Raw genomic sequence first — 120,683 nt, 5'->3', positions numbered from 1 at the left:
ACAATTTAGTATTTCATAATTATGACTTAGTATCTCATAATTATCACTTGCCTTCTCATAATTTTGACTTAGTATCTCATAATTATCACTTACCTTCTCATAATTGTGACTTAATATCTAATAGTTATGACTTACTTTCTCATAATTACGATTTAGTATTTCATAATTATGACTTAGTATCTCATAATTATCACTTACCTTCTCATAATTTTGACTTAGTATCTCATAATTACCACTTACCTTCTCATAATTGTGACTTAGTATCTTATAGTTATGACTTACTTTCTCATAACCACGATTTAGTATTGCATAATTATTACTTACTTTCTCATTATGACTTAGTATCTCACCATAATGACTTCTTTCTGAAAATTATAAGAAAGTTTTCTCATTATTGTGAGATAGTAAGATGATTGGAGATGTTAAGTCGTAATTACGGAAAACTTTCTCATTATTATGCCTCAGTAAATGTCTATGTCTTTCTACAGTAGCAAAAAACGGGTTTCCACCATAAAGGCCCAGCTTTCGTATCGATATTTTCATGTGAGGATCAGTTCTCAAAAATAGCCGTCAGGATCGGAGGTATCGCCGCTGCAGTGTCGACCCGCCCAGCCCTCCCCGTCAGCGTTGTGTTGATGGTGTACAGGAAGGCGCAGGATGGCTGCTAAAGGCTTGAAATGGGTTTTTGAAAGGGGTCGGACTGTCATGAAAACCTACGGCATCCTGTTACTGCTGCTCTCCGACGTTTTCTTCAGTCCTGCAAACGGTACGACTCGCAGTGAAAGCGATAAAGTTCACTGTTTTGCTTTTTGTCGTCACTGACTAGCAAGCTAGCTAACCTCGGTTGTGATGTCTCGGTCAGCGTTAGCATTAGCACTAGCGTTACTTCGGTTGCTTTTAGGCACTTCTTCTCTGTAACTGGTGTTAATATTCCACTCTAATAGCGACTTTCATTGTCTTTTTATTAATATACGTGAATAAATACCATTTAATCATTAACAATTTGCAGCAACTGTGTTTTTCAGGACATGGCCACGGTTAGCATGCTAGTTAAAACCCAGCTGAAGTCAGCTTCTTGTTCGAATTTTCCCGTTCCACCTTAAGTGATGCAGCAGTTCCGTTCTGGCGCATGAGGCGTTATAGGCATTCCCACACGATTTAAGGTGGAACGGGGAAATTCGAACAAGAAGTTGGCGAATAAGAAGCCAACTTTAGCCTCGCCTAACTAAAGTTAGCTAACAAGATGCGTGAAACATAAAGCTGTCATATATGGGATTTTTAAAGATTATAATACAGGGTGTCCCAAAAAATTGACACAATTTCGTAGTCTAATAACATAGCCAGTTCTCCCTCGAATGATCTCAAATTTTAGCAAAATGTGTAAAAACTAACCAAGTTTAATTGTTAATGTTTTTTCAGGTTGAAGAACGGCGTTCACTAGAAATGAAAAGGCATTCTGTGTGTTAGAATATGCTCAAACACAGTCAAACAGGAGTGTGCAGCGAGCATTTTCGAGAAAATTCAATAAAAATGCACCAGCTGGAAAGCAGATTTGGACACGGCACAAAAAATTCAAAGAGGAAGGCTGTCTGTGCAGGACAAAGGGATCTGGATGACCACCAGTATCGCAAGATATTACATTTGTGAAGCTGTGAAATCGGTTATAAAATCTACATCCCTCTGAATTTCTTGTTAGAATTTTGATAAATAAATCTTGTATTGTTCAACATGACGCCTATTTAATTTCATTTGTCTACGACAGGTAGTTCCTCAGATATTCAGATATCAAATGATGTCAGTTTTTTTGGGACACCCTGTATGATGAAATAGGATGGGCCTTCTCGCTTGTGGTTATGACATTTGCCTGTCTAGAGAATCTAAACAGGGGTCTCTGTTCACAGTCTGAAGCGTATTCCTCCGATTAGTCTAGATTTTTGGAAAAACGTTTGTCCCTCTCTGTTGTCCAGGTTACCTGAGCTCTGCACACGTGGGTCAGGAGCCTGCTTACACCCCTCAGCACAACCCTGCGATGAGCAGTCCAGCTGTGTCAACTCCAACATCAGGTGAGCTGAGTTTTCTTGTTTCCATCCTTCAGTGTCCTCTCACCACAATACCCAGCATGCATTACTACACTCATTGTCCATTTTATCAGCTCCACTTAGCATATAGTAGCACTTTGTAGTTCTACAATTACAGTCTGTAGTCCAGCTGTTTCTCTGTGTACTTTGTTACCCTTTTCTTCAATGGTCAGGACCCCCACAGGACCACCACAGAGCAGGTACTATTTGGGTGGTGGATCATTCTCAGCACTGCAGTGCCACTACACTGTGTTAGTGTGTTGCGCTGGTACCAATGGATCAGACACAGCAATGCTTCTGGTGTTTTAAACGCTGTGTCCACTCACTGTCCACTCTGTTAGACACTCCTACCCTATTGGTCCACCTTGTAGATGTAAAGGCCTCAGTATGAGTGTGTTTCTTCTCTCATTGTGAGGTAATATTTTTCAGAGTCTACAGATGTCACTGACAATTACATAGCCAAGTGTCCAAGTGGAGGAGCGTGCAGCAAGTTACCTGCGGACTGCTTCACCTGTGACTACCACCACAACTGCAGTTATGGCAAGCCAGCCAACTTCACCTGCAAGGTCAAGGACGGAGTACAGTGTGCGGTGTGTACGCTAGAAATGGCAAATTCCTTTTTAAACCTATGAAACTGAATGAAGTAAAAAGACCACATTCACAAAGACATTTTTGTGTCCATCAAAATGCACTTTTTGCCATTGATTGAAAGAGAGCAGTGCAGTGACAAACACCAGACATCGAAGCATGGCAATGTGCAAAAATAAGCTCCCCATTTTTGGCCTTTTGTCAGAACACACTCTGAAATAACCACACTCAGACTGAGTCATCGTTCTGTATTCGGCATGCCCATATTAGGGGTCTGAGCTGGTTTTCTTTATGGTAGCAATGTTCCAAAGCTAATATATTCAGTCCTGTGTACATTTCACCTCTAATGTAACTTGATGCTCAGAATTATGAGGTTGTTAAGGATTCAAAATGTGAATATTGCCACATCAATGCCACAAGCAAGTTATGGCGCTTTGGAATGATGTTGCATGAAAGTAAGTGTACTTTTAAACTAAAACACTTATAATCAACATCAGCTACCAGAAGTGTTAGCTTGCATGTAGCAACATTCGTATTTTCGACTACTGAACAACCTTGTAACTCAAAAGGATCCAGTGACATTCAGAGAAAAAAATACAGCAGTACAGAAAAACGTGTCTGGTTTTTGAAAATGATTTTTCCCACAGAATTGCATTTACTTGTTTTCTTAGCAGGCCAGGCAAGATAGCACTGCAGTAGAACAGGCCAGCAACATGAATTCATGTGCTTTTTTTTTTTAATCATCCTTGTGAACACGGCCTAAGGTTTGCTATGTGGTCTCATTTACACTGCTTTTTTCTTTAATTCAGACTTTTAATAAATCGGTGATGTACAGCCTGGCCATAATCTGGACGCACATTAATAACATTAATAACAGTTGTTTTCATGCTCTTCTGCACTTTCATAATATTCTAAAGTGATCCCTGCTCTGTGTGGCGTATCCCACAGGACATGTCAGATGGGATCTTTAACCTGACCATGGATTGTCAGTTCTGCTGGCAGCTGGATCCGTCTAAGTACCGCTGCAACATCTCAACCACCTGCATGACCGTGTCCTGCCCCCGCAAACGCTACAACACCACCTGCAAGGTGCTGGACCACGTCAACTGCTTAGGTATGGGTTCTTTTTTCTTATGTAATTGAGATGTTTGCCCAGAGGAGAATTTGTGCTGCAACACACAGAGAGATTCAGTTTTTATGAGGCTAATTCTAAACTATAATATATGATAAATATATTTTAGAGCTGCACAATAGATCAGTTACAAGCCTGTTATTTGGGACAATTTAAATATTGTTTTTGGCACAATTCAGGAACTACTTCCATTAATGTTTGCTTTGTTTTTATTAGTGTACGCGCTAGAGATGGGACCGATCCGATGCTATATCGGTATCGGGACTGATATTGACGTAATTCGCTTATCGGAAATTGGCCAGACAAGGCCGATTCACTTACCGATACATATTCCGTTCTGCAGCTTACGCCGGACCATTAACCCGCCGTAATGTAACGTAAAACGCCACCGATCCTAAGTCCATTCCACATCTTACCATGAACCCACAAGCAACAGTAGCTGTTGGTTTGACTGAAACGCTTTAGTCTGGAAACGCCTAAAAGCAAGAGCACTACTTGTAATGTGTGTAAGGCCAGCGTGCCGAGGGATGAAAGTGTGGCTGCGTCATACAATACAACCAAATTAATCAAGCACCTGCTGAGGTTTCACGTGAAAGAGTACCAGGAGTTCATGCTAGCTAACAGACAGGAAGACACCACCAAGCAGAGACTCTCACTGATGCTTTCCAGAAATGCGATAAACTTCCAACAGACCACACAAAGTTAAAGGGATCACAGAGAAATTGTTGATCTTCATCATACTCGATGACCAACCGCCATCTGTAGTGAAAAAATGTTGGAATTCACAGCCTGATGGAGCTCTTAGAGCCCAGGTATAACCTGCCATCCAAAAAATACTCAGATGTGAGTCTGGAGTCTCTAATAAGTCTCACTGCATGCTGGGTGAACTCAGAAACAAATCGCTGTTGTTGGAAGAAAACTTCGGATCTCCATTTTTGTCGCTTTTTCCGTTTTTGGCATAATTTGATCATTCCTGTTGTCCTTTACATTGTGAGAAAATTTAATGATGAATGTACTAAAAGAAGCGGCCCAAAATGACCTGGAAAGAAGTCTGGTTCCATTGACTTACATTAAAAGTAAAGTATGTTTTTTCCTTCTCCTGTGAAGTTACCATTTTGGAGATACAAGGTTTTCTTCCGACAACAGCGACATGCACCACAGTGTGCCGTGCATCAAGTGATAAAGTGCAGGGGGTCACACACCAGCAGTTCAGCTGCAGCCTCCATTACAGACATGCTTAGTGAAGCAGACATGCTTAGGAAGATTAAACACCTTAAACACAATACCAACAATAAGCTCTTGTATCGGAATCTGTATCTGTATCGGCAGTTGTGTATCGGAATCGTATCGGAACTGAAAAAATGTGGATCGGCCCATCACTAGGACGCACTGATGCAAGTGTAGCCTGTATGCAGACACATAGTGAAAATGTCAGCATTGTGGATGTGGAGTGTGCAGTGGAGGGAAGCAAGGGAGAAATCTATTTTGATCTGATAACCCATCAATCCAGTGATTGATGTAGCCTTAAGAATCTGAAGCAGCTAGTGTCTTAAGGGTTTTAATGTATTATGCTCACTGCGCTATACTGATTATTCATTCTTGGTATCAACTACTGTAAAATGTTAATTATTGGCCGAGAAATTGCACATGGATGAGTCTCTCACATTTGTGGTAGATATGAGGTAATGTGTAGAGGCACTCTTAGTCACTCCCCTTTTTTTCACAGCTACTTTTATATTATTGGTTGGATTAAAGGATTCTTGTCTGTTACTAGTTACATGGCCATGTGATTTATAACACACTGGCCTGAATTACTAACCCTTTGCAGCTGTATTGTGCCTTATATTGCTCTGAAGTATCCGTCAGCACCAAAGACCAGTTGCCTGGTGCTTTGATATCTTAGTTTTTCACAGTATAGTCAGCCAGATTAAAGATATTTATCATTAGATCTCAGTGACCCATCTCCTTGCTTTGATCAGTTGGGTCAGTTGGATCCTGAGGTTTGTGTTTGGGATCACTAACCATCATTACACTTACAGCACTTGTGTTAAAAGCTGCGGCCTTGCTTTTGAATATTAGCCCTTATTCATCAAAGTTGATATGGTCAAATCAAATAAGCGCGTGCAAATTTAACGAACAGTTTAACAACCTGAAAAAGTGCTTTTTATTTTTTGGTTAACTAATCCGTACCATTATATACAATATCATCTGTAATACCAATAATAAGAATAAAAATACAAAAAAATAACAATAATGTTAATAATTTGTGCGCATGGCAATCCAGTACAAAACTGGACGTACTTCGTTTACATTCACATTGGTATAAACAAATGCTACAACCATCCCATGTTCTATTCAAAGACACATCAAACTGTGTTTTTGTTTTATGCTTTAACTCTGCTCACTAAATAAACAATACAAACCCAGCTAATACAGAAGCATCTCATACACTGCAGTTATGCAGCGATATTTTAGGAAAATAATCGCACTACACAATCACATCATTCAGAAACAGTCATACTAAGTCATTTTGTTTATTTCACATTTTTTGCAGTCGTGGTACTTTTCTAAGTCTGGTCAGTAGGGGGAGCAGACCTTGACCTCAAGCACAGCAATGGCTCACATGTTGCTGAATGCTTTCGTTTTATTGGCTCCCTACCACAGCATCTGCATACATTAGGAGATGCTTCATGTAAACGATATGTAACGAGGTTCTAGTAGGCTGGTGCTTAATTTTACATACTGATTCATCATTTGCAATAAAATCTCCGCACATTTCCACATTGTAAGACGGTTTCATAAATCTGATGCAGAGAAGTTCACACTCCATCAAAGGTGGTCAGATCTGTGCTCTTTTTTTACACAAAATTGATGAATAAAGGTCATTTGTGTTTTCTAAACATGGGAACTGCCTCTCATGGGAACTGATGATTTGCTCAACAGACCATCACATCCTTCTTAAAATCGTACTCAAAACCAAGCAGACTTGTAAGCAAAGTGGCTACTTTGCATTGCTGTGGCTTGGGGCACCGTCAGTAAACAGTGCCCCCTGCATGGCGTACCTAATACATTGTCTGAAGGTCTAAAAACTTTTATGTTGTTTGTACTTATTAAGACGAGCATTAGCCCACTTCAAAGCCAAAGCCGGAGACATGTAACCTCATTATTGTATGCAGAGTATTAACAAGAAATAGTTTGAATTGAGTGTAAACAGCTGTACATTAGAAAAAGAGAGCAGATTCAGATTAAAGTATCACAGCCTAAACCCTGACTTGGTTACTAGTAAGGCTTCTAGCAGGCGACTCTAATATCTACTGTTGTGCTGCGCTTACATTGCTCCACTCTATTTTCACGCAGTGTTCTCCTTTGGGCATATTGCTAAGAAATCATTCAGACATTTTTTTTCCAAGCAGCTTGAAGCACAGTGTTCAGAGTAATGTGGGTGGTATTACAATCTTAGAGCCATAATATAGTGTCCCTCTTAAGTGAGGAAGCTCTGAATTTATCATTAGATGAGCCACAGGGTCGATAAAAGTACAAAGCTTTTTCTTTTGATATAAAAGGGTAGAAAATTTAGAGTGCATGCACTTGTGGTTTCTCCATTAGTGTACAGAGGCAGGCTTTGATTTCATTGTAACAGGCAGTTTGAAAACGCAGCTGGTGAGTAGTCAGGAAATGTGGCAAGCCGTAGAACAAGAATAGTGCCATGTCTTAGAAATAGGAATGTGGTAAAGTCACTCTAAAGCTAAAGAAATTGCATATGCTTGCAACTTTGACATGTTTGGCCATGTCTGTCTTGTCTGAATAGGGAGAAGGGAATTTCAGAAGCGGCTGTTCTGCAACTGGACTGGAGGGTACAAATGGTCTACAGCGCTGACGCTCAGGTAATCCACTTGCTCGAGCTTGTTTTCTCCCCTCAGCTAGAAACAGCTACAAGAAATTACAGTGTAATTGTTCGATTTCCATAAAAGCCTGAAAAGCACTTTTTATTTTCTGATTTTCTGAATAATACTGAAACGTTGAGTATTGACTGATACTGATCTGATATTTCTTCTTTCACTTTTAAAAAAGATGGTTCTTCAAAGGTTCTTTAGTAACCAAAATGGTTATATATAGAGCCTTGAACACTCAAAGAACCCTTTGCATGATTGCATCGTGAAAAGGTTCTTCAGATTGATGGAGTATGTGCTATATATGGTTCTATATAGAACCTTTTTTGAAAAGGGCTCTACATAGCACCAGAAAAGGGTTCTTCCACAGTCACGATGTCAAGCTTGTAACAATAGAAGAACGCTTTTTAATTGAAACACTTTACTTAGGATGAGCATCTAAAAGTAGGCTATTATCCTGAAACTACCTTGATGTTTGATCCAGCAATTTCTACTGTGATCAGCCTTCATGGTATTAGATAGGTCATTGGTGCCATCTCTGATCTCTTTGTCTCATTTGTTAAGACTCTCGATAATGTTTAGAATTAGGGGTATATGATATGATATGGGCGGCTGATAAATAGCAAAATGTAGTTATTATTATTGGTCTTTTTTAAATTACAGTCAGTAATTATTGGTAACTTGGTGCCCCATTTTTTTTCCATGAGCATGCACTAATACACTGAAAATGGGAAATGTCAGCAGTCTTTCAGTTTCATGGTTTCAGCAGAGAGCACTTATCACTGCAGTGATCTGATTAGCTTAAAGCATATGAAGCAGCAGGTATCTTTAGGGCCAGTGTTCTAGACATAAATAAGGCCTACTCTTTGACCAAGTTACATTACCAGTGGTAAAGCACCATCATCACTACCATCTAGGCTTAGGCTTAATTTCAGCCTTGAGCGGCTCTTGCTCAAGGCTGACTCAAGGCAAATCTCGCTGGTTGTTGGCTGCTTTGTTGGTGTTTAAGTTAGTTCAGTAGATCAGTATTTTGTTCCTGTGGGTGGGCAATATAGCGATATTTTATTGTTATTGTGATAAATTATGTCGCAGTACGCTTTTCTGAGCATATTGTGGATACTTAAAGAATGCTGACTATGTTTCATTATAAAGTGAGCATAATTAAGCCTGTTTAATTGGATCTAGTGGAGCGCAGTTTGTAAAACATTGAATAATAATAATAATAATAATAAATTATTATTATTACTATTATCATCATCATTAGTAGTAGTAGTAATATTATATGATTCCCCTGCCAGGCAACCAAGGGTCCTTTCTGTGTGGAGTTTGCATGTTCTCCCTGTGTCTGTGTGGTTTTATGGGTGGTCAGGTTTCCTCCCACAGCTCAAAGACATGCAGTCAGGTGAATTGGAGATGCTAAATTGCCCCTAGGTGTGAGTGTGTGGACTGGCAACCTGCCTTCTGCCCAGTGAGGGTCCAGCACCCCCGCGCCCTGGAAGAACAAGCAGCTTGGATAATGTGTGTGTGTGTGTGTGTGTGTGTGTGTGTGTGTGTGTGTATTAGAGTATACTCATACGTGGCACTATTTTGTCTGTTCCAGCGTACTAAATCTCAGTGAAACTAAATATGTTGATGTATGTCATGTATTTTAAAAAATTCGTGAAGCATCAAACATCTCTCAGTGGGTAACGCTAGTTTCTCCAAAACAGAGCATTTCACATCAGACCACTCTAAACGACTTTGTTTACATCTTATCCATTTAATTATGGAGAAATTTTGAAATATTGGTGGAATTCTCCCTTAAGTGATATCACATGAATCCAAATGGGATGTAAGGGGCATTTGAGGTTTGTTTTTTTTTAACCAAAGGGAATCCACCCAAAAATTGTATCAGTGCATCCCTAATTAGGATGATCATGCTGTTAGAGCTCTATTCTGGATTGGTTAAGTGATGATGTTACCATGTCTCTTTGTCTCATGCAGTATCACTTTGGGAGGATTTGGTGCTGACCGCTTCTATCTGGGCCAGTGGAGAGAGGGGCTGGGCAAACTCTTCAGCTTCGGCGGGCTGGGCATCTGGACCCTGATTGACGTCCTGCTCATTGCCGTAGGTTACGTGGGGCCAGCTGACGGATCGCTGTACATCTGAGACTTAAAACTGAAAACACTCAAGGTCTCCAATACCGACTTGTTCAAAGACAGTGAGGATTAGGCCGTTTTCAAGCCTGCCTGAGTGACTTTATAGCTGTCCACATGATTCCCAGTCCTGTTAGCACACGTGCGAGCGTCCAAACTCCCACTGCTGTCGATTCCCATCTGCTTGTGCGGAGGGCTCTGGCTCATTGGTTATGCGCTCGGCTCCATGTGCTGCGGAGAGAGGAGGCGGCAGCGGCAGGGGGAAATCTGCGCCCTTCCACGCTCCATGCTGCACACGCTGTAGCGAGAAACACATGTGAACTCGGAGGCTGTCAGGAATTGTGTGACTTTTATTTTCCCGGCCCATACAGACTCTGAGGCTTCAGAGTGAAGCCTACAGACACGTAATGACCACTTCGGCCTACCGGTGGCAGGGAAATGAGGTAACTGTAATTGCAAAAGTAGCCTGACAGACAGATAAATGGACCCCTGTCTCGCAGCTGAGTGCTGTTTCCTGTAGGAGTCATGAAGTCTTCGGGTCTGCGGATGGCTTTTGAAGTGTCTTTTTATTTTGAAAAGGGATAGAAATTACTACAGATGTGTCACTTGTGGATATAAGCACACAGTGTAACATCACAGCTGTACATAAAAACAGTTAATTGTGATAAGGTTGTCTGGATAGGAACTACATTTGTGCCACTACTTGTTCTTTTTTTTCTCTTTTTTTGAATTAAGGCTTATGAAGGACTTGACAAAAGCCAATAGTTATGTGACCACTGCTTCAATTGTTTATTTATTGTTACTCCGTCAGATCTTATTGAGATAAATGGCAAGGTCATTAGGTTTCACGATTCAGATAAATTTGTTCCGCCCAAACCTTGACCAATCATGTGATGCACGAATGAGACACAAGCCTGAAAATAAACCATGTGAAACTGCAAACTGCACTTTTGCTTTGGTCAGTGCCCTGACCTTTGTTCTAAACATTTTCGTTCTAAAGCAGGAAGCTCAATCCTGGTCGTAGAAACCTACCACCCTGCAGAGTTTAGCCCCAACCCTAATTTAACACACCTGAACCAGAAAATGAAGGTCTTTAGGGTCATCTAAACATTAGAGCCAGGTGGGTCACAAATTGAACTCTCCAAGGTGGTAGATCAGCAGGACCAGGATTGGTCACCACTGTTTTAAAGGGACCACAAGAACAGCTGGGAATCAGAGTATGAAATGTCATTCATGGTGGTGTCAGCATTAGATTAAGGTTTATTTTAATGGACATGAATAAAGTCTAGTCTAGAGCAGAATTGCAGTGTCAATGGTGTTTCCATATTAAAAATCCCATTTAGTCTAAGATTAGGCTGAATCCGGCTTATATAATGGGACACCAGTCGTCTACTGAAAAGGGTCATCAGTGAAGAATCATTGAAGGCAGTTTAGTTTCTTTAAGATCCCTGATTAGACTTGATCTGAGTCCTCTATAAGCAGATTTAGCAGGAACATGTTGTAAACAAACTTCTAATAAAAGCTCAAAATATTCCATGGTTGTTGTTTGCAAATCCTTTTTATAGTTATCTACATTATTATCACAGTGAAAATGGGCTCGTGTGTGCCTGTGAGGACCAATTTACAACCGCAGGAAGGAGGTGAAACCTGACTCATATGTCTCTGTAACACTGAGTATTCTCCCAGCATCCTGAATACACTCACAACACAAAACACTGAACCATAAATACGATCCGCGAAGAAGCTACAATGGTTGCTGATAATGTGTTCTTTTTTTAATTTAGCTTAAATTTAGCTATCTTAATGGTTGTTTTCTGTGGAACAGGCTGGCGTGCATCAGTAAACCCTTTAATGTTTTTCATTTGTACCCCGGCATCATGCCGTTTGGAAGTGATGCCTACAGTGAAAGCCAGAGTGAACTCCGTATCACCTCATGAATTCCACACGTGCTTTGGCTCTTCACAACAGCCTGACACTGTTTCTCGCTCAGCCTCCTGGCGCTCTCAGCACTGATGCTCCCTCCATCTGACGCAGGTGGGCCTAAACCACAGAGGCCCACCAGGAATTCTCTTTCTGCAAAACAAAAAAAACACTGATCTATTTGATATAGTAAAGTGAAGAAACCATCTCGTAAAATTCCTGTTTACTTCTTTGTAGACTTTATTATCCCTCAAATGCCTTCCAAGGTACACTAAACAGCCAAAGGTATGCGGATCCCTATTTGAGCTCATTCCAAAACTATGCGACATAATATGGAGTTGACCTCCCTTGTGGCCTCCACTCTTCTGGGATTTTGGAGTGTGTCTGTGGGAATTTGAGCCCAGTCAAAAGAGCATTTGTGAGGTCAGGTACTGATACTGGAGGAGAAGGCCAGGCTTGCAGTTGATGTTCCAGTTCATCCCAAAAGTGATCAGTGGGGCTGGAGCTGTTGTTGCTCGTAGGTGCTTTCATTTCACAATAATAGCACTTACAGTTGGCCAGGGCAGACCTAGCAGGGAAGTGGTTGTCTATGGAAATTGCCTGGCAGTGTGCTTAAATAGGTGTGGCTGAAATGCCTGAACTCAGTAATAAGAAGGGCTGTCCACATACTTTTGACCATATAGCATAGTTACTGACAAACTTGCGTTGTCCCTTATTAAGGAGAGAAACGCTGCCTTGATTTCCAACATGCCTGAGATTCTTTGTTCAGGGGGAGCAGGTTGATCGGGTTAAATCATTATTTGGGCTGTTAGCGGTCATTTGTAAAATTACATTTTTGTTCAGAGCTTTTTTTGCCATTTTTAGTCAATGCCTGGCGCAGTACGCCTCTGCCCAGCACTCGTCAGCACCACTGACCGTTGAGGGCGAAGGTCCAGCCCCATCTCCGCCGAAGTACAAAATAAAAAGCCAGTTCCATGTTTTTTGGCTCATTTTTGCCCAGTGTTAACTCCCTCTGTATGTGCACATTTGGCCCTGTTGTAGGAAGGAGTCAATATAATGTCACTTGGCCTGCTATCAGCATTACTCAATCCCTCCCACTCTCTTCCCACATGCTCATGCTCCAGCACTCCTTGCCCCTCAGCTTCTGACCTATGGTCAGTTTTCTCCTGTAGCGGTTCCGCTTACCAAATCTGGTGCTGGTGTAACGCTAGGCGGTGCACTAAGTCTGAACAGAGTGAACTAGCATTGGCTGAACTTAAGTCAACACAAGGTTGGCTTGAACGAGTTCAGCTCAGGACATGTTAATCTTCATCTTATCTGTGCAGACGACCGTGTCCCAGAACTCTTTGTCCCAGAGGTTTTTCACTCTTTCTTTCCCCCCCAAATGTCATCTAGCATGTCTGTGTGCTTGAGGTTCACCACTGTTTTGCATCCTGCGGTAAACCCTCTGCAGGTCATGCTGGTGTTTTTCTTCTCTTTATGGTCGTCTTTGACACATTTTGTCTGAACTGTTTTTCTTCTTCTTTGGCTTTGCATTGTCTGCTAGTGGCTTAGCTTCTTAAAGGAATCTTTCAGTGAAAACTCGGACAAAACTTGTCCCAAATGCATTATTCGGCCAAAACTTGCACTGGAGCTACGAGGCTAATGTAGCTAACAAGAAATGGAGGGCTTGTGGAAACTACATGCTAAATCATCACACACCTGCTGCAAACTATCACACGTAAACTCAAATAAAATTTGGTTTCTGACCAAATAGTTTTAGCTATGTGATACTTTTGTTGTAATACCTTGTTGTAAAACCACAAAAGCAGGTTGATCCAGAGCAAAACCCTTTTGCTGCTAAAGAGGTACCTCATATGAGGGTAAGGAGGAAAAGGGTCATTCTCCATTTGGAGGGGAAACTTGTCACAAAGGTTGCAGGGCTTAAAAAGATGCCTAAAATATCAGGCACAGCTCCAAAAGTCGGTATGTACATTTACACAGTTGACCTAAGATTAAATAACAGTTCTCCCTTATAATTTCTCTGATTTTTCTTCTTTTATCCTGTTTCATAGTTGATCTGCATCTGTAAAACAGCTCGTCACAAAACCAATTTTCAACCATTTTTAATATAAAACAACATTTTTAAGAGGTTTAACTTGAGATTTTGTATAAAACAGACGAATGTTTACTTTTTATATCATTAATGTTCTACTTCATTAAAAAAAAAGTATGTATTTTATTTTTAAAAATTTATTTGTCAGATATTTTGGTCAGTGGTGTTTTCAGGACTCATGTTAGATTTTAACAGAGTATTTTCAGCTCTGTAAACTGCTTTCTTGGGTCGAGGCTCATCAATTGTTTTGTTTCAAATCCTGTGTGCTGGAGAACAAGGCTAAAAGAAGAAGTGACCAATTATATTCAGACTGCAGTGGCCATTACTCAAATATGTACTTTGTGTTCTGAAGGTGAGAATTATAGTTTTGATAGTGGGCTTATAGTTTGGCCCATTTTTGGCTTATAATAGCTGTAATTACAGCAACATGGGGCAAGAACATAGCACCTCCAGTACCCCGTAGCCTAATGAATTATACCCACAAAGAAAAACTGTATGCAGGGCTTACTGAGTGAACAGAAAACAACCCCATTTCTAAAAAAGTTGGGACGCTGTGCAAAATGTAAAAACAAAATGCAAAAACAAAATGCAATGATGTACAAATCATTTAAACCCTGTATGTAATTGAAAATAGTACAAAGACAACATATCAGATATTGAAACTGGGAAAATTTATTATTTATTGAAAAAAATTTGCCCATTTTGAATTTGATGCCAACAACACAAAAAGTTGGGACAGGGACAACGAAAGACTGGTAAAGTTGTGTAATGCTAAAAAAACACCTGATGGTTAATTAGCAACAGGTCAGTAACATGACTGTGTATAAAAAGAGCATCCCTGAGAGGCGGAGCCTTTCAGAAGTAAAGATGAGGAGGGGTTCACCACTCTGAAAGACTGCACGATCAAATAGTGCAACAATTCAAGAATAACATTTCTCAACATAACATAGCAAAGAACTTTTGCTTTTCATCATCAACAATACATAATAACATTAAAAGATTCAGAGAATCTGGAGAAATCTCTGTATGTAAGGGACAAGGCCAAAAACCAGTATTTGCTGGCCGTGATCTTTTGGGCCCTCAGGCGGCAACTGCATTAAAAAAAAGACATGATTCTGTAGTGGAAATCACTGCATGGGCTCAGAAACACTTCTGAAAAACACTGTCTGTGAAAAAAGTTAGCCACTGCATCCACAAATGAAAGTTAAAACTCTAAAATGCAAAGAAGAAACCAGATATAAACAGGATCCAGAAACGCTACCACCTTCTCTGGGCCCGAGCTCATTAAAAATGGACTGAGGGGAAGTGGAAAAGTGTCCTGTGGTCCCGTGCTTTTTGGAAATCATGGATGCTGTGTCCTCCGGGCTGAAGACCACTCAGCTTGTTATCAGTGCACAGTTCAAAAGCCAGTATTCATGATGGTGTAGGGGGCATTAGTGCACATGGCATGGGTGACATGCACATCTGTTAAGGTACCATTAATGCTGAATGATATATACATGTTTTGGCAACTTGCTGCCATCCAGACAACGCCTTTTTCAGGGAAGGCCTTGCTTATTTCAGCAAAACAATGCCAAACCACATTCTGCATGTATTACAACAGCATTGCTCCGTATTAAAAAGAGCCCGGGTGCTAAATTGGCCTGCCTGCAGTCCAGACCTGTCACCACTGATAACATTTGGCACATTATGAAATGAAAAATATGACAAAGGACACTCTGAACTGTCGAGCAGCTGAAATCCTATATCAAACAAGAATGGGAAAACATTTCACTCTCAAAACTACAGCAGTGTCTCCTCAGTTCCCAAACGCTTACAGAGTGTTGTTAAAAGAGGAGGCGATGAAACGCAGTGGTAAACATGACCCTGTCCCGACTTTTTTGGAATGTGTTGTTGGCATCAAATTCAAAATGGGCATATATTTTTCAAAAAACAATAAAATTTCTCAGTTTCATCATTTGATTTGTTGTCTTTGTACTTTTTTCAATGAAGTACAGAGATTAAATGACTTGCATGGGGTTGTAGAATGTATATAGTTAAACATGATATGCAATAAAGATGTGGGGTGAATTTTTCCCAAAACATGATGTAAAATGCTGTCACTAAGTAGCATCAGTTCAAACCCGTTCTATCAAGCAAACTAGTTAGAAGACTTTTAGGAACTGGACAACTAGTGGCTGTTATTGCATCAGAGGCTCTCTGGTTAGTAATGACTTAGCCATGCAGTTTGCATAGAGCTACTTGGTGCAGCGTATGACTGTTAGCTACATTAGCCTTGTAGCTCCAGTACAAAACTAAAGAAGCAAACTTCAGGCACCAAACCTGTCTTGGCTGATCAGCTACGTTTGGTGTAAGAAAAAAATGGTGTAAATTTTTTCTTTTCATTTATTGTTTCCTTAATAATCCTTATTACCTTAGCACTAGCATTAATGCTAGCCATGTCAAAAAATGAGGCGTTAGATTGGCTTCATCTTTCGAATCAAAGTTCAAAAATTGCATAACCTTTATTCATCAGGACTAATCTCACTGTATGAACGATTTAACAAATTAAAATAAATGGTTAAAAGGGAAAAGGTGAGAACTAAGCGTAATTATGGTGCAGGCCTAGTCACAGCAGATAGCGTGCTAGAGATGAGCAGGGTGAAGAAAAAGCCCCTTAATGACATCACTTACATAAGATAGACCTAATTTGTGTTGCAATAATGTAGCCCGACTGACTGAACCTTCCTCCGCTATCCTAACCTTATTCATCTCGACCCAAACGCTCTTTAAATTCCACCAATCTTTTCATCAGGCTTCTTTTCTGTGGGCGGTTGCTAAGAAACATAAAAATTGCATCTCGCTCTGTGGAATAAATTATCTCAGAGGTAATGGAGCTGAATGATCGCCAGTTTGCAGCCTGTCTCCTTCACACACAACAGTGAGTCTGATACAAACTGAGGTTCCAAAAAACCCTGATAAGCCTGCATCCATCTGTGCTGCATTTCACACGGGCGTGTTTGAGCAGCACCAATCCAGCAGCTTTTCACTGGCACTCTGCCCTGTGGCGATTTAGAAACAAAATGCTTGGGGATAAGTTTAGCACAATAAAAAAAAAGAAGTTTCTCCTTCCTCAAATATATTTGATCAGTTACACTCTTAAAAGAGATGGTTCTTCAAGGGTTCTTCAGTTCTATTTAGAACCATCAGCTCTATATAGGACCATTTACATGCTTAAATGGTTCGCAACAGCACAAAAACACAGATGTGTGTCTGCAAAGGATTCTTTGAGTGTTCATGGTTCTATATAGAACCATTTTCTTTACTACAGAACCCTTGAAGAACCTTCATTTTTAAGTGTGCAGGACCATTTGCATGCTTTAATGGTTTAATAGCACCAAAAAGGGTTCTTCTATTGTTACAGCAACATACAAATGGTCCTTCAAGTGTTCATGGTTCTATATAGTTTACTAAACAGCCCTTGAAGAACCCTTAAGAGTCTACTTTGGCAGTTACCTTAGGTTCTTCTATTGTTACAACAATGTACAAATGGTCGTTTGAGTGTTCATGGTTCTATATAGTATACTAAAGATATAACAGAGATAAGTTTAGCATGATCAAGTTTCTCCCTTTCTCCCGATCAGTTACACTCTAAAAAAAAGATGGGTCTTCAAGGGTTCTTTAGTTCTATTTAGAACCATGAGCTCTACGTAGGACCATTTGCATGCTTAAATGGTTCGCAACAGCACAAAAAAGTGTTCTTCTATTGTTACAACAAAGTACAAAGTCGTTTGAGTGTTCATTGTTCTATATAGTATATTAAAGAACCCTTGGAGAACCTTTGGGTCTACTTTAGCAGTCACCTTAGAGCAATATAATAGAGGTTAGTTTAGCATGATAAAAAGTTTCTCCCTTCTGAAATATATTTGATTAGTTACACTGAAGAGGGTACTTTAGTTCTATTTAGAACCATGAATTCTATATACACTCTTAAAAAATTATGGTTCTTCAAGGGTTCTTCAGTAAAGAAATTGGTTCTATGAAGAACCACGAACCCTCTGCATGATTATAGGGTTATTTGCATCGTGAAAGGGTTCTTCAGATTGTTGGAGAATGTGTCGTGGATGGTTCTGAACAGAACCTTTTTGAAAAGTTGTTCTTCTACTGTTACGATATCAAGCTTGTAATTTCTTTCCGAAGGGTTCTATACAGAACCATCTACAGAACATTCTCCATCAGTCGGAAGAACACTTTCATCATGCAAAGGATTCTTTGAGTGTTCATGGTTCTACACTGAACCATTTTCTTTACTACAGAACCCTTGAAGAACCTTCATTCTTAAGTTGCAGGACCTTTTGCATGATTAAATGGTTTTATAGCACCAAAAAGGGTTCTTCTATCGTTACATCATACAAATAGTCCCTTAAGTGTTCATGGTTCCGTATAGTTTATTTAAGAGCCCTTGAAGAACCTCTAAGCGTCTACTTTAGCAGTTACCTTAGAACAGCGATTACCAGCTTTGCTATCTTTCTGCAGACTTTAGCGCCAACCGGCTCCATCTAATTACTGGCTTCAGAAATCACTGATGTACTGCATTAGATTAGGGTTGGAGGTCAAACCTGCCAGAAGGTAAACCTGTAGTAACAGGGTTGGTGACCACAGCCTTAGAACAGCAATACAGCAGATGGCTAAAAACAATAGCAGCAGCCATCTTGAAGACTGAATTCTGTTCGTATTTTTGTCCATTTTAAACAGTATGTCACAATGTCAGTAACCACATAAGAAAATCTGAGATTTCTCAACAACGTGACACAGTTTGAGGCAAATGTGACTGTTTATGACATGCAGTTAGCACAATGCTAATTGTTGGGCCTTCCCATCCTTTGTTAGCAACATTAGCCTCGTAGCTCCAGTGCAGAACTAAAACAAACTTCAGACAGGGAACGTTTGAGGTTAAGGGGAAAAACTGTGCAAATTATATTCGTTTTGGCCAAAATATTAGATTTAGAGTCAATGTAAATGGGAAATCATGACATTTTCCTTCCATGTTGTGATGTAGCTTTGAGTGAAATGCTATCGGGGTTGGTTTCTCAGCTAGCTTAACTTTTTCACTTGAGGACATGGCTGATGCCAGTGCCCGATGACACTAAACTCCAAAAACATTTTCAAGTTTGCCAAAACCTACTGGACTAGTCCTAAGTGTTCAATAATTCAATGTGCTTTAAATATGACTGGGACATTGGGGACACATATTAGCATTAGAGATATTATTTCTGTAGGGAACAAATGTAGTAAAATAGACATTAGGACAGCAGCTCAGCCTAGCTTAAATATTCTGCTCTGCTGGTGTACAATAAAATAAAAAATTATTTTCATGCATGTTAAATCTAAACATCTGTCCTGTGCTGATATTTAAGCAATGTAACACTTTTACTACTAATAACAACAACTGAGGATTAAGTGTTAATTTCTATAGCACTGTTCGTGCTGCTGGCAGCTCAAAGTGCTTTAGATAGTTGATAAAGCTCAACATTAAAAGAAACTATGGAGTATTAAAGTCACATAAGATCAAATTATAAAGTGTTAAATTTTTATTAAAGGCCAAGTTGTTCAAGTGTTTCAAAGTAAGCACTGAGCTTGACCGTCTAATAGGTGAACTGAGTTCCACAGTTTAGAAGCAGAATAACAGAGGCCTCTCCACATTTTCTAGATTTTATGGCAAGTATTTGCAGATGTAAGCAGCTACTCTGAAGTCATTTAGAGCCTTAAAAACCTTTTAGCAGAACCATAAAATCTCTCCTAAAAGATAGTCAGTGTGGTTCTTTCAAAACATGAGTGATCATGTTCTTTTTCCCCCCCTTTATTAGAATCTGTGCTGCTGCATTTTGTGCAAGTTGTATAGGATGTTTTCTTAGGAAGCCCAGTAAGAGAGAACATTGCAGTGATCAACTCTGCTCAACACGTGGATGAACGAGTTTCTCCACATTGCTCAGAAACAGAAAAGGCTGGACTTCAGCAATATTTCACAAAAGCTACTTCAGTGACTTTACATGCAGGATAAAAAAACAGAGCTGAGAGTTCAAGATCACACCCTGGTATCCTACCTTAGGTTTAACACGCTAAAGAACCAAAGCTTCTGTTTTAGTACCAAACTCTGATCCTTGTTTTTGTAATTTAGTTGTAGAAAAGTACGACATCCACCGAGAAATATGACAGCCTGTCAGAGTCTTGATTCTCAGAAGGATGGAAATGTATAACCATCAGCATAGCTATGAAAACTGGTACGTGTCCTAATGACTAGAGGTAACGTACAAAGAAAAGCAAAAGGCCCTAAAACGGAACCTTAGTTTGGACTAAGCTCTGGCTAGTATATCCACAACTGGGAGTGGCTTTTCCACCTTACTCATATTAGCCTTAGACAATTTGTTAGCTAGTCTTGGACTTCACAAAATGCTGGTGGTTATCCCCAAGCACAAAGCAACAAACAGAACTAACAGAGGCAAAAGAAAAGGTAACAGGTAATAAATCTGAAGCACGGAACATCGGATTGCCATTATTGTGATTTATTTGTACAATAGGAAGCTGTACATTGTCTCTGCTCAGCTGTAAAGGCAAAAGCAAAGCATTTACACGCTGGAGCCAGACACCTCACTACCCCTTCCCTTAAATGCTACACTTGAACAAAGCAGATAGGGCCTCACCTATTGACATATCCCTGCTAGAATAGCAACCTAAAAGAAACCAAAAGTGGTCCAGAAAAGGCAGAAAGAAATTAAAAAAAGCAAATTAAAACTTAAAAGAACAAAAAGAATTCTCTTAAGCGATTACTATTCAATCAAAGAGCAGGGAGAAGTTATGGCCACGGAAAGAGCAAAAGTTTCATCGCTGCTTCTCAGGTGCTCAATGTTTATCGACAAGGCATATGGTGATGTTCACATCAAAACCATGTGCCTAAACCACTTCACACCAACAAACACAGCTACAACATTCACGTTTCATTACAGTCAGAATCGCACCTCATTAGGACCAATGACATTTGGGGCAAAAAAAAAAAAAACAAATAAAAATCCCAGTTTGTCATTTGCATTCAAAAACAGCCCCTTTTTTTCTTAGTATCAATATTATAGTTTAAATCAAGTTAAATTATGACATTCATATAAAGCAAAAACAAAAAAACCCATATAAAAAGGTATAACAAAGACAGACAATGACACTTGGCAGTTCAGTGGTCTTTATGGGCAGAACAGGTCATGACCATTCAAAATGCAGCAGGCTACAGGATGTGAAACTCACTGCTGTAAGGTCCAGTGCTGCTTTTTTTTTTTCCCTGGGTAGTGAGGGTCCTCCCTTTTTAACTCCAGTCAAGTTTGCGTGGCAGCCACCTTGCCCCGCTCATGAAACCCACGTGTCCCGTCGGGGCCCCTGGGGAGCCGCACCACACCCGGCGGGAGCCCGTCCGCATTCTGGATCTTTCGGCCAAGCATGGGGCTCCCCACGGGGCTGCTCTCCTGGCTAGCCACCTGCTTCCTGCGCTGGACCCATGGACTGCCTGAAGGGGTCAGGCTGCTGTCTGAGGAATAGTCTGCCCAGCGGCGGCCTGGCTCCGGGCTCAGCCTGCCTTCGCTAGCCAGGGGAGACTTTCCAGATTGGGGCAGAGCTTTCCTTTGGGCACTGGGGCTAGCCCTGGGGCTGTTCCAGGGGCTGGAGCGGGGCGACAGGTGGAAGTTTGGTGGGCCTCCGCTGGTGGGGCTCAACTTGTTGCAACTGGAACGTGATTTTCGGGCAAGTCGAGGCGAAGTGGGGTTGCTTTCCGTCTCTGAAGAGCTACAAGCTGAATCGTCGTGGTACTGGAGCTCCCGTACTCTGCTGTTTAGCGAACGGCTCTTGCTCATCCCCCCTCCGCCCTCCTCCCTTGGTGACCGCTCCTTTTGCACCTTCTTTTTGGGTGGCTTGGTGCCAATCAGCACCACCTTGAGCCCAAGCAAGCCCTTGCCGTCTCCATTTCCACTCAGATAGGCCTCGTGGGCCCTCATGGCTGCCTCTACCTCCTCGAACTCCACAATAGCGCACTCCTCGCTGCCCAGCTGCGAGTAGCGGCCACTCAGCTTCTTCAGGTCAGCCGGAAGATCTTTCCCAGGTTTCAGCACCCGCACTGAGGCGATGGGGCCGTAGATGCCGAAAGCTTTGAGGAGGAGTTCCATAAGACGCTCCTGCTGAGCAACACCGCCACCAGGGCTTCCATCTCCAGCACCACCTCCTCCTGCCAAAGCCACACCCAGCTCAGGCCAGCGCTGCAGCTCACTCAGGAGCAGCATGCGGCTGGGCAGTGACTCGCTGGCAAACACGGGGACGATCGTGCAGCGCCGAACCTTCCGGCCCTCATCGTTCAGCTCTAGGAGGTTGGACTGGCGCAGTGCATAGGCCGTGGTCCTCCAGTCCCGAGTCAGGTGCTTCACCTGAGACAGAGAAAAATGGATTACTGACTTCCAATTCAATTAGTCATTTAACACCACTTGTTAAGTCCATTTATAACATTAGCATGAATTTACATACATTTGTGACCAATTTCAAACCTCTATCCCTTAGAATTAAACAGGCTGTTGCCATGCTTTTACGACTGGCATGTAAATGACTGTTCTAAATGGCTGGCCTTTACTGTGCCTCGTTTAAAAAGCAGTCCAGGCAAAAAGGACAGAACAAAATGTTAGGTTCAAACAAATCCTCAGTGACATTTAAAAAAAAAGATCAAATTTAACCACTCCTTTTAAATGGAAGGCTGTAATGATCCATTTGCATCCTGACAGACATGAACAGCACAATGTTTAATCATTTTTCCACTCCAATAACTGCTACAGGCTGGCTGCAGGACCACCACATCACTTCAACCGAATGGGCAGGCTAAACTGGCAGGACCAATGTGATGTCACAACCATGATGAACTGAAAATGGGCCATCACGTCTTAGTTTGCATACAGACTAGGGAGCACACAGAATGCTTTGAAATTAATGTTTCAATGCATGTATTTAACGTAACCCTAAAGTCATAATTTAAACAAAAATGTGGTGAATAAATTGTTAAATTTGTTTTATGCTCAAGAAACTACTAAAAAAAATAGCACAGAAGAGTCTCTAAACTAACAATAATGCAAAAATCTATAAATATGCAAGACTATGCAAATTGTAAACACTCCCTTTCCTCCTTGTTTCTAGATATGGAATATTTAAAATTACAATTGTCATTTATATTGATATTTAATATTTCCTGCACAATCCAAACATCTTAACACAAGCTATGGTAGTGCAGGCATGTTCGGTCATCTCATTAGCATAATTTAATATATAACCATGCAAGTCTTTTCTAAGAAAAATATGAAGTCTGCGCTAAAGTAACACCTTTGACAATTCAATATATAAATCATAAGCCTTCTGAGCAGATATATCCATTTAAATGCCACATTTGAGTGCAGGAGGTCTTTAAAAAAAAATAAATAAAAACAAGGACATTTCAATTTATGATATAAGCCCTTTAACACAATGGCCACCACCCTTTTTCCTGGACATAAGCCACTTTACCAAAGTTTATTAGTACCAACTTAAGATTTTTTTTCAGCCAAGAAAGGGACATACAAGCAGGGGATCTGTACAACTACATACTGGAAATTCATCCAGTTCAGCTGATTGTTGCTTGTATGAGTTTGTGGTGCTAGAGACTCTTCAGTATCAGTCCTCCCACTCTCATCCCACTCAAACTGCAGCGTTACCAATCTCAAGGGCCACTCCGCTAGCTCAGCTGTTATCATAACATCTGTTAAATAAGTACAAGCCTGAACGACCCAATTCTAAAGCAGCTCAATCCACCTTCATCACATTTTCTGAGCAAGTTCCTGTACAGTTGCATCAGATAAGCAGGAAGTGGATATAAAAAGGGGAAGTCAGAATGCAGCTTGCAACAGATTGCAAGTTAGAGCTGCTTTAATGCACAAGGGACTGTCACGAACCAAAATTTGCTGCAGCTGCGATACTGGTTTACTGGCACCACCCAGGCCAGACATGTTCTTGTAGAGCATTTACACTGACGTTAACACACTCCACAGCCATATAATCGCTGCTGTCGGAACAAAACCCTGTATCTCTTAGTCGTTTTTCAGTTTGACAGTTGACAAGCCTGTTGCTCTTTACATTGTCTGTAAAATTTCATGATGTATGGACCAAAAGAACAGCCAAAAATGACTTACATTAAAAGTAGTTTTTTTTTTCCTTTGCCTGTAAAGTTACCATTTTGGAGATACGAGATTTTGCTGCGACAACAGCGAGATAAAACTTTCATAAGACTTTAGCATCTGTTTTGTAAATTAATTATGGAATAATCAACACTACTCTTAAGCCTGAAATGATAAGCCAATGTAAAAAATTAAATTTGAAAGTAGTGACCACATCTTGGGCCAATTTCAAACATACGTGAAAGCTGTGTATTTTCTACATTCCATAAATAGCTCCTTTATTTAAGAAATCTGAACTGTACCAAAACAAAGTGTAATTTGAGACTCGATGCATCCCTGAGGCGCAGCCTTTCTGAAACGCATGATTCATAGACCCAATTGGACGGTTTACGCAACAGTTGTCAGCGCTCCCGGATGCGGCCTTTGTTTGTGAGCGCAGATTTGTCACCACTACTAACCTTCTTGAAAGACGTGAGCAGCTTGATGCTGACGAAGCCCAGCTTATTGCGGCGGACATGTTTGAGCAGGAAGGCGTCGTGCTCCAGGTTCTCGTCCGACAGGTAGTACTCGATCTGGGCTACGAGTTTGCGGGTCAACTCAGGGTCCGGTGGCTGCCAGCTCTCCTCTTCCAGCTCTCCTCCGCTCGTTCCAGCACCACTGAGAGAAAACACAAGGAAACAATGACTTCCATTTTCTACTTGGCCAAAGTGTGTGTAAGAGCTGTGGTGTCGAAGTAATTCTAGTGTTTACATTTTAAATATTTTATTTTTTCCTCAAGATCCACTTCCAACATTGTTTTATGCCCCAAAAATCCTCACAATTCATTTTTACATGACCATTTTCCAGCCTTTCTTAGCCCTTAGAAGTAAACAGCCTGTTTTTTTTCATACTTCAACCATGTTTATATATAACTTTGAACTCCAAGTGAGGGAAATTGTTTCCCCATGATATGGGCCATTTAAGATCAAAGCATTTCATCCCAACCATGCTGCTGCTCTTGTAACAAGTGGCTTACTCTTAGAAGGGACACTCAATACAACTTTTATCATAGAGGACTCAGGAAGCATTTGATTCATGTTAATGCAACACAATTGCATTTTGGACTACTTCTACTAATGTTTTCAAAGAGAATGACAGGAAGTTATGACCATGAAAACACACAAAGGAATGAATCAGATCAAATATTGGGCTATTTTTTCCCCCCTAAAAGACTCATTAAGCCCAAGTCTAGACTAAAAGCAATTTTAATGGAATTTAACAACTGATATTGCAATTTAGCTCAAGACTGTTTAACCCATGTCCATGAAACCAGCCCAGTGCAATTAAACATGACAAACATACAAGACCAAGTCAGATCCATTACGATCATGAAATTTTAGCTGATTAAATATAAATAACAGCAATTAACAATTTTTTTAAGTAAATTAAATTGTACTAAAAGCACAAGCCTCCAGTGGCCAGACTGGCTAATTATCTTGTTTTCTAGCTGCTGATAATTAGTAGCATCCAACTGATGATCGACTAGGCTCAGCTTTTGCCTTCCAAGGCATGTGCTTAGGCACGAGAGCACCATTTCAGAGAAGCTCGCCATTCACTTTTCATTTTGGGCCAATTTCAGTCCATCGATAAAGCCACACCTGAGCCTTTTTAGATCACCTTAAGACCCTCTCCTCTTCTAGAGAGGCTGGACTGCCTGTCATTTCAGCCACAGGCCTGTCAATCACCACACAGCTACAACTATCACCATTCAAAACAAACTTATCCACGACAGTACAGAAGATGTGATAAAGCTGTAATATAAGAAGCAGATCAATAATACAAAGCACAGAGCAGGTACACTTATTATTGCTATTACAATATGGTAACAGCATTCAATACTATCTATAGCTTACATTTAAAAATTGTTTATTTTATAATGATCAGTATTACAGTACATGTTAAGGTGAGGCTGTTTCACTTACTTGCCCTGTTCTCTTCTATTCTACAGTATATTTTACAGAACACCACTAATGGTGGAGTAACTCTTAGCTGAATTCATTTTAGTTCCTTTATGTAGTGAAACTGCACCATTGTGGTTGCGATTTGTTCCCTTCAACACATTCACAAAAGTTTGCTAGGCAGCTTCTACAAACAGTTTGGTTATTTGCACCGCACCTTTGCGTCATTAAGGTTCCTGCTCAGTCTACCCATCACACAAGCTGCCAATCAGGAAGTGACGACTGACCTCACACGGTGACCACTGAAAAAAGCGCGATGATGGAGTCTAGTTTGTTTGTATACATGCTGTTGGAACAAAACCTCATCTGCATTTTTGCCAATTTTTGAGTTTGACATTTGAAGATACCTGTTGGCCTTTACACTGTATGTAAATGTAATGAATGATGGACAAAAAGAAATGGCCTTAAATGACTTGTGGGGGGGGTGGGGGGGGTGGATCTGGTTCCACTGATCACTAAAAGTGTGTTTTTCCTTCTCCTGTAAAGTTACCATTTTGGAGATACAAACAAAACACAGTCAGTGTGAGAGACAGCTCAAGCTTAAACATTACTCTCTGCCCTCTAAAGGTGTCAATCAAAAACAATTACTCACAGCTGCCCTGTAAAACGTACTACAGTACTAGTCAGAACTGTCAGAAGGAGCCATAAACTTAGGATAAATGCACATTATAATTCATGTTATACAAATTTGCTTTGGTCAGCTTAAATAATTATAATCAGCTCAAATCATTGTGATTGGGCAATTATGTAATAGTTGTGATAGACCTGCTGAAATATGAGGCTGTGAGTACTTATGTTGAAATGTTTTCATATCTGGTTTGAATCTTGTGCATTTTAGCACTTTCACTATCCTGGTATTCTGAGCTGGAATCATGGACCTGGATTAAGCCACATAAGCCCCCTGGCAACTACAGCTGCCCATCTTGCTTTCCTGCGGAATCTAGTCATGTTGCCTTTTATATACATTCACATTAGAAATAATGTATGAATGGTTTTACAAAAAGGGAAAATCAATGTTGAAAATTTGGGCACAAATGGGTTCTTTGCATTCTGTGACTGGTTCTTAACAATAGTGGAACCCTTACTGGTTCCATATAAAACCATTATTTAAAAAAGGTTGTTAAAGATCCATAAAGACATTTAAGAATTCACTGGTTCTTCAAGTCATGATTCTATCTAATACACATTCTCAAAAACAATTTAAGGGTTTCTTTAGTAAAGGAAATGGTTCTATAGATAACCATGAGCACTCTGCATGCTTAAAGGGTTCTTCAGGTTCTTCAGATTGAGAATGTGCTGTAGACGGTGCCAAACAGAATCTTTAGGAAAAGGGGTCTATATAACACCCAAAAGGGCTGTTCTACTGTGGCTATATCAAGCTTGTAACAAATAGCAGAACCTTTTTGGGTGCTATATAGAACACTTTTCAAAGAGTTCTGTATAAAGCCATATAGAACACATTCTCCATCAATCTAAAGGCCCCTTTCATGATCCAAAGAACCCTTTAAGCATGCAAAGTGTTCATGGTTCTATATAGAACCACTATTTACTAAAGAACTCTTCAACAATCATCTTCAGGGGTGTTGTAACAACAGAAGAACCCTTTCTAGTGCTATACAGAACCATATACAACATTTTCCATCAATCTGAAGGACCACTTCACAATGCAAAGAACCCTTTAATCATGCAAATGGATTTATATAGAACCACAGCCTTTACTAAAGAACCCACGAAGAACCATCCTCAAGTGTACACACACTAAATTACAATGTCAGTGCTGTTTTACCTTTAAAAAGCCCTTTAGCCCTACATACTAGCCATGCTGTATTAACTCAATCATACAGCACTCTGCCCAACATCTGATTTGATTTAAAATGCACTCTGAATAAATCTCATACGATCTGACAGCAGTAAACCAGCCAGAAGTCGGTTTTGGCAGCAGCTACATCACACCACCATACCCCCTCAGAGGGGGCCCTGCTAAGCCGACTGCCCCCTCACAGATTCACAAAAGATTCCTCCGCACTGCCCACAATAACACCACAAAGTGTCCGGCAAGCGCGGACACACAAGCCAAGACCTCTCCATCTGATGACAGCCAAGTGACGGGTTGAGCACATGGCGCTCCAGGGACCGCCACACTCCAAAATCCACAGCCGCAGGGGAGAGCTCTCGAAAAAACAAACCCGGTGCTTCAATCAGTTCACTATTAGCCTACAATTAAAAGGGTCCCGATTGCCATTGCTGAAGGGCTTGCCCACTCGACGGATAGAAACAAAGTCGGGGAAATCAAATTAAACTGATGACTCATCGGCTTTGCAGCGTCCTCCCACGCCCTTTAAAAAAAGGGCTGGACTGAGCTGACTGAAAACGCTGCCTCTCAGTCAACAAGTGGAGCGATCAGCCTTGGCTGGGAATGAGGGTGTGGGGGCCCTTTTTAGACCAAAAAAAATAGAGGAGCTCGTCAGGAAACCTCCTACACTGCAACAAGCACAAAGACGACAATTAACTGGGCCAACAAAGCCTAAAGCCTGTTGACGCAGTGTGTGAGGAATGTGGGTGGTGTAGACTATCCTAGGACAGCGTTCCCCCCTCAAGTCCACCTGCACTGCAGCTCGTCTCCTCTGCACTCGAGTCACATTAACAAATCATCGGGCCCTTCATGAGCTAAATCGGCTGTGCCGGAGCGAAGAAAGGCACAAAGCTGCAGTGCAGGTGGGCTACAGTATTGCAGCTGGGGGATATTTATACTGAATAGGCATCTTGCAACAGCAGTATTTATGCACAAACATGCACTTAACTGCAATGTATCATTTACTGGGTGCTTTGAAAATGGTTCCCCTTTCTGGAAATGTGTCTGGCTGATGTACAATGACATGCAATATTCCCTTAATTCATTAGCAGAGAGCAAAACAAGCCAATCAGATTAATGCAAGTTCACAAGACACGCTTCTTGGAGTACCAGTGTGCAGACAGTACACTTAGTAAGGCAAACTCATCTGATACCATGCTAAATTTGGAAGACTTTGATATTAATTTTTAGGAATACTGCCCAGCAGCACAGCTGGAAACTCCCATCCCGGCCTGAATTCCTCAGTAATCTAACACACTTGTGATAACTTGCCAGCCGCCTGAATAAGTACTACAGACAGCCGTAGCAAGCCAAGCAGGCATGACGCAGGGGAATTAGAGCAACAGGTCTGGGTGCCATTTCACCCTTAGCTGACAATGGGCAGCAGGTGTTTACGTCAAAGGGATTACAATGCATTACAAAGCATAGAGCCACAAAGCACAGGAATGCTTTTTAGAAACCTCTTCATCAGTTAATGTGCATCAGACATCTTTGAACAGTTAAAGTCCGTTTTTTTTTCTTCAGAAATGGGAGATGCACAGCTGGAGTTGCTCCCATATTTGTTGGCCCATGTGATGCATTTCAAGTCCAGAGATCAAGTTTGGAGGGCATGATTTTGAAGTTGGCTAGCAACAGCAGCTCCTCGACCAGATGCATGTTGAAAATGCAAAAATACCTCCAATCTAAAGACCCTTTCATGATCCAAAGAACCCTTTAAGCATGCAAAGGGTTCTACGTAATTAAATGGTTAAGATGTAGTCATTCAGAGCGGTTTGGTGTGAAGTGCTCTGTACTGTTCACAGTGGTGGTGATAGGAACCAGACGTCAGACGAGTTTAATGCCTATAAAAAGCTTCCTCATAGAAAGTTATCACACAAAATGGTTATGAATATGCTGACTGATGCCTGAGACGCTGTTTCAATAGTTTTGTGAAGATTTGGCCTAAAATGTCTTGTTGATCCATTTATTTGGACCTAATCATGGCAGAGGGGTACATGCATGGCGCTGTAAGGTAAAACAAGAGTACGCAAAGACTTGAGTATTTTACCGTCATCAGCATTATATGTAAAGACTCAGAACACATGTAGGTTCACTGGAGGTTTTGTACAATAAATTAAGTGGTTATATTTGTGTTGTAGACATCGTGGCCCCCGTTTCTGGCTCCTATCATCGAAATGAGTCTCTACAATCAAATCAAACCACTCTTAGTGACTTCGTTTACGTCAGTTCTTCTGAAATTTTGGAAAACTGGTGGAATTCCCCTTTAAGAACGGTTTTCTTCTCCTATACAGGAAGTTGCTCTTTCAGACATGAGGTTTTCTTGCGATAGCAGTGACGCCTAATAACTACTTATGGACAATATAGACAAAAGGTGGACAGACACGCGTTTATGTTCCCCCACCCACTTCAGTTTCGGACGTATTTGCATGCAACACAAAGTCACGCTAGTTCAGGAGACGTAAGTCTGCTTCTCATTAGAATCTCACCGTTCCACCTTAAATGCTGCAGCAGAACGTAACTGCTGCACCATTTAAGGTGGACCGGGTAAATTTCAAGGTGGAACCATTCAAAGAGGAACGCGAGAATTTAAGGTGGAACACGAGAAAATTAAGGTTGAACCATTTAAGGTGGATCCAGAAAATTTAAGGTGGACCCGGAAAATTCGAACAAGACGCTGGCGAACAGGAAGCCAAGTTCAGCCTCGCTCACGCCGCTGAAGATCGACTCGAACACCTATGAAACCACAAATACAGGCTACTTTTGGCTGTATTAGGTTATACGAGGTTATGTACGAGTTTCCGCCCCCCCACCTGGACTTCTCGTGCCTCGCCAGCTCGTCCTCGCTGCAGCTTCCTCCGTGGAGCTCGGCTCGCCCGGAGCAGTCCAGCGACTCTTCCTCGTCGGGCTCCTCGTCCTCGGCCGCTTGGATGGCCACGGTGATGGTCACTCGCGTGCCCACGTCCCCGGGCTCCATCTCCGCCGTCTCGACGGCGTTCATGCTCGCGCTGGGTTCGGAGGAAGCTCGGGCTCTCGGGAGGAGCGCGAGGCGCACGGCCTGCCAGAGCTCCCGGATCCCCCTCCACGCAGAGCCCGCGGGACTGGAGGAGGCAGCCGCTCGCGAGCCGGGGCTAGGTGCTGGAGGAGGAGGAGGAGGAGGAGGAAGAAGAGGAGGGCGGGCGTCGTCTTTAAGAGGCTTTGCGCGTTTGAGACGTGGCGAGTCGTGGAGCTGCTCAGGCCCGGCCCACCAGCATGAGCCCGCCTGCAGCCAGGAGGGAGGCAGCAGGAAGGAGAGCAGGCGGAGGAAAACCTTCACCAGCGCCTGCATGCTTTCACACTTATTCTCTTTATTTCTCTATTCAGTCTTGAAGGGTTGGCCGCTGCCCTTAGCGCGTGCCTATATACACCTGAGGAAAACCTGTCCATTGTTTGCACGTGAAAGCAATCAAGCAGCGCGCGGACGAGGCTCGAGTCCACTAGATAATGCAAATTGATTAATAGGCTTTGGCACTTGGGAAGGGATTTGCTGTTGGGCTCAGACAAAAATAAAACAGCCCATTTATTGAGCTCCTGAGGTGCCATTGCGGAAAATAGGAAGCGTTTGCGACAGTATTGCGTTCCCTTACAGTATTTTTGCATTCCCGCAAACGCAAATTAATTCAAAAGAACGCAAAATCATTGCGAGGGAATGCAAAATAATTTCAAGGGAACGCAAAATTATTGAGAGAAAAAAAAAACATTTGCAACAACACTGCATCCCCTTGCAAAATTTTTACATTCCCTCGCAAGTGTTTTTTTTCGTTGCGTGCAAAATCCATTGCGTTCATGAGGGAATGCAAAATTATTGCGAGAGAGCGCAAAAACGCGAGGGAATGGCAAATTTATGTGAAGGAACGCAAAGCCGTTTTGAGGAATCCAAATTATTGCGAGTGAAAAAAACTTTTGCAACAGCATTGCATCACCTTGCAAAATGTTTGCATTCCCTCGCACATGTTTTGTGTGCAAAATCCAAATCACTATTGTGCGGGAACACAAAACTATTGTAAGGGAATGCAAAAATATGGCAAACGAATGCAAAATTATTACGAGAGAAAACAAAGCCATTACAAGGAAATGCAAAATTATCTCAGGATCTCGTTCCCATGCCTTACTATGTCGTGGCCACAACTTAATTATCTCATTCCCACACCTTACTAAGTCATGGCCATGAATGAGGATCTCGTTCCCATGCCTTACTAAGTCTTGGATATGCATTAGTATCTCCTCCCCACACCTTACTAAGTCATTCCACAACATAATTATCTCATTCCCACGCCTTACTAAGTCTTGGCCATGCATTAGGATCTCCTCCCCATACCTTACTAACCCTTTCCATGAAATTATTATCTCATTCCCACGCCTTACTAAGTCTTGGCCATGCATTAGGATCTTGTCCCCAAGCCTTACTAAGCCATGGCCATGACTTCATTATCTCATTCCCACACCTTACTAAGTCTTGCCCATGCATTAGGATCTCGTCCCCACTCCTTACAAACTCGGGGTCATGGCTGAATGATCTCATTCCCACACCTTAGTAAGTCTTGGACATGCATTAGAATCTTGTTTCCGTGCCTTACCAATTTGTGGCAACAACTTAATTGTCTCATTCTCACTCCTTACTAAGTCGTGGCCATGCATTAGGATCTCGTTCCCACACCTTACTAAGTTGTGGCCACAAATTATTTTATACGGGATGTCATCAGCAGGGCTCTGTAGAACTAAAAGGAATCTTTTTTTTTCTTTTTCTTAATCACTATCATCACCAGCATTACATGCAAAAACTCATAAGACTCGTGTATCTTCACTGGTGGTTTTGGACCGTAAATAAAATGGCTATATTTGTGTTGTAGACATGGTGACCCCTGGTTCCTATCACCACCACTGTAAAGAAACCTGAATCTCTACAATCAACCATTTCACATCAAACCACTCTGAATGAAATTACACCTCTTGAATTATAAAACGATTTTAAAATAGGGGTGGAGTTCCCCTTCAAGGCCTCTAAAGGGTACCTCACAGAAAACTAGTTCACTAATATGCAGGCTGATGCCTGAAACATTGTTTTATGACACTTTTGACATAAGATTTTATCCTAAAACGTTTGTTTTTAAAAGCCATATGGTGGACGGGGAACACACAGTGCACTGTAAGGCAAAATAGTCCCCGAATAAAAGCCGGTTTTCTGTATGTCCACTATTTTGCATCACATATCAAGAGGCAGAAGACGTGTAGGTTCACTGGTCATTTACAGTAGTAAATAAAATGGCTGTATTTTTACATACCTGGCTCATATCACCACGGTAAGTTTCTCTAGAGTGCACCGTTTCATATCAAACCACTCTGAATGACTTTGTTTACATCTCCACAATTAATTTATGCAAAAAAATTCCCTTTTCTGGCTAACAGAGGAAAAAGACTCCAGGCTTCTAAGCACTCCATTCATAAATATGCAGATGCAGCCCAGTTCTTAATGGCAGACCTGTGAGTAGCTGTACTACATACAGTGGCTTATGGCCGCGGTCGTGAAGCTGGCGTGCGCTGCCTGCCAAGAGAGATTTTGCCGCTGGTGTTTTTCTGGTGACTCATTCATGCTCTGACCGCAGCCTCTCCACTTATTGATGGGTCTGCCTCCAAAGACGTGAGGCGATGCTGCTGCAGCAAGTCAGTTCCTGTGTGACCTGCATCCTGATGTGCAGGAGCAAGGCTGCTGCAGACAGACAGACAGGCAGGCAGGCAGGCAGACAGATGTGCGCAGGCTGGTGCAACTGAAAAGGAATCATCTGAAAGGAGATGCATCCTTTTGTCTGCATGGTGAAGTCTAATGGCATGTAAATGTGACGAGCACAATTAGTGAGCGTTCACGGACAAAGGCAGCTGGGCTCTTTTGTTAATGCTCTATTTATTCATGCATGTTGGCTGGCGATGCTTGATCGGCCTCCTCCAGGACCCAGATTGACGTGTTGATTGTGACAGAAGGATAACTGCACAGGCAGTGACTGACCGCTGGCATTGTTGTGCTTTTGTGCTGCTCCGGCACATGTTATGTTGCTGTGGCAGTACTGTGACCTTCAACCCTTCTCCTGCGTTCAGATCTTCCTTTTGATGGTGTGTTGCTTAGCTGTATATGTGTATGTGTGAGGATGCAGGGGGGAGGGGGGTGCAGCGCTGCACGTCCCTCCCTCTGACTCAGTCAGGATATTTATAGACTCCTGCACCCAAGAGAGGCCGGCCAAGTCCCCATGTATAATGCATTACAACAGACAAATTGCAGTGATCCCTGTCTTAGGAGTGTATGTGTGCTTATCAGAGAGGGAGAGAGAGAGGGAGAGAGAGAGTGAAGAGAGAGAGAGAGAGAGAGAGAGAGAGAGAGAGAGAGAGAGAGAGAGAGAGAGAGAGAGCGTGTCTGTGTTAATGTGTGAGATTTCAGAGATTCGTATAATCTCCTTAAGTCCTGCCCTCAGGCTAACAGCCTCTCCAAGGTGAATGAGGAGAGCGCTGGCTGATCGTTTTGGATAAGGGAGCAATTTCCTGAATGTGATGAACACAGAACTAATGAGATTTAATAGCCAGTGGTCAAAATGATAACTTACCCGCATGATTGACTTAATATCTCAAAATATTCACTTACTTTCTTGATATATTGACTTAGTATCTCAAAATAATGACTTAAAATACTGACTTAGTATCTCATATTAATGACTTACTTTCTCTATATGTTGACTTAGTATCTCAAAATAATGACTTTATATGTTGACTTAGTATCTCAAAATAATGACTTACTTTCTTGATATATTGACTTAGTATCTCAAAATAATGACTTACTTTCTTGATATATTGACTTAGTATCTCAAAATAATGACTTACTTTCTCGATATGTTGACTTAGTATCTCAAAATAATGACTTACTTTCTCTATATGTTGACTTAGTATCTCAAAATAATGACTTACTTATAATTAAGTAATTGATATAATTAAGTAATTATAATTGAGCACCCGAGCCGAGAGGGAACGAGAGCCCACCGCTCCGCCTCCTCGTCACCGCCCCCAGCTGGGGCGCATGCCACATATAGTACTACAAAAGATTCACTTAGTATTTCAAAATAATGATTTACTTTCTGAAAATATTGACTTAGTGTCTCAACATAATGACTTATATCTCATAATAATGACATACCAACATAATTACTACTCTCTTGAAATTACATAGATCATTATTTTGACATAGAATCTTAAAATCATATGAAAATTAGTGAAAATATTTTAGTATTTTAAGCCATTATTATGACAAAGTAAGCCATTATTATGACAAAGTAAGCCATTACTTACATAATAAGTCATTATTTAGAGACAGTAGGTCAATATTTTGAGAAAATTAGTCATTATTGCAAGATGCTAAGTTAGTATCAATTGTTTAAGATACTAAGTCAATACTAAGCGATTATAATAAGAAAGTAAGCCATTATTTGGAGAAAGTAATTAATTGTTATAAGATACTAGATCAATATTTTAGGAAAATTAGACGTCAATTAAGGAAGTCAATTACTTAAGTCATTACTATGAGAATGTGAGTCATTACGTTCAGAAAAAAGTGATTATTTTAAAACAGTAAGTCAATATTTTGAGAATATAGTGATTATATTTTCTTTTTTTTTAATTGACTGTGAGTGATTCATTCCACTCAAATGAAGCTCTGCCCACAGCTGTCCATTGATAATGTATTAGAAATGTATTGTGTATTGTGCTACTGGAGTTTTTAACAGCCCAGTGTCGCTACTGAACTAAGAACCAAAAATATCCAGCCAACAGTGTCCTGTGGGCAGCGTCCTGTGACCACTGAAGGACTATTGGTCCTTTAGTTGGGAATTGAATTAAAACATTGATAGCAGATGTTTGGGTGATATCACCAATCCATCCAAAATGGCTATTTTACAAGGGGGATGACTAATTTTACAAGGGGGATGACAAACACCAACAGCAGCAACAGATGAGCTACTGTCTCAGACTGTCCACAGTGTCTAATAAAAGTGGGCAGTGAGTGGACGCAGTGTTTAAAAAATCCAGCAGCACTGCTGTGTCTGATCCACTCAGGCCAGCACAACCAACTCTAACACACCACCGCCACTTCAGTGTCTCTGCAGTGCTGAGAATGATCCACCACCCAAATAATACCTGTTCTGTGGTGGTCCTGTGGGGGTCCTGACCACTGAAGAACAGGATGAAAGGGGGCTAACAAAGTATTCAGAGAAACAGATGAAACAAAGTGTACCTATGGTAAGTGGAGCTGATAAAATGGACAATGAGTGTAGAAACAAGGTTTTAATGTTATGGCTGATCAGTGTCTGTGGCTGCAGTAAGGTATTTGTGAGGGGAGGCCACCCCTGCTTCCCCTCACAAAAAAACACCCCAAAACAGTTGTAATTTTTCAAAATTTCATTCCATATTCAAGATACATCATCAGAAGGATGGCTTCCTAGACATTACACGGAAAAATCTCACTCTAGGGACTGCTGTGGGAGTATTGTAGGAAGTGAGTAAGCATGTTTACAACCGATGGTTAAATTTCTGTTTCAGCTGGATCGGCCTTTTGACCACAAATGAGTAGTATGAATGATTCTACATAAACACATAGTAGCCTATATGTCCAAGTAAACACCGCAACATCTTTGAAATACCCAGTGTCCCTCTGTAACTATATTTAACAAGAAAATACAGCCTAACTGGAAACACCCGTAGCAGTAAACCTGTCCAGGTCAGGTGTTTGTGAGTGTGCAAGGAAGATGAGTAATCACACTCTCCAAAGCTGAACACACCCATTTAATGGTGGGTCACTGACATCACAGTCCTCCATTACTTTACTATGAGAACACCAACAAAACGTTGAGCTAACGCCCAAAAACCATCTGCCTTCTTCCCGGAACTCTCGACTGTGTTCGCTGTTTCTATTCGGAGCGTATACTAGGGGAGGCAGGTTGCGCCCGTAACCAATGGTTACCAGTGAGGCGAAGCTGGAGAAATGACAACGGTGTTTAAAATAACGATAAAATACGTAAAAATATGTTACGATAATTGTGTTTTTGGGTTTATTGCTATGTATTAGGAACGGGTGAATCAGTATGAACGCGCTTCACACGAATTTAAAGCGATGCAGAGCACAAATTCACCCTTGAATACAGAAAAGGGGCGAGCGAGTCGCTGCTTGTCAGTTCAGTCAAATAATTAGCGAGTTTTTATTTCGTTGAGGGAAATTTATATGAATTATTAAGCAACTGTTTGTCGAAATGCGGTCTCATAAACAGCAAGGCAACACCCCAGGACGCTTTTTTACACCCACGGTAAGAAGTGACCACAGTCATGTGGTGAAATCGCTCATGAACAATAGCTGGTGAGGCTGAGGCTTAAAGGGGAGTTCCACCGATATTTTAAAATTTCTGCATAATTCAGTGGTTGAGAAGTAAACAATGTCATTCAGAGTGGTTTGTAGATGGTTCTGTATAGAACCATTTTAAAAGGGTTTTATATAGCACCAAAAAGGGTTCTTCTATTGTAACAAGCTCCACACTGAAACAATAGAAGAACCCTTTTTGGTGCTATATAGAACTGTTTTGAGAAAGGTTCTATTGAGAGCCATCTGAAGAACACTTGTGATGCAAAGAACCAACAAAAGGCAACAACCCAGGACGCTTTTTTACACCCGCGGTAAGAAGTGACCACAGTCATGTGGTGAAATCGCTCATGAACAATAGCTGGTGAGGCTGAGGCTTAAAGGGGAGTTCCACGGTTATTTTAAAATTTCTGCATGATTCAGTGGTTGAGATGTAAACAAAGTCATTCAGAGTGGTTTGATGTGCAGAGAAACTCACAGACTCAGATTTCTTTGCAGTGGTGGTGATAAGAAACAGGGGTCACAATGTCTACCACGCAGATGTAACCATTTTATTTAAAGTCTACAAAACTGTTATTGAACCTATACGTGTCTTCTGATTTCTATATGTAACCCTGATGATGGTGAAACAGTGGACAATCTGAAAAGAAATTTCTTTGGGGACTATTTTGCCTTAGAACATCCTTTATGTATCCCTCCACCATGAATGGAATAAAATAAATGGATTCAAATACATTTTAGACCAAAGCTTTTTCACCAAGCTACTGTAAAACAATCTCTCAGACATCATAATTATTTCATGTAATACTTTCTGAGAAGAACTTAGATGCGTTGAACTCTCCACCACTGCGAACAATTCTGATTCTATAAGTTTCTCCAGAGCTGAGCATTTCACACTAACTAAACCAGTCAGAATTAATTTGTTTACGTCTTAACCATTTACTTATGTTGAACTTTTGAAAGAACGGTGGAGTTGCCCTTTAGAGCTGAGTCAGAGAAAGTGCCCAATATAACCATCACCCAGTCTGAGCCAGCTACTGTTCACAAAACCACCCACCTGATTGGCATTTTATTATGTAGATATACAATTACAGTGTCATGCTTTGAATATCTCAACCATTTAAAGGGACACTTTGACCAAAATGAAAACGTAACTATCACTACATCTGTTGTAAACATGCCTGTTCGCCTCCTACAGTGGTGCCGCTGTAGTCTTAGAGTGAGATTTTCCATTTTAAAAACTAGGAAAGACCCCCTTCTGATGATGTATACTGAAGGTAGGAGGAACTTTTGGCTAATGCAGAAACGAGCTAACTTAATGCTAGGAAGCCAAATATCAGTGTCTTTATTTATTAGCTTATACATTAAAGGCTATGCAGTCAGAATTTTTTTTATGGCTGTGGGGTTGGTTTTTAATGGTTGTATGATGCATTTGTGTGGGCATTGAAGTGAGAGAACATCAAGGGACGAAAACACAAAGGATATAATGAATTCTGTCAAACTGATGAAGCTAAGGGATACCATGCTGTGCTGCACACTAGAAAAGATGGTTCTTCAAGGGTTCTATAGTAAAGAAAATGGCTTTATGTAGAGCCAAGAACACTCAAAGACCCTTTCTCAAAAGGGTTCTTCAGATTGATGGAGAATGTGCTGTAGATGGTTCTGTATAGAACCTTTTTAAATGGGTTTTCTATAGCACCAAAAAGGGTTCTTCTATTGTAACAAGCTTCCATTTAATCATGCAAAGGGTTCTTTGAGTGTTTATGGTTATGTACAGAACCATTTTCTTTGCTGAAGAACCATCTTTAAAAAGAGTGTACAAAATAGTACATAATATAGAAAATACAACCCTATTTCCAAAAAAGTTGGGACGCTGTGCAAAATGTAAATGAAGACAAATGCATTGGTGTGCAAATCATTTAAACCATATATTTAATTAAAAATAGTACAAAGACAAAATATCAAATGCTAAAACTGAGAAATTTTATTGTTTCTCAAAAAATCTATGCCCATTTTGAATTTGATTCCAACAACACGTTCCAAAAAAAGTTGGAACGGGATGTTTACCACTGAGTTTTCATCACCTCTTCTTTTAACAACACTCTGTAAGCGTTTGGGAACTGAGGAGACACTGCTGTAGTTTTGAGAGTGAAATGTTTTCCCATTCTTCCTTGATATAGGATTTAAGCTGCTCAACAGTTTGTATTTCTCGTATTTCTATGTGCCATATGTTTTTAGTGGGTTACAGATCTGGACTGCAGGCAGGTCAGTTTAGCCCCTGACTCCTTTACTATGGAGCCATGTTGTTGTAACACATGCAGAATGTGGTTTCACATTGTCTGGCTGAAATAAGCAAAGACGTTCCTGAAAAAGGCGTTGTCTGAATGGCAATTGTTGTCAAAACATGTATATATCATTCAGCATTAATGGTGCCTTCATAGATGTGCACGTCACCCATACCATGTGCACTAATGCCCCCCTATACCATCATGAATACTGGCTTTGGACTGTGCACTGATAACAAGCCTGATGGTCTTTAGCCCGGAGGACACAGTGTCCATGATTTCCAAAAAGAATTTCAAATGTTGATTCGTCGGACAACACGACACTTTTCCACTTCGCCTCAGTCCATTTTAAATGAGCTCAGGCCCAGAGAAGGTGGCAGCATTTCTGGATCCTGTTTATATATGATATCTCCTTTGTGTTTTAGAGTTTTAACTTGCATTTGTGGATGCAGTAATGAACTGTGTTCACAGATAGTGGTTTCCAGAAGGGTTTCTGAGCCCATACAGTGATTTTCAGTACAGAATCATGCCTGTTTTAATGCAGTGCCGCCTGAGGGCCTAAAGATCACGGCCAGCAAATACTGGTTTTTGGTCTTGTCCCTTGCATACAGAGTTTTCTCCAGATTCTCTGAATCTTTTAATGTTATTATGTACCGTAGATGATGAAAAGCAAAAGTTCTTTGCTATTTTATGTTGAGAAACGTTATTCTTGAATTGTTGCACTATTTGATCGTGCAGTCTTTCACAGAGTGGTGAACCCCTCCTCATCTTTACTTCTGAAAGACTCCCCCTCTCTGAGATGCTTTTTTATACCCAATCATGTTACTGACCTGTTGCCAATTCATCTTCAGGTTTTTTTGTTTGCATAACACAACTTTACCAGCCTTTTGTTGCCCCCCGTCCCAACTTTTTTGGAACATGTTTCTGCCATCAAATTCAAAATGGGCATATAGTTTTTCAAAAAACAATAACACTTTATCATTTTCAACATTTGATATGTTGTTTTTGTACTATTCTAAAATAAATACAGGGTTTAAATCATTTGCACATCATTGCATTTTGCTTGCATTTACATTTTGCACATCGTCCCAACTTTTTTTGGAAATGGGGTTGTATTTTAAATTCTAGGTTTAGCTTGAAATGCCTCAGTGAGGAAACACACTATTGTTAGATAGCGTGCTGACCTCACCATATGTACTTCATAGCATGATGTGCAGTGGCCTCAGAAAGTATTTGGACATTTATGTTATACTTAAAAATGCATAAAATTCGTTGGAGTTAACAAGCCTGATGGTCTTTAGCCTGGAGGACACAGTGTCCATAATTTCCAAAAAGAATTTCAAATGGTGATTCGTCGGACCACAGGACACTTTTCCACTTCCCCTCAGTCCATTTTAAATGAGCTCAGGCCCAGAGAAGGTAGCGGCATATCTGGACCCTTGTTTTATATTTGGTTTCTTCTTTGCGTTTTAGAGTTTTAACTTCCATTTGTGGATGCAGTGATGAACTGTGTTCACAGACAGTGGTTTCCAGAAGGGTTACTGAGCCCATACAGTGATTTTCACTACAGAATCATGCCTGTTTTTAATGCAGTGCCGCCTGAGGGCCTAAAGATCACGGCCAGCACATCATTGCATTTTGCTTTCATTTACGTTTTGCACAGCGTCCCAACTTTTTTTGGAGATAGGAGTTGTATTTTAAAGTCTAGGTTTAGCTTGAAATGCCTCAATGAGGAAACACACTATTGTTAGATAGCCTGCTGACCTCACCTTATGTACTTCATAGCATGATGTGCAGTGGCCTCATAAAATTCGTTCGAGTTCTTCTCCAGGCTTTCTCCATGTTCTGCAAAAGTTTTTTTATCTCTGAAACAAATTAATTTTGTTAAACATTTCATAAAGTAACCTGAAGAACGTCATTAAAGTTTGCCCACAGTTCAGTGGTTTGTTTCCAAATGCTTTTGGAGGCACTGTATGGCTTAATAACTACATATTAAAGTTTCTCTTTGTGAAACCCGCAGGTCAACAGCTACAAACTGCACATTGCGGCGGTGAAGTCTTTACTACCTGAGAGAATGTTACAAAGACCGGTGAGTATGTGGTCCATTTTCTTATATTGGAGTGCGAGTAGGGTAATGGGAAGAAATATAACATTGAGGTTGTTGTAGGTGAATAAGTCCCTATTTAGCCCACAAGCCCCAATTTATTTGCCTCCTCATTTACTTCACAGCTTGACATACGGTTGACAAAGGACTTGACAAAAGCCAACATGGATGCCCTGAGAGCTAATCCACCAAGGCAAGGTATTACAAAGAATACAAAGAATAGTGAGAATGGACATCTATTATAACACTAATCTCAAGCACCGCTGCTTTATGCCTCTTGTGAATTAAGCTTTATATTTTGCTGGTTTCTTTCCACTTTACCCAGCTTAAGTCTCCTTTTCTGTGCTCCTTCTGCAGATATCAGGCTGAATATGTACTGCAGACCCCTCCATGCCCCAGTGCTGGCCTTTGTGAATGAGTTTGTGGGGCCAGAGCGAGCTCTGTTGCCCCCTCCACCGACTGCCCCAGCTGGGGTAATGGGGGACCTGTGGACCCAAGCACACAGGGGGAAAGTACAGCGTGCTATACGCAGCGCAGGAGCCTTCTATTCTCACAGTAAAGCCCCTTTCATCTCACATGCTGTAGGTGAGTTAGAACAGTGACTCAACACCCTGGATGGGTCACCAGTTCATTGCAGGGCAGACACACGTATACAATCACACACACATTCACACCCAGGGGCAATTTAGTGTGTCCAGTCTAAGCTGAATCATGTCTGCGCATGAGTTTAGGATGATGGTGTATAGTCCTGCGTACAGTTGGTGGAAATAAAATGAAACAGCAGACAATTCAGTTTTTATAGTGCAAACAAGACACTGCTAAAAAGCAGCATCTTGTGCCTCTATCGGGGCAAAAAGAATGTGTTTGAGAATTTTTGTGTCATTTATAATTTTTCCATTTTTCAAAAATTGTGTTAATAATCGAGGAACAGTGCTGATTAGGAGGAAAACGTTCAGCGTACTTTAAGTTGGTCGTTGTCCCAGGTGGTTGCTAGGCCATTACTATGGAATCCCAGGTGGTTTATAATGTGTTGCTGGGCTGTTGCTGTGAGATCCCAAGTGGTTGCTAAGGTGCTGCTAGGCCATGCTATGTTATTCAGGTTGTTGCTAATGTGTTGTTTAGTCATAGCTATAGAATTGTTGTGGTATCCCAGGTGGTTGCTAAGGTGTTGCTAGGGCATTGCTGTGGAATCCTAGGTGGTTTATAAGGCATTGCTAGGCCATGCAGTGTGTCCTAGGTGGTTACTAAGGTGTTTGCTAGGCCATTGCTGTTATCCCTGGTTGTTGCTAAAGCTTGGTCTTTGCTATAGAATCCCATGCAGTTGCTAGGCTATTGTTATGGAATCCTAGGTTGTTTATAAGGTGTTGCTAGGCTCTTCCTGTGGTATCCCAGGTGGTTGCTAAGGAGTTGCTAGGCCATTGCTATGTTATTCAGGTTGTTGCTAATGCGTTGCTTGGTCATTGCTATAGAATCCCAGGCAGCTGCTAGGCCATTGTTATGGAATCCCAGGTGGTTTATAAGGTGTTGCCGGGCTGTTGCTGTGATATCCCAAGTGGTTGCTAAGATGTTGCTAGGGCATTGCTGTGGAATCCCATGTGGTTTATAAGGTGTTGCTAGGCCATGCAGTGTGTCCTAGGTGGTTGCTAAGGTGTTGCTAGGCCATTGCTGTTATACTAGGTGGTTGCTAAGATGTTGCTTGGTCATTGCTATAGAATCCCATGCAGGTGTTGCTAGGCTCTTGCTGTGGTATTCGAGGTGGTTGCTAAGATGTTGCTAGGCCATGCTATGGTGTACTAGGTGGTTGCTAAAGTTTTGCTTGGTCATTGCTATGAAATCCCAAACAGTTGCTAGGCCATTGCTATGGAATCCCAGGTGGTTGCTAAGGTGTTGCTAGGGCATTGCTATTCCTGTATAGGGTCAACAGTCTTGCAAAGTTTTATGGTTCTAGCTCAAAAACCGTGATCTGTGAAAATGGTACCAAAAAAAGCAGAATAATAAATGAAGAATATAAAAGAATACTGTGCTTTTAAAAGAATTTGAGAGCTTGTTTTAGTTATGTCTTAAACAATGCTGTTTTTTCTCTCCAAACCAAATAAACTGCTCTGTCTTAAACTTATATATTTATATAAATTCATAGATCAGTATTATCCAATGTGAAAAAAATGACCCCAGACTTAACCCAATTTTTTCAGAGCCAAACGATTTCTAGTTAAATTCCTAATTCCTAATGCCTAATTAGACTGCAGCCATTCAGTAAATGCATCGAGATTAGATTTGGCACCATCATTTGATCAGGAGAGAAAAAAAGGGTGGGGGGGGCACTACCCTAGGGGGCTTCTTCCTCCCAGGTAAGTCTACGCTGTATATCCACTGCCTTTCAGAGGATTGGATTGACTTTTAAAGACTTTTTTTTGTTCTTTTATGCAATAATAACTTTGAATGAAAAAATGAATTATTGAAATATAATTTTTAGGTGCTATATTGAAGATTTCAATATCGGCACAACAAGAAGTTTAAATGCAAATTATTTCAAACCATTGAAGTTCAGACACATTTTATATTTGTATTTCACACAAAATTAACGTTGCATTATTGAAAACTGAATGTGTGTGTGACTGTGTATGTCTGTCTGTCTGCCCCGCGATGAACTGGCGACCTGTCCGGGGTGTATCCTGCCTTTCGCCCAATGACAGCTGGGATGGGCTCCAGCACCCTATCGCGACCCAGAAGGATAAGCGGTTTAGATGATGTGTTAGTGCGTGTATTGAAAACTGTGGTTCGGTAGTTTATGATTGTTGAAACAGTTCTTTATTTTGCAAAATGGTAGTACATTTATATGAAAAAATATCTTTAATGGCTTTAATAGTTTTTTTGTGCCATTTGTCGTTATTCTCTGGTATTCTTGACAATAAATACAGCCATAAGAGGTTCACCATAAATTATGTCAGTTCTCCAAGCTTTGGTTATCCATGCATTAAATGACAAACTGCTGTTTTGCATGCTTGAGCAGAGCTGATTGAAGGTTAACATTATGACAATGTCCTCTCCAGGCGATGCAGTCGCGCTGAATGAAAGGCCCACTCCTGGTTTCCCTGTTGCTTTCTGCTCCAGGGATGACTGTGCTGCCAGTCTTGAGAGACTGGATCTGGACCGGTATGTTGTGTTGTCGGGGTTGAATAGCACTGTGTATGGTTAAATGTATGTATATCCACATTAAATTTAAGACACAGCTGGAACAGAGCATGAAACACATACATTAGTGAGCCAACAGGGGGCAGCAAAATCCCTGGGAAGAGCCGTGAATTTAAAGTATGCTTCTCTTTTTTTTAAAAGGCCCACTTATGAGGTTTTTATGAACTAACAACAGTCATAATTCATTTTCTACATGATCCATTTAAACCCCTTATTTTATCCCTTAGAATTAAACAGGTTATTTTGCTGCTATGCCTTTAGGATGCCTTTATATGCCTTTATATGTAAACAACCTCTGTTTTCTGATTGACTGCCCTGTATTATTCATTCAAAATGCAGTCTGACCTGAAACACATCTTATGACTTCATCATAAATGGGCAGAGCTAATTTGCTTTGGGCTAAATAAAAGGATACAAGCAAATTAGTTAGTTTTAATCACAATAACAATGCATTCAAAATAAGCTGTTTAAAATAAGTATATGGTCTTTAACATATAATGTTTACATACTGCGTCAAACTCTTTTATTCCAAAAAATGATATTGCGTGATGTGGGCCTTTTAAGGGGTTCAGATTATTACTCATCCTAAGAAACCCCCCAATGTAGTGCAAAGCCTTGTATATATACCATACACCCCAGTGAACTTGTCCTTCCTGCCCCCAGTAATTACGCACTGTTAACCAACTTTATGTCTCTCCAGTCGTGGTCTGATTGAGTGCCCGAACCTGGACGGGATGGATAAGCTCCGCCTCCTCAACCTTCAGCACAACCTCATCTCTCACCTGCCACACCTCACTCACCTGCGGCGCCTCGTCTTCCTCGATCTCTATGACAACCGCTTGACCGACATGTCACCCATCTCCGCTCTGGCTTTGCTCCGCGTGCTCATGCTTGGCAAGAACAGGTGTGTGTGGGCAAATGTGTCTCTCACACAAACACGCGCACGCTTGGAAGCGTGTCCATTGCCTACGTACATACGTAAAGATATTGCTCACTAGTTAGCACATTTGCTGTGTTGTGTAACTTTCTTCTGCTTTTTCAGCTTTATTTGTATTCAGTACTTATTCAGTTCTTATTCAGCTTGGTCACTGGAGAGCTGGACACAAGTGCCTCAAAATGACAGCCTCCATTATATTTTCTTTAAGTGACCGAGGAACAATTAACAGTTTAATGTATAGTAGTTTTGATAGCCACATTGGAGTTGGATCAGGTAAGTACTAGACTATGCAGTACAGGAGCCTTCAGTGCAGGGAGTTTTTGAGAACTCTTTTACTTAAAGGTGCATTGTGTTATATATTTAGGGGGATCTATTAGCAGAAATACACAGATCAGGCATAACATTATGACCACCTCCTTGTTTCTACGCTCATTGTCCATTTTATCAGCTCCACTTACTATATAGGTGCACTTTGTAGTTCTACAGTTACAGACTGTAGTCCATCTGTTTCTCTGCATACTTTGTTAGCCCCCTTTTACCCTGTTCTTCAGTGGTCAGGACCCCCATGGACCCTCACAGAGCAGGTACTATTTGGGTGGTGGATCATTCTCAGCACTGCAGTAACACTGACGTGGTGGTGGTGTGTTAGTGTGTGTTGTGCTGGTCTGAGTGGATCAGACACAGCAGTGCTGCTGGAGTTAATGCCAATGTCCCCATATTAACAGCCTCTGGCCTGGTCAACCATGCAAACACAATGTCCAAATAACTATTACACTGGCCTGGCTCGCACTGACTTTAGCTAAGTTATGAAAACGTGATCTATTTTAAGCCATGCCCTTAGTTAATGCTGACCTGATGGCATGAGTACATTCAGAAACGATCAGACAAACACATGTTGAACAAATTTTTTGGTCATTAAAGGTTCTAAAATAATATGAATATGGGGAAACTAGAGTGTAACCTGCAGGTGAACCTTGTCCCAGTCACCTCCTGCATCTACATGACCAACAATTATCTCCTCTCCCTCTCTCGCTTTGAAGCTTTTACCTAATTGTGGTAAAATGCCAGTGAGATCTAATTGCACAGGTCTGCCTCAGCCTCCAGGGCTACAAACCGTGACCTTTCTGTGTGCTGCTGAGCTGCTGGCTTTGCTTTTTTTAACGAAAGCATGCCGCAGATTTAAGTTTCTGCTGGCATTTCCGCCCCATTGTAACGCTACTCCCCTCTACATTCTTCCCTTCATACAAAGCACAGTCCTGTCCAGGCATCCCTGGAGAGTCCTACACATGCATAGCAGCCTGCCAACCTCCAAATGCCAGTGGACAGAATGAATCCATCTGTATCTGTTTTCTTTAATTCTGTATTCAACATAATAAACCACATAGCAAAAATAAGATGATGAATGATATATACATGCTTAAAATATAAGGTTGCCAAAAAGAGTTGTGCCATGGAACAGGGGTCTCAAACTACTGGCTTGAAACTACTGGCAAACTACAATGGCAAAAAATAGGCACTGAATACTTGAATACTAACAAAAAAAGTTTCATATAAAACAATAAACTACATTAGCCTCTTTAAATGTCCCCAGTGTACAGTAGAGGGAGTGGGGGCACACGTTACATTGCAGTGCATGCTGGGAAATGTAGTGCAGTTCATGGTGAAATGCACTAATATTAATAGAAAATTAAAATTCTTTTATGGGCCAAATAGGTTTGTGCCATGGGCCTGACTTGGCCCGCAGGCCTTGTGTTTAACACATGGGGCTTAGACTGATGAGTGTGTTTACATGCACTTAATAATCCAATAACTGCAGGAAATCAGATTTTGTCAGTAATCCGATCAACAAGTTTATATGCACTTGAGTAATCAGATAATGGGAAAACTCCGGGTCTACATGAGTCAGGCAGCAATCGGATTTCTGCTTTGCAACCAGCCAATAGACTCACAGAAGAAGATGCAGCGTAAACATAATGTAAAACTCAAACTTCATGCCGCGGCTTTTTTTTAAACATCGCCCCACTTTACCTGAAAATATGAACAGACATCGTCTAGAAGATGTTTGGTTTCGGCGCTGCTCCAAGTGTTTTGCTGCGTGACATCCACCGTCCTTCTTGCGCATGCGCAGACTGAGAAATCTGAAAGAAATCAGAGTAAGAGTTCACATGCACTGAGAAATCTGATTACTGAGCTAAACTCCAGCTCTCTTTATCGGATTTCTAGATCAGAGTATGGTGTTTACATGACCATTGAATAATCGGATAACTGCAGAAATCTGATTATGATCGGATTACTGAGTGCATGTAAACGCACTCTATGTTAAAAACAAAAATACAGCACTACATACATGAGAAACCATCAAACTTATACCTGACACAGCGTGACCACCTCACACTCACCACACATAGCTGTAACTGACTCAGCCTATTATTCTAGTTTACACTTTTACTTACTTAAATCTGCCTTTAGTGGATTCATTCAAGAAACACTAGTAAATACAGCCTGTCAGAATTAAGAAATGAGTGGAATTATCAAACAAATCCACTGAGAACACAGAATTAACTGCTCGTATTGCCAGCACTTCACTCACAATAACTTCACTCATGTTTGTCAGCAACACTAATGCTGTCACAGTGAGAGTCATTCATAATTCTGCAGTTTAATGTAAGTCTAAACCCTATGTTTTGCACTATTGCTATTACTACTACTACTAATATAAGTATTATTTTTATCAACAACTATAAGAACTATAGTTATGAGTTGTAGTGACAGAAGAATTGCCAATAAACGTGCATTTAAATAATATTTTTTTCATCACAGAAACATACTAGTTAAACGGCTTATAACCCATATTTTTGTGTATTTTATTTTTTTGTTTTGATGGCCACTTATAACATTTGTGTGTTTTTTATGTACCAAAAATGCTCATAAATGAGTGTAGTTTGAATATTTTTTTGCGAATGAATGTAGCTAAACTGTAGTAGGGTGAATAGGTGCATATATGTAAATGAGTTCTTGTGACGTCGCAGAAACAATGACAAAACAAAATGAGCTGTTTTTGCGGCTCAGTTTCCTTATAGGGACTGTATGAACTTATTTTTAAAAAATGAAGGCAATTCAGGTTTTCATGATATGGGCCCTTTTTTCCTAGAACCGTATATCCAAGCTAAGAAGTGTTTTATGTACCTTTATTTTTAAGAGTAGTATTTTTCTTTCTTATTTTTCAGAATTCAGAGAATATGTGGCCTGGACAACTTGACCAAACTTGACGTGCTGGATTTGCACAGCAACCAGGTATTGATTTCTGCTTTGTTTTTCATTAAGCCCCCTGTATTTTATCAGCCGTGCTAAAGGTCTGCTCTCTGTAGACGGTAATAGCCTGTCCCCACCTGCTGCCGGCCTGAATATGTGACATTTAGAGGCTTTGACCCCATCTAAACGAATGTTGGCTGAGGGGGGTTTGGTTCTGATTGGCTGTCGAGCAGTGATGTCACGCTGTGAGGAAGTTGCACCTCCTCCGTGCTGCTGCCGCTTCTGCGTCACATGCTCCGAGCTCCAGCAGAGACGACACACCGGAGCTGAACCCAGAACAGCTTCTCAGAATGAGTCAGATCAGAGCGCAGCGTGGCAGGGCTGTCACTCAGAGCAGCAGCCGGCCTCAACCTCATCATTAATGCTAGAGGCTTTGTTTGCTCCAGTGTTGGACTGTTCTTATGCTGAGTGGTAGATTGGCTCGGTGTTGACAAGCTCTGTGAGGGGGACCATGTCCAAATCAACTGCAGACAGCTGGGTTCCAATCAGTCACAATGTTACAAGCAATGACTGTGTTTATGAGTACTTTTGTGGGCAATTACTCTTTCTACGAGCGTCTTTTAGGAAATCTGTTGTGTTTAGATTAAAATTTTACGCAGTTTTCAAGGGTACCTACTGACACGGTCATCATGAAAGCAATTGAAAGGCTTGAAACAGTGAGTCAGTGATGGTGTGTAGAGCAGTGGTCAACATAATATTTTTACAATCTCATTCTCGTCTGGCAGACAAAGGGCTTATTATCATTGAGTGATATTATTATAGTCTTTATTACACCATAATCTAACGACGCATTTTGAATGTTTGTAGTGGTCTGCCGTCAATATTTGCCAACTCTTTTCAGACATAATTGCTGTTGAACATTGTGTTTCTATGAGCCTGCTTTGCTAATATTAGCACTACTGTCAGCTATTGGTTAAGGCTGGTATAACTAACTAAGCTAATTTGGCAACTGTTTTCTAACTAATGCTAAAGTTTCAACCCCAAAGATCTTAGAAACACAGTTGGTAAAGACCATGTTAGCTTATCATGGTGAACTTTTGAGTTCCATCATGTTTTTAATTGAAATATTAACTGAATATAAAGCCCATGTGCCTGTATGTGGGTTCATATTTAAGTTCCTTGCTCTACAAATGTTCATATTAGTTTCATTATAGACAATAAATAACGAAATAATTCATGGTAGTCTTGAGCAAAGGTGTAGTCTATGTGATGCACAGGTACAGTACTGTGCAGAAGTCATCATCCTTTATTTATTTATTTCAAATCAACATGGCCAATAAGTACAAGTTATTTATTTTTCTGCATCAGAAATATACACACTATATGGACAAAAGTGTTGGGACACCCCTGCTAATTATTGAGTTCAGGTGTTTTCAGCCACACTCATTGCTAACAGGTGGATAAATAAAGCACATAGTCTTGCTGTCTCGATAGACAAACACTGGCAGTAGAATGGGTCGTACTGATGAGCTCAACTGTAAGCGCTATTATTGTGAAATGGAAGTGTCTAGGAGCAACAACAGCTCAGCCACGAAGCGGTAGACCACCCAAACTCACAGAGAAAGGCTGCCGAGTGCTGAAGCGCACAGTGTCTATCCTCTGTTGAATCACTCAGAAAGAGTTCCGCCTCTGGAAGCGAAAGAACTGCACGTTAGGAGCTTCACGAAATGGGTTTCAAGGCTAAGATCAAAATGCACAATGCCAGACGGGGGGAAGTGGTGTAAGGCATGCCGCCACTGGACTCTGGAGCATGACTGGGTGAGTTTGGTGTGGAAGAACTTGACTGGCCCTCACAGAGCCCTGACCTCAACCCCAATCAAACACCTTTGGGATGAACTAGAACCGAGATTGCGAGCCAGGCCCTCTCGTCCAACATCAGTGTCTGACCTGACAAGTGATCTTCAGGACGAATGGACAAAAGTTCCCACAGACACTCTCCAACATCTTGTAGAAGCTTTGCAGAGGAGTGGAAGGTGTTATAGCTGAAAAGGGGGACCTACTCCATATTAATGCCTGTGGATTTAGAATGGGATGTTATAAAAGCTCCTGTAGGTGTAATGTGTAGGTGTTCCAATAATTTTGTGTGTATACACATGTTTATATATGTGTATATTAGTGTGTCTATGTATTTATTACAGTTGTTAAATCTGCAGAGACATTTTTCCAAAGTTTAGTCTTAAAAATTGGTTGCATTTTCTGCTTCTCACGATTCAATTAATCCCAAACACACATTGAGATTAGACATAAGATATTTCATGCATAAGGAAGGGCAAAGTGAAAGAAAAACAGGAGCTCAAAAATTATTAGACGATTTTGAGAAAATGTGAGCGCCTAAAAATAAACACCACTTAAAGCTTTCATCTTTGAGAGAGGAGAACATCAAGCTCCACTCTTGCTTCAGATCTTAAAAAATCATGAGCTGTCAGAAAGCAGACAAAAGGAAACAGACAAAGATCAAATTTTGCACTAGAACACTGAAATTAGACATCTGAGATGTGAAATAAGACTTCGTAGACTGATGAGTCTAAATTTGTAAGTGGGATTGTTTTGATGGCGAGAAGCAGAAAATGCAGCCAACTTCAAAGACTGAACTTTGGAGGTTTGGAACCGTATCTTTGCAGATTTCTTTGCAAAGTCTCTTGAAAAGAATGGAACCTGTGACACTAAATGCTGAAAAAGATATTACATTTAGGTCTTGAGGCTTTCCTTATCCTTCTGGGTCACGGTGGGGTGCTGGAGCCTATCCCAGCTGTTGGGCGGAAGGCAGGATACACCCTGGACAGGTCGCCAGTCCATCGCAGGGCAGACAGACAGACATACGCAATCACACACACTCACACCTAGGGGCAATTTAGCACGTCCAGTTGGCCTGACTGCATGTTTTTGGACTGTGGAAGGAAACCGGAGTACCCGGAGGAAACCCACACAGACACGGGGAGAACAGGCAAACTCCACACAGAAAGGACCCTGGTCACCCGGCCGGGAATCGAACCCAGGCCCTTCTTGCTGTGTGGCGACAGCGCTACCCACTGCGCTACTGTGCCGCCCTTTTCCTGACACTGAAAACGTTAACAAATTGGCCATTTTGGCTGGAAATTCAACAAATGAAAGGGTGGTCTCTGACTTTTGCACAGCACTATAACTGAGCAAGCATTTTAGTTGCGTTGCCATGTGCTAATTTGGCTAGTCTTGCTAGCAGATGCTCACAGTATACCCTCTGTTTCAGCCTATAGACAAGATTTAAGATTACTAAGTGAAAAATAAACCTGCAGTTTAAGGACTTAAACAGGACAGCGGGACAGAGAAAGTGATTTTGCGGAAGTGTTCAGCATCTAAGCCTCCCATTCGCTCTCCATTGACTCTTGGTATGCGTGCCACTCTCTCTATCTCTGTGTCTGTGTTCCTATCTCCTTTTCCTTCTCTCGGCGGGTGCTGTTCCTCTGCCCCGTTACACTGCCATGTGACACTAATGACCACTCACATCTCTCTCTCTCCTCTTGTCTTGCGTCCACCTTTTCTCCCTCTCTCTCTCCTATGTGTGCTCATTAGACTCATGCTCCCCCTTCACTCCCTCTGATTGACTCACCAAAAGCTGATTGACTGAGATCACATCTCTTGACTTGTGCACTCTCAGTGCACTTGGTGCTTTTGACTGAAGTGCAATCTGATTAAACGCTATCGCAGGGATTAAAAAGCAGCCTTTTAATGCGCTCTGTGCTTTTTCTTTTCCATTTCCTTTTAATTCTTTCTTTCATCCTGTCTTAGTTTGCCCCCCTCCATCCCACACAGCTTCAGATTCAAACAAGGCCGCTCACTGCTAGACTCTCTGTCCTTTACACAAATCCCTACTATTGTATAAAGGTGTGCTACACACTGTGGGCGTGAATCACATGTTCAGGCATTCAGAAAGACTGCCTAGAGCCACTTTCTTTGATACACAATCCTTTTGCGGTTGTACAGCGAACACTGACACAGCAAGAACTCCTACGTCGACTTGAGTGGAGGAAAACTGCCTACATTGTCTCTACATTAAGTGTGAGTCAGCAGAAATGAAAAGCATAAGATATTCCCAAGAAGCGCATTAAATGATTATTGACCCTGGTGCCCGCAGTAACACATCCAAAGCCTATTCTACAGCTATGACAAACAACCTGGTTGACGTGTAATTAAAGCTCACTTAATGTTCATGAATCCGTTTGTTGCAGGTTTGTTTGGTCCTTTTTTTTAAAGGAATACTTTGGCAAAATAACAGTTTACCTTTGTTTTTTAAAGGAAATTAAATCTGCACTTTGCCCTTTACCCCAAATATAATTAATCAGCCAAGACATGTTTGGTGTCTGAAGTTTGCCAAGTGCGCACTGGAGCTACAAGGCTAAAGTAGCTAGCACATAATGTAAGAGTACACCAATCAGGCATAACATTATGATTGTTTCTACGCTCATTGTCCATTTTATCAGCTCCACTTACTATATAGGTGCACTTTGTAGTTCTAGAGTTACAGACTGTAGTCCATCTGTTTCTCTGATACTTTGTTAGCCCCCTTTTACCCTGTTCTTCAGTGGTCAGGACCCCCATAGACCCTCACAGAGCAGCTACTGAGTGATGGATCATTCTCAGCACTGCAGTAACTCAGCGTTACTGGTGTGGTGTGTTGGTGTGTTGGTGTGTGTTGTGCTGGTCTGAGTGGATCAGACACAGCAGTGCTGCTGGAGTTTTTAAACACTGTGTCCACTCACTGTCCACTCCATTAGACACTCCTACCTTGTCAGTCCACCTTGTAGATGTCAAGTCAGAGACGATAGCTCATCTGCTGCTGCACAGTTTGTGTTGGTCTTCCTCTAGTCCTTCATCAGTGGTCACAGGACGCTGCCCACAGGACGCTGTTGTTACTATTCTCAGTCCAGCAGCGACACTGAGGTGTATACCAAACCATTTAGCATTGTTTCAGCTAATTGGGCATACATATATAACCCATACAACTCTCCAAATACTGTCATGGTATGTGGTATTACTTTTACACGCTGTTTGCTTTTTTATGCACTTTTGTCCCACCTCATCCTGTGTTATTGTAAAATCACCTTATATAGTTACCTAATAAGTGAATGCAGTGTATGCATTTCAATCCATCATTTAATGAATGTCAAAATATCTGTTTAACAACAGATAAACAATGTTGCAAACTACGAGAGAGACTAATGGATGCAGCCCAAATCTGGCCCGTCTACATTGTCGGTCTATAACATTCACTCCAAAATTGGCTCACAAATATAGACACAAGGCAAAACCATATGAAGCTCTCTGTTATCTGGGCCTATTCTGGCCCGCATGCCTAACATCTGCTCAGTGGTCAATGAACAATCACGTAGAAAAACCAGAATCGGCCCAAAACTGTCTGCTAACTGGTTAGCATTAGCTTAGCTAGCATGATGACTGCTCTGCTCATAATAAAACAGGTTCATTTCTGGATAACTGAAGCTACACTGACACAAATTTATACGATAATGACTCAAATTTGAGGAGGCAAAGTCGATTAACTGGTATTAAAGAGAAAGAAAGCTGAAAATAAACCATGGCCGCCTACTAGCTAACCTAAGGTCAACTTAGCAAGCAAGCTGCAGATCCAACCAGTGCCGCACACCATTGTACAGGTTGTGATTTAAAATAGACCTGCTTATATGGTTTCTGCTGTATAACACACTTTTATCTATAAACTTGGACATGCTACTACTATTTCTGACTAATCAAAATACTTTTGTTCATTTTTTTTTATAAATAACAGAAGGTCATACAGTGTCAGTAACCACATAAGAGCGTCTATTACAGATTACTTAACTACTCAATACAGGTTAGACTGTGAATGTACCGCAGATACACCAAGGTGCTTTGGCCAGATTGAAATACTGATTCTCATACTCTTAAATTACCTCTAAACAATGGCCGAAGTCAGAGTTCATGACATGAAGTTATTAGCCTTCAGAAAGAAGGTTTCCCTCTGGCGTATAACACGTTCATCTGTTGTAATACTCCATTTTCAAATTACGTTCCACCCCAGCAGCTGAAGTATTAGGACAGTGGTCACCAACCCTGGTCCTGGAGATCTATCTTCTTCCGAGTCTAGTTCCAACCACAATCTGCAGCGTCTACTCCTGCTACTTAAACCTCTTTTCAAGTACTTGATTGGCTGGATCAGATTCATTAGTGTTAAGTAAGGGGCGGGGCAGTGCATTAGATACAGGTTGGAACTAAACTCTACAGGAAAGTAGATTTCCAGGACCAGGGTTTGAGATCACTGGGTAAGGGATTTCAAATAGGATCTTAATATATCATACAGTGTAAACAACCACACTTAAAATCTGTTTGAGATTGACTCGGCATGCCTTGAGGCAGATGTGTGATGATTCAGGTCTGCAGTGAGTGATATCCATAAAGCAACGCTGGGTCAATGTATGAACATGCTGGGATGAACTGACCCGGCATTGCCGAGTTATATCTCCTTATTTTGGCCCAACACTAATATTATAGTCTTATAGTCTGTTATTCACAGTGTTGATAAGTTTGCAAGTTTTACATCAATTTTGTTGCAGGTACATGTAGAAAATGCTTCTAATTTCATACTGCTACTCTACAGCCCTATAGATATCAAAAAGTATGTTGATGAAGAGAAAATGAAGAAATGTTAGATGTATTTAGAATGATTAACCGAGCTGCGTATGATTTTCAATGATGAGGAAGCGATTAAATATGAAATAGAACATCTTAAAATACATTTTGGTGTCTAGCTTATTGTATTTCAGTCCTCACAGTGTAAGTTATTGGTAATAACCAATAACATAACAAATGATTCCAAGTGGTTAAATAGTTATATAAACCTTTCTCAGTTTACAGTGTCATACTGTTCTGCTCTGTTGTGTTTTGACTCTGCTTGTAGATCACTAAGATAGAGAATGTGTCTCACCTGTCGGAGCTGCACGTACTGAACCTGGCAGATAACTGCATCTCCAGAGTGGAGAACCTACAGGGCCTGGACTCACTGACCGAACTCAACCTCAGACGTAACCGAATCTCCACTGTGGTAAGCACCCACGCAACACCATACATCCATTTATGTATTTAAATTTTATTTATTGAGTTTTCACAGGATTACAATCTTCACCAGGTCAAAAAATCCACATATAGGAACAGGACGAGGTCCCTAACCCAACCCTACACATGAAGTAAAGGGGACAGTGTTTAAGGCATCGGTCAGGAGTGCTTGTTACATGGCTTTGCAGATGTAATTGCAGAATTTTCTAGATCTTCCAGCATTTGATGGATTTTTTTATGTAGGTCAAATGCTAGTTTCTCCAAGGTCAGTGAGTTACCGTCTTATCTCGAAAGCAGGTATTTATATGCTTGCGCTGTACGAAAACACTCAGCCCGATTGGCATACTGCGCTGTAGGTGCTCTCATGTGGAAATCAATCCCTTCCAGACATCTCTGTCCATGGGCAGTTCCCGTTAAAGCTGTTTCATTCAAAATGACACACTGCACGTCCGAGTACCGAGCAAAAATAAGACAGTGTGTGTGCAGCTTTACCACGCCATGTACTGAGACTCAAACCAGGCAGTGATGTAGATGGATATGACAGTACATACCCATCTACAGAGCAAACCATGTGCAGAGCAAAGCATATGCAGTCTTTGGTACTGCAAATGTAGACTCTCAGACTATATGTCATCTATTTAGGTCAGAAATAGTGAAATCTATCCGACTGTCTGACTGCTCAGTAGGCGCTCATTTGGGCAGTTAAATGGGCATGGATTACCCCTCACACCAACCGATGAAGCTGAAATTAAGCCTTAAATTAAAAACCATACAAGGAGTGTCTGTGTTATGACCCCACGTTTTGTCTACGGTGCTGTAGGATCAGTAACGTGGCATTAAAATTTTATTAAAACCAACCACAATAAAATGGTGTGCTATGATACCTAGTGCCACATCTTAACAATCTAGCACAATTTGCTTTTAGAATCAAGGATGCACTTCTAAGCTGTGAGGGGAAGGCAATAAGTACATGTTTAAAACATTATTGGTCTTAGTGAGGAGTCGAAAAAGGAATAATTGGCCTTTATTATCTCTCAGTGAGGAGGATGGACTTCTTTTCTTCTCCCTCATCACTCATTCAATGCCAGTCACGGCCATCTGTTAGCTCAAGTATACAGAATTGGGCAGTTAGTGCTCTCTTTGGGTGTTCAGCTGTCCAGTGACATTGCGTGAGTAATGGCTAAAAAAATGTGTGTTTGGCTTCCTCTGAAACATGTGTAGGCCCTCAGCCTAACCGCTTGGTTGTATTGTGGTGGAGAACTAGCTAGCAAATGGCAACAGCTAAATTGGGTAGAAAATTAGGGGGTTGAAACAGTACTGAAGCACAGAGCTGATGTAATTACTCCCCCTGCACAGAGGAGGGCAATATAGCACTGAAGGAAAGCAATTTCAGAGCAATCACTCAGCTAGAGAGTCTCAGCAGCTTTGTGTAGAGGTGAAAGCAGCCCCGCTGTGGGCTCAGCAGCAGGAGTTCAAACTACTTTTATTCAAATCCAGGCTGTTCTGGCCAAAGCCATATTCTTCTGATTGACTCACAATGCTGTTGGAGTACATTCACCTCTCACTCCTAACCTCCTAGTCCTTTGCTCATGCGTTTCCAGTGGATTCTTATATTTTTATTGTAATGACAGAAACGGTGGGCAATATGGCAAAACTACTGTCTCATAATACGTAAGATATTTTGAAGAAACAAGATATAGATTTATTTAATTTCCAGTCAAAAGAGCCATTAAGTTCAAATTATTAAATTTTTTTAAGCTCTTTCTAAGGAGATTAGATGCAGGATAATCCACTTGCATAAGGACGTCAAAGAAAAGTAAGTGGAAAAATCTGGAGTTTCTCCTCTTTGTTCCACAGTATGTCCGTTTCTTCCCCTCTGCTGTTGCCATGTGCCTTTTGTTTTCTTGTGCCATGTGCTTTTTTTGTTGTTTTGTTCTGTGCCTCCGCACCAACGTCCTCGGGTGCAGGGTGGGCCACACCGATGTCCTCGGGTGCAGGCTGGGCCACACCGACGGCCTTGGGTGCAGGCCGGGGCACACTGACGTTCTCGGGTACAGGCTGGGCCACAACGGCGTCCTCGGGTGCAGGCTGGGCCACAACGGCATCCTCGGGTGTGGGCTGGGCCACACCGGCGTCCTTGGGTGCGGGCTGGGCCACACCGACGTCCTCGGGTGCAGGCCGGGGCACACTGACGTCCTCGGGTGCAGGCTGGGCCACACCGGCATCCTCGGGTGCAGGCTGGGCCACACCGGCATCCTCGGGTGCAGGCCGGGGCACACTGACGTCCTCGGGTGCAGGCTGGGCCACAATGGCGTCCTCGGGTGCGGGCTGGGCCACACCGGCATCCTCGGGTGCAGGCCGGGGCACACTGACGTCCTCGGGTGCAGGCTGGGCCACAATGGCGTCCTCGGGTGCAGGCTGGACCACACCGGCGTCCTTGGGTGCAGGCTGGGCCGAGGGCAAGGTGGCCTTTTTCTCCTTACCAAGAACAACGACTGAAGCTGACGAAGCAGATGGGAACCCTCCTGAAGTCTGACCTCATTCTCCTTAATAAGTTCATGCAAACTCGCTGCTTCCCTGTTTGGTCTTGCATTCTGTAACGTTGAAGGCGAGGAGGCGAGATGCAAGTGCAAGTTGCTTTTATTCCAGTTAGAGTTAACAGAGTCCAGAAACTGAGTAGCAGAGGTTTAAAGAACAGACCAGTCCATAATGAAACAAAGCCAAACAACAAGCTAAAAGAAAATAAGTGACAGGGTAACATCCACAATGCAAGACAAGGAGACTGAACAAGCACAGAGGTATAAATACACTGAGGGGAAACAAGAAACACCTGGGACTAATGAGGGGGTGGAGCTACAGGGAGAACCATTGAGGGGCCACAGAAAAAAACAATAACAAAAGCACATGGCAACAACAGAGAGGAAGAAATAGACACACTCTGGAACAAGGAGGAAACTGTGACACAAACACATCAAACAAAGAAGCTGAACAATGGACTGACCACCCCAGAGTCCAGACCCCAACATCACCGAATGTGTTTGATTACATCAGAAAATGATCAACCAACTTCTAAGACTGAACTTTGGGGGTGTGGCTGCAGATTTCGTTGAAGATCTGAAATTGAGTCTCCTGAAAAAATGATATTGGACGTTGTAATACAGGTAAAGTGTGGACACGTTGAACACTGCAAAATCAGATATTGAGGTTTCTGCGTAATTTTCTGTTAAATATGTTTTGTACTTTTTGACCGTTTTGACTGGAAATTAAATATGTAAAGGGTGGTCTCTGACTTTTGCACAGTACTGTACACTGATCAGGCATAACATTATGACCACCTTCTTGTTTCTACACTCATTGTCCATTTTATCAGCTCCACTTACTATATAGGTGCACTTTGTAGTTCTACAGTTACAGACTGTAGTCCATCTGTTTCTCTGCATACTTTGTTAGCCCCCTTTTACCCTGTTCTTCAGTGGTCAGGACCCCCATGCACCCTCACAGAGCAGGTACTATTTGGGTGGTGGATCATTCTCAGCACTGCAGTAACACTGATGTGGTGGTGGTGTGTTGGTGTGTGTTGCGCTGGTCTGAGTGGATCAGACACAGCAGTGCTGCTGGAGTTTTTAAACACCTCAGTGTCACTGCTGGACTGAGAATAGTCCACCATAAAAAAATATCCAGCCAACAGCGTCCTGTGGGCAGCGTCATGTGACCACTGATGAAGGACTAGAGGATGACCAACACAAACTGTGCAGCAGCAGATGAGCTATCGTCTCTGACTTTACATCTACAAGGTGGACCGACAAGGTAGGAGTGTCTAATAGAGTGGAACAAGGTAATAGAATGGGCAGTAAATGGACACAGTGTTTAAAAACTCCAGCAGCACTGCTCTGTCTGATCCACTCGTACCAGCACAACACACACTAACACACCACCACCACATCAGTGTTACAATGTTATGCCTGATTCGTGTATGTATGACCATATTCAGATTTGCAGAAGATTGCAAATTACAAACAAGTTTTGGATAAAATGCACAGTTAATCAGCAGTGTCACATTTAAAAAAGTACAATTTTTTTCATTATTTTTTTAAACAGATGACTGGGAGAAATTAATACAATTGAATATAAATAATAACATTTATGGAACAGTTTAGCAAAATAACAATGACATTATGGGCTGACATCCAGTCAGCTACTTGTTGCTATGCAGTTTATGCAGTTACTGTGCACTGGTTGTTGTTGATTACAGGCTCTGTATAATTGTACTGTGTGATTTCTCATGATAACATATCCTCATATTGCCCACCCACAAATGACAGTTTCCCTACCAGATGTTATTCCTGCTGCCTGTTGTTCCGTTCAGCCATCATCTTTGCTGAATGCAGCTGTCACACGACTAATCTGCTATTTTTTGTTGAGTTTCTGGTTTTACTTTTGGTGGTTTTATCCTGCTTTGCCACAGTGCTGGAGGATTAGGCTTGCTTGTTTTGGTCATAAGGTTGTTATTGTTACTAAATAATGTGTGGTTAATAAAGAAGAAAGAGGGAGGGAGAAAGAAAGAGGGAAAGAGAGAAGGAGAGGGAGGCAGATCACTAAATAAGGCTGTAATTGAGTTGTTTTTCTTTGGCATCCTAAAGTCATTATAAACCACATGTGAGCACACATCCTTAGATGCTCAGACATGCCTTCCTTTTACACACCAAGCTTAGAGCATGTGATAAAATCAGACTGGAATCCCAACAGTGGCCAGTATCTGTATTTCCCTCTGGAGTTTTAGAGCTGGAAGGAGCATCCAGGAGCTTTATTAGAAAGAGGGAGAGTACAAATACTGCTTAGATGATGGCTTCATCTTTTTTGGCCTAAATGCTGAAACTAAAAGTGAAAATAAATTAATATCATATTTGTTTATTGCAACCCCATTTCCAAAAAAGTTGGGACGCTGTGCAAAATGTAAATAAAAACAAAATGCAGTGATGTGCAAATCATTTAAACCCTAAATTTAATTGAAAATAGTACAAAGGCAACATATCAAATGGTAAAACTGAGAAATGTTATTGTTTTTTGAAAAATATTTGCCCGTTTTGAATTTGATGCCAACAACACGTTCCAAAACAGTTCGGAAAAAGTTGGGACAGGGGCAACAAAAGGCTGGTAAAGTTGTGTAATGCTAAAAAAACACCTGGTGGTTAGTTGGCAACAGGTCAGTAACATGAGTGTGTGTAAAGAAGCATCCCTGAGTCTTTCAGAAGTAAAGATAAGGAGGGGTTCACTGAAGAACAGGGTAAAAGGGGGCTAACAAAGTGTGCCGAGAAACAGATGGACTACAGTCTGTAACTGTAGAACTACAAAGTGCACCTATATGGTAAGTGGAGCTGATAAAATGGACAATGAGCGTAGAAACAAGGAGGTGGTCAGAATGTTATGCCTGATCGGTGTATACTTACTTTATAGTAGAATAAAAGTTTGGCTCCGCTTGCTGTTCCTGGCCATTTAAGTTGCTGATTTCCATATTTGAACTTCATTATTTTGTGGGAGTGAATAGTACATTTTTAACAGTGTTTAAACATTTATTTTAAAAAAGCAAGGAAAATTTAAATGTTTTGCATAAGGGTTGTACCAGAATGGTGATAGTGGGCAGCCTTGTCTGATTCTTTTGCAGTCTAGTTGTCCCTTTTCAGTCATGACTGTGGCTTGTTAATCAGATGTTCTAATATGCAAAATATGTAAGCCCAAAATACTAATGTTTTTTACTGTTGTCTTTGGCCTGATCAGAGTCTAGAGTTAAACCTTATAGAGAACACTGGGTAACGCTGTTGCCTCACAGCATTGAAGGATCTGGGTTCGATTCCCCGGCCGGTCAACCTTTCTGTGCTGAGTCAGCATGTTCTCCCCATGTCTGTGTGGGTTTCTAGGTGCTCCAGTTTCCCCCCACAGTCCAAAGACATGCAGTCAGGCCAACTGGAGATGCCAAGTCACCCCTAGGTGTGAATGTGTGAATATGTCTATCTATGTTTCTGCCCCATGATGGACTGGCAACCTGTCCAGAGCGTTTCCTGCCTTCTGAAAAAGAGCGCTGGTATGGGCATCCCTGTCCTAACTTATTTTATTTGTTTGTTTAGTTCCTGCTGATTCACTGACTAATAATTTGTTGTTAAGACCGTTAAAAGCTAAATGTTTTGCCTGAAAGTATTTTGTTAAGTAACACAATATATCATCATATAATGTCATAATATAATACATATTCTGCAGACCTGCTTTAGGGCTATTCCTGCTGCACCGGTCCTCTCCAGAGAGAGCAGTGTAGCAGAAACCTCTCACAACGTTTAATCACATATTCAGCTCATTATCCAGATGTGTCGAGCAGAGGAAGTAAGAAGCTATGAAATGAGCGGATTTCTAAGCGGATATGATTGACAAGTGTTTTCTGACTTGATAGCTGTTGATGAATAAACTGAAAAGTCTATAAATAAGAAAAAAAGAAATATTTATTTGATTTAAAGAAAATCAGTCAGGACGATTATACAGTGCGTTGTCTCTGTCTGTCTGTCTGTCTGCCCCTCTCTGATTGGTGGGTTTTTGGTAAGAACCACATCAGCTGAACGATGATGTCATATTCTGTCTGGGACACTGTGGCTAAATATAGACACGGCCATTCAGAGAATTGGGGAGACGGAGAGAGAGAGATGGATGAAGGGTGTTTCTTGCTTTATTCTCTGCCTCTGATCTTCCATCATAAGCATATGCTGTTCTGATGTTTACAGGCCTGACTCAGTTTTGGAACCCGATGACCGATGTGACTCTTTGTGTTCTATTTTTGTTTGAGAGGCAATAAGCCTGTATGACCTTGATGAGAGCCAAGCGTAGCCTTGTGCCGGACGGAAGAGATTTTACCAATAGCGTCTGTGAAAGGCTGTATTGCCGTCCACACATGAATGTTATCTCTTTGGTTACACAGAGTGGAGCCGAATAGATCATCAGCTCAGATCATTTTGGTCTGTTAGTGCAATACAAGCCCAATTCTAAAATAGTTGGGGCAGTATGTGAAATGCAAATAAAAACAGAAAGCAGTGATTGTTTATTGTAAAGACATGTTCATTCTGAAATTGATGCCTGCAGCAATTCCAAAAAAGTTGGCAAATTAAGATTAGGAACTGTAAAATGTTGTAAAAACTTCTTAAACAGATGATGCAATCATCAAAGACTTTAGGTATTTCACCCTCTATAGTTCATAATATTGCCAAAAGATTCAGGGAATCCAGAGAAGTCTCTGTGCGTAAAGGAAAAAGACTGAAAACCACGTTCAGTCCTTCAGACAGCACTGGAGTAAAACTAAATTAAAATATATACTTTGAAAAAACACCATCTGTCACTGTATCCACAAATACAAGCTAAGACTGTACTATGCACAGTGGAAATCATTCGTCATCATCTTTCAGAAACACTTCTCTGGACTCATCTAAAATGGACTAACACACAGTGGAAATCTGTATTGTGGTCTGACGAGTCCATCTTCTAGATAGTTTATGGAAAAATGGACGTCGTGTTTTCCAGACCGAAAAAGAAAACGACCATCCAGACTGTTACCAGTGTAAAGTTCAAATGCCAGTGTCTGTCATTATATGAGGGTGTTTTAGTGCACACCTGTGAACGCACCATTAACGCTGAACACATTTTAAAACTTTTAAAACTAGGTCAGTTTGTGTCTTCAGTCCCCAGGCATTTGTTAAGTGCTGTTGTAAGGAAAGGTGATGCAACACACTGGTAAACATGCTCCCGACCAAACTTTTTTGGAACATGTTGCAGGCATCAAATTTGGAGTGGAGTGTATGTTTACAAAAAAAAATAAGGTTCATGTGGTAGAACGTAAAATATAGTGTTTTTGTATCATTTTCAATTTAAAACAGGTCAGACTGAATTTACTAATCACTGCTTTCTGCTTTTATTAGCATTTCGTATACTGTCCCAGCTTTTTTAGAATTCACACGTAGTAACTGAGGTCCTGGTCCAGGAGGAATGTAATCCAGAACCTACTAAACTGTTCATTAAAGGACACATGTTCTGTATTTCCCTTGCTTATTGTTCTTTTTTGCTATATCTCGCTTGTGATGAGTGTGCTTTTATGTACCAGTACCAGCTTTTTATTTGCTTCAACATACACCGATCAGGCATAACATTCTGACCACCTCCTTGTTTCTACACTCATTGTCCATTTTATCAGCTCCACTTACTATATAGGTGCACTTTGTAGTTCTACAGTTACAGACTGTAGTCCATCTGTTTCTCTGATACTTTGTTAGCCCCCTTTTACCCTGTTCTTCAGTGGTCAGGACCCCCATGGACCCTCAGACAGCAGGTACTATTTGGGTGGTGGATCATTCTCAGCAGTGCAGTAACACTGACGTGGTGGTGGTGAGTTAGTGTGTGTTGTGCTGGTCTGAGTGGATCAGACACAGCAGTGCTGCTGGAGTTTTTTAACACTGTGTCCATTTACTGCCCATTCTATTACCTTGTTGGCCCACCTTGTAGATGTAAAGTCAGAGACAGCAGCTCATGTGTGTCAGCATAGTTTGTGTTGGTCACAGGACGCTGCCCACAGGACGCTGTTGGCTGGATATTTTTGGTTGGTGGACTATTCTCAGTCCAGCAGTGACACTGAGGTGTTTAAAAACTCCAGCAGCACTGCTGTGTCTGATCCACTCAGACCAGCACAACACACACTAACACACCACCACCATGTCAGTGTTACTGCAGTGCTGAGAATGATCCACCACCCAAATAGTACCTGCTCTGTGAGGGTCCATGGAGGTCCTGACCACTGAAGAACAGGGTAAAAGGGGGCTAACAAAGTATCAGAGAAACACATGGACTACAGTCTGTAACTGTAGAACTACAAAGTGCACCTATATAGTAAGTGGAGCTGATAAAATGGACAATGAGTGTAGAAACAAGGAGGTGGTCATAATGTTATGCCTGATCGATGTATACTTACATTATAGTAGAATAAAAGTTTGGCTCCGCTTGCTGTTCCTGGCCATTTAAGTTGCTAATTTCCATATTTGAACTTCATGAATGTGGGAGTGAATAGTACATTTTTAACAGTGTTTAAACATTTATTTAAAAAAAAGCAAGGAAAATTTAAATCAGTGCAGAACTTTGGCCCTCCACGCCCAGAGCAATTCACCCGTCATTTATTCCTGTAGTAACTAACCTACAATGCATCATGTTTTCCTTATACCGCTCATTGCCAAACTTGCCACAATATTACAAACTTCACAAACTTTGTGTAACTTCTTCACTAGTTTTGGAAGACATGGTGTATACCAGGGGTGTCAAACTCAACCGCTAAATTGAAAATTGAAAAATCCGTGGGCCCGAGGACGCTCATTATTTTATTTCATTTTTAAATAACATTTTGCTTTAACCCAAACTGGCCATTGTTCTTTTAAACCAACCTATGTGCTTAATCTAGACTCCTGGCATCTTTACTGCACGTTCATTCATTCTTGGGTTCAATTTTGGGTGTTTATGTTGGTTGAACTGCAGCTGAAGCAAAGCTAGTGTGTTTGGTGATATGTCTGGGGTGGAATTGTATAGAACTGTGGTGTAACTGCTGTCCCATAGATTGTTTTTTGGCAGGGATCTGAGCACACATTGTAGCGCACATACCTTGCAGTGCATGCTGGGAATTGTAGTGGAGTGCATTGTGAAATAGAAATATATATATATTTATTAATATTAACATACATACATATATATATATATATATGTATGTATGTATGTAATAGAAAATCTAAATATTTTTACGGGCCAGCTGGGATTGTGACTTGTGTTCGACATATGAGGTGCATACAATCATACGCAAAACTTTAATTACATCCTGTACAGTAAGCACACTTATATTTAAATTTTTTTGCTTATTTTAGGGCACAATGTCTAAGTATTTCCTGAGTTTAACATATTGGAAAAAACAAACATATAAAATGAGGCTACTTTTTACACAGGTCACATTTCTTATTTTTACCCCCAATATATCAAATTCACCCAAGAAACAGTAATTGTGCATTAAAATGTGCAGTAGTGTGTTCTCTGTATAGGATATATTAACTCATTTTCACTTAGAAAATCAATAAAGCATGTAATTTCACAACGGGTGCCTAAACTTTTGCATGCCCATATATGGTTTGTGTTTCTTTACTGTATTATTGCAGCGTTGAGTCTTTGCTTTCCACTGTAGCTTTGCACGGTCTGTTGTGTCCTTGCGTGCCAGTTCTGACAGATCAGATTTATGTAAGAGAGAGCGGGTGGCGCTCTGGAGGTCGTCATGCCCGTTACACAATAAAAGCAGCCCAGCTAGGGGTCAAACAAGGCACGAACACAGGGCGCAACTCAGGCGACACAGTGCAGAGTGGTTAGAACCTGGAATCCAGCCTATTCAAACAGGCAGATTGAGCAGTCACACATTTGCTGCAGTCTTTACCTGCTGGACACACAACAGTGAGCTCCACCGTCCAAAATACAGAGCAGCACAGTGTGTTTGGAGCGTCCAGTCTGATCCTGGAGCTTTTGGAGAAGGCAGATGCCAGCTGTTAAATGCTTTGATGCATTCTTTAATTGTTTGCACAGACAGAAGCACCACTCTTGGGCTCAATCCCATTTCTTATCTTTACCCCTACCCCTTGTTTTCGAGTGTCACCTTGCCCTGGAACTGAGATACAAGCGGGTAGTGGTTGAACTCTTCCCTACAAAATGGAACAACCCTCAAATAAAAACAACATTACTTCATTAACAGCGTACCAGCGCTGCTCTGTAGGCGACCCTGCCAGTCAGCAGTGACAGCAGAGGAGGGTAAACTTCAGCAACCTCACTGCTGGGCTTTGGTTAAATTTAGGCCATTATTTGCCTTCGAAGGGGGGGGGGGGCAATTATTTATTGTTGCCCACTCCTATTTCTTCGATGATATAAAGCTGAAGTCAGCTATTTGCCAGCTTCCCACTCAAATTTCCCTGTTCCGCCTTAAATGGCCCGAATGTAACTGCTGCACCATTTAAGGTGGAACGGGAAATTTAGCTAGCTACCAAGACATTGGCATACTACTAGCAAGTTTTTATTCTTGTTATGAAGAAAAAACCCATAATACACTGAAAGGACATTAAACTAAGATAATACAGCGGTTATTATATTTTGTTAACAGAGAAAATTCTCACATTTGTGGGTTTCTTTGTTCTCTTGCGCAGCCATCTTGCTGTTATTCTTTTTTTTTTTTCCTCATAAACTTCGTTTGGAGTGTTTCTCTGCAAAACCTTAGTTTGGAGGGCCATGTAGCCCCAACACTTCGTCCTACCCCTCTATCTCAACAAAAATCGTGATGCCCTACCCCTAGAAGAGAAAGCACACAGCAGAGGGCTAAGGGCTCAGTGGTAGGGGTAAGGGGTGAAATAGGATTGGGCCTTGGCCCCCTAAAAGATTTATAATAATTTAATAATTTGCAACTTTTATTGCAGGTTTAGCATTTCATTTCCTGATAGGCGAAATAGTTCAGGAATGCTGAGGAAGATATGAGGAGCACAAGGGAAACTGACCTAACAAAACAGTGGAGATGGTAAAGCAGGGGGACTGAGGTCACGGGTAAGAGTGTATGTCTAAAGCTTCATTAATGGTTAGTGGTACTGGTGTTATTGTCAGTCCGTATGTGTTGCCTGTGAGCAGCGCGCCAGGGAGTGAAAGCCTCGGCGTGTTTGCGCGGTGCTGAATGTTGGCAGTGCAAGAGGTGTTGAGGGCAGGAAGCCACACTCGGCAGTTAGTGCTGACTCAAGACTTTCAGCATTGAACAGAGATATTGCGTGAGTGGGAGTGGATGCGTAATGAGTGGGAGTGGATGCGTAACTCTCTCTGATCACAGCATCTCAGCCCTGATCCCTGATGCGCGCGCTCACAATCAGAGTAGATGGAATAAAGAAGCGGCTGCAGAGAGCTGGCGTCCCCTGTGACCCTCTGACTGACTGTGTCCTCATCTGCCAGGCGCACAGCTTTATCCCCTCATCCTCTCTCTGGCTCTCTCTCTTTCTCTCTTTGTCTCTCTCCTCTTTTTCTCTCTCCCCCCTACCTCTTTTTCTTTCTCTTACTCTTACACCCTTCCTCCTTCTCTTTTCATCTCTTTCTGCTCTTCCTGCTTCTCTATCTCTCTCTCTTCTCTCTCACACTCTCTCCCCCTCTCTCTCTCACTCATCTCCACCTTCTGTTTTTCTCCCTTTCTCCCCTTCCTGCTTCTCTCTCTCGCTCCCTCACTTTCTTTCTCCCCCCTTCTTTTGCTCCCTTTCTCTTCCTCTTTTTATTCCTTCCCCCCTTCCAGCTTCTCTCTTTCCCTTTTTCTCCTTCCCTCTCTATCTCCCTGTTTCTCACTTCCTTCTATCTCGCTCCCTTCTTTATCTGTTTATCCCTTTCTCCCCTTCCTCCTTCTCTTTTTATTCCTAGCTCTCCTTCCTGCTTCTCTCTCTCCTTCTTTCTCTCTTTCTCTCATTCTCTCTCTCCCCTTAACTCCCTTCCTCCCTCTCTTTTTATCCTTTTCTCCCCTTCCTGCTTCTCTCTCTCTCTCTCTCTCTCTCTCTCTGTCTCTCCCAGTCTCTCTCTCTCTCTCTCTCTCTCTCTCTGTCTCCCAGTCTCTCTCTCTCTCACCCTGTCTTTGTCGCTCCCTTATTGTTTCTCAGGTACAGGTTTAGATTGAAATTGCTTTGATGACATTAATAATTAATAATTGTTTCCAAAGCTATGAAAAAATGCTTAATACTAACAAAGTAGCACAAAATTAATATTAATATTACATAGTGCTGCACGCTGTATTATCATAATACACCCCTCTCTCTCTCTCTCTCTCTCTCTCGCTATATATATATATATATATATATATATATATATATATACACAATGACAGACTGAGAGACAATCCTATGGATAATCATATATATATATATATATATGATTATCCATAGGATTGTCTCTCAGTCTGTCATTGTCTCCCTCTGTCTGGCCTACTATTCTACTATTCTATCCTCCACGTTTTCTGATACAATCACCCACCCACCCATCTAGGCACGCACACAGGCTAATCGTTAAACAGATCCCCCTCATTAGCACTTCCAATCTCTTCCGCTGCAAACGTCATCTGCCGGAACATCTCTGCCATTCGCCACCTCCCGCTGACTGTGTGTGTGTGTGTGTGTAGACGCGAGTGTGTGCGTGCATGCGCTGTGTGAGCATCTCCCTGCAGTGGCTGTCTCTGCATTAGCCCCCCTTACTCCCCCCTCTTCTTTCTCTCTCTCTCTCTCTCTCTCTCTCTCTCTCTCTCTCTGTCTCTGCCTCTCTCTCTCTTTCTCCTCCTCCCCCTCACCTCCTGCGCTCTGTTACTGCCCCTCCCTGAGCAGCCGCAGCAGCCTGTGTGTGTGCGCGTGCTGGCCGGATGGAGCAGTGTGCCGGCACTGCAAGGTGACTGGGCTGAATGGTAAGAGCTTTCAGCTGCACGAGGAGACTGCTGCAGCATCTCTTTTTGCTCTTTTCATCCCTCTCTCTCTCTCTCTGTCTGTCTGTTTGTAGACGGAGGTGGACCGGCTGCCCTGTCTCCAGCGTCTCTTCCTCAGCTCCAACAGCATCAGCAGGTAAGAAAAGAAAAGTGCCGCTATTTTAACCCCCTCCTGTCTGAGATTGTTGCTTGGGCCCCCAATATTGCTGCAGAAAAAAGTGCTGAGGTAGACAGCTTTTTTTCCCTCCCACCCACGTGTAAAGGATTGCACTATATTATGTGCAGTTTCGGTAACCATGGTAAAGTGAATGAGGGCGGTTAGTTGTTTCGGTGTGGTGTCAGAGTGAGGATGGTGTGGTTGCTAAGGAAATCTCTCCACTGCTGGTAGGTCTGCCTGTGTTTATTTTGGGCATTACAGTTTGTCCTGTTAATCCAGCTGAAATCCTTTGTCCTGGATTTTGCCGTGTCATGCTGCCACCGTCTACAGCTTTGGATTTACATCATGTATGAAATGAAGCTGAAAGAGAAGGAGAGAAAGAAAGCGTGACTCTGCAGTTTATCAGTAGAGGATGGAAAAGGTGTGCGTGGGTGAGGTGAGGGGCAGTGAGCGGTCAGCCCCAGCAGGCTTGCTTTTACCCTCTCTAGTTAGAAGAGTCAGGCCTGTGATTTAGGGCCCATTAGTGCTGGATTGGCCTGGACAAGAGCTCTCAGAAACCTTTGACAATGAACAGTCAGGAGAAAGGAAGAGAATGACTCCGATTGTGTCTTGTGCTGTATTGTTTCTAGGGCCCGTCCGATATATCAGATGGCCAATAATATTGGCCAATAATCTGGCCCTGCAAATTATATCACTAAGAAGCACTGATAATAAAAAAATATGGTATAAATTATGAAAGCAGAGCAGTAATTATAAAAAATAACAGTATTAGCAGAAAATAATGATAGAAAACAAAACCACAATGAATTCTGTGAAGCTCTGCCCCCATTTTATTTTATTAAAGTCTGTAAGATGTGAATAAAGTCATTTAGAGTGGTTTGATGTGAAGTGCTCTATTCTACACTCTTAGCAAAAAGTGGTCTATATAGAACCAAAAAAGGGTTCTTTGGCTTCTTGCAGTAGTGGAACCTTTTTTGGTTCAATATAGAACCATCTACAGCACATTCTCCATCAATCTGAGGAACCTTTAATCATGTAAACGGTTATTTGAGTGTTTATGGTTCTATATAGAACCAATTTCTTTACTGAGGAACCCTTTAAGAGCCATCTTTTTAAGAGTGTAGGGAAACTTATCTAGCGTTTAATGTCTCTGAAAGCTTGATAAACCACACAGAAAGCTAATGCATTAAATAATTATGAATATTCTGCTTGATGTCTGAGACGTTGTTTTGCTACACTTTTAAAAGGAACTTTTGGCTGAAGATAGTCCAGTTTCAGATTTACTGCTGTTTTACCATCATTAGCATTACATGTAAAAGCTATAGTAAATAAAATGATTATATTTGTGTTGTATATTTGTGTCATATTTAAAATACAAATAAATATGAAAATAAATAGGTTAAAATGATCTGTTATCAGAATTTATAGCCACTTAAAATCAACACCACAAAATTTGTTGGGTCCTGACTTTCTCTTCTCTTCTCTTCTCTTCTCTTCTCTTCTCTTCTCTTCCCTTCTCTTCTCTTCTCTTCTCTTCTCTTCTCCCTTTTGTGTAGGTAGAGGGACTTGGCTACTGTATCTAGTGGTCTATATTTATTATTAAGAGGTATACTAGTGTGGAAAGGACCTATGAGAAAGTTTAAGTAGAGTTTGAGTTAGAGTCTGACGGTAATAATTGTGGAGTGATTTTAATCCAGTATGAATCTGCAGTGTGTGTAGTTTTACAGTCTGACGGTAATAATTGTGGAGTGATTTTAATCCAGTATGAATCTGCAGTGTGTGTAGTTTTACAGTCTGACGGTAATAATTGTGGAGTGATTTTAATCCAGTATGAATCTGCAGTGTGTGTAGTTTTACAGTCTGACGGTAATAATTGTGAGTGATTTTAATCCAGTATGAATCTGCAGTGTGTGTAGTTTTACAGTCTGACTGTAATAATTGTGGAGTGATTTTAATCCAGTATGAATCTGCAGTGAGTGTAGTTTTACAGTAATAATTGTGGAGTGATTTTAATCCAGTATGAATCTGCAGTGTGTGTAGTTTTACAGTCTGACGGTAATAATTGTGGAGTGATTTTAATCCAGTATGAATCTGCAGTGTGTGTAGTTTTACAGTCTGACAGTAATAATTGTGGAGTGATTTTAATCCAGTATGAATCTGCAGTGTGTAGTTTTACAGTCTGACAGTAATAATTGTGGAGTGATTTTAATCCAGTGTGAATCTGCAGTGTGTGTAGTTTTACAGTCTGACAGTAATAATTGTGGAGTGATTTTAATCCAGTATGAATCTGCAGTGTGTGTAGTTTTACAGTCTGACAGTAATAATTGTGGAGTGATTTTAATCCAGTATGAATCTGCAGTGTGTAGTTTTACAGTCTGACAGTAATAATTGTGGAGTGATTTTAATCCAGTATGAATCTGCAGTGTGTGTAGTTTTACAGTCTGACTGCAATAATTGTGAGTGAAAGCTCTTCTCAGCTGGATGTTAATAATAGAATAGCAAAACGTCTTAATGGACATGGCCGTGTGTTGTTATTGTTATTGAGCTTGTCCTGTGGTCCCCAATTGACCAATCAAGTAACAGATTACATTACATGACCTCCACTTGTAAAACTCATCCAGCTCCAGTAGTGTTTTAGATACAACATGACTTTTCTTACCTGCTTTTAAAATTTTCTGTGTGTGCAGTTTTGATGAACTGGCCTGTCTGGGACTCTCCTGCTCTCTGTGTGAGCTCACCCTGGATGGGAACCCTGTAGCTCAGGAGTCATGCTACAAACAGGCCGCGCTGCGCTGTGTGCTTCCACTCCGGCTGCTGGACATGAAGCGCATCACAGTAAGTCTGGGCATTAATATGTTCTTTCGGAGCCCAGATTAAATGTGTGAATGATCTTTTGTTTCAACACATTTATTTAATAGCAGTAGAGCTTTGTCCAAAGACGCAGAAGAGCAAGATTAAGCATTTTTCCTAAGTGCTTAAACTTAGGCTGGCTTTACACGGTGAAACTTACATGCAACCAGTTGCAAGCTGTAAGTTGCTAGCAATGTAATTTCCATGCAACTTGACAGTTACATGAAGCAATCGAAAAACAATCGAAAAAAAGTCCCACACAACACATTAGTTTACCAAGTTAGCAGCTTGTGATGTGTTTTTGCCGATTTGGTTAACTGATTCATGAATCTTATTTCATTAAGAATGTTGCAACTTATAATTTAGTTTCAAGTCAGTTTCAATAGAAGTGCAGCTTAGTTTCATGTAGGTTTCAAGCAGCTAGAGCAGTCAATGTGTAGCCAGTGTAGTCAGTGTAGCCGTTTCGGTTAACTGATTCATGAATCTTATTTCATGAAGAATGTTGCAACTGTTGTAGTTGAGATTCAAGTAAGTTTCAGTGGAAGTGTAGCTTAGTTTCATGTAGGTTTCGAGCAGCTAAAAGAATCAGTGTGTAGCCAATGTAGTCAACGTAGCCGTTTTGGTTAACTGATTCATGAAACTTACTTCATGAAGAATGTTGCAACTATTGTAGTTCAGTTTCAAGTAAGTTTCAGTGGAAGTGCAGCTTAGTTTTATGTAGGTTTCGAGCAACTAGAGGAATCAGTTTGTAGCCAGTGTAGTCAGTGTAGCCATTTTGGTTAACTGATTCATGAAACTTATTTCATGAAGAATGTTGCAACTGTTGTAGTTGAGTTTCAAGTGAGTTTCAGTGGAAGTGCAGCTTAGTTTCTTGTAGGTTTCGAGCAACTAGAGGAGTGAATGTGTAGCCAATGTAGTCAATGTAGCCATTTCGGTTAACTGATTCATGAAATTATTTCATGAAGAATGTTGCAGCTGTTGTAGTTCAGTTTCAAGTCAGTTTCAGTGGAAGTGCAGCTTAGTTTCATGTAGGTTTCGAGCAGCTAGAGGAGTCAATGCGTGAACTGTTTTTGATGTGTTAGCAAGTGATAAACTCCTAAACACACAAGATAAGTATAAGTATTTCTATGTAGTATTTCTTTTGTATGGTAACAGTAGCCAAGTTCAGCTGTGCCGCTGGCAAAGTGCCTGTTTCATCTTAAAGATCAGCAGAATTGTAATCACTGACACTTACACACTTAAACAGCCTTAATCTCCCACAACATTAAACTCCTGAAACCTCTCTCAGCTTTGATCCCAGTTCTGTCTATACGCATAATAATTCAGTCTGTGTGTGTGTGTGTGCTTGTTTTGGTCTGGGGTGTGTGTGTTTTTGTCTGTGTGTATTGTATCCGAAGGCTTTGAAGCAGACTGTGTCCAATTCTGAGCATGTGCTTGTTTTTATACCTTAAAGGGTTTGTTTGGTGAAAAATCAAATGTAGCATTTTTCCATTTACCTCAGATGTGGTCCATCAGCCAAGACATGTTTGGTGTCCAGATTTTGCATCTTTAGTTTAGAGCTTGAGCTATAAGGCTAACGCTGTTGTCAAACACTAGAAGTCAGTAGACACCCAAGTCTTCTTCGCTAATGCATCCCTAATACTTCTCTTTATTAAGGTTGTGCAGATATGTCAGTGTGGCTTCAGAGAACAGTACAGCTTACTGTGAACTATAAAAATCAACAAAACAGGTGTTGTATCTTTTGGGCTTTCTAGAAGATGCATGTTTAAAGGTGCAAACAACAGAAATTGTGCATAGAATTTCACATCTATATGCCTAAGTGGCATAAGTGAATGTGAAGGGGAGCTGGATTCTACAAGGGAGGCGGAATTCAGCACAGCATTGTCTACATTGGCTGACCGCAGTGTTGAGCTACACAATAAAGTTTTATTGTTTGTAGTTGGTTGTATGTATTTCTGTGTCCTAATGACCCTAATATAGACCTGGAATCGTTTGAGCAGTTGAAAGAAGTTTAGGGGATTACAGAAAACTTTTGGGTGACTATTGACTCTTTTAATGTTGTTAGCAACATTAGCCTTGTAGCTCCAGTGTTAAACTAACGAAGCAAAATTTCGACACCAAACATCTTCACTGCAAGAAATTTATTAAATACATCTAATATTTCTTGTTGTAAGAATATTATAAGATTATTTAACTTATTATTGCACATATTTTACGTATTTTGTGATTTTATCTTATGAAACTGTTGTTTCTTGAAATAAGCAAAATTATCATTATTTCTCAAAACAAGTAATGTTCTGCTAATTGAATGAGACACTTTCACTAGATAAAATGACTTAAAACAAGCAAAAAATGTCTACAAACAGGTGGAATAATCGTATAATATACTTACAATAGTCTCATCATGAGAAATATTAGATATATTTACCATATTTAAGTTGTTTTCACTTGCTGAGATACCATTTTTTGCAGTGTTGGCTGGTTAATTACATCTGAGGAAGTGGAAGACTGTGCACACTTGATCTTTTACCGGATTTAACACATGCAGCACCCCTTGCGTAGTGTCTTCTATGCAAGGGCTGCAGCTATAATTGACTCAGTGTTCTGTTGTATCATTCAACTATTTGTCCGTGCACCAACCAGTTTCTTCTTTTTTGGTAGATTCTGTCTCTCCTCTTGCATTTCTTTTGGAGTACTGCAATCTTTCTGAATGGCGTGGGGATCATATGAACATTATAGAGCATTATGGATCACGTTGAAGTAAATGAATGTTTTCCATAATAAGACATCGATCGATCCTGCGGTCCTTCCAAAACTCATCCAATCCCCCTTCCTCAGACATCACCTAGCTTTCACTGAGCAAGCAGCAAAAACATCAAAGGCGCACACAAACACAACGGCTGCTTCAAGAGACGTCAGCAGTTCTCGCCGTTCCCGGTCTCCGTCTGTGCTGATGTAGACGCTGATTAGCGTCAGGTAATTGAATTCTGCTTGAAGTCATTATCATTAGGGGAGCAGAGCTGAACTCAGAACAGCACTTATACTCTCCTGCACTGAGACGAGGCTTAGGCTAGCTTTAAAGAGGACTTACGGTCGGATTGGGGTTTAGTCATGTTTGCCTTGAGTGTGTGACACTGATATACTGACAGAAAAACGTCATTTAAAGGGCTCATATCCTACATTTTTCTTGTATTTTATTTTTTCTCTGACCTGCACTTATAACATTTATGTGATTTTATGTACCAAAAACAGTCATTTATATTTTTAGATAGATATACTTTATTAAAAGTCATCTATTACAGCAGCACAGCAATAAAGAGCAAAACGAGCAAAAAATTTGTTGTAAGCTATTATATAGATGCATAACTAGAAGAAGTAAAGATATATAATAAAATATACTAAGACAACCATAAAATATAATGTGCAGTACAAAAATAAGTATGCCATGTCCAGTGAATGAACCGAGTGACTACACACACTACATGACAATATATTATTTCCGTATATCAATATATATTCACATGACAAAATTCCGACCTCTCTTTATCCCGTAGAAGCAGGCTGTTTTTTGTCACTGTGCCTTTAAGACTGATGTATGATAGTTCTGTTCTGATTGGCTGTCCTGTACAGCTTGAAGGGGCGGAGCTGAACTGCTATAGTCTGAATAAGTGGAGGTATGTAGAAATGCACTGGGTTTCTGTGACATCACAAAAACAGTGGGTTCAAAACAGGCTGTTTTTGCAACTTCACCTCTATATATGGACTGGAGAGTGAATGGCATGTTTTGAAACTGTAACAATGTTTACATACTACATCAAACTCTTGTTTTAATAAAAATGGGAAAGGTTTTCCATGGTATGGGCGCTTTAAAGTCAAATGACGGCTGGTGAGTTGTGGGGCCAGTCGTGGGCTGGAGGTTAGGGAACCAGCCTTGTGACCGGAAGGTTGCCGGCTCGATCCCCTGAGCTGACAGCACATGACTGAAGTGCCCTTGAGCAAGGCACCTAACCCCGGGCGCCGTGGATAGAGCTACCCACTGCTTCGGGCAAGTGTGCTCACTGCGCCCTAGTGTGTGTGTTCACTAGTGTGCATGTGGGGTTTCACTGCACAATTGCGTTAGATTGCAGGGTCTCTTAATCTATAAGCATTTTAAAAGCATGTGTTTTTGCTGTATCAGTAGGAAGGACAGATTTAAGAAAAAAAAACAGTGTTTTGGTTGAGTTTGCAAGGAATTAAAGGGGCCATGTCATGGACAAGCAAAACCATCCTAGTTTTTAAATAGGAATTTGATGTACTGAGTAAACACTGCTAAAGTTTCAAAACATGCCCAGTCCATGCTGTCCATACACTGCAAAAAAATGGTATCTTGTTAAGTAGTATGATCTTATATAGTCAATAAATGTAATATTTCTCCTGTTAAGATAGTTTTTAAGATGATTTACCTTATTTTTAGACATTTTTTACTTGTTTTGAGTAATTTTATTAAGTAAATCTATCTCACTATATTGGAAAATAATTTAGCATGTTTTAAGAAATGTGCTAGAAACCAGCTAAATTATCTGCCAGTGTAGTGAGATAATTTTACTTAAAAAAAAAGACTGGAAACAAGTAAAAATGTCTACATATAAGCTATATAATCTTATAATAAAAGCACAACCATCTCATAATAGGAAATATTAAATATATTGACTAGATTTAAGATCATTTCACTTGACAAGATGCTATTTTTTGCAGTGTAATCTGAAACCTAGTCTGCAAAAACAGCCCGTTTTTAATTCATCATGGTGATGTCACAACCATGAACGGCCCATTCTGCCTAAAGCTGTTTAGCCCTTCCAATCACATTGATGTGATAAGGAGTGTTGTTACGCTATGAGAAATGTAGAATATGCCCTTTAAGTAAGCATGGGGGTTGTAGTGTAGCAGCTCCTGCTTCAGAAGAAGCCGAGCTGATCCTAAAGGGGAATCTAGGGCAGGTTGATGAGGTGCTTCCAGCTCCTGGCCTGCTATGTAAATAGAGAGTGGCCCACCCACGCTTGTCTGTGTCAACATGGTGCAGGGCAAGTTACAGACTGTTCTACAGGGAGGGCAGTTTTTTTTTTCTTTCATTAAAACTGATATCCAGCATCGCACTGCCTCCAGGGCTAGCACTTTTCCCAATTACCCGAGGCCTGCTCTAATTTCTGTAGAACGCATTTAATACATTTGACACGTTCACTGTTTGGGCCGGTCATAATATTTGGAATGTTTTCGTAGCTATGGCCTAAGGCTGTCCACTTCCCTATGCCAGTTACAGTATCAGGCTCATTGCACAATTGAGAAACATGAAGGCAGTCAGTCAAATATTCATTTCGTCATGTTTATCTTACAAAAATAATATGACAAAAGTAACAGAATGTCAGGGTTCTGATTAGAGTAAGATTTTAGTTTTACATTAAATCATCTAATATCAACAGTGTTGTGACAGCGTGAAGGAAGATTCAGAGACACAGTTTATGTGTTTTAATGAGGTCGTGAGAGGCGAGTCTGGTGTGGGCGATAATGCAGAAATATAACATTGCAATACTTATCATTTTGATGGTACATAAGGTTTTCAGACATGTTGGAATGGACAAAATACATCAGTTATACAGTAGTACCACCGAAAAAAAAACTGATTTTTTTTATTCAATGTTTGCAAACTTGTTTTAGAGTAAACAGGAGGGAAAATAGTTGGTAAAAAGTAAATGAATTAAATAAGACAATGACATAATGAGATGACCGCAAGTCCGCTACCTGTTATTATGCAGTTTATGCAGTTGATATTAACAGTTCGTTGTTGTTTATAGGCTTTAAATCTGTCCCTTTAATGATCCAGGCAGTTTCAGTTCTGGAAGTAGGACCAGAAGTAGTCCAGAAATTTTGACGTTGACTCAGATTCTTATTCCAAGTGACTGGAATTGATGGAGTCAATTCCAAAAATAAGGACATAAGCCCCTTTTCACACATGCACTTTTATGATCACGAGTTTGGTCTCCGTGGCCAGGAGTGCAACAGAGCACAATTGGCCTTGCTCTCTTTGGATAGGTAGCATGGTCCTCCCTCTCCCCCGTTGCTCAGCGAGCTAACAGAATTAGCAGTTAGCGCTCTCCTCCAGTCGTGTTCAGCTGTCCTGTGATGTAAGTGACAGTTCAAACCAGTTGCGGTGACGGGCTTCACATGGCTTCGGGGGAAGCTTTCACCCTCCTCGTGCTGTAGTGTCATGTGACTGGGGGAGACCTAGCTAGTGGGTGGAAGTGGACATGAAAAAATTGGGAAAATTACCAAAGGAAAAAAACATGCACCTTTATGATGGAATTTAACTCTAACTAAGCTGAATTTGAAATTTACTTTGCAGTTTACCCGCACAAGACCCAGTACAGTTCCCACAAATTCTCCCTGTGTTCCCATATTATTACTGAAAAAGCAGTTGCATTATGATTATGACTGAGAAAGCTCATTTTTTCTGTGAAGTTCCTGTTTTTTCAGGTTTTGCAAGTCAGAAACATCACCGTAGTGTATTTTCTAGATGATTCTAGTGACACACTGCTCAAGAAAAGCACCAAAATCTGCCCTTTCAGCACGCGTGGATGCTTCTGCCTGAGTGAGGCTTTTGTTTATGCCATAGATATACTAACATATCGATTGTAAACCACTTTGTGTTTTTCTAAATTGTCCAAAGTAAAACTCAGCCAGTCTATTGATGTGTATGTCGTGGAAGGATGTGCTGTCTGGACAGTCCAAAGCTTTCAAATTCCCGATTCACAGATGGCTAAAACTGAGTTTTTTTTAATCATCTCCCAGCCCTTTCTGGAAGTATTGTTGATACTCATGATACACTTAGAAAAGCACATTGTAACATAATTTATCACAATACTTATAACTTGCCCCACGATATCGGTCTGGTGTTGGTCTCTCAGAGGCAATAACTTTAGCTTGCAACCCTAAAACAGGCTTCATTCCTGTCATTTAAGGCCAAAACACAGCAGCTTGCCAAAAGACACAACATCTGGCCTACAAATTGTTTGGGTAATCCTCTCTGATAATGTCAGGAAACTCACACCACCACACGCATAAAGACGTGATCTGTCTCTCACTTACGCACTTGCTCAAACCTAAAATCCTGTATGTTTTGCTATTTTCCTTATTAATTCAACACATACCCACACAGCACATAATGGTACTTCGTGACATCCATGCTCCCCAAGCTACTAGATCTAGGAGGCTGATGTAGCTACAGGTACAGGTACTGCAAAAATAACTGTGCACCAATTAACATCATGGCATATCATCTCTCCTCAAACTGCTTTGCACTGTTAAGTAATCTAAAATATCTAACACACACACACACACACACACACACACATTTTCTAAGCCGCTTATCCTCCTGGGTCATGGGGGGTGCTGGAGCTTATCCCAGCGCTCATTGGACAGAAGGCAGGGAAACACCCTAGACAGGTCACCAGTCCATCACAAGGGAGAACACACAGACATAGACATTCACACCTAAGGCCAATTTAGCATCTCTTATTTGCTTGACTGCATGTCTTTGGACTGTGGGAGGAAAACCATGCAGACATGGGGAAAACATGCAATCTCTACACAGAAAGGACGCTGGTTACCTGGCCGGGGAATTGAACCCAGGCTCTTCTTGCTTTGTCCATTTTGTAGATAACAGTATGTCATACAATGTAGAAAACCACATCAAATTGAAGTTTAGGCTTCCTTTTACTTATTAATAATAATGGAGCTCTAGAATTGCCACCTCAGTCCTATAAAATTCCTGTACACTTGATCAGTGGCTTGATTTTTACCAAATTCAGCAAGAGTAGCTGCGCTCATGATGAAGTCTATAACAGATAGATGTCTCTTCGGCTTCAGAACCATATCTCCTCAGTTATCACGTTGAAGTGCTGCCTAGTGCCAGCAGTGCACCTTTCCCAAACAGTTGTCCCTATGTTAAGGGTAATCTGGGCTATTGAGACCCGTTCTTTGTACATGGATGGATTGACTAGATAAAAAGAAGCAGTTTAAACTTTATAAGAAATACTAATGAATAGAAATGCTTGGATTCCTGAACATTTTCCTTCCAGGAATGGAATTTTTTTTTTCCTAGATAGGCAACGAAAAATCCTCAACAGTCCAGGGAAACCCTGCATGGGTGGCAACACTGTGGGGCTCACAAGTGGCCCAACTGTCTATGCAAAAGAAGTTCGAGAGAGCATAATTGTCCTCACTATGTCTAGCTAGGTAGGTAGGGTGGTCCTTCCTCTCGCTTGTCACTCAGTGCAACGATAGTCACTGCAAGCGTCTTTTAGCTGATGTCACAGAATTGACAGTTAGTGTTCTCCTCCAAGCGTGTTGAGCTGTCCGGTGATGATGTGTTAACAGTAGTTTGAAAAAATGCATTGACACGTCATGTATCTGAGGGGAAGCACGTGTTAGTCTTCAGATTCCCAGCTTGGTAGCATTGTATAATAATTGAACATGAGTGAGTGGGAATGGGACATGTCCTAATTGGAGAGAAAAGTTGGGTAAAAATTAAATATATTATTATATAAAAAATTAAATATAATAGGTGTGGAATCATGTAGTATACTAACTTTTTTATATACAATTATGACTCATTTAAAACATATTTATATACCAATCAGGCATAACATTATGACCGCCTCCTTGTTTCTATGCTTATTGTCCATTTTATCAGCTCCACTTACTATATAGGTGCACTTTGTAGTTCTACAGTTACAGACTGTAGTCCATCTGTTTCTCTGATACTTTGTTAGCCCCCTTTTACCCTGTTCTTCAGTGGTCAGGACCCCCATGGACCCTCACAGAGCAGGTACTATTTGGGTGGTGGATCATTCTCAGCACTGCAGTGACACTGACGTGGTGGTGGTGTGTTAGTGTGTGTTGCGCTGGTCTGAGTGGATCAGACACAGCAGTGCTGCTGGAGTTTTTAAACACTGTGTCCACTCACTGTCCACTCTATTAGACACTTCTACCTTGTCAGTCCACCTTGTAGATGTAAAGTCAGAGATGATAGCTCATCTGCTGCTGCACAGTTTGTGTTGGTCATCCTCTAGTCCTTCACCAGTGGTCACAGGACGCTGCCCACAGGACGCTGTTGGCTGGATATTTTTGGTTGGTGGACTATTCTCAGTCCAGCAGTGACACTGAGGTGTTTGATCCACTCAGACCAGCGCAACACACTAACACACCACCACCACATCAATGTTACTGCAATGCTGAGAATAAGCCACCACCCAAATAGTGTCTGCTCTGTCAGGGTCCATGGGGGTCCTGACCACTGAAGAACAGGGTAAAAGGGGGCTAACAAAGTATCAGAGAAACAGATGGACTACAGTCTGTAACTGTAGAACTACAAAGTGCACCTATATAGTAAGTGGAGCTGATAAAATGGACAATGAGCGTAGAAACAAGGAGGTGGTCATAATATTATGCCTGATTGGTGTATAAATGAATGAATGAATGAAAAGCATACACATTTAAAGAACAAGTATAAAAGCAAAAAATATGAAATATAAAAATCTGGAAAGAATAAAGAGAGAATAAGAAAAATCTTAATAAAATTAAAAATGAAAACAGCAGGTGACTCAACATTAAAAAAACTGCTTTTTGCACTGCCACTATCAGCCCTGTAGCTCCAGTGCAAAACGAAAGAAGCTCAGATGCTTCAGACATCAAACAGGTCTTGGCTGGATATTTTTGGATGAAAGATGTGTCCAATTGTGCCAGCTCCAGGGTAAAACCTGGCCTGGTCCTGCTGTGCTGACCTGAAAGTGGAGTGTTGATGATTCTGATGTTCTGCAGGAGGAGGAGAGACGCGCGGCGAGTCTTTTAGCGCGAAAGGAGGATGAGAAGAAACGTGAGAGCCACAAGCAGGCCGCTCATAAGGTACACACTGATCTCCTCTTCCCCTCCAGTTCCTTTGTTTTCAGTAAGGGACACTTTTGTTTACAGTTTGATCGCATGCCAAAGTCCTGCGGCGTGTTTATTCTCTAATTTTTCAGCCTTGGCCTGGCTTCGCACCATCTCTCTGAATACACTAAACCTGCTGCTCTGCCAACACTGCAGTATAAAGTCCACCAGCAGTGACTCTGCTCTTTAGAGAGCTCCTCAGGACTGGTGTTTTTTTTCTTAATGCAGGAATTAAACATCAATAGAATAGAATAGAACAAGATTTTACTGATCATCATATACAATTTGTCATCAAATACCATTTTTATATACTCCTCTATTGCCTTTCTTTCATTTACCCACACCAACCCCCCAAAAAAATCAAAACATAAGTATAAATGACTTAAACTGAATACAAAGAAAAATAAAATCATAAAAAACAAATTTTGGCCATTTTAATCTGTTGATACACACCTAAAAGATTCCTTCAAGGGTTGTTTAGTAAAGAAAATGATTCTATATAGAACCATGAACACTCAAAGAATCTTTTGCATGATAAAACGGTTCTTTCCATCATGAAAGTGTTCTTCAGATTGATGGAGAATGTGCTATAGTTGGTTGTTATGATGTCAAACTTGTAACAGCAGAAGACATCTATATAGAACCATCTGCAGCACATTTATGCACTTTCTTTATCAATCTGAAGAACACTTTCATGACGGAAAGAACGCTTTTATCATGCAAATGGTTCTTTGAGTGTTCATGGTTCTATATAGAATTGTCTTTTTAAGAGTGTAGTACCTTGAAACTGTCAAATTATGACAACAGCTGTTGCCAGGTTTAAAAACGTTTGCTGTGACAGCTTACGATGAATTACATTTTTACATTTAATAAAGGCCATTAGATTGGATAACAGGATGGACGATGATCAGCTGATCATAATGGAGTGAGGAGGTTTCTGCAGGTTTCTGTGCTGTTAATCATTAAGGACAGTAATCATATGCCTCTCCTATAGGATTATAGGATTATAGGACTTTCCAAGCTTTCCTGGCCACTATTTTTCATCTTTTTCTCTGTATTCAGCCAGATCCACACATGCATGATAGCTCTAGGGATAAACTAACCCTTTAGCTTTTGCCAGGACTGACCAGTCAGAAGCAATCAAACACTCTGATGATGCGTCCATGACATTGAATTTGCAGTCTGTAGTGCTATGTTCAGAGGTCAAGCTGTAAGCCAAGAAAAAGATGATGTGCTGGTCTATTGGCAAAACAAACCTGTTCAGGACTGGGTTGCACCAGGTTTGCTTACGTTTATGCTTAAGATTGGGAGTCTTTAGTTACACTAGTTAGTTTCAAACTATCCTTTTATTAAATTTGATTGCACCACAAATCCATAAGTCGTGTCTTAACTAGTAACAACTCTTACGTAGCTTTAACATAATGATAACACGTTCAGGACCAATCAGTAAATCCGCTGCAATGGAAACACAAAGGGACGTTTGCGCTGACTTTTCAATGAAAAAAAAATTTCAGCCTTGAAGAGAACGATGTGTACAAACGGAATGAAACTAATTATTTATAGACACTGTCTGTTTATTCTTTAGTATTTCCCTGAGAAAACCAAAATACGCAGCTTTTTGAACGACTGTTTCTGGCTAACCGACACAACAGCAGATTGGTAAATTTTAGCTCATGTGCATTGATCGAACGATACCCTTTCCTGTTCACAAAAAGCATTCTCGTAGGTGCTGGGGGCTTTTATCTTGAAGTGGGTGCCACTGATACATCCTACTACATCTGGAAACCCAGCTACTTCATAAAACTTCCGCCTGACGTTATGTTGCCTCGCTCCTATTGGCATTTGGACGAAGTCACCAATGTGCTTACATAAAGAAAGTGAAACCTTGCAAATGGCCTGGGAAACAGTGCTTTTATGTACCTGAATTGCGTCCCCTACAACATTGTGCACTCACTCAGTGGCAAAATAACATAATGCAATACACTGCTGGGTGCAGAGCTCTGCTTCCCGCTGACTGGTGCTCCAAGTCTGTAGAAAGTAAATCAGTTATTAGCAGAATTTCTTGGCTGAACCGAAATCAGGCATAGATATCCACATCTTCATAATTATCTACAATGTAGCCTGTCTCTTAACACCTGACGGCGAAAGTTATTCCCGTCACCCTGCTCGAAGGGCCCCAAATGAGCCACATTTTGGTTGCCATGGGTTTCGTCACAACCTACACCAGCTCATGGGGAGGTGTAAATATTTAGTATCTGCTAACCCCTACATACGAACTGATTTTTGTGGTGCAACCCATTTTGATTTAATAATACGTAAATCTGAACTTACACGTACGTTACAACTAGCCTACATTTGAGCTCATGCACAACTGCTGCAACCGGCCACTGGACCTTAATTGATAGAATATAACCACAATTTTAATCACAGCCACAATATTGATCTGAAAAACTGCAATTAGATATTTTCCCCAAATCATTCAGCACCAGCTGTTGCTATAGTTTTACAGTTGCCTAGAGTCGAGCTTATTAATATCTGAAAATAATACTCCCTTATGTGACAGCATAATTGCTGTTTTCAGAGTTGACCCAGACAGTGTTACATAAAAAGCCTTAAGAATTAATCCACCTTGGAAACAGCACATCTTACAGATACAGTAATGCAAGAATAAGTGGTCCTAGTTAGGAAGTATTTGATCATTGAAATTGTGTACAATATGGGCCTTATTAGAGCAAGGCAAGCATTTAAACAAGTGATAAATGCAGCTATTCAAAAGCATGTAGAAAAGTTTTTTTTTCCTTTTTAGCTTGTACTGCTACATTAATTTATGTTGCTTTAACAGAATAACAGTCCTTGCCAAGTCTTGCATTTGTGAAACATGTATATGTTCCAGTTTCGTGATTTATTTGTTTTTATCTGTGACTGTGCCCATGGGGGAATCTTGAGAGAAACAGAGTGGAAGTTGCAGAGAAACGGAAAGGGGTAGTTGATGGTTTCTCTGTAATCTAAACCAGCTAATCCCCACCGAGAGGATGATAAAATTGATAAAACTCCAGGGCCTTGTTACATGCACACACTCAGAGGGAGTGGCACATTCCATACCTGAGCTAGTGGAAACTTAATAAGGGGTGAAAAGAAGCTACATTCCTCTTTGGGTTTCTAGGTGGGGTCTGCTGCTGGAGATCCAGTGTACTCACATTGGTTGTTATGGTTGTGGGTTATAATGAAAGGCCCAGGGAGCCTAAGTCACCATTTCCTTTGTCATCAGGTTAATCTTGATCCTGTAGGAACACAGTATACATATACAAAGTGTCTCCTGTGAATAATTTTCCAGTGTCCTTTAAATGATTAATGTATTTTTCCAAAAATTCTCCTGTTTTTGTGTAAACTGGTCAGTCCTGATTGTGGGTCATGAATATAGTATAAGCAGAATGTTCACCAACCACTAGGCTGATGGGGATTGTCCTGCCCACACAGCCTTAACAAAACAAAAACACTACTGTCTCCTCCATGTTCAGGCCTGAGAAACGAAGAGAAAGCTAACAACCAAGCGAAGGCTAAGCTAGCAAGCATAACAGAGCTATCAAGCTAGCTCATTTGTATGCATGTCAATCATGAGTGCTCATCAATATTAGGACCACACCCAGACAGTTCTCAGATAGGTCTGTTTTTTATATTTCTTCATTCAAACTTTGCTGGATGCTTAATATAGCGCTCAATATTAGTATCATACAAACACTTTAGATATGAGATAAGTTACAGGTAAAACTGTCCTTTTTGTGATCTCAAAGAGTGACCCCTGTTGCAGTCTTTACTGAAATTTTCCAGTGTCCCTCTCCTCTTTTTTGTCACATATGGTCCAGTGTGTGTTCTCACCAGCTTCTCAAGTGCTATCAGACAAGCACACTGTTGATTCTGTCTCAAAATGACAGAATGTACCAGAAAAAATAGCTTGAAACCTGTTTTACAGTCTAAGAAACAGCTGAAGTTATGTCCAGTTCATCTTACGCTAACGAAATAAGAAAGCCCCCTAACGGACGCAGCCATACAGTGTGCTGTTATTGTTATTGAGTGTGCCCTTCAGCTGACATGGCATTCGTAGTCTGTGGGAATTTGGGGAAATTACGCAGGATCATTTATCCAGTATGAATCAGCCAATCAAATCCCTTACAAATTATGTGGCACAGGCTTCAGTGGTTCAACTGATCCAGCTCTGATTGTGCTTTATATGCTACTTATATGATATTATCTCCTGTATTGTCTCCTGTCTCATCACTTGTTTATGCAGGAGAAGCGTCGCTTGGCAATCCGTAACGCAGCACAGCAGTGGGAAGGATCCAAGACCTGTCTGGAGCTTCCTGCTCAAAATGGAGCAAAGGAAGAGCTCAGCCCTGAAAACAGCCCCGCCCACAGCCCTGCCCAGACCAATGGGATCGCTCAAGAGCCCTCACCCGATGAGCTGAGGTAAGGGTTAAAGGTTAGCGACCTTGTAGGTTAAGATACGGGTTGAATCCTAATATACTCCTTAGTATATCATTTTTATTATGAAATGTCTGCCCTGCTAGATCTGCCCTTCAACCGTAAGTGCTATTATTATGAAATGGAAGCAACAACAGTACAGCCGTGCAGTGCTACACCAGTCACGGAGTGGACCCGTTGAGTGCTAAAGCGTGTAGTGGGTAAAACCTCTGTTGTATCACTCACTACAGACTTCCAAACCCCCTCTGGAAGCAACATCAGCACAAGTACTGTGTGTCGGAAGCTTCATCAAATAGGTTTCTGTGGCCTAGCAGCTACACATAAGCTTAAGACCGCTTTTTTTCGTGGTTTGGGCCTTTTAATTCCAGGGAAGGGTGATGCTAATGCTACAGCATACAAAGACATTCTAGATCATTACATGCTTCCAACTTGTGGCAGCAGTTTGGGAAAGACATTTTCCTGTTCCAGCATATCTGAGCTCCTGTGCACAAAGTCAGGTCCATAAAGACATGGTTTGATGAGTTTGTTGTGGAGGAACTCCAGTGAACTCATCCCCACTGGACACTTTTGGGTTAAACTGGAATGCCGATTACAGGCCAGGCATTCTCGTTCAGTGTTGGTGCCTGACCTCACAAATGACTGAATGGGCACAAATTGTCACAGACACACTCCAGAATCTTGTGGAAAGCCTTACTAAAAGAGTGGAAACTGTCATAGCTTCAAAGGGGGGCAACTTCATATTAATGCCCATTGTTTTGTAATGAGATGTTCAGCAATGTGTGATGGTCAGGTGTCCACAAATCATATATATATATATATATATATATATATATACATATATACTATCCTGTGGGCAGCATCCTGTGACCACTGATGAAGGAATAGTGGATGACTAACACAAAACGTGCAGCAACAGCTATTGTCTCTGACTTCACATCTACAAGGTGGACCAACAAAGTAGATGTATCTAGTAGAGTGGACAGTGAGTGGACACGGTGTTTAAAAACTCCGGCAGCACTGCTGTGTCTGATCCACTGTGTGTCTGTACCAGCGCAACACACACTAACACACCACCGCCATGGCAGTGTCACTGCAGTGCTGAGAATGATCCATCACCCAAATAATACCCGCTCTGTGGCGGTGCTGTGGGGGTCCTGACCTTTGAAGAACAGAGTGTAAATACAGGGAGGTGTACTTTATGAAGTGGCCAGTCAGTGTATATGTTGATGACAGTGGCCCCATACAATAAAAAAAACAGGAATAATCAGAAATGACATATAACATTAATAACAGTAGAATCATTTTCAGTAACAGATTAAATTCTTAACCAAACCTTTCTATCTTTTTGCGTACTGTCCACATAATGCTGCTCTATCTCTGTCTTATTCTCTATATTGCTGTCTCACCTAATCTTCCTCCATCTCTCTTTTGCTCTGTTTCTTTCAGGAAAGATAAAGGGAGTCCATTCATTGTTTCGGAGCGTCCAGCAGGGGGCGGTGAGAATAGGTTGCGTTCAACCAGCCGCCCCAATAGCCCCCGAGACCCCAGGTACACACACAAACACAATGTTGTACTGCCTTGGAGTCATATTATGTAGATCTATTTCATAGTAAATTCCTCTGTGTATGTAATGTCTGTAACTGCACTGTGAGTGTATTGTGGGGGAAAACTGCAGTGCCTCCTTCATTAGCATTCCCATAACAGTGGCAAAACATTCCAATACCATTTGATCTGGCTTCGTTCTCTGTTTCACACACACATGCCTGCATAGACACATGTCTTGCACCGCAGTCTGTTGGCTCTCGCTTCAAAAACAACTTTTGGACCACTAATAGAGCATCTGTGTATGGGTGTGTGTCATGTGTTTATTCCTTTTTACAGCTGATGGGTGGACTGTATTCCCAGCATATTGTGCACACATATGCATATACAGACATGCACACACGAGAACCCACATTGCAGTTTAGAACACTGATATAAAGCCTTGTATTCGAATGGTTTGTGTGGCTCAAGGCTTTCTAAAGGATCTTCAAACAAGAGGTCCTGATGTTTTTGGTAGGGAAACAATCTGCAACATCTGCCACTGTTTTAAAAACTACAGGCCAGATGTACATATGCATGCAGGCACAGTGCACAGTACGCACCCACACTTAACCTGAATTAAACCCCTTAAAATCCCAAGCTTATTACATATTAAAGCAGGCCCTGGGCATGTAAGGGGTTAACGAGAGAGCTCATGTCTATATGTATTACAGATAGAAATAAATCTACAATCGAGATTTAATTAAGTTGTTAAATTGAATTTATAAAAAAATCATAAAATGCCTTCCCACCAGCAGCGAACTATACCAGGGTTCACTTGGAAGGAGACAAAGGTTACGTTCCTGTTACAAACCTCATTGCTCAATTCTGATTTTTTGCTCAGATCTGATCTTTCTAGCTTTATAATTCACATTTTTGTTCATTAATATGCACCAATCTGTGTTCTGAAATGACCCACATGCGCGCATCCTAATCAATAACATCACCTGACTGGGCCATGTGCTTCATGAACAAACAAACCTGCAGAACAAGCCATCGTCGCAAAGATAATTTGCTCTGATCTGCTCTCAGCTGCTCATTAGAGCAAGATGAAGGCGGAAGAGGGTCAGTTGCTTCGCTTTTGCACTCTTTACTTGCACTGACTTCAGATTTGGTGTTGCTGTCACGTTTATGCTGAATGATGCCGGATACGCAATGGAAAAAACTTCCAATCTAAGCGTTTTCATTAAGGTCACATGGCCACAAATCAGATATATGTCTGATGTAGGAATACACATGAAAGTGGCTCAGATCTGATTTGAAAAGATCAGGTTTTTGTGTTCACACAGCTCTGAAAAAAACAGATCTGTGTCACAGTAATGAAAAAACTGGATTTGTGCCACTTCAGCCTGGTAATGTGAACGTAGCCAGAGACCTGCAATTCTTGCTGGACCATGGTTCAGTTGTTTAGTGCGGACCCAAGTACGGGTGGAGTGTTCACACCTGTCAAAACGGACTGTATTAAAGAAAAGATTGGTCTGCACCTAATATAGGAGGCACTAAAGTGGCCTTCAGTTAACTCGCAGCTGTATTCTTGCAGTCTGGTTCTTATATTTCAGATTTGTTCAGCACAGTGTAAGGAGTTTTCATCAGGGGGCGGTAACATTGCTTTAACTCATTTGCATATTGTGACATAGACTCAGAGGGGACTCTGCACAGGCGTAACTGACCACAATAGTGGTTATTTTGACAGTTATTTTGAAGTGCTAAAAGTTTAACAAAACTGATGTCATTTGTTATTGCAAAGCAGCTTATAATGAAAAACAAAATTGTCTTTAGGGTGTAATTACTCTTAAAGAGAGTCTTATGCTCTCTTGGACTGTTGTGCGTATGTGTGTGTGTGTGGCAGGAGAAGCCCTCTAGCATGCAGTTCAGATTAAAACCATGAATTATGAGTGTTCCTCCCAGAAAACATTAGTCTTAATAGACTGCTCCTCATTGCTCGCTTCTCAAAGAGAGAGTGCTGGATAGAGCATGTTTCTGTTACTTCACATATCATTCTCTGCTAAAAACACACTGTATCTCTCTGTATTTATGGGCACTCTCTTTTTCTTCTCTTTCTACCGATCTTTTTTTTTGTATGTGATCCTCTTTATGAAGAAGTGGTCCGCTGGAAAGGATCGAGTTCTTTGTTCACAGTGCCAACTGCCACGTTTGAGTTCAGCCACCTGACTCAGCTCATATAGAATCAACTCAGGTTCTAGTCTGCATGTTTTAAAGCAACGGCATGCAATAACACGCTGCGTGAAACGTACGCTAAAAGTACAAAAGTATCCCGATACGCCTTCTAATGAGTAAATTCATTGCTGATACATGTGTTCAGTTGCGCACACACAGCTTGTGAAATCTCCATTGACCATGATGCTCTGCAACACATGTCAGGTCACCATACCTTCTGTGGGCCGTGGAGCTGTGGAACTCGGGAGTGATGGAGTTGCATCCAGTATCTTTGGGATGATCCAGAACTAATCATCCAACATCAGTACCTGACCTCACTTAATACTTTTGAGGCCAAATGCAATCAAATCCTCACAGCAATGTTCCTACGTCTAATTTCACCCCTCGCCCCTACCATTTAGCCCTTAGCCCTCCGTTTTGCGTGCTATCGTCCAGGGGTAGGGTGTGCCGAGTTTTGTTGTTTTTTTTGTCGAAGTGTTAAGGCTACATGGGCCTCCAAACTGAGGTTTTTCAGAGTCACACTTCAAACGGCGCGTTATGAGAAAAAAAGAAAAGCTGGCAAAATGGCTGAGCAAGAGATCAAAGAAACCCACCAGTGTAAGTATTTCATACAATACAGTAACCATTCTGTTATCTTAGTTTAATGCTGTTTGAATATATTTTGGTCCGTTTCTTCATGATAAGCATAAAAAATCGCTAATAGCATGCTAATGTCTAGCTAGCTAGCTAAATTTCCCATTCCACCTTAAGTAGTGCAGCAGTTACATTCTGGTGCCTCTGGCGTAAGAACTGCTGCACCATTCAAGGTGGAATGGAAAGATTCAAACAAGAATCTGTCTAGTATCTGACTTCAGCTTCATATCACTGAAGAATTGATGGCGGGCTATAATACATAATTTTACCCCCCCCACCCCGTTGAAGGCATATGATGCCCTAAAAGCCCAGCAGTGAGGAGCTGAATTTTACCCTCCTCTGCTATCACTGCAGACTGGCAGGGTCACCTACAGAGCACCGCTAGTAGTCTGTTAATGAAGCAATGTTCTTTTTTATTTGAGGGTCCCATTTCGTTGGGGAAGATTTAAACCACTACCCCTTGTAACTCAGCTTATAAACCAGGGGTAGGGGTAAAAATAAAAAATGGGATTGGGCCCTAGTATAGAGCCCTCCCAGAAGTGACTGAACTCCTTATTAGTACATTGATTCCAGAAGAAACATTAAATGTTTGTTGTTTTGGCTCAGCTGACTGACTAAATAGAAAACCTCGTCTATCCAAGAGAGATTTTCTTGTCCAGGATGTGTCAGGTGAAATTCTGTGAGGTGATATGGTCATGTTGTACAAGATAAATTGTATTTTCATCGTTATCATAGTATGGGTTTCCATGATAACTACATTGTTTGACAGAACAAGTCACATGCCCGGTGCCAGTATGGCGGAATATGGCATTAGACGACCAACAAGTGCTCTTCTGCATCTACAGTGAGTGACTTAACCATTCGGCTAAACAACCAAATACACATGCGCAGCTTAAAAACTACTGCCTTTATCTACTAGTCGGTAAAAATACTTACAGACTAGAAAACATCTAGTTCTTTGTCCTAGATATTCGCTGATTTATTTTTGTAGACGTATATAGCAAAAGCTGCTCAGATAATGCTGCCTGTTTTTCTTTGTGTACAAAAAATATCCTTGATATCCTTGCCCTTCTGATGCTAGTTGCTCTAACTCTTAGTAGTAACTTAGTATTTCAGTATTTTTATTTCATACAGTGAATGGTACTTTTGTAACTTTGTATTTAGGAATATGGTATCAGCATTTGGATCAGCTGATTCACAAAGTTGATATGGTTAGTGTTGTGGCTCAGTTTTAGAAAAGTTCCAAGTGAATTGCAGGAGGCTTCACATTTCCTTTGGCAGTTAGTTTTGTGTAAGTTTCAAGCAACTAAATTTTCAGTCCTAAGTCTGAAAGCTTGAATCTAAATGCTCAGAAAAGACCTAGCCAGCTATTCTGTAAGATTTATGGCTAGACCAGGAGTGAAGTAAACTAGCTGCTAGCTTTTTGACCTTTTGACTTTCCATTTGACCATGTTTTGCATTGCTGATGCTACCCTTGCATTGAAATTTAAAGTATCGCTTGTAACCGGGTGCAAATTTATGTAGAAATATTGTAATTTGCTGTTTTTGGGTGGTCAGGAAGGGGGAAGCATTGCTGTTTAAGCCTTATGAATGGTACAGAAACGGTACAGAAGGTGCAAGCCAGAAGCTCCACATGTGGATAAAGGTTACCTTACTAGGCCTCTTCATCCATACCATTCCAATATGCTCTCAGAAGCAGCGCTGAAAAAAACCCTCTTTGTTTTTCCAAGCCAACTTCACGCTGTTCGCAATGTTTGTATAGCAGGGAAACATATTGCCCGGTATAATGATGAAAGCAGAGCGATGGGAAGTATTAAAGCCGTGAAAGGGTTAACTGAGGGAACGTGGGAGTGCATTAGATATGTAGACGTAACGTTCCCCAAACGTATATGAGGCCTCTGCTACTGTCGAGGTGAATGAAAAACGACCCTTCGGCACGTATGCAAAGCTGCTCTGGATCATCTCACAGAGTCTGGGACACACATGGGTGAACTTACGGGAACCTCACCGATTTATACCTCAGCCGTTCTGATGGATTCGCCCTTTAAGGAAATCCCTAAGCGTTATTTATGTTGGTTTTCCATATCTGCTCTGAATAGCATCTAGTTTAAATAGGAATTATTCTCATTAATTAAGCTCTAGCAGCTAAATGGTGAGAATCTCTCAAAGAAACCAAGGATATTACCCATTATAATGTAGTGCTATATAACAGGATTGTGGCTGATTAGTATTTGTCATTTTGTGCAGTGTGGTATGAATATGAATTATGAATAATTAATGCTGTAAATATATTTAAATGTAATTAAGAAACTACGTAGTACTACATAGTTAATTACACATGTGGTTGCATAATGAATTTACATTTGATTTACATTCAGTGCTTACAGATTTGAGTCTGCACTGTTTTCCATTTGTTTTGAGGTCAGTCGGTGGTCACAAGTTCAGTCCTCAGCAATGCCACAGCCATCCGTAGCCAGGAGCCTGAGACAGCACAATTGTTTATGCTCTCTCTGGGTGGGTAGGATGGTTGGAATTGATCTCTGTCAAATTGGGGGGTAAAATTGGGTAAAAAAAAAATAAATAAAAAATCTCTTTTATACTATTTATACTACTTTTATACTACTTACAAAAATGTGCTATTATTTGATTCAGTTAATTTGGTTATTTGGTGATAATTGCAACCTCTAATAGCAATTATACCAATTTTAGTATGTAGATTATGGGGGAGCACTTGTTCCTTTTAAAATAGTCACTGCTCACATTTTAATAATGTACATGTATCAGATTCAATGCTTATGGACATTTTTGCTTAAACCTTCATATTGGGTCATTATAGATATCACAGCAGGCACTGTTATACATCCTACAGGAGACAGAGAGTGTTTCTTGGTAAAAGAGTGTAGCGATACACTTAATCAGGCTGGCCTCCCGTAGACTCATACACACGCAGGGCTCCTCTCTGACCACTATATATGACACGCCTCATCTATTACCCACACATTATGAGGTGAGCCTCAGGCAGGGAGCTCCGTTCTGAGTCTCCTTGATCATTCGTCTCTGTAAGAGGAGGCAATCAGCCGGCTGGCTCTGGTGGATGGTTGTGGGGTGGGGGGCGGGGGGGGATGGGGGGGAGGTTGGAGTCTTGAGGCCTCAGCACACAAAAATTAGACTCAAGGAGATGTTTGTTTTTATGTTCTGCTTCAGCGTAGCTAATGTTTAAAACATTTTGCCAAAATATCTTGGAGAGATTTATGGGCCAGATTCATAAAACGCACCCCCAGGTTTACTGTGACATTAATTGCAAATAGCATTTGCTCATTTAGAAATGAGGATTACCAATGAGTTTTACCGCTTGTGTGATGTGAGATATGGCTGTGTTTTGTTTCGTTTATATGCACTGATAACGATTCACAACGCCTGCTAGTTACTGCAGTTGTACTGATTTGGAAATCACAGACCTCTACTCTGTGCACCAGCTGTGCTTGTTATCCTCCGTCATTCCATCATGGAAGAAGACATTTCTGACTTTTTAGAGTCACCACATGTGGCACAAGAACAAATAAAGTGACTTAAAGGTGATAAGGTGAGTTTATTTGTTCAACTACAAAATAAATAATAATTTTCCAATTTGTCCCTTTCAAAGAGATATAGCTAAGTGCAGGCTGCTGACTTGATAGTATTGGGTGCTCACCACAAAGTATCTGGTGAGCTCTTGACAGTATTGGGTGCTCACTTGATAGTATTGGGTGCGCACTTGATAGTATCACGTGCTCACTTGATAGTATTGGTGCTTACCACATAGTATCTGGTGCTCAATTGATAGTATCGGGTGCTCACTTGATAGTATTGGGAGCTCACCACATAGTATTGGGTTCGCACTTGATAGAATCGGGTGCTCACTTGATAGTATCGGGTGCTCACTTGATAGTATTGGTCGCTCACCACATAGTATCGGGTGCTCACTTGGTAGTAGTAGACGTCCCTTCCAGGGCTATGTACAGTACAGTTCATCGCAGCTAAAAAGACGTTAATTTATTTGACCAAAGTGTTTCTCTTTTTTACATATTTAATATGTTCTATGTAAACAATATTGATATCATGAAAAGTTTATCCAGACTAAAGATGTTTGGGATTTTGTTTTTGCTTGATGAATACTTTCATTAAAGTGGAATTAATTATTTTTATTTTATTTTATTTGATTTTATCATGTGTGGCATGGGAGCAAAAAAGGCCTGGGTTCAAAAAGGGGACCAGCTTCCTTCCTTTATGGAGTTTGCATGTTCTCCCTGTGTCTGTGTGGGTTTTCTCCGGGTGCCTCCCACAGTCCAAAGACATGCGGAATTGGAGATGCTAAATTGCCCATAGGTGTGAGTGTGTGACCATGTATGTCTGTGTGTCTGCCCTGTGATGGACTGGAGGCCTGTCCAGGGTATTTCCTGCTTTCCGCCCAATGAGTGCTGGGATAGGCTTCAGCTCACCCCCACGACCCTGATGTTATTTTATTTAATGACAGCTGTTGTTGCTACACAGTCATTTATCTGGCACCATCCTATGACATTTTTTCCGCCACTTTGGGTGTTGATGAGCTAGTTAAGGTCAGTTTCGGGCGAAAATAGGGTCAAACTTATGTCGGTTTTGGACTAAAATTTGGCAGTGTTGTATGACACACTTGCTTCAAACCATGTTGAGTTGTTAAGTATTCTCTAATACACTGATGTGGTTTCTGATCTTTAAAAATGGACAAAAGTTTGTTGCATAGCTAGAAGGAGCAGTAGCAGCTATTTTGAAGCCTGCATTTTATCCATATTTTGGTCAGTTATGTGATGTTTTCATTTTTTTTTTTTTATATATTTTTTTTTAATCTTTGAAAATACACACCAATTCCACCACCATCTCATGAAAAACTTGTGTGAGCTGTCCTTTATGTAGTATGTTGTACTGACCAGGAGGAAATTGCATGCAGTATCTCCGTCACCTTTCTTTGTTTTGTTTTGGGGCGTTTGTTTCAGAAACAGGCGTTCAAGGCCGCTGTTCATTCATCATGTGTGATTACAGTGAACTGTATGTGATTAACTACAGTGTTGGCTGTTGGGACGTTTCCAGGACAGAGTAGAGGTCTCCGTCAGATTTATCTGCATGTAGCTGTCAGCTGCGCTCCACCCGCAGTGTTTGAGTTTGGCTGCTTTGGCAGCAGCAGGCTGTGAGATTAGGCCTGCGTCTCACTGCCTGGCGCCTCCCGGCCCATTCCAGGAGCTGGTCTTCAGACACCACCCAGAGTGTCACTTAGCATGTGTTTGTGAATCAACGCAGCGCAATCAATATTGTACATAAATGAAAACAGATTTGCCTGCAGATAAATGCATGGGTATGCTGGTCCTGTAGAACTTCACAGGTTTCAAATAATTAGTAGGCCGCTGTAAATAATGTATATTTTAAATGTGTTCAGAATGATGGACAGACCAGTAGATAATTGGAAAATAACTGAAAAAGCTATGGAACAGCAAAATGAACACTTTGCATTTTAGAAAATTATAAACACAAGACTGTACAAATGTCAGACACCACCCCTTATTTTTTAAATGCCCAGTCAAAAAAGGCCAATAAGTACAAGTCATTCATTTTTCAGCATCGGGAAAAAGCAAGAAAACAAATTTGAGATTTGTTTTTGTTTTTATTTAAAAACTAAATATAATATCAACAATTTCAGTATTCAGTTTGCCATTTATCACAGCTGTTGCTCTTTTTTAGATACTTGCTTTCAGTTCCTCAAAGAAATCTGCAGGGATATTTTTCACACCTCCAAAGTTCAGTCTTAGAAGTTGGTTGCACTTTCTGCTTCTCAAGCCCAAACATATTCAGTGTTGAGGTCTGGACTCTGGGGTGGTCAGTCCATTGTTCAGCTTCTTTGTTTGGTGTATCCGTCTCCTTTTCTCAGTGAGGTTCTTCTTGATCAGCTACACATCCTTTCAGACCCACAGCGCTGAGTCGTCTTCTCACAGTGGAAGGATGGACAGAAACACCTGTGGATGTTTTCAGATCTGAAGCAGCTTGATTTTCTCCTCTCTCTCAGAGATGAAAGCTTTAAGTGCTGTTTATCTGATGGGGGCAGTTTTGGTGGGGTACCAGCTCTTGCAGGTGGTTGTTAGGGGTCCCATTTTCTAATTGACTAAGACTGCTAAGAGCACTTTTTGTCGATATTAGCACTGCTATGTCTGATCCACTCATACCAGCACAACACACACTAACACACCACCACCACGTCAGTGTTACTGCTGTGCCGAGAATGATCCACCACCCTAGTACCTGCTCTGTGAGGGTCCATGGGGGTCCTGACCACTGAAGAACAGGGTAAAAGGGGGCTAACAAAGTATCAGAGAAACAGATGGACTACAGTCTGTAACTGTAGAACTACAAAGTGCACCTATATAGTAAGTGGAGCTGATAAAATGGACAGTGAGCGTAGAAACAAGGAGGTGGTCAGAATATTATGCCTGATCGGTGTATAAATATGTTTTAAATGAGTCATAATTGTATATAAAAAGTTAGTATACTACATGATTCCACACCTTTGAATGATAGTGTGTGTGGCTTCATGCCTGCAGCTGGTTACCTGAAATCACCACTGAGAGTTATATATGTGTGTGTGAGCATGTTTTCTAAAGCCATTGAAAGTCTAGTGTCCCCTTCTACTCTTAAATTACACATTCCAGACTCCAGACGAACGAGAATCACTGTCTCCTTCCCATCTCTCTCTCCCTCTGTCTGACGCTATGCAGCTTCACTGAACCTGCTTCATTTTGGGCTTGTTTTTGGTTTGGGTTTTGCTTTGAGATGACAGAAATTTAAGTGATAGCAAACTAATTTATGCAGTTTCCCTTCTTACACCAAATGGAATCAGTTGGCCAAGACATTTGGTGTCTAAAGTTTACTTACTACGTTTTGCACTGAAGCCATGAGGGTGATGTTGTGATCAACTAATGGAAGCTTACGCTCCACCAGTTATCATCAAGCAAGTGGCATGTAGCTGTAGCCCCAGTGCCAAGCCTTCATTTCCTCACCCAACTGATACCCAGCACAGATTATTAATCGCCAGCTCCTCCTGTACCTCACACCTGTCAGCAATCCCAGTCACCCGTTATTTACCTCCCCAGTTCCAGCCACATTTTGCAAAGTCTCTTGTTGCCTACTCGAGTACTAAGCCTGTGCTCTGTGTATATTATTTGCCTCTCTGGATTTATGACTTTAGCCTGTGTGCCCCAACCTAGTGTTCTCTATATTTTGTATTGGCTTGTCTGAGGTTCTATGCTTGACTTCTTTTTGTTGTGTGAACCTATTAAGCTGTCCGCATTTACATCCAGCCTCCTCCCTGGCTGGGCAAAGCCTCAGCTTGGACAGAGGAAGACTTAAGTGGACATCAACCAGCTAGCTATTGAACTAGATCAACCCCTTAAATGGACAGGGCCCACCGGCAGGCCCAAAGTTTTATTAGGCACTTCTATAACCTAAGAATACACACCTAAAACGTTTACATTTTCCAGGGTTCTTTAGCAAAGAAAATGGTTCTATATAGAACTCAAAGAACGATTTGCGTGATTGAATGGGTCTCTGCATGGTGAAATGGCTCTTCAGATTGATGGAGAATGTGTTGTAGATGGTTTTTGAAAAGGATTCACAAAGGATTCTGCTATTGCTAGAATATCAAGCTTATAACAAAAGGAGAACCCTTTTTGGTGCCTTTCTAGAACCATATACAACATCTCTCTCTCCATCACTCTGAAGAGCCATTTCACCATGCAGAGACCAATTTAATCATGCAAATGGTTCTTTGAGTGTTCATAGTTCTATATAGAACCATTTTCTTTGCTAAAGAACCCTTGAAGACCCATCATTTTTAAGATTGTAGCTCAAGCAGTTTGCATTAATGTACCTGTAGTTATTGAAAAGTAAGCGTTAGTGTGTAATAAGCCTTGGATTTTAAGGGGTTAAAAGTTAGTTTAACATTAGTTGAAAATTTGTTAGTGAACTTCGTGCTGTCAACCTTGATTTTCTCCTCTCTCTCAAAGCTGTGCTGTTTATCTGATGGGGACAGTTTGGTGGATCTACCAGGTCTTAGGTGGTTGTTAGGGGTCCCATTTTCTCCTTTTGTCATTTTTCGAAAGCTTGTTTTGGAATATTGACTTCTAAGAATACTTTTTGTCTGTATTACAATTTATGTTTTATACAAGTATAACTGTACATAAAAGTTGGAAGGCTACATGATTGACTTTTGAATGGTAGTGTCTGTGGCTTGATGCCTGCAGCTGGTTCCCTGAAATCACCACTAAGAGTTATGTATGTGTATGTGGGGGCTGTAAAAATTAGGGCTGTCAAACATTGAAAATATTTAATCGTGATCAATCACTTTGTTTTATGTTAATCACATTTTTACAGTACTTTGGTCACGTTTGCTCATATTTGACCCTATAGAATATTTCCATTTAAGAAGCGGTGCTTTTTGTTGTAACTATGTGAGTGGATGAAAAAGCTTTTTCAGAATATGTTTATTACTTTTGATGATTTTATAACATTATTTCCATTGTGTTTATGGAGAGTTCACATGAAGAAAAAACTGAAAACCACATGATTTTCACAGAGTGAATGCAGTTTCCAGTTTTCATCTCCAACTGTCAGTGAGTGTAACAGAACCTGTTCAGCCAATGAGTGTATATATCACATACATCACATACAGTCAATGGTTCCACTCCTCCGTGATTGTAGCCTCTTGCTCCTCTCAATTTGTGGAGGTAATAATTTAATGCATTAGTGCGCTATTAATGTGTTAACTTTATCATTACTAAAATTAAAATCCTACATGAAACTAAATTGCACTTGACTTGCGTAATGTAAAGCATCCTGCAACTCACTTGAAACTCAGCCACAACAGTTGTTTCATCAACACGGCAATAACACATGATCATGTTGGATGACATACTTTCAAACCATTGATTTTGCTGGATCAATGGACAAGAAAATAAAACAGATAATGGTTTATTAGGCAGCTGAAAAGGACCCCCCCACACACACACACACCTCCCCAGGCTGACTCAAGGTTGGTAGTTTTTCATTTTGTTAGTTTTAAGAGTTTTTCAAAGCTTACGTTGCTATAACCAGCTGTGTTGACTAGCCAGCCAATGCTAACATCTGTTTAACCAGCTGCTTGTGGCACCATTTATTCATTTACTCTGTGAATCCCTGTGTGCTCTTAACATGATCTCCACAGATAGATTCTGGAGGTAGAGTCTCCTCTCTTAAAGCCCCCTAATTTTACTTCGATTCCTTTGGGGTCAAAAGAATGAAATGATTACAGAAGAGGAGACCAGGCAGCGATTAACTTCTTGTGCTTCTAATACAGAATGAGCGAGACATCAAGTAGGTTATCGCCATTAAGAACCCTAGATAGACAGATATGGAAAAAAATGGCAGTGACAGCTGGAAAGCCACATTTTAAAATTATAATTTTATAAATTATAAAAATGCTGCTAATATGGAAATAACATAGCATGGATGACTTTTTAGAATAATATGGTGCATCAAAAAACAAGCTGCTAATTTGGCTAAATAGTGGAGTAATGGACTGTGTTGCATGCAACTATGATTGTTTTTCAATGTAATGGAAGTTGCAGGCAACGGACAACATGCAACTAGTTGCGTGGAAGTTTCATCAGGTAAAGCCTGATTAAAAGTGCTCTTTGAAAGTGCATTAGCCAGCTAACTGACATGGTTGGACAAGTAGCTAATGTTAGTCCTACCATTGTGGGGCTGCTGCTAGGTACAACTGAACTGAATGGCTAAATCACCATCATGAACTATCACTGTAAGTGAGTGGCATTTGTTTATAGATTGATGCTGAAATGGGCTCTGAGTCAGCTGAGGTCAGCAGTTCATAGGTTTGTGGTGACTACTTAACTGAAGTGTGGTTGTGGTGCTTTATGTTTTAGTTTCTAAGCATCAGTTTATATGTATCACACTATTTGAGATACGTTACCAAAAGCACAACAGTAATTATGTAAAGCCAATATCATTTTTTTTTATCTGATTTTGGACCGATATTACTGTCATTTTGAAACTGCTTTTTAGTCTCTCTCTCTCTCTCTCTCTCTCTCTCTCTCTCTCTCTCTCTCGCTCCCTCTCTGTAAATAAGCGGTCATCTGGAGAGGATTGGGTTTGTTCCTGAGCACAATGGCTGCCTTGTAGCACCTCTCTCCATTCCCGTCCTCGTCTCTTTCCCGCAACAAACGGTGCACAAATTCTTCCCTCTTCACTCCGGGATTCCCCTTGTGCCTCTAGTGTTACCCCCGCGTCTCACCCCTATAGATTTCTACCACAGCGTGTGAAACGTGAATAGGCTTATTAGGCTTATTTGGGGTGTTTTTAGTCTTAAAAGCCAGTCGCTGCACATCCGATCTGCCGGCATGCGAGTGTCGCGAGGCCCAGGTGGTCCCGGGTCACTGAAGCCCAACCCTGGATACCAAGCCTTCCTGAGACTCGCCTTGATCCCCCACTCTCACGGCTTCCTTATCGCCCAGACTAACAAGAACAGGAGCAGCCAAGAACTGGAGCCAATTAGGCTACAGTAGACGGATGTCGGTTCTGTCCTAATGCAGACCCGTTGCCCTGCTCTCTGGGCTGAGTTTTAGCTTCCATACTCAATGCCTTTATCCTATTGAAACACATGTAAACAAATGCAGTGCTTTGTTGGAGATTCTCTGATTAGCATCTACGCTAATGGATCAGGCAGCTAGGGGATTTGGCAGTGCACCATGTAGGCACTCAGTGCTGTAAGTAGTGTTACACAACTCAGTGTTGCTTAAGGTAAGTGTGTGATGATTTAGGCTTTCAGTTTACATGATGCTAATGTTTAAGGTATAAGCTTTCCCTGCTTGTTGGCTACTAGGAGAGGCTATTCGCTAATACATGACAACTTTTTATTACTATTACCAGTTCAGTGTTGGAATTACAGTAAATAATTGCAACTATAACTATACATAGTCACTAGTAGTGGGCATTTTCGCCCTCTTCAAAGATTCTTTCACAAATGAATCACTTACCTAGTGCACTGGAGATCCCAATGCCTTCCCTGTAGATGCAGGAATGTCACTGCTTCACCAGTTGGGCTAGACTCCTAAAGCCACATTCATCTACAGGTGTAAATCACTCTGAATGAGAGCATCCTCTAAATATGTAAATTAAGGTATCATCAATCTTTTACCTCTTAAACCTGTTTTAGGCTCATTGTCCTTCATGTATTATAAGAAGGCTTTATAGGTGATATATATGACATTTTAAACATTAATATAGCATCAAATGGCTATTTTCTATGTAAAGACATAGTGGGCTAATGGCATCCTGAGCAGAGATTGAAGTCACAGCTCCTCTGTGTGTGTTGTAATCTGAGTTTCTCATTTTTTTTTATAGTCTGTCCAGCCATGCATGCATGTTAGTCCTGCCCTGTGAAAACATTGGTCCTCCCTACGTTTTGTTTTGCCCTCCCCAGACAGTGACTGCCCACAAAGCATTGTGCATGCACCATTTAAGGTGGAACGGTAAAAATTTGGAGAAGAAGCTCAGGCATCAGAATGTAGTCTGGTTGCTGCACCTTTTAAGGTGGAATGGGAAAATTTGAACAAGAAGCTGGCGGAAAGAAGCTGACTTAAGCTTCATTGAGAGGTGAAATGCTTGAAAATGGATGAGGAGGTTGCTCTGTTTCTGCTGGACAGGTGGGTAACATGAGCTCAATTTTAATGTTTCACAGAATCAATCAGGTCAATATTGTTTTGTCCTGTTTGCAAATGTTTGTGATAGCAACTGGTTAGCTTCACAACAGTAATTGTAGCAACAGTTTGCCAATCCACTACTTAGCTAACATGGACCGAATCGCAGATGGGCGGTGTGTCACGTGATTAGCTGTTTGCCACCTAACAGATGAAACAAAAATACATGGAAATCATATGTCTAAGGCCTTTGTTTTCCACAGACAAAGGTTATAGCATGGTGTTATATCTGTGAGTGACTAGTGCAGTATGTAACTACCCTCCAGACTGTTAAGGAAGCTTATTGTGGTCACTGTCAAAGCTAAAACCTGCCCTCACACAGGTATGTGGATGGTAAAAGCAACACTAGCTTCCTATAGACAGGTTTCTGTGCAACGTCATCACCATGAAGTAGGAGGCAGAAAGCAGTTCTCTTCATGGCATAAAGCAAAGATGGCAGGGAGTTTCTGTGCTTTATACTGCACCAACCACAGATAAGGATTGGTTGGATTAGTTTAATATCCCGAGGGGATCACATCCCTTTACCAAAACCACAGAAGATTATGGATCCAGGCCATCAAAAGGGGTCCCAAAGGCAGCGAAAGTCTGTGCGACGCCCACTTCATATTCATTTTCTGATAAGGGTGCCAGAATATAGTAGGAAAATTTTAATAAGAAGCCGACAGCTTCATATGTTTAAAGCTTTAGCACATCCTAACTGTAGTGTAATGCTGGTAGCATTTTGTGACACAGTGATTTAGATGAGTCTGAAGTCGGCGTCCTATTCGCCAGCTTCACATTTGTGACCTGAGGTGCCAGAATGTAACTGCTGTAACTGCTTTAAGGTGGAACGGGAAAATTAAAACAAGAAGCTACAAATAAAAAGCTGACTTCAGCATCATGTGATATGCGCTACGGTAGGACATTTTGACAAGGTAAGTTAGCACAATTCGTCAGAACGCCGGTACGTTTTTGTTTGCTAACATTAGCTAGTTAGGTAATGAGTAAGCTAGCATTGTGAGATTCATGTCAAGGACAGCTAAACTAAATGATATTGCTTTTATTCAGTAGGTCATAGCCTTACTTACTGGTCACCTAAATTGTCTGTTTACTTAGCTTAGCTACACAATGGTACCACCATTCTCCTGATAAAGAGAGCCGGTACTGAAAGCCAACTATTGTTTGCTAATGTTTTACATACTAATGTTTTATATAGTGATATATTAATATGCAAATAAAAGACAAACAGATGAAACACTGAAATAGCATTTTATGTTTGACTCAACAAAAATTTAGAAACAATGCGAAATCTGTGGTGATTACAAAAGTTGACTAACTTTACAATCTTGTGACTGGCTAAGTCACCAAAGCGTTTCCGCCCCATGGGTGCGCATTCACCCAGTAATGTTTGTAAACAGGAAACTGGTCTATTACTTGACTGAAACCAACACTGCCTCAAAACAGTCTACGACGCATATGCACAAGGCCATATGCACACTGTAATGTTTTTTGTTATTTGGAGAGGTGAGCCAGCAGCCAGAAGGTTGTGGGTTCAAATCCCAGGACTGCCTGGGTAAACCTGGTTGTGCCCTTGGACAAGACACTTAACCCCCTACTGCCCAGGTGGCACTGCTTTGCTGATGGCTCTGTGCTGCTATTGCACTGGCTTTAGTTGGGCAGTAACATTATAAATTCCCCTTGTAGGATCAATAAAGGTATAACATAGCTTTACATATCACTGGCTTTGTTTACATGCAAAGATTTTTGCCAATTCGATTTAATACACTTCAGTTCTAGATTAAGACTGATAATCTGATGGAACATCTCTGTTTATGTTCTCACTACAAGAAATCTGATCCAAAATTATGCATATGCATAGAGAACCACGTAGTGTAGACGTTACCATGACAACGAGCATCATGTGAGTCCAGTCAGAGTGAGATGAGCAGCAGTGAGCAGTGCTTGTGTTTTTCATTACTCTGAAATGATGTCAGACTCAGGAAAACGTCCTTCACATGTCCTTATTAAAGAAGGCCGAGAGGAAGACGTCGTGTTCTGAGACACATAAGCTGGACGTCCGTCCCACCGCCGTCTTTTAAAGACCAGAGCATAAACTTCGTCTCCTCTGCAGACCAGTTTCTGCTCCGCCATGTTGAACGTTATAAACTTTCACTTTATATCTATATATAACATCAACTTTATGATGTGACGCACATGCGCAGAACATACTTACACTTTCTGATTGGGAATGCAAGTTATTATTCTTCTATTTAACGGATTATTTACAGGATTACCCACCTGTGGGATAGTTCAATGGGATAGAAATTGTATTCTAAATGGTCTCAATCGGACTAGTTTATTCCGACTGAGATGTATACATGGATGTCTTCTATTCCGATTGAGCTATTGGTCGGATTATTAACAGGTTATAAGGCTGCATGTAACCATGGCTGTTTTCTTAGGTGAGTTCTGTATATTTGGGTAAACTTGAGATTTTTTGCCAAAGTATCACTTTAAATGACACTTTCCAGGCACCAGACAAAAGAGAATCAGGGTCTCTCCTACACAGCTTCACTGAGCCTGCCTGAAATGGACGTATCACACTGCCAGAAGGATGTCTGTTCTTTCCTAATGCAGAGCTCTTTGGGACGGGTTTTAGCTACCATACTCAATGCCTTTATCCTATTGAAGCACATGTAAACAAACGCAGTGCTTTGTTATGGGCTCTCCGATTAGCATCTACGCTAATGGACCAGGCAGCTAGGGGATTTGGCAGTGCACCATGTAGGCACTCAGTGCTGTAAGTCGTTACACTGCCTACTGTGTTTACATCTGTAGGAACACAGTGGCCTCTGTGCAATGAAGAATCCAAACCCGCCACAAACCAGGGAGCAACCGTACGTGTGGAGAACTGAAGTTTCATTTCTTGCGCGGACATTTAGCCAGACCATTGGACGGTGGACGATCATAATTTTATAAAGCTGGACTGATACCAAGATTAGGCCCAGGCTATACATGACTAGTGACAGGTGTGACAGGCATAGACCAAAATAGGCAGAACAGAATGTTCTAGATACAATCACATCACATACATGGTACAACACACACGATACTGAATATAATAACATGTAACACAGCACTAAACACATTACATAGCCGTACATTCCTTCAGCAGGGATGCATTGTGTCCTGATTGTTGCTTTTCTTGCGTCCATCAGCGTTGATGTAGGCCTACCTTATGAATTCTGGTCGGGACACACCGAATTAGGAGCTGCAAAGTGAAATCATTACTGCCAAATTAATTCCTGCACAGCACAATGAGCCGTCTCAGTCCAAAGTGGCCTCTTAAAAGATCTGCTTGAATTAGATTAACTCTGCCAGGGTTAAATTTGGACTGAGGATTTCACTTTGCATTCACGAGTAAATTGAGTCATTAGTAAATTGAGAACACATTCTCTTTAATAACAATGACCTCATTAAGGAGGCACACGAATGCTAGGAAAGAAGAAAAGGCAGACCCACTCAACAGAGACCCTTATACACAGCTGCACAATAAAGACAAAATACACAGCGATTGCAGAATTTATAGGAATGTGGGGAAGAGAGAGAGAAAGAAGTGTCGTTACAATCACAAAAGTCTGAAAAATGATGTTGTAAACTCTGAAAGTAGGACGAAGTGATCAAGATGGAGGTGAACTTAAAGAAAGTTCCAGAAAAAGCTGTTAAAATGCTCTCATATATTGTGAGGAAACATACATGTACTCTTAAATATAGAGGCTATCACTCCTGTCACTCCATGCAGGAGCAGGGTTGAAGCTGGGCATGTGGTGCTCTTGAGCCGAGCGGGTCTCTAAGCTCTGCCGTCAGGAGATCCCAAGTTTGATCTCCAGCGATGCTACAGTCATCCATGGCTTGAAATCCATGATAGCACATTTGTCCTCTTTCTCTGGGTGGATAGACCCCCTGGTGATGGTAGCCAATGTGTTAACTAGGGGGCGCTCGTGGGCTGGAGGTTAGGGAACCAGCCTTGTGACCGGAAGGTCGCCGGTTTGATCCCCAGAGACGACAGTACGTGACTGAAGCTCCCTTCAGCAAGGCACCTAACCCCCAACTGCTGCGGCAAATTAAAACTCATAGAGCAGTTTTGACAGCTCTCTGGCTGTAACCCTTACAGTTCAGAGATGCCAGGCGGAGTGGGTAGCGGACACTGACACAAACAGTACAAACAGGGCATAGTGCCAAGCATGGACCTGCTACTTCCACCCTAATTCAATCCGTCATTATTTTTCACGTTTCTCCTTTATCTACACTCCTAAAAATGGCTCTTCAAGGGTTCTTTAGTAAAGGCGATGGTTCAATATACAGCAGAACCATGAGCAGTAAAATTTGAATGCATAAATTGTTCTTTGCTCAAATGGTTCTTCTCTATAATAAAGAAACAGCTGTATATGGTTCTTTCAGAAATAGTTCTATATAGCACCAAAAACGAGTTCCACTATTGTTATGAGTCAACAAACCTTTTTTCACTTGTATGTAGAGCCTCTTACTAAGAGTATAAGCCAACTTTCCCAGTTTTTGAAATTTATGGATTATCCATCCAATTTTTTTATGCAAAATTCTCACATTTTTTCAAAATTCACATGAAATGGGTGGATGGAAAACTGTTTAGAATGTCATACAGGCCCTATTAACATGCATCAGGGGTGATCTGACCATATGTGGACATCATGGGGTACAGTGCGTCTTGGAGACACATTGTGATTGGATCACTCAAACCGCAAGAGGTGGTCAGGGATGCAGATGACCACATAACATTTGCAGTATGAATGCTAAAGTTTCTTGATGCACAGTGCCGGAGGACTGCCTTAATCTGCTGTGTCATCACAATCACATTTTTGCGCCTGGTGTAGTAAATGTAGTTGTGAACAGGGGTGCAGTGTCAGAAGCCAAGCATGTCCTGGCTAACTGACCACATTTGGGGTGAGCAGGAAACTATGCTATTTTTATTGGAATTCAGGCCCTGAGCATAGATGCTCTCTGCATGTTGTTTTCAGACTCCAGGAGACCGGGGGTGCCAGCGTGCAGAGCCTTTCTCTGTCGGAGAGCCATGTGGCTGAGCTGGATGGGGAGACAGTGCGTCTCTTTGGCCCAGGGGCCTTGGAGGCGCTGGAGAGGGGCTGGGGAGTGCAGACGGCCAGCGCTGTCACCACCATCACCTTCCGCTACATCCAGTTTGACAGCATCGTCCCCACCCTGCCACGCATCCGCCTCAAATTCCCCAACCTCACGGTGAGCCTTGTTCCTCTAAAGCCTGGGTTCTTAATCCTGATTCTGGTGCTGCATAATGTTCCAGGTTAAATTCTGATTAAATTAAAGTGTACATTGTTTCAAAGTGAAGCTTCAAAGTCAGAGACCACTAGTTAATTTAATTCCAGTAAAAAGGGATATTAAGTACAAGTTGTTCATTTTTAAGGAAGTATTTATGAGGAGATTAGATATAAGATATGTTACTTGCATAAGGAAGAAGAAAGTCAAAGATAAAGTGGAAAAAACAAATTTCTAAAACAGAATTAAAAGATACAGAGGAAATCGGTCTCCTAGTAACCACCTGGAAGACCTGGTACCCCACCAAAACTGTCCCCATCAGATAAACAGCACTTAAAGCTTTCATCTTTGAGAGAGAGGAGAAAATCAAGCTGCTTCAGATCTGAAAACATCCACAGGTGTTTCTGTCCATCCTTCCACTGTGAGAAGACGACTCAGCGCTGTGGGTCTGAAAGGATGTGTAGCTGTCAAGAAGAGCCTCACTGAGAAAAGGAGACGGACACATCAAACAAAGAAGCTGAACAATGGACTGACCACCCCAGAGTCCAGACCTCAACACCACTGAATGTGTTTGATTACTTCAGAAAATGATCAACCAGCTTCTAAGACTGAACTTTGGAGGTGTGTCTGCAGATTCTTTGAGGAACTGAAAGCGAGTCTCCTGAAAAGAGTGGAAGATATAATGAACACACTAAATACTAAAAAAGCTCTGTATGTAGTTATGAAGGCTTCTGTGTAGTTTTCTGTTAAATATATATTGTCTGTTTTTTTTTCTGATGCTGAAAAAACAAATTTTGAAATTAAATACATGAAGGGTAATCTCTGATTTTTTTTCAGAATACTGTATAAAGTATTAACTTTAAAAGAATATTTGCATTCATCCATTCGTTCATTTATTCGTCCTCTTAATTTGTCCAGTTTACAAAGCAGGTAATGCCTTTTCTTTTACAGTAACAGTGTGCTCGAGCTTTTTCCTCTGCTTCTCTAGCAGTAATATACAGAGAGGTTTCTAAGGCTTTCACAACAGTTTTAATGGTATTAACATTTAATTTCCGTCTATTTAGGGCCTTTGAAACCAGAAAAAATCTGCCGTTTTAAGAAGCCTATTACTTAAAGCCTATTAAACCAGAGGAAATCTGTCATTATCCACTAAAGACCCACTGGCCCACCAGTGCTGGTGTTCATAAAGTGTCTTAAAGAGTAGGAATACTGATCTAAGACATGTTTGTGTGCCTAAGAATCATAAAGAGGGGAGAAACATGATCATAAGATTGAGAATCTTACAGAATGACTCATTTCCCTCTTTCTCTTTCTTGTCTTCAGCACCTGATCTTCATGGAAACTAATATAACACGGCTGCTGCAGTTGGCCGCTTTAGCGCAGGTCCGCCGACTGGAACAGGTCACCATCCACCCAGAGGGGAACCCTGTGGTCAGCCTGACACTGTGGAGAGCCTTCCTCATATATAGACTCAACCACCTTAACCTGCAGAGGATCAATGGGACAGAGGTACACACCTGTGTGTTCTCTGCGTTGAGTCGTATGAAATTTCGAAATTGTATCGATGTGCAGTGAATGCCCAGAAAGTTTGTATTAGTGAGCAGCACTGGTTGTTAATGGGGTAGAGGGGACTGTGAGCTAACTTGCCTTGACTATCACTAGCATAGCCTACATGACTACTGCTCCTGCAGTAGGAATACAAGTTGAAATATAGCTCATGTGCTGTTTTGATTGTGGGCCTAGACTGCACAATATAGTGAATGTTCTAGGCTAGCGTTCCAGTCGCATCAAGCAGCAAAAAATAGACTCATAGCATATATTAACAAAATTTGCTGTAGGGCTGAATGATTTTTTGGACTAACATTGCGACTGTGATTCATATTGCGATTATTATCTATAAATTACAGTTCAGGCCTGTTTTATTTTGGCCAAGAAGACCAGAATATTCACTTTTTTCTAGCCACTGGCTTGACCCCTGAATGTAGTGTGCCAGACAGCTATCAAGTTGTGGTGGTGATGTCACAACACATGGAGGTTTGGTTGCCTTAGATTGATCTAACCTATCTGCAGGCAGTTCACAGGCTCTGTGTTAGTAAGTTACATTTCCCCACTTAAAACTGAAGACGACATTTTTAATAATGTAGGCTAAAAACACTGCAGGTCTTTTGATTGATTTTGATATAAAAATGATTAATCTTCCAGCCCTTATTTGCAGTTATATCTACACTCTTAAAAAAAGATGATTCTTCAAGGGTCCTTTGGTGAAGACAGTGGCTCTATAAAGAACCGTGAACACCCCATGCATGACTAAAGGGTTCTTTACATCATGAAAGGGTTCTTCTGATTGATTTAGAATGTGCTATAGATTGTTCTATATAGAACCTTTTTTGAAAATGTGTTCTTTATAGCACCCAAAATGGTTCTCCTATCGTTACAAGAGTGTAGGACCTGTATGATAATTTTGCTACTAATAAGGAGCTAAAATTTCTGAAAAATGATAATATCTGGTAATAAAACCCAAATAAAAATCTGAAATTCTCAAAATGTTGACTCAGATAAGAGTATTGCTTTTTGTCTTTTTTGTTTGTTTATTTTGTTCTTGGATATATTTTTCTTTTATAACATTCAAAGAGACTTAATTACTGCTTTATTGGCAGGATTTGCACTGATGGCAATAAATCTGTGGCCCCTTACTATCAGACGAGTTATTATTTTTTTTTTCTTTATTATTTTTTAGTTTTATCGCCAGTTTACTCATGGCCAGATCCCACCTACTTGCTAGGTCTCTCTTCTGCCGAGCTTGGAGGGTGTAGGCTAGCACATGCCTCCTTCAAGCTGCTAACACAACATCAATGGACAGCTCAACACGCTTGGAGGAGAACACTAACTGCCTATTCTGTTATGACAGCTAACCAACGCTGGTATCATGCTGTGTAAGGTAGAGGGTGGACCATCCAACCCATTCAAAGAGAGCGAAGACAGTTATATTCTCTTGGGCTCCTGGCGATGGATGGCTGTGGCATTGGCAGGGATTAAACTCGCTATCTCCTGCCGACAGGGCGGGCGCTTAGACGCTTAGGGCGCATAAGAAATATTGCAGTAGTAGTTATTGCAGTCATCGCTTGTAATGTATAGGCCAGAGGTCCATTTTGTCCTTTCAACAAAAAACAAACCACCTTGGGAGCCACAACATTTTATGTCCATTTACTGAAGTAACGTTTTACCATCTTGGCTGTAAATATGTCTCAGTATGTGCTGATTTCCTAGTATAGACTCAAAAATACAGTAGAAACAAAAATGCAGTCTTACTTTGCTCTGCTTCAAGCTTTAGCTCAGCTATAGCTGCTTTTCTCACATCTCTGGCAGGAAACCTTTCCACAAAAGTGGAATAGTTTCTTGTAAAGTGTCTCTCATCATTCGAGTTTTTACGAGGCTGAAGTCAGCTCCTCATATGCCAGCTTCTTGTTCGAATTTTCCCGTTCCACCTTAAATGGTACCTGAGGCGCCAGAATGTAACTGCTACACCATTTAAGGCGGAACAGGAAAATTCAAATCAGACGCTGACTTCAGCTCTTACAACTTTTTAGTGTTTGAGAGTTTCTCGTTGCAGATTAAACGTATCAGGAAACCAACTGGAGTGATTTTAAACGCAAATTATTTAGCTACTAGCTAGTCGAGATTGATACCTGTGCACCAGTCTTCAGGGTTAATTAGCAGTTCTACATTAACTCCAGCGTTCAAGACCATTTATTGCTAAACTATGTTAGAACGATCAGCAGAGCTTTATTTTACTGCATTTACTGCAGGATTATTTTATTTTTACCTAAAAATCAGATTCTGCTGTGGATCCACAACAGGGCAGTAAAAGAGCCGCATGTGGCTCCGGAGCCGCATGTTGCCAACCCCTATTCTAGGCTATACCAATATGAGTAGAACTTTTGGCATTCACTTCATTACTCAGTGTGTTTTCACTCTTTTTGCTTGCATGTATCAGGTGACCATGAATGATGTCATGGCATCGGAACGCCTTTTTGGGACTCTGGGTCACGTCGCTTCCACAGAAACGCCGCGCTGTCGTCTGTTGCTGCTACTGGAGGAGTCTAGGTGTGTGTGAGTGTGTGTGTGCCAACCTGCCACTTTTATGCGTGTGTGTTTAAATTTGAGTCCATGTTTGCTTTTTATCTTAGCAAGAAACTTGAGTAACAGTTTAATAACCAAAGTGCAATGTAATGTGAGAGCCAGAGGCAACATCAACCTGTCCTGTCTGTCTGTCTGTCTGTATTTGTGGGAAGTGATTTTGTGCTGTGGAGCTAATCAAGCATGGTTTCAGTGTCTAAATGCATACAGTGGGGTCCAAATGTCTGAGAAAACACTGGAAATAAACAACAGAAAGTTGTAGAATAAAAAAAATAAAAAAAAGGCAGATAAAGTACAATTTGAGTAGATTTGTGACATTGACATTCCAAGAAATTCTGAAATTCATGTAAATATTTCAAACGTTTTACTTTTTGCTCAAATTGTTTTGCTGATAATATAATTTGTAATAAAAAATGTCATTTAAATTGGAGAAGAAGCATTTTCACTAGTGGTTTCAGACTTTTGGACCGTACAGTTTGTAACAATTTGTGTATGTGTGTATGTGTTCACTGTATATCTGACTGTTAGCTGAGCAGGGCATGCTGTCTGTGGGGCAGGGTGGTACCTGCCTGGCATAGTCACGCATTCCTCAGCCCAGCCAAAACCACTTCAGCTCTGACTCCATCTGTCAGCCACTGAGTCTTCATAGAGCAAAGCTGCTTATGACAGTGTGAGGGCCATGCCCCAGCCAGCACCACTGCGGAAACTTAGCCTTACATTCATTTCCCTGGAGCTTCACAGCCTGTCTAACTTAAGCCAGTGTTCCACAGGCCAGAGCTAGTGAAATCCATCAGACCCAACTCTCCATCCTCAAAGTTCTGTAACTCTCAGTTGAAAACCTGGGGTATTGTAAAAGACTGTGGAAATACTGCAGGTTGAGCCTGCTGTGTATTCTGGCCACTGGCAGCATGCCTTCCATCAAAGCATTTCCCTATCATGGAAATCCAATCCAATTGGATTTGATTTATTATTTAAACATTGTTTCCAAACATTCCAAAATATACCATTAACTCTCGAGTCCGTACAGTCCAAATATGGTTTTGAATTCATCATGATTGTGATGTCACAACCATTTGCATTTGCTCGGCCTACAGCCATTTAGCCCCGCCCATTCCTGTTGAAGTGATGGGGAGTGTTGTTCCTGCAGACAGCCTGGCGCAAAGTTTTTAGAGTGGAAGAAAATCTTTAAACATGGTGCTGTTCCTGGCTGTCGGGAAGCAAATGGATCACTGCAGCCTTCCAAAGGGTCCACACCTCCAAAAGTAGTTTATTCCATGAGGATTTTAATCTGAAATAATCAGTTTTTTCCATGCATCTCAGCCCAAACTGCATTTTGAATGAGGTGTAATAAAAAGCTTCCAATCAGAACCGAATGTCAGTCTGAAAGGCACAGTAACAAAAACAGCTTAAGAGATAAAGAGACGTCATGAAAAACAAACTACGCCTGTTTCTGATTAACAAAGCTCTTATAGGCTGACTTCAAGGGGATTTCTGGAATTCTCAGGGCAGCGATGGCGCAGTTTATCAGACCTTCAAGAAATGCTAAAGTAGAAGTGGACTGTCTGCATGTTTTTTCCCATCTCACATTCAGCTCGTTTACATGCACTCAATAATCTGATCATAATCGGAGTTCTGCAGTTATCTGATTATTCAAATGGCCATGTAAACAGCACACTCTAATTTCTTAGATCAGAGTAAGGTCTAGAAATCCAATGAAGAGAGCTGGATTTTAGCTCAGTAATGAGATTTCTCAGTGCATGTGAACTCTTACTCTGATTTCTTTCGGATTTCTCAATGTGCTTATGTGTGAAAACAGGCGGCGGCACCGGAAATAAGCAAGCAGTGTTGCCGCGAGATGCAGCAAAACACTTTTGGAGCAACTCTGAAATCAAACACATGCTTTTAATATTCTTTATGATTTAGATGATGTGTGTTCATATTTTCAGGTAAAGTGGTGTTTTTTGTTTTTTTTAAAGCCACTGCATGAAGTTTGAGTTTTATGCTACGTTTACGTCACATTGTCTTCTGTGAGTTTTTAAAGGCAGAAATCCGTTTTCCATTATCTGACTGTCCAAGTACATGTAAACGTGTTGTTTGGATTACTGACAAAATCTGATTTTCTGCAGTTATCGGATTATTAAGTGCATATAAATGCACTCAATATGAACTTGATCAAAACGTAACCCCAAACTGCTACAGTAACACAGAAGCCCAACCCTGTCTTCTTATCATAGAGCACTTGGAGGAAGAACAGTGACTCCTCACTGCTTCTACAGTGTGTAAATAATTAAAACGTCAGTGTAAATTATTGATTGTGTATAAATAATTTAAAAACAAAAGGGTTCTAGATCTCTAGGTTAGAGCAGTGGAGCACAGAAATCTCCTTGTGATGGCAGAGTGACTTGAGAGTGTAGTGTGGAGTAGAAGAAGATGTTAGGCGGGGATAGGTCCTGCAGTGTTTAGGTATTTGTGTTCATATGTTTATGGTTATTTTTGTGTAATTGAGTGTGATTGACTTGAAAAATCAACATACAGGCCAACAGAAATGTAAAATTTCAGATATGGACATTGAAGAGTTACTCCTAGCTTGAGAAATGCACTCATTTGCTGACTCCAGCTTCCATCCATCCATCCATCCTGAAACTCCCACTGGCTGGTTGTAGCAATGCAGCGCCCTTGAACTGGATATGACCGAGAACTGGCTTTGATTAATGGCTGCTAATTGTGTAAGGGGTCTTGTGGTCAGTTTCAGAGAGATTGGAGTTTCCTCTTTATGGGTTGGAGGTGGTAATGTGGCAGTGATGGCTGCCAAAGAGGATACATGGGTGTGCGTGGGTAAGGGTGTAGGTGTGTGTGAGTTCCTGAGATATTTTTATAGCGCTGGCAGTAAGCTGTGTGTGAGTGTGTGCACATGGCCTGGTGATGCAGGCCAGTGCTTGTTCGAGGCAGCTGCCATTTTCAGCCCTTGCAGCACTGTATGGATGAATCAGCCTCCGGTTCAGGATTACCTGAACACTCCAGGCTGTGCTGGCTGAGGCTCCAGTGGGGAGCAGTTCATATGAAACATAGTTTCTCCCTGAGCTGTTCACAGGTATTCCAGCCACGGCACCTACAGAGCAGAACTACAGTCAGTTAACACAGGCACAGATTTGATTAAAGGGATAGTTCACCTTTACCCCAAATGTAGCTGATCAGCCAATACATGTTCAGTGTCTGAAGAAGCTTCTTTAGTTTTGCATTGGAGCTATGAGGCTAATGTGTTTAATGAATAGTGGAAGCTTATAGCCACCAGTTAGCTTAAAGCAACCTACAGGCCTAAATAATCACACCATAATTACACCCTTCATTTGTTTAATTTCCAGCCAAATGCAGCCATTAATGACAAATTATAAATTTAGAATATAATAAATATAAATTTATAAATTATTATATTTCTGAGGATTAGATATGAGATAATCCACTTGCTTGAGTAAGGAGAAAGTAAAAGAAGAAGAGATTCCAAAACTGGGGTTCAAAAAGGGACTAAAGCTACAGAGAAAATGGGACTCCTGACAAGATTGAGTGACCCTTATTAGTCCCACAACAGGGAAATTTCACCTCCGCAATCTAACCCATCTGTGCAGTGAAACACCACATACACTCTAGTGAAGACACACACTAGGGGGCAGTGAGCACACTTGCCCAGAGCGGTGGGCAGCCCTATCCACGGCACCCGGGAAGCTGTTGGGGGTTAGGTGCCTTGCTTAAGAGCACTATAGTCACATACTGTCGGCTCAGGGGATCGAGCCAGCAACCTTCTGGTCACAGGGCTGGTTCCCTAGCCTCCAGCCCACGAATGCCCCCACCTGAAAGACCTGGTTGACCACTAAGCTGTCCCTATCAGATAAACAGCACGTAAAGCTTTCATCTTTGAGAGAGGAGAAAATTAAGCTCTCCTCTTGCCTCAGATCTGAAAAACAGAGATGTTTCTGTCTGTCCTTCCAGTGTGAGAAGACAACTCAACACTATATATATAGGACCAAAACCCTATATCTCCCTTCTTCAGTTTTGATGTATTTTAAAATTGCCTAATGCCCTTTACGTTGTGTGCAAATTTCATGATGAATGAATCAAAAGAAACAGCACAAAATTACTTGGAAAAAGGTCTGGTTCCATTGACTTACATTAAAAGTAAAGGGTGTTTTTTCCTTCTCCTGTAAAGTTCTTATTTTGGAGATACAAGGTTTTATTCTGACAGCGACAATATAAATATATATAACTTTTGATTTTCTCTCTCTCTCTCTGTAGGAAGAGGCAGCTGCAGTTCCTGCTGGAGGGGAGGGGTCGCAGGGCTGGGTTGAGCCCAGAGGAACTGAAGGAAAACGGGAAACTGCTGGGGGAAAGCATGAGCCGAGCACTTTTTAACTACCCGAGCAGAGACTCCAGCTCCGAAAGCCCTGAGGTCACACACTAACACATACAGTACCACATGTCCATGCGTTAGTCACTTTACTGAATAGACGTACTAATACGTATGTCCACTTACCATGTAGCTCTACAATTACAAACTGTAGTCCATCGATTTCCCTGTGTAATTTTATTAGACCTCCTTTGCCCTGTTTAAAAATGCATAGTATCCCTCAGTGGACCACCACTTCACTTTGTACATTTATATGGTGGCTGTCTGAAACTAAACCTTGCATCTCTATTTTTGTCATTTTTTATTTTTCTAAATAAAAGAAAAATTCCAGCTGCCATTTATATGGTGACAAAATTCAATGACGACTAATAAAATTTGTCCAAAATGGCTGATATGAATTTATACAAAACTTAAGAACATTTTTCCTTCTCCCATTTTGGCGATATGAGGGTGTGTTCAGACAGTGAAAGTAGTTTTAATGTATGAAAACATTGATTCCAAATGTTTGCATGCTGATTCTAAACTTTTGAATGGTATTGCATTGTAATAATGCTGTATTATACACCGATCAGGCGTAACATTATGACCACCTCCTTGTTTCTGCACTTATTGTCCATTTTATCAGCTCCACTTACTATATAGGTGCACTTTGTAGTTCTACAGTTACAGACTGTAGTCCATCTGTTTCTCTGCGTACTTTGTTAGCCCCCTTTTACCCTGTTCTTCAGTGGTCAGGACCCCCATGGACCCTCACAGAGCAGGTACTATTTGGGTGGTGGATCATTCTCAGCACTGCAGTAAGACTGACGTGGTGGTGGTGTGTTAGTGTGTGTTGTGCTGGTCTGAGTGAATCAGACACAGCAGTGCTGCTGGAGTTTTTAAACACTGTGTCCACTCACTGTCCACTCTATTAGACACTCCTACCTTGTCAGTCCACCTTGTAGATGTAAAGTCAGAGACGATAGCTCATCTGCTGCTGCACAGTCTGTGTTGGTCATCTTCTAGTCCTTCATCAGTGGTCACAGGACGCTGCCCACAGGACGCTGTTGGCTGGATATTTTTGGTTGGTGGACTATTCTCAGTCCAGCAGCAACACTGAGGTGTTTAAAAACTCCAGCAGCACTGCTGTGTCTGATCCACTCAGACCAGCACAACACACACTAACACACCACCACCACGTCAGTGTCACTGCACTGCTGAGAATGATCCACCACCCAGATAGTACCTGCTCTGTGAGGGTCCATGGGGGTCCTGACCACTGAAGAACAGGGTAAAAGGGGGCTAACAAAGTATCAGAGAAACAGATGGACTACAGTCTGTAACTGTAGAACTACAAAGTGCACCTATATAGTAAGTGGAGCTGATAAAATGGACATTGAGCGTAGAAACAAGGAGGTGGTCATAATGTTATGCCTGATCGGTGTATGTTGCAGAGGCAAACTAGATATTAGCTATTAGAGCTTAAACCTAAAACTTGGTCCAAAAATGTAAACTTCTCCTATGGTATTTCTAGTACTATGTTAGCACTAATGGCACTTCACATAAACCTTCAAGAGTTTATATACAGCAAGCCTGATCCTGAACTCTTTTAAGTAATAATAAAAAAGCTGAAAACAAAAAATATATATGCTTTTCAATTCCCAGAAATCATTAGGCCCTGAAAGTCTTCAAGTCTAGAAGGCTGTGATGTTCCCCTCTGTGTATTTACTAAACCAGTGGTTCCCAACCCTGGACCTGGAGCACCCCTGCCCTGCACATTATGATGTTTTCTCTGCTTTGACACATCTGATCTAACTAAGCCCTTCTTGAACTGAAGTGACTTTGCTAGAACAGAATAATACAGAAATGTGCAGGATTTGGGCCTCCAGCACCAGGATTGGGAATCACTGCACTAAACCCAGTACTAAAAGTTACTCTCCTTATTTTCTCCTCCTGCCCCGGTGGTCTCTGTGCACTGGCGGACCCTCAGGAAGGTGGAGGTGAGGTGCTGGAGCGTGGCCCGGTGGTGGAGCAGTATCTAAAAGAGCTGGTGCACCAAGCGTCCAGCACCAGTGTGAAGGGGGAAGCCCTGCAGAAGCTGTGGCCCACTGCGTTTGTGGAGATGGTGAGGGACTGTGTGCTGGAGATGAGGGACACACCCACCTACAGACGGACCTGCCTCAACACGCTCGCCCACGGCAAATGAGAGAGAGAGAGAGAGAGAGAGCGAGGGTGAAGAGGGAGGTACCGAGAGAGAACTACAGAACCGAAAGTGCACGTAGAGGAATGACAGGACGACAGGATACAAACCCCACCTGGGAAGAATAACCACAACAACAACAACAACAACATTCCCTCCGTTTTTCCTCTCTGCCTTTTTCTCGCAGTTTCTCTTCTTCACCCTCGTTCCCACATTCACAGTCTCCTATGGAGACTTTAGATCACACTCGGTCGAATGTGCAGATCTGAACTTCGTCATTATGTGACAGAGAGATTGTTCTGCAACACTGTTCTATCTGAGAGATAATCTTCTCCTCTGGAGAAGAGAGAGATGCACCTGATTGGATGTGAATGATCTTCAAAAAAAAAAGGTGATGTCTGGTTTTATTCTATCGCTCATTCACTTCAACTGTACCAGATCAGCACTCTTAGTAGTAAACAAGACTGTTGTGTGGTGTTCTGGTCTTCCTAATGGTGCTCCGAACATAGGTCATAAGTCAGTCTCTGGACAAAAATACTAACTTAGGTCAGTCTCTGGACAAAACATACTACTGTAGGTCAGTTTCTGGACAAAAATACTACCACAGGACACATATTCAGTCCAACGTCTCATTCTGCTCTCCCACATCTCTGGAAAAGACTGGAACAACCGTTTTTTTCCATCCATTTTAGCATCTTTCAGTCTTCTCTTTAAGCCTTACGCTGCTGGACTTTTAGTCTTCTTGCACAGTTTTTTTGTTCTGTATTTTACGAAATATTAAAAGAGAATGATGAACTTTTTGAGTGTTCAACATATGAGTTTTTACAAAATTTACAGAGGTCTATCAAGGTGGTTATAAAGAGCCCATATCCTGCATTTTCTTCACTTTACTATAAATGTGGTTTCATTCACCAAAATCAGCCATAATTCATTATTACATGATCATAACCTCTCTTAATCCCTTAATTAAACAGTCTGTTTTGCTGTCTTGCATTTAAGAAAGATATATGTAAATTAGCTCTGTTCTGATTGGCTGCACTGTATTACGCCTCATTCAAAGCGGTCCACCTTGCAACACTTATGCTTCAGGATGAATGGGCGGGGCTAATTCTGCTGTAGGCTGAATAGGTGGGTATATGCAAATGCATAGTTTTTGCATGACATCACAAAACAGTTCATTCAATACAAGCTATTCTTTTCAGCTTTATTTCCATAAATGTACAGTCTGGACTGGGGAAACTTTAGCAGTGTTTACATTCCATATCAACGGTTAGGAAAATTC

The 120,683-nt window shown here is 41.2% G+C and overlaps 3 protein-coding genes across 3 annotated transcripts; 2 read left to right on the top strand and 1 right to left on the bottom strand.

Moving 5' to 3' along the window:
- The first annotated feature begins 615 nt into the window (after positions 1 to 615).
- On the top strand, positions 616 to 11,358 carry tm2d3 (TM2 domain containing 3). Its single transcript, XM_036585290.1, has 6 exons — positions 616 to 766; positions 1,968 to 2,063; positions 2,508 to 2,668; positions 3,615 to 3,780; positions 7,607 to 7,682; positions 9,672 to 11,358. Exons 1-6 carry the CDS (start codon positions 658 to 660, stop codon positions 9,835 to 9,837), a joined length of 774 nt encoding a protein of 257 aa, XP_036441183.1. The 5' UTR covers positions 616 to 657; the 3' UTR covers positions 9,838 to 11,358.
- Positions 11,359 to 20,360: 9,002 nt separating this feature from the next.
- Positions 20,361 to 31,212, bottom strand: larp6a (La ribonucleoprotein 6, translational regulator a). The gene is made up of 3 exons (XM_036585094.1): positions 30,698 to 31,212; positions 24,497 to 24,695; positions 20,361 to 22,274 (listed from the first exon to the last, which is right to left on the bottom strand). The coding sequence occupies exons 1-3, from the start codon at positions 31,210 to 31,212 to the stop codon at positions 21,180 to 21,182; spliced, it is 1,809 nt and encodes a 602-aa protein (XP_036440987.1). The 3' UTR covers positions 20,361 to 21,179.
- A 5,711-nt stretch (positions 31,213 to 36,923) lies between these two features.
- On the top strand, positions 36,924 to 120,202 carry LOC118818323 (leucine-rich repeat-containing protein 49). The gene is made up of 18 exons (XM_036585555.1): positions 36,924 to 37,255; positions 41,611 to 41,679; positions 41,820 to 41,892; positions 42,052 to 42,279; positions 44,745 to 44,847; positions 45,587 to 45,790; positions 49,051 to 49,117; positions 56,064 to 56,207; positions 69,809 to 69,870; positions 72,579 to 72,726; positions 82,594 to 82,677; positions 86,990 to 87,165; positions 88,627 to 88,728; positions 108,416 to 108,650; positions 110,010 to 110,195; positions 112,681 to 112,790; positions 117,111 to 117,264; positions 119,192 to 120,202. Exons 1-18 carry the CDS (start codon positions 37,202 to 37,204, stop codon positions 119,405 to 119,407), a joined length of 2,415 nt encoding a protein of 804 aa, XP_036441448.1. The 5' UTR covers positions 36,924 to 37,201; the 3' UTR covers positions 119,408 to 120,202.
- The last annotated feature ends 481 nt before the right edge of the window (positions 120,203 to 120,683 follow it).

Source organism: Colossoma macropomum, unplaced genomic scaffold (genome assembly GCF_904425465.1).
Source record: "Colossoma macropomum unplaced genomic scaffold, Colossoma_macropomum, whole genome shotgun sequence".
NCBI classification, from domain to species: Eukaryota; Metazoa; Chordata; class Actinopteri; order Characiformes; family Serrasalmidae; genus Colossoma; species Colossoma macropomum.
Note: the sequence above shows the minus strand (reverse complement) of the source record. Positions and strands in the feature narration are given on the sequence as shown.

Excerpts from the sequence above, each read along its gene's own strand:
- larp6a (XM_036585094.1), bottom strand. The coding sequence starts at position 31,212 with ATGCAGGCGCTGGTGAAGGTTTTCCTCCGCCTGCTCTCCTTCCTGCTG. Across the intron at positions 24,696-30,697 it reads GCGAGGCACGAGAAGTCCAG|TGGTGCTGGAACGAGCGGAG; the intron begins GTGGGGGGGCGG and ends GTTTTCTCTCAG. Across the intron at positions 22,275-24,496 it reads TGCTCACGTCTTTCAAGAAG|GTGAAGCACCTGACTCGGGA; the intron begins GTTAGTAGTGGT and ends TCTCTGTCTCAG.
- tm2d3 (XM_036585290.1), top strand. The coding sequence starts at position 658 with ATGGCTGCTAAAGGCTTGAAATGGGTTTTTGAAAGGGGTCGGACTGTC. Across the intron at positions 2,669-3,614 it reads AGGACGGAGTACAGTGTGCG|GACATGTCAGATGGGATCTT; the intron begins GTGTGTACGCTA and ends CGTATCCCACAG. Across the intron at positions 7,683-9,671 it reads TCTACAGCGCTGACGCTCAG|TATCACTTTGGGAGGATTTG; the intron begins GTAATCCACTTG and ends TGTCTCATGCAG.
- LOC118818323 (XM_036585555.1), top strand. The coding sequence starts at position 37,202 with ATGCGGTCTCATAAACAGCAAGGCAACACCCCAGGACGCTTTTTTACA. Across the intron at positions 49,118-56,063 it reads TGGATTTGCACAGCAACCAG|ATCACTAAGATAGAGAATGT; the intron begins GTATTGATTTCT and ends CTCTGCTTGTAG. Across the intron at positions 88,729-108,415 it reads AATAGCCCCCGAGACCCCAG|ACTCCAGGAGACCGGGGGTG; the intron begins GTACACACACAA and ends TGTTGTTTTCAG.